Source organism: Helicoverpa armigera, chromosome 7, assembly GCF_030705265.1.
Source record: "Helicoverpa armigera isolate CAAS_96S chromosome 7, ASM3070526v1, whole genome shotgun sequence".
Lineage (NCBI taxonomy): Eukaryota > Metazoa > Arthropoda > Insecta > Lepidoptera > Noctuidae > Helicoverpa > Helicoverpa armigera.
In genome coordinates this window covers 10,892,919-11,037,097 of record NC_087126.1, presented here as the reverse complement: position 1 = coordinate 11,037,097, position 144,179 = coordinate 10,892,919, and the positions used below count along the sequence as shown (strand labels likewise).

Below are 144,179 nucleotides of genomic sequence, written 5' to 3'. Positions count from 1 at the left end.
TGACAGCCATCACAAATGCTCGTGAGTGGCGGTTTTTAACTCCGATAATGATAGCAACTGTTTATTTTTGTTTTACAATGGCATTCAACTTTTCTGGAATTCGATAATGATATGAACTGGCTGGTAACGAGACATGCAGAATAATTTCTGACTATAAATTTTGCGTTTATACATACATTCTAGTGCTTTGGTGGAATACTAACTTTATTTTCATAGATTGACTGACTACCCTTATGTCCTTATTGAATTCAAAGTATGTAGGTCCATGCAGTACACGTTACTGCTTAACAAGTTACATAATATCAGCACTAACAAGACTTTAATGGTGCTAAATACGGAAACAAGCGATCCATTTTAGGACCCAACAATAATTGCAAAATTACTTACAATTCATCCTAGACAGAAATCGGTTTTCTTTAGTTTTTACTCTTTCCCTACTTAAGCTGTTGCTATAGTGTTTACATTATCGTCGTATAAAATGCCTAATAGTAATCCGTTTCGTGGAACAAAACAAATTACCCTACTTGAATACTTCGCTCCCCTAGCTGAAGGCGCGAGGGGGCTAAAGTCAACAACAGGGTTTGTATGGTGCCACTTCTAGCGAATATAATGGATGAAATATTAACAGCTGTAATTCAGGTTGATTCCAATTAAATAACTAAGGAAAGGTATGTAAACTAAAAACGAAATAGCAACGAAAAATAGTATTGTAAATGATTTTATGTGATGATCATAGCTTGGCGATCTGTTATTTAAGCCTAACTATGTAGAATGTCTGAAAAATCTGTTGGTTTCTTGAAAAGCCCTTTTCATTTAATATAATTAACAATAAAATTACGTTTTTGATCAATTTGATCAAGCTCATAAACCAGTATGGACATGAATAATAATGCACACAATACAACGATCACACCAACTAAAAATTTTGACTGGATTCACGATTCACTTTAAGGTAGAACACACACAAACAGTAGCTCTTCAACGATTCCCGTATTTCCCGTGACCAGTGCCACCCCACCCGAACGTAATCGCGCGCGAAACTTATCACATTATCAAAACGCGACAAATCGCCGGCGCCTTTGATCTGCGCTCTAATTTGACAATTACCAGTTCACGCAGTTACTGCTAGCTATGGGGTAACGTTTGAATAAAAATACGCCTTCGATACTGTATTGATTTGTACCGGGTTAGGGAAATAAGATGGTGATGCCTTGTTTTTGAAGTTGATTTTGTCGATTGCTCTAAGATTTGGGAAATAAGGGTTTTAGGGAGATAGTGCGAAGATACTTGGTGATTTTATTGTCACTTACCTGTTAACCAAAACTTGAAAATAAACGCAAAAGTCGGTCTATGGTGTTCTTGTTTTACCTATAAGTGACGTAGGATTTTTTAAGTTGGATCCTATTAGATAGGCTGTGGGTTTGAAGAGTTATTATGGCCCTGTTACATTAAAATTCCAGCATTCCCTCCTGCTGCACCAGAGTGTATATTTTTATCCACTTAAATCTACTGACATGACTTCTTCCTGAACGGACGATGTAGAATGATAATCTCCACATTGAAGCCAGATTTGTTGGATGCTTATGATGGTAACAATTTCAACACCAATCCCAATAATTCGATATCTACCCAGCATTGAATACCAACTTTCCTTTCAACCACCCTTCTAAATTCTCCAGCATTATGGTAAATCTTAATAATATTCCCTTTCAACAAAGGGGTCTGATGACGCCACGTGGCTACTCGCAAATTTACTTATTACTTCATACTGTTAAGCGATATGATAGTGTAGCCGAGCATCGATTACGAAGGCACCCTAATAAGATTCGGTTTGTGATAGTTTGATCCTTTTATCTTGATAATCTATGTTGAATAATGTTTATGTGAATAGAACTCTATCTGTATCCTTGTAAACGAAGTTTGCAAAATTGCTGGAAGGAGTTTGGATGTCTTAGTGAAATCCTAGAAACTCTAAGAGACAGCGATGAAGTCTCTTGCATGCAAAGGAAATTACAAGTAATACTGAGTAGCAAATGCAAACTAACCACAACAGAAGCATTATATACCTGTCATATTTCCAGTCTTTTGAAACGAGGTAAGCCTGAATAGGAATCTACTTAATTTGTATGTGATTTCAAACCTTTGGGTTTTGGAACAGAAGTGTTTTGGTGACTGTTTCTACCTCTGAAAAATGTACACATCTGCTCTTCTCAGGATATTATGAAGAATACTTGTAGCAATAGTTGAATTCTACCTTAAAATCTAGAGATCCAAATTCATATAGGTAGCAGTTTACCCAGACAAACATACCACCGAAGATATATCTCTACTGGATATTTACCCACAGGCTGCACACAAAATGCATCACCATTGTTCCGAGCTAATTGATGCGAGAGCAGGAAGCGAGCAGTGTGACCCTGTCGGCATCGAAGCTGCAAATGAACGTATAATGCCGATACTGCGCCATTTTGTCGATGAATGGAATAAAACGCCGGGAGGAAGCGGCCGTGTCAAACGGTGCCGATTTGTATGATCGAGGTCAGGGCTGTGCTGGTGGTGAACATTAATTTAAAATATATAATAAAAACATCTTTACTTATAGGTAATAATGCATTTGCGAATATGGCTCCTTCTAATCTTTATAGACATCAGTCCACTTGTAATTTTTATATCGCAAATTATCGAACCAAGGAACTTAAGTCAGCTTTAGCCAAACGTTTGGATATGACTGAAAGCGAGAGAAATATCTAGAGAAATTTATACAAACATAAACGTCTTCTAAGCCGAAGGACCCCATGATTCTCCAGCTTGCTGGTCTTGAGCGTACCGCACTTTTTATGTGTAGGCGTAAAAAACAATATGTTGTTTAAATGTGTTGTTTAAAATTGTATTAACTTTCTCTTAGAGTGACAAAAATCAAGACGAAATCAAATGCGTATCAGCCCTACACTTAAAAGAATGTGCCCTGCAAATTGGTAGGTGAAATTAGTAGGAATATTTGTCGCTCGCGCCATTGTCAGGGTTATCGCGTTTCAAATGACATGAATGACATCAATGGCAGCCATACACTCGCTTTCATTGCTTTAGACGTTTGAGGAATGTACGCGACAAAAATTAACTCGGGTCTTTTTTGGTTGGAGAAAAAATGTGCGTTGGAAAGTTGGTAATTGAGACGAAAAGTAAGTAAATGGTGGTCGAGGAAATCAAAGTGTTGGGCACTATTGTTATTTATTCTAGCTTTTACAGGCACATGTTTGACCGGTGTGTCACAATTTAGATTCGTTCGAAACAGAATAATGTATCTCTGCTACATACCTTTTGGTATTATCTATGGTGTACCTTATGGTGCTACCTAAATGCCATATTATCATCACGGTCCCACTGAAAACTAGACTTCCAAAATACTTTATTTAAATGCATTGGTTCGCGTTTAGAATCAATCTTCTAGCTAGGTGCTCCATAGCAAAAAATCCTCTTTATTTTTAACTTCATCTTCTCGCTGACTGCTTTCCATTATTCAATCAATCGCACCAAAACAATACTCGTACCAAGAAGGCGACACATTCCCAGCATCAAATTAGCAGTAATCGCTGCCAATCCACCTCGGAGCCGCGCAAAAAAATGTCTGTAACAGGGAATTGAACCCGCACCCGCCATAAATTCAGTCAAAGGCGAAATTAACTCGCCATGCGTTTACTGACGGTGTCAACATAGCACTTTGATCATGTTCGAGTTATTTCGCTTTCAAGGATTTTTCCTTTGTCAGTACTCGAATCGCGAGATGATTGACGGCCGATCCGCGGCGCGAGAACTCTTTTGCCACCCTTTGAATGCAGTTCCAAATCTATCTACCACATGAAAATGTACCTTACAGCCTTAGCTTAAAGCAGTAGCGATAAACCACCAATTACAAAAACAATATTGCTGTCGCATAAACTAACAAAAACAGCAACACAGTTGCGAAACATAAAACCATTCCAAATTCAACCTTACTCCTTTCACTTACCAATCAAACAAGTCACCACCACCCGCAAGTGTAAGATTGGCAACATCTAATAAGTGCACGGGTTTACTCCGCGTTGGAAAATGAGTTTCCCTGCGGTGCGAGGGGAGGGGAAGGGGGGGTAATTGTCCCGGTATCAAAGCGGCTTCTGTGATGGCGCGGCGCCTTTTGATTGTTTTTCCCGGGACGATCGACCGCTGGTTTTTGCGGCCCCCACCTGTCCGCAGTATTGGGAGCTAAGGACAGAAGGTTTGTGTCTAGACTGGGTCTAAAATAGGTGTGTTTATTAATTTTAAAATAACTTCAAGATTTTTTTTAAATAAACATGTTGTTTTTGCAGTCATCATAAAAGTATCTAGAGTGAGAGGTTGTGTTGGATTTGCGGATGCAGCTGAATACCAGAGTGTTACATGGAGTGACTATATGACCTTGAGGACTACATATTTAGCATATTACAAACGAAGTAGATCAGACAAAGACTATGGGCCTTACTACAAAAACTTTAAACCCTGTTTTACACTTGTCTAATAAAATTTTGGCTGCAAAATGAATATGTCAACGTCATAATTTGACATTTTTTTAGACAAGGCATAAACTGACGTTTAAAAGTTTTTGTGGTAAGACGGTATAGGTTTAATATTTGTTCAATACGAAAGACTACTGTGCCCTGAAACTTGCTCGCGGCAGGACCTCATGAGTGCATCCGGCCGTGCTCTCGCTGTGGCGGCTTATTGGGCTGACAAAGTGTAGTCTCACTATAAGACATGTCATCGACACGAAAGAAGAAGAATACGAAAGACTGAATTATGACTTCGGTAATTTCGGTAAGACTGGATCATAAGAATTTAATTTACAGATTATGCAGTATCCAAGATAACTATGAGACCATCACAATATGTATCAATATGAAAAAATTACATAGGACATACTTACTTGAGTTCAAATCTGTATGCCAGTCCTAAAAGGCGGGTATACTAACATTTGCGCTATCATCAGAAATTTTTCAATCACTCAATTTTTCAAGACCTACTATGGAACTTCTGCAAAAACCCTTGTACATTAAAATTCAGTAATCGCGTATTATTTACGAGTTGTTTCAGATACAAGTGATGATTATGTTAACGAATGTAATTGTCGGATTAACTAGGAGTGGGCGGTTACCTTTGTCGCGAGACTGGTTTCAAACCGAACCGTACTGGTGTGTCTCAATTGGATATCTATTTATATATTTGGATGAGCAGTTGGAATATAATCATTGTGAATTCATCAAGTAGAATGCCGAAATGATCTGTTGGCATTTCTTTGTAAAGCATTTTATTTCCTAATCCTATCTTTTTGAATGAAAATACTTGATACGTATTCGGATAACAATAATTTGTATTTCCCCAATTTTCATTTTCATATTAACTTTTCGAGTTAAACTCACTCTATATGTACAAAATTTTTAAACACCCCCTGGTCTTCGACGCATGAAAGAAGCAAGTAAGTTAGTAAGTACCCATTTCAACTATCACTCTCTTGTTTCTACTAAATAAATAAACAATATACTATAAAACTGAGTACTATGACACCAGTGTCTGCCTGTTTGACCAACATCTTCATATCAGCTCAATTGGTTTCGAAACAAACCAAACTGCTTGTCTTTCACGAGTGTTCTCGGAAATGCTTCGGACTTTGTTACCCAACTACTGGTGAAGAGGGATTGTGTTTTTCCCTAAAAGATTGAAAGCGGTTCTCAATCTTCAGCAGTGATTGAAGCAAACTAGGAATTCTCCTGAGAAACATTCGATTCTCCCAAAACAATACAAATACACTGAAAGTCATTAAGGAAACGTAGAATAAGTTATCATAATCATGATCAAAATAATTCTCATACGATGATGATGATACGATGATGGATGTCTATGTGTAGTCTTAACGGTTAACAAATGTGAACAACAGATGATCTGGTAAGAACAAATAACATTTTCAGAAGACTACACTCCAAATTTTCTACAATGAAAATACATAGATTGCACAAAAGAGTACTTACACCTACAATAAAACATTATTAAGCTTCCAGCTCATACCAACATGTTCCTTCACACACTTCCATCTACCGAAAGTTTGAGAACCACTGCACATTGCCTTATTTGCTCTAAGGCGCCTCTGTCCGTGGTTGAATATTGTTTTAAAATCGATCCCGTAACTCGAGACCACTTATATTTACTCAGTTTTAAACACAAGTCAACAGCCACATTGTAATAGGGCTGACATTAGATAGGTAGTGATAGATTTTTTTGCAGGTAGCAGCAATTTTTTTTCACTCAGTTATTGGTACTTTCGGATAAAATCTGTCTGTTTTACTTCCTCTCGGATTATCTGCAAAAGCCTAGGCGCCTGATCAATCGTCTTGGCAAATAATAATATGAGCTAATGCTGGTCTTCACATAGACTATTAGGTATCTACTGGACCAAGGCCCCTAAGTTACCCTACTTTAACAAAATCTGTTTTGTTTTGCAAAAAATCTATGTTATCACAATCCACCTATTCAATCAATCTGCTCATCTAAATATTCACGGTAAGGTTGATGCTGAGGAGAATCTTCTACAGGACGTATAGGTATTTAAGCATCTTTTGGCCAGCCCTCAACAGTAACGCGAGATGAGTGTTGGATGTTTAAAAACATGTCGCGATCTCAGACAGGACCACAAAGACTTGCAGTTCGGACAAACACTACCAGATTTCAGTTCCCATTGTTCCCAGAAAAATCAAAGCACAAAATCTTTTCAAAATGATTTAAGAATTTTCTAGAATGGAATCGTATCATGTTTGTTATATGGGTTTGCCCTATGTAGATAAACAATTTTATGTAGCTTCCTTGAGATATTATGCTTCCCACTTAAAGTGTAAGATACTAAAATATGATAAGTTCTAAAAGGCTTTTTCAATACTTCTTGACCTTAGCACGGCCCGTCAAACAAACTCGTCGGCTTTATAATATTTTTTTAGACAGTACGTACACGGTTAAGGAGGTCAGATAGGCAGTCGCTTCTTGTAAAGCACTGGTACTCAGCTGAATCCGATTAGACTGGAAGCCGACCCCAACATGATTGGGAAAAGGCTCTGAGGATGATGATGTACACGGTTAAAATATTGCTATAAAGAAGCTATATTTCGTAATTTACAAAACTCAGCTTTTAAATACCGCTTATGCAAAATTAAACTTATCTATTAGCCCACAGTTTAGTCCTAATACAGTAGTTAACATTCAAGTCGGCTTGCAGAATGCACTTGTGCATACACAGCATAGCACAGGTGATTCATAACCCCCCAGCCAGAACAGACGACCGCTTCAGATAACACCGCGTAACGATATGCAACGTGCATAGAGTAGGCTTTTAGTGCTGTAGATGCGACAGTTTTTTGAGTGCTGGGTGGGGAAATGGCTGATAGCATGGTTATTTCAACAAATAAGTAACAGTGATAAATCAATACAATTATCAGTAATAAATGACTGTGATGAATGATGAAGTTTACATAACTTCGAAATACTTATATGCCTAAATCTTTTCAATGTTCTCAACATTGAAAAGAATTTAAGAAGGGATATATGGCTGTTTTAAAACCTGTGACAAGTGTCTATTTTGCGAACCAAGGGATTGTGCTCAATAAGCCACAAATATATCAATGTTGATTAAAACCTCATTGCTAAATTAAAAAAAAACAATTGACATACGTTTGAATTAAGAATAGCGACATTGTCCAACAATGTTGTCACAGTAAATAAATATGGATCACCGCGCTTTCTTAATGAAGTACCATGTTCTAAGAAAAGTGACATGTAAGCTCGTCTTGTGAACATAATCTAACGACGTGGTCTGAATTAATTGAGTGGCTAACTGACGTTCAATGGCTAGAATTACATTTTAACATAGAAAAGTTTTTATACACTTTTTACTTTAATAATTGGTATCAGTACTCTATTAGGCATGATGTATCGATGGATAAATTTAAAAAAAATGAAGTAGGTATACGAAGGGGGTTGAGAGTATGTTTGAAAAAAAAATTTTGGTGCCGTAAAGTCTTATGAGTAAGATTTAATAAAGAGTAATAATTATTTCAGGCTTTCCCTCATAATAAGCATAAAAAACTCGGTCAGCTATCAGCAACCAGTTTAAATCAAACCACCTCGACACCGGAGTTCCCAACTCAACTACTTACTACCATTGACGGTTAGGCAGAAACATCACCAACAGCCAATTATCTAATCTTTGCATTACATACACGGTGGTAAGACATAACGAACGTATGCATTTGAATTAATATCCCGCCCTATAAGGCATAATGAGAATACAAGTTTTTCAATTACCACTACAAAAGCAATGGCGATTACTATCTTCCATACAATGGCTATCCGAAGCTTTTTATTCAATATAATCAGTATTTACTTGGTTTTGTCCATACGTTAGATAATTAAGATTAGTTAAACGATAAAGATGTCATTGTATATGCAGATCTGAATAATAAACTGTTTGTTTTTGCTAAGTGGAGCGGAACTCCGGTTGTTATTTATTTATTGGACCTCATAGGACGATTTGTAAATTGATTCAAGATGTTAGAATAAGTGTAGGTAAATGAGTAGATATGACGCAAAACCTTTTTGCAAAATTGATCATGCCAATGGGCTTAAAGAAAAAATACTGATAAAATAAGCAGCAAAAATAGGTTGCCTACTGTTTCAAGTTTATAGGCGGAAAATGATTTAAAGCCAAAGATTGCAATCAGTAACTAGATTCAGTGATCGAATTTTAACAAAGAAATAATCATAATTTTATGTGGGAACTGCCTGCCTGTTTATCAAAGTAATCTCTTAATTAATTTTAATATCAATTCAAACCTTAAAATATGCGAGTAGTCGACATGACCAACGATATCCTACTCTACGGTAACTGAAAAACAAAATAATTAAATTCGTATACACCTTCATTCAAAGCCCAACTTTAATTATTAACAAAAACAATCGCGGTCCGTTAAAACAAGAGCTTCCTTCAATCCGTCATTCCTGACCCCTGTTACAATCCTCCCCGTAATTATAAGAGATGACTACATTTCGTTGCTTTTAATTAAAAAAAGATTACACATGTTTTTTGCAATTTTTAATACTTATTAAATGTCTCGAGTGTTGTGGGGCCAACGTGACTAACAGTTTTTGAAGTGAAGTTTTTTTTAGTTAATGATTGAACAGTAGTAGGTGGATGAGTCTTTATTAAGCAAGATATTTTATTTGATAATTCATTCATATTTTATTGGAATAGATTAGAATCGAAGATAGTAACAAAATAAAAAAAATATTTGTTAACCCACATAAACTACCTCAGCAAAAGAGATATGGTTTCTTTTTATGGTCTAAGTCTTAACAATATCGAGTATAATACACAAATTGCCCACTTTACCCCCAAAAAAGATTCTCCTTAAGTATATTATGAAACTAACATAAATACATAAAAGTCACCTAAATTACAGTTGCCTATACAAAAAACTACAAAAAACAGACTCACGCCTCATCTCTTCGAGATCGCCATAAAATACCATAAAGAATAAAAAAAACAATACTAAAGAGACACTCAATGACATAATTACATTACCGAAACTGTCAACTCACGTCAGAAAAATGGCGGGAAAAAAACATGGCGCCACACCACGTGGGAATTTGGAAAAACATAGATATCCCTTGTAATTTAATACTTAAATATTATTTTTTGCAAAGTTCTAATGTCATATCGGAAGTGTGTGTATTTATTTAGGCTTGGGTATAAGTAGAATAATATTGGGAGAAGTCGGGGTATGACGGTGTATGGATGTTGGTTTTGCAAACGATTAACTGTATTCCTGTTGATGGGTGTTTGTTTTTTAAATTTCGGCTCTGTTTAAAATGGAGTTTCAGTTTAAAGTGCTTTTTTCTGTTTTGGACCAAGCCGCATTATTTTTCGCCGCCATTGGAATTTTCCGATTTTTTTGCCAAAGTCGGAAAATCCCAATGGTCAAACTTTCATTCTTGACTTCTTTCTTAATCAACTCCGATGCTAATTCTTCTATATTCTCTATATCGATAAATACCATTCGTAAAAGATCTTACGATGATTGAATTACCTTATGTAAAGCCAGCCTTTAAATGCTGGGTAAATAATGCACCACAAGCAAGCTCGTCAATACACGACATGAGTTACCTTCTCTCACCTGACACAAGATGACAAGAATACTGTATCCTAACTCCTATCCAATCAAAGTCCTTTGTTATACTCTTAAGACAATGCTATAGAATGTGTCAGTATTTGCTGCTACGACAGTTACACTACACTAAAATGATCGAGCAAATCCGAGCAATGATCCAACCACGAGAGTTTCAGAACGGTTACAGATATATAAAGCTGAAGATTTGGTTTCCTTGAACAGCGTAATCTAAAGAAATTCTGGACCTTTTAGAATTTATCTGGGAAAACAAAAGGCTACTTTTTATCGGGGTGCGAGAAGTCCCCATGGGATGCGAGTAAAACTGCGGAAGCTAGTTTGACAATACATTTTAAAGAAGAAAAGGAATCTTTACATATCCTGAGCAATATTTCAGTGATTGTAACTGCTATGCAATACATTATTTACAAGATCCCTTCCGTCTCAACTTGTGTGGCATCAGCTAAATGTTTTGGCTCCAGAATTAGCGAGAAAGTTACTCTATAACATATCCTGTGGTAATGTCTGTAGGTACTAGGCAATCATGTGTTGGTAGGAGCAACATGACAGTACGACGGATGCCGTGGCGCCGGCGCAGAGACCAGTTGGATCGTCTCACGCGCTCACCGAATCTTAGATATGGAGTAAGTTGGGAGAGAAAAGCGGGGGATTAGGTTGTGAGCCATAATTAAGATTCAACAGCTATAAAACTAAAGTTATTGATTTTTAATGATTTATTCTCATCTCTGCTTTGTTCCTACCAAGACACCTAACAGTTAAATAAAGATTTACGCAGTAAACTTAATAGTAGGTATGGACTATGGAAATGGAAAATCGTGGAAAGGAAAATCAAACGCTTAAATTTAGATTCTCCCCAAAAAAATGATAGATAGATCTTCCTATAGGCAAGGAGCCTCGATTTACACCTAGAGAGACATTCGGTGAGATGATTGGATCAAGCGCTTGATGTAGAAAGCTATTAGCTAAGTATGTCACGCTTCGTTATGAGGTTTCTAATTTTTGGAAAATATATAGGTAACTAAAATAAATAGAGCTTCAAAGATCTACCCTAACACGATAAACCATCAAACCGCTACCTCCCGCATCTTAACCCACAAATTGAAAGTGTAACACGATCATCGCAGCTCTGTAAGGCGATAGCCCGACTAACATAGTCGTTGTCACGCAGTAATGAACTGCTAAACGCAATGTCAACACGTCCTATATATAGCTCAGACCTCTGATCTCTTTCACTTTGACTTCTGATGTCTACCAGCTGGTTTCTTAAAACCTTCACCGGTTTTGACAGGTACGAGTAAAAAATTGACGAGGTCTTTGGTAGAGCTTGGCGTGTTTTGGCTGTGGTTTTATTAGGGTGTTAAATATCGTCTTTCAGATAGGAGTATAAGTGGGCTACGTGGAAATCTAGAACATGACATGAATCATAAACATGTATAAAGATCTGTAGTCATCAAATTCTTGGTATATCTACACCCCACTGGTTAAATCTGCTTCTGCCTTTGCTTGGTGCGTCTTTAATATTTGGCTTCTTATAATGACTTTGCTGAATTTTCTCAATACTTATTTAAAGCTACCAATATTTCTATTTAGGTGTAAAAAGGAAAAAGGGCATTATGAATCTTGTTGTTATCGGATAGGTTGCAGTTTTGGTCACTTATTAACTTTCTATAATCAAGATTTAAGCATAGAATAGGTGACACAAACGGTAGTGGGATCCTAAATCTATGAGTGGCACTATCCTAAATCTAGACAACAAACCAGCACTCCCGAACTAACCCTAATCAGCAATCACAACCAAATTATCGGTAACATCAAAATCCTAACGTAAACGCAACATAATGAACGCTGCCCGACGCAAATTACTGGCCGCCAGTAAACAGACGGCTACAATCAACCCTTCACTGTTTGCGGGGCCTCCCAGACCCCATGAATTATTCATACGACGTGACAGCTAATTGTAATGAAATTTACTCCCCCACCATTCGTACGTCATCGGTTTCTATGCACGAGCTTTTTGCGCTAAACAGATCGGAGCGTTAAATTTCTTGAGAAAATTTCACTGTTTATGCCATTTATGCTTCTTGCAGTTCGTATCATGATCGTGACCTGTTAATTGTTCGTTTTGCAATGAATTTATGTATTAAGTTGAATGTCAATAACTTAAACAATGGGTGTTTTGTTTTGTGAAAGATGTTTCCGTGGTTAATGTTCTCACTGTAACTTTATAGGTTAAGTTATGCAAAAGACAAGATACATGACGTTTGCTTGTTATTATTTCGCAACTTATTAGAAACGTGGTAGACATAATAAGCTAGTGAAACTAGCTTTACTTCAAACTTTTCAATACTGCAACTGTGATGCATGATGCATATCGTGTGTTCGATTCCCTAACGATTCGATATATTTAACTAGGTACTATTGTTTTCCTAGTATGTATACGCTAGCTGTCTTAATTTCCAACGCGAATTGACACTTCAATATGAAAAAGCAACATTCAACGAAAAAAAATTATTCAAGAAATATGGGCACCAATAAGTAGCTCATGGACACAATTCTCTATAATAAAACTTCATTGCACTCCATACAAAACGACCAAACGTCAAAATTCCCTCGCAAAAATCAATTGAACAATCCGACACCATGTAACCCTTCCCCACAACCATCAGTTGAGAACAAGAGTCTTATTATTTTATTAGTTCACGCGCGATTTAATCACGATTGTTGGTTCTGGTAAGCTAATAAGTGAGGCCGCGGGGTTTGCGAGGTCGCGGGGTCGCGAGGCACTGGTACGAGGTCTTTATGACACTCGCAGCGAAACGGTTAACTTTGGTGAAATGTAAATAGGGAATTTGATTAGGCGTTTCTAGGTATTGGGATTTAGGATTTAATTTATCGATTTTAGGGTTATAAAGTTTATGAGTTTGGGAGGAGACTGAAGAGAGCATTATTGTTACGGGACAGGGTACGCGGTGTTTTAAGACATTGGAAGCTAAGCATGCCTTTAATTATAAACGATTCAACTGCTAAATTAGATCGGTTATCCTTGAACATTAACACAGTATCATATTAGTTCATTCAACATTGCACCCTTTTAGTTAGACACTTCTTGCAAATAAGAAAGCTATGAATAAGTAAGCCTCAAAGATTAACATCAGAACATCTCAATGCAGACTCCTTTAGTAAGTACAGAAAATAACATAAGACCATATTTAAATCAGCCAGCCAAAAAAACCTTTATCTTTCACCCTCAAAAGAATCCTTAGATCGTAACAATAGATGTTAACGTTTTTGGTGTTGGCCACACAATGTCATTTTTTATATCGGGCAACAAATTTATTTTTTGACAGCTGTCAAAGTCATCAGTGATTTAAAGTCGGCCTTATGTGGATGATGTAAGGTTGAAAATTGTATGAAAGGTGGTTTTTTGAAGTGTAATTTTTATGTTTGTAAAGAGTAATTTCGGGGAGAGTGGGGCGTTATCGTATTTCTTCGTGTCCATCTATTTACTAATGACTTCCGGCGTCAGGTGCTCCCTTCCTCCCCTTTCTAATGATTTTTTCGTGTATTGCTCGTTGTTCGAATGTGAAATACATAACGAACTATTTTTGAGTAGACAATTATTACAATGAATTGTCTTTGTTGTTAACCTTAGTTAATTTTGATTCGTTGTAGAGGAATTTATTCGCTAAGGAAGAATCTCATATACCTACTTACTGAGGTAAATTAAATCTTATCAAAAAATACTTTTATACAGCTTTGCTAAAATAGTTTAAATGTATATTTTGCAGATTAGGACCTACTTTATATTATGTGTAGTTTTAGTATCTTATGTATGATGCATTCCTTATTTATGGAATATATCATTTAAAGCATTACCTTTTGCAAATAAAACGGAAACCTAATAGCCCGTTTAGGCCTAAGTAAAAAAATCGTGCAAAACTTTCATCTAGTAGTCCAGTCTGAAAAATATATCTAAATATCATCCATACAAGATACTTGCACTAAAACAGTAGTTACCTGTGTAATACCTAAGTGCTTAGGCACAAAGTAATAATTTGAAATCAATTTTAAATCTCAAGTCTAGGCCTATTTTCCATCGCGTTAAATATCAAATCGAACTTGGAATTACATAACTGGAGCACATACCTATATTGTACAAGCAACATATAATATACTAACGACCCAACAATGCAAATAACACCAATTTTAGACACGGTATATCAATTACATAATACCGTTCACCCATTTTCAATCCTACCACCTCATAATAGAGTCTAAAATAAAAAACTTTGTCCATAAAGAACTAGGGTATCGCTTACAAGAGTAGCAAAAATTGCCATGGGATTTGGAACCTTAGAACTTGTGACTTAAAGTTGTTTTTTCGTTGCAGTTTGTTGAGAAGAAGTAGAGTATCACTTACAGGATTGGCTGTGGCCGCCCCGCCCAGTAGGGCAGTATCAGTTTCACGCACACCTAACGTCCACCCACCCAGTACGAGAACATAGCTACTTGTAATCAATACAAAAGCACATAGCCAATCGAAGACAACGCCTGCGTGAATAGGGACGCTCTGTGATTTATAATCTGTGTCTACGGCATTAAAAAGTTTAACAGTGACAGCTGTCAAATTTTCGCGGGTTGTAGGGTGAGAGTACGAATTGGCTACTGTATAATTTTTTCAAATAAATGGTGGTCAAGCTACTTATTTATTAAAGTATTTATAACTGCTGTTGTATTTAATTTTAAGAAGGTTAACATAACAAAGACCTGTATTTATATAATTTGAATATTAATACTGCATCGCTATTAGAATAGCTACTTATTTGTTTGGTTAAAAAATACGGCGTCTAAGGACCCCAATTAAATATTCAAAACGTTACATCTCAATGCAGTCACGCACGGTCCAGTTGAAATAACACAGCATCCCAACTGTTTTGATGATAGTCCCGTTTGGATGAAAACAGGTTTGTTATCATAACAAACACATCTTTTATTTATTCCCAATATTTATACAGTGAAAGGGAGAAAAAATATTTAAAGTAACAATTCTTTTTATAAGTTGTAAAGCAGGACGTTAGTGGACAATGGCTATACGTGACCATAGACAATGCATGGACTATCGAGTGGTCATAAGTGGCCATAGAGCAAGTAAAGGAGGCCGAATGATATCAATAATGTTGTCGTTTGCCCAGCTGTCTCGTTTGCATGAATAAATAGAATTATCGTTTAAATTTTATTTCTGTTGCTTTTGAATATTTTGTGCTTCATTTAGACTTTGAATAACTCTTTATAATTCGATTAATATACTGAACATTTTACGAAACGTTACTTAGTTTCACAGAATGGAAGATGAAGCTTAGATTTTGCGATACCACCGAGAGATAGAAAAAGGTTTCCTCTTTTGCTATGCTAATTTTATTAACAGAAATCTATAAATAAGTTACCTAATACAGTGGTGTAAATGGTTGTGAATATTTTCCCTGTTTCGTGGCACTCAATAAATAACAGTCGTAAATAGATAACGGCTGTCTAGAGCGGAAACGTTGCTCGCTTCCGGCGCGGTCGCTACTAGCGCCAATATTTTACTACTTCATAACACAAGCTTGATAAAACATGTTTATTGTGGGTTCCTGTGCATAATATTGCAGTAGGTAGCAAATAAAGGTAAAGTTAGGTAAAGTTTTCAGCGTTAAGTTCCTAGGCCTTTAAGTAGAATGTGTTTTTTTAGACGTCATTCATACCCTTGTCGGTTGATTAAGCTATATGTACCTACATATAAATATGCTATGTCCTTTCATGGATGTCAATCTATATCTTAAATAGGTTGGTACCTACGGGTAATAAGTTTCAGACTTATTAATTCAGACGGTTATATTTCGGAGGGTTATACGTAGATAAACTGAAAGTACACTCTTTTGCAAAAAAAACGGGCACCTATGCGAAATCTTAGTTTTAAGGACTTTACGTGTATTTCAAAGGGTTTTAATGATTGAAGTATGTTTCTTGCATCAATAGGGTTAGCCAACCATGAGTGAGAGTGTATTCTAAATTTGAATTTTGTACAATTGCTAAGAAATTGGTTAAACCTTGTTTTGGACTAATTGGTGACAGAAAGTTCGTCGGTGTTTTGAAAAGTTTTTGAAGTGATTTTCAGAAAACTGATAATGCAGTTTTAATTAATGATTAATGTACCTTTCTGCTAGATCAAAACATTTTTGAAAAACTATGCGTATTTGATAAAATTGTCACCTGCTCTAAATGGTCTACAATGATGGTTGATGGCAATGTTAAGAGTTTCGGTATTTTTGTGTAAAGCGTTCTATTGTTTAGATATTGTACTCACGCGGATTAAAATATCCCTTTCTCATAAATAAACACAATTTAGAGGAGTCTCAGTACTTTGGGCTTCGACAAAACCAGTTTAAAGTTACCAGTGCCGATCACAACTCGTTTCCTATCAGTCTTTGACATTAAAAAAATACCAAATTTTGTGATAAATGTTAAATTAACCATATGAAAAATGTTGAGGAGGATTAAAGCTATCCAAAAAGTAAAATTATTGAAGCGTTGAAGCTCTCGATAACTCCATAGGTGTCGGGTTACTAAACGATGTTTTAGCTGAAAGGGTGTCGTGAATTCAAAATTATTGGCCGAAGGTATGTTTCTTAAAAAATTTGCAGGTAGCCAATTATTGTTAATGATTTAAGCAGTAAAGTGCTGTAGATACACGAAAACATCGGCGCAGGCAAGTTTATTTAACAAAATGACCGTTTGATGAAAACACGTTATTTGAACGCTCACACTCATAGATCTTCAGAGGTCTACGAGGTTTCCAAAGAGGCGAGGTTGTTTAAAAATCAGTGATAACGAGACCTTAAGACCTCATGCTTACAGTCTATCTGTTATTTTCTCAATTTTGTAGAATTTCAAGATTTTTCAAAATGTCAAAGTCTGATAGGAGAAAGGTTGTGATCGGCAGTGGTAACTTTAAATTGGTTTTGTTGCAGCCCAAAGTACTGAGACTCCTTTAAATTGTGTTTATTTATGAGAAAGGGATATTTTAAACCGCGTGAGTACAATATCTAAACAATAGAACGCTTTACACAAAAATACCGAAACTCTTAACATTGCCATCAACCATCATTGTAGACCATTTAGAGCAGGTGACAATTTTATCAAATACGCATAGTTTTTCAAAAATGTTTTGATCTAACAGAAAGGTACATTAATCATTAATTAAAACTGCATTATTAGTTTTCTGAAAATCACTTCAAAAACTTTTCAAAACACCGACGAACTTTCTGTCACCAATTAGTCCAAAACAAGGTTTAACCAATTTCTTAGCAATTGTATAAAATTCAAATTTAGAATACACTCTCACTCATGGTTGGCTAACCCTATTGATGCAAGAAACATACTACAATTATTAAAACCCTTTGAAATACACGTAAAGTCCTTAAAACTAAGATTTCGCATAGGTGCCCGTTTTTTTTGCAAAAGAGTTTATTATTTCATGATTATTAGTAAAACACATTTATCAGACTAAAGTCATTTTATAAGACTAAAAGGGACACTATAAATGTTCAGGGCGTTACTTCAATTTATAATATCACAAACAACATCATACGCTTAAAATATTAAAGACTCTACTCAATACAGCAGTTTAATTGGTATCTTCATAAAGTCAACCATACAAAAAGCGTTGGTTATACAATATTTATTAAATATAGCTCACATGAATATCCAGCACTTTGTTTGAACAACTTATGTTATTCCATTAGCAATATTTTACGCGAAACAAATGGCTCAAAATGTGCGCAATATATATTTCATAAAGCCGCTGGTATCGATTCGCTAAAAGCCTATAAAAATTACTGGCAGACAGATGTAATTTAACGTTTTGATATATGAACGCGTTTATAGAGCAATCGCGTTTATAAAACGAGTTTAATATTTTATAACTGGTGTTCTTTACTTTATATTTATTGTTATTGACAATTAGGTTTGAACCTAAAGTATTGTAAATGTTTCTCATCAACCTAAAGCGGAGTGATAGAATAGTGTCTCGACCGTTACAAGTGTAATTTAAACTTAATCAATGGACATTATTTACCCAAAGTTCACCGACAACATAAACGTCACTTTTCTTAAAGTTTAAAACACTTACACATTCTTTAGTATGAATTATCACATTTAAATAAAACCACTGTTACGGATTTCATTGCAGTTGTATTAATATTACCTATTTAATCCCGACGTTTCGGATGCTTTAGATAATGCATAGTAACGGACAGACTGAAAAGTTGGTCGTCTTGATATTTATAGTCAAAAACAGCTACCCTACATTTAGTTGATTAAATTATATTAATATTAATTAATCAGTAAAAGTAGTTTTATTTAAATGTCTAAAATTCCCGTAAGTCAACATGAATTATCACGTTAAATTGCAAATCCAATGATCGTTTTAAGAAAAACGGATGTCTATATTTTCAGTGAAATTGGGCTTTATCCGATCAATTAAAATCAGTATATGGCTTTAAAAATATTTTGTGCTTACCTACGCTTAGATATAGCCAATTACCCTACATTTACCTACATACTCTTTCAAAAGTCTAATGCTATCGGGGTATTGCATATATAGGCACTTAATTTACGAATCCTTTAGCAACACACGATTCGTCGCGGCAACATCGCCACTTTGGCTCTCCAAGGCTTTAGAATATACATTCACTTATAATATGAAAGGTTCCTCGAGTATACTAGTAGCGCCATCTGTATTTTGTTAGTGAAAGTTTTGAACTTTTCTGTGAAACCTGAAAACATATATTTTTTTATTTACGTTATATCACTAATGTTAACATTGTTTTACTGAGGAAAAACTATGATTTTATTGTAATGTTTTGATGAGCCCTAAACTACTGAGGTAGTTACAATTGGCTTGTGTTTAAACGCCACCCAAAAAAGTACCTATTTTACTACCAAAAAAATTCTAAACGGTTACCAAAATGGATAAATGGTCACCAAATAACGTTTCCAAAAATATTATTAGATAAAACCATTTTTTCGTATTATTGACTACTAAAAAAATATATGGACGCCTTTAAAATACACTTTAGACCAAATATTATATATTGTCACTACTTAGATGTTACCAATTATGTAATACCATGACTCCTAATTTGGTCATTTTTGTTAGACTAAAAAAGCTAACGATCGCTAGAATATTTCCCAAATACCAATTAATATACTAGGGTTCCCAAACGTACGTCGCTTATTTATTGTTATATGAATTTGTGTGTAACTCAGTGCGTTTAAAATGTAAGCACGCAACGCATGCAGCAAGCATGGCTTCTGTCACGGCTCCGGCGCTGCGGGGCTCCGGCGGTCCCATGCGAGCTTATCGTCGCAGATGGTTTTCACGCTCACCACCGCAGCTTCGGCTTGCTGGCCGGCGGAGCCGGCCAGCCTCAGCCGCAGCGGCGAGCCTTAAAACTACCTGCGCCTCAGCTCGCAAGCCGCCTCGCCCCTCCGCGCCTACGCGGTTTTGAATTGCACTCTAGGGGTAGGGCAGACAAGACTACGTGGAGTCGGTTTTGCAGCGATTCGTTTTCGTCACTAACTTTGATTTTTGGTAGTAATATTAATCTTTTAGTTGGATAGAATTTGGTGACCATTAATCCATTTTGGGAACCAAAAATAATATTTGTGCGAGATTTGCGATTTTTCTGATGATATTTTATTTTTTTTGGATCATAACATTATATACTTTAGTGCCCTTTTGATAAAGTCAATTTATTTTTTTTGGAGTTGTTTATTTTATTTGGTGCCTCAGCTTAGAGTCTTTAAAATATTTTTGGTGACCGCCTAAATTATACCCGTTACAATTTGAGTTTATCTCGCAAAACCTGCCCATTGTTTTTTTTTTAGACTTTATGCAATAATGCATTTATCGGGCTTAATTATTTATCTGTCTATCTTACCTAGAAGGAAGCTAAACTAATTTTGCCTAAACTGAAAATGAATCAAAAAATCTAACTCATCCACAAAACCCACACCCAAACCATTAAAACAAACCAACATCCAAACTAGCAACACAAAAGCATCTCAAATCAAAATGTGTATAATTGTCATCATTTCAAGCACCCGAGCTGAGCTGCACTACCCGAGCGCCCTCTCGTGTCGGCATAACGAAGCCACTCGGCGGACTGGCAGCTGCCTGTCACTTGCGAGAGATTATACTACGTTTGTTAGTCCCCGGGGAAAGGAAAAACTGCAAATTGCTACGCTTTTTCAATTGGGAATGAGAGGAAATGGTGGCATATTTTTTTTTGGCAGATTTTAGGTATGATATAGAATAGAGAAAGGTTTGGGAGGCTTTATTTTAGGCAATAGTGTTCTGCTAATCTTTGTCCGCAGACAAAGTTATGTATGGAATTTATTTAACAATTCGGAAGCCTTGCGAGTTTTCCCAATACCAGGCATTTTAGGCTCAGTATTGCGAAATTTCAAACAAAATTTAGCTTATTTAGTTTTTCCGTGAAAAGTCGTTCTATCCATGTATCCTTTACTCGTGTTTAAAATGAGAAAAATTAAAACATGATGATTTTAATTATACCTGCAAGAAAATGAATCAGATTTTTTTCTGCTGTAAATATCAAATGACATCCATGCTACAATTGGCAAAACCAACCCATTATATCCAACACTTCAAAGACAATATTTACCTCAAACCTCCTTAAAAAGCCAAAGAGCCAATAAAATAAAAATGGAGTATAAAATTAATTGTTATCTGTGTTCATCGTCATGAACGCGAGTGCTTCATTACGAGATGGCGGGATGGGATGGCGGGATGGCGAGCTGGCGGGCATTCAGGCAAATTGGCTTCGTTAGTCACCCGGCCACCAGTTTTACGAACAATGAATACCTGGAGATGTGTTGTTAGTTGGACTTTTAGGTCATTTGTGAATTAGTAGTGAGGTACTCAGGTAGTTCATTTTAACAGCTTATGTAAGCCGACTATAGGTTGGTTATGTCAGTATTACGTACGTGTTGTGATATTTTTAAGTACATAATAATTCGAAAGAAGATGTCCATTTTCAAATTTTTTAAACACGATTCTTCATTCGATGAAGAGTGAATTTCAGGGGCTCATGAATTATTTTGCTTGTGCTTTGTTTGAGTAACTATCTATCTCAATACAGTATGTAGGTAGTAGAGAATATAGGTATCCCTAAAATGGTCATCGAATATCAACCTGGCAATGCTATTTACCTATCCACCGGCCCCAATAAAGCTACATAAGCATAACAAGTCCGTTACATTACATGTACAAACATTTTCAAAAACAACAGTATCAAAATGCGTTACAAATCAACAACGCAATACCCATTAGCCACTCAATATAACTCAATAACGCGAGTCAATAACTGTTACACTCACCCTTCGCGTCGACAAAATGGCGTCCAATGACATCTTTTAATAATTCACAGGAATAAAGTTGAAAATCCAACGGAATATTATGTGAAATTAGAACTTCATTGTACATGGCACGATTGAACACAATAGCAAGGGTATATAGACGGTGTAAAATAACATTTTGAATAAATCTTTTTGTAGGGGGCGCCATAATAGGTGTTACGAGCTCTCGCAGCGAGTGACGCACCCTCGTCGAGGAAATCAAAATGTTGGGTTTGGGCTTAGGAGCGGAGTGGACAACTAACAGATTTTATTTTGGTTATGATATTTTCACACGATACGATATTCCTTGCCAATTTTCTTCTAAAAAAACGTTAGGTACTAATATTTTGTGAAAGTACATCACTCTGTCTGGTTTTCACGCCAAAACTATTGAACTGATTTGGTATCTACACAGAGAAGTCTAGATCCAAAGAAATAATATAGGCTACTTTTTATCCGGTTGCGGAAAGTGGTTCCCCTCGTTAAAAACTTCGATTATCAACCATCAAAATTAATAATAGGTAGTAGACTAGCTCGTATTCTTCAGAAAGTTCCTGAGATCCAATCTTAAAAAAAAGAAAGCCATCCCAATAATACGATATCTAACATCCTCGACGTTCATATATTCCTTTAAACAAGCCGCCACGTCCCACAAGCTCTCCAGTACTCGAAGCAACGCGAACTCACAAACGAAGTTACACAGTCAAGTAGGTAACGAGTGGCTCTCGCGCATTGTACCCAGTTGTAATGCACTCAGGCACAATGCACGCATAGCTTACCATACCACTACATACAAACCTCAAGGGAAAACCATCCTTCAGTTTTCATACACAACGGTGAAAATCCCATGTGCGTTCGAAGCCAACAATCGCCCGTGTTGCCAACTGTACACAGTGTAATTCGCGTAACGCAGTTACCGACCGAACTCCGTGCATGCTAATGCTTAAAAAAAAAGAAATTAAAAAAGTCCGGCCAGACTCGGTACGTCTGTAAACCGAATTGGCGGGCTTTTCATTCGTTTTTCCGTGTGGGATGCACGGATTTTAACGATCTGTGAAAGTCTGTTTTATTTTGGGGACTCTGTAAACTGAAAAGGATTTGTAATGAGATGATGTGAATGATAAATTCTTTGTACTTCATTCGGAATGTTATTCACTTGATTACTTTGTAATCTGTAATCTTAATAATGGTCAGGATTTCCAAGTTGTTCTGTTACCAACGTAAGTAGATTAACGGTAACATAGGTACGCAGTAACCATGAAAAAAGCCAGTTTCAATACACAAATCACTTCAAATTACACTCTTCTCCATCACACCACAAACTATTGATACACATATAATACCACGAACTTAACAAAATAAACGCCTTAAATTTCACACCCAAACCGAGATATTTATCAAATTATATTATACAATACTTCTGAATAAAAGGTATCTTGTTGCGGATTATTTCTTTGCCTGTAACTTGAACTCATTCTATAAGAATACAAATTTCTTTATACACCTCTTTGAGTTAAAACTCCTTAGATTTTTACGTTGTAATGTTGGTACGAAGGTCTTTATGACAGCAATATTAAGTTGGTAATAAATAGGTTTTTTATAGCACAGCGTATGTTACAGTAATTTTGCCTTGTAGGTTTTAATAGGGTGTCGTTTGCGAGGCAAATCCGATTAGAGTGTAGTGTTACACACGAGACGAAACCGCAAATCTGGTTTATTTTATAATAGAAATAGTTGTGCAGGAATAAAGGTATTATGGGCAGTTCGTAATTTAATTTAGGGCGTACAAAGCTTCCCAAAATTTTGACCATATGCGACAATAACATAGTTAAACTTGGCTATGTGACATTGCCATCAAATCTTGCCTCCGAATAAAAGTCATCAGTTCATTTGCAGTTTATACAAAGCCTTTGCTTATTTCCTCCGACAAGCACATAATATGTACTTACATATGAGTTTCTGAAATGACATTTCTTTGTGGAAATAAAGAATTTTTCATGATCAAATCGTAGCCTAAAGATTACCTAAAAGCGAGCCCTTCTTTCCCATTTTCAGTCATATCAAAGCCCAGATTTCTCTTCCTATCTGACTATAGGTACATAGAAACATCTCCAATAAGTACATAAGGGGAGGTGGTAGTGTCAAATAATTATTAATCAGGCGGAGAGCGCACGCCCCCTGGCGGCGTCACGCATTAACATGACAATCGCACGATCTGTCCCTTGGTGCTGTAGAGTGACTGTGTGTGAGCGTGTTTGTGGACTGTCTACAAAAATATGCCAGGAATTCAGTGAAATGGAGATTTTGGATTGACAATGGTGGTAGAGTTTGGTGGCACAGAAAAGTGTCAAGGATTGGAAACTTAAAAACAAACCAGCATGTTTGCATTGCTAGCTCGGAACTTCTTCCCCATAGCTTCCTAGTTAAAATATAGCGTATGCTACCTGGGGATAGAGTGTTTAAATCGCTTCTATAGTTTCGAAGCCTTTATGAATTTTGTTTTTTTTTATACTCTATATTACACTATGTAATTAAGTGGATTTATTGATCAGATACATAAAGAAACCTAGGTTGGTTTCAAGAACTTAGGATGTACATAATTAAATCAACTTGCGCTGCGGAACTATAACATTCATTGATCGAAAAGATCCATAGATGATAGAATAAAATCCCTCATTTCCCCAGGAAAAGTCTCTCTTACATACAGGATTATAGCCACACGAATTATGTATTCACAATGAATAGATACGGCACAATGTAGCATTACGCCGCAGTCGCCATGTTGATCGCCCGCTGCGTTACCGCTGCGTGCCGCCTGCGTGTGGATGGAGAATTTCATTTGTCACTTTTTAAAGTGGGTGTGACATAATGGGTGTTAAAACATAAGGTTAAAATATTAAACAAATGTGTGTTAAAAAAATAATGCGAACATTTGAAATATTAACTCTGATTCAGTTCACGACAAAGATTGAAATTGAAATAAATCTCATGCCATATTTTTTGACTTACTTCCATCAAATTAAATGTAGGTAGTATAATCGAACTTTAGCCTGTAAATAAGCCCCATTATAAGAACTATGTAACCTAGGTACAAGTTTCTTTTTTTTTCAATTACCTAATGTAAATATTTTGTGAATAAATTTTACGATTTTAAATCTTGAAAGTAGAAAAATGGAAATGGTACTCGATAGACTACTAATACTCGATGGACCTACTGTTTCTCACCTGGCCTTAAGATCCATGGACGCAGTAGATGATTAAATTTTAATCATTAAAAAAAAGGGTTTCTTTTTTTCAATAAGACTCTTTTTAAAACACTTAAGACAGATTTAATTTAAAAGTATTTAGCAAAAAGGTAACATTACAACCAAATCTTGATGCAATCAGCGACTAACCAACAAAGGACCCAATTTCAATAATTCCTCTCAGAAATCACACAAAGGCTTTTGAAAATGTTCTTTTTTTATTACTATTCGAGAGATAAGATTGTCTGTCCTACAGATAGGTACAATCTCCCCTTATATACAGGGTGCGAGGGTTGAGAGACGTGACGACGCATCCTGTCACCTCCTCTCAGGAGGGTGACCGTGGAAATACAGGCTGATGAATTTTGGAAAATGTGATTTTTGCATTTTTAGCTGAAAAAACAATAAGTGGGTACATAAATGCTGAATCCTTCTCCGTGTGAGAGGAAGCCTGTGCCCAGTAGTGGGACGATAAAAAGGCAGCAACTGTAACATGAATGGTCCAAAGCTGTCAATATAAAGTAAAGATCATAAAAAAGTCCTCTTAACTGTAATTTAAGATGTACCATACAAAACTTTAAATACCTGCTAACGCTACAGAAAACCAATATTTTGTTCCTGATCAGCAGTTACAGTACGGAAAATTATCTAACATTCATCTTATGCAGAAATCTAATCCACAACTCTGCATCATGACTACCTACATAATCTGCTAACTTGCCTACTAAGGATATTGACATTAGCCCCATACAATTAATGGCAAATTCCAATCTCTGGTCAACTAAACAACAGATAAAATATTGGGAAAGACCGTCAGACATGGATGTGCAATCACCCTTGTTACCTTAACGCACTATAGATCGGTGCTCAAGTTGTAAAGTTATCTGCAATCGGCACGGAACATATTGTCGGGTCACGTTCTCAAGTCTTTATAAAGGAGCAGTTTTTTGACAATAATAATTATAAGCAGGGCTAAGCTGCCACTGTGTGCGAAATGGAGGGCATACATAGGCGCTTATTAAGTATCTGAAAAGATGAAAAATATATGAAATAAAAAATCGGTAAAAAAACTTTTAAGTCAAACGGTTTTATCTTATGTGCACTGAAAACTAGAAAATAAAAAAATAGTTACTTACCTGTCAACCTACGTAGGTGGTCTTGGTCATATTAGACTAAAATAAAAACGTGGGGCCCATTAACTGTTGCTGTAGTACTTTCTTCTAGAGGTATAATAGGTGTGGATTGCATCAACTTACTATAATCGTAACTGGAGATTTTGACAATCAATAATCAGCCGTAGCGGCTTCACCAGCGAACGCCGAGCTCATGATCTACCAAAGTATAAAGATATGCTTTGCCATAGGTAGGATTTCAGAGGGGCCCCACGTTTTTATTTTAGTCTAATATGACCAAGACCACCTACGTAGGTTGACAGGTAAGTAACTATTTTTTTATTTTCTAGTTTTCAGTGCACATAAGATAAAACCGTTTGACTTAAAAGTTTTTTTACCGATTTTTTATTTTCTAGTTTTTAGTATTTAATGAAAATGCCTACCGAATATTCCTCATTGTATCTAATTCATTTAGTGCATTATTATTACATGGTCTCTTACCTGATAATTTATTACAATCTAATTTTAAAAAAATAGAAATACTAAATTGGACCCAAGAATAAAACAAACGGGATGAGCTAAATAAAACCGTTTAAAAATTGTTATCAGCCATTTGGTAGCGGCGGCCATCTTAGATTTCAATTTTGCATAGTAAATTATATTCTACTTGTTGAGACCTTTCATTTGATACCCATGTTGATGGGATTGATAAAACCTAAGTTATCCGCCATTTAGTAGAGGCCGCCATCTTAGATTTGAATTTTATATAGTACATTGTATTCTACTGGTTGAGCACTTTCATTTGATACCCACATTGACGGGATTGATAAAACCTACGTTATCCGCCATTTTGTACCGGCGGCCATCTTGGATTTGCAATGTTATTGATATTACTATATTGTATTGTCATCGGAAATAAAGGTGTGTACCAAATTTCAGATCAATCTGACTACAGGAAGGCACTGAAATTTCAATTTCTAAATTTGACCCAAGAATGAATAAATAATAAATAAAACAAACGGGGTGAGCTAAATAAAACCGTTTAATAAAAAAGAAATATACAAGACCTAAACGAAAATTCCTTTAGTTGTGTGATTATGAGCACGAAACAAACTAACATAATAATGTGCCTATACAATAAGCGATCTAATTCAGAACCTGCTTCATTTTCAATTAAGTACCCAAAGTCTAGTCTTAAACAAATACCAAAGTCTACAAGCTACCTTAAAACTTCAAGCCACAAAGCTAAGCATCGTTATAAATTCTCCCACAAACAGCTATAGAATTAACTGCATATTACAAAGCACTTCGCGATTCACTCCAACATTATTATACTACCTCTTCAGCCGCATTGTAAAATAACAAACGCAGCGATAATAACACGCATGCGCGAATCATTGCTCCTGACATTACTTCAGGCGCCTTAGTGTAAAGCCGAGTTTATATAGTGAAACTAGTGGCGTGGTTTCTCAACACTAGTTTCATAAACACCTTATAGATAGATAGATCATTTTAAGCATCAAGTTTCATATATCATCATCATCTGCCGACCGTTTTCCCAACTACGTTGGGTCGGTTTCAGTCTAAAATCTCTATCAAAAATGTTCAGTTTAACGTGATCTCCGAAAAACAGTCATTGGGGTCCAAGATATACTTGTACTTGAAAGTCAACATCCACATTTAGTTTCACAATGCATGCGTTAATTTCGTGAAACTAAACTAATTTCGCGTGATGCGCAATTTTTTGATAAAACTACTTACTGGCATGCAACAAGCTTAGATGTTGTCGTATCCATGGTTACGTACAGCGATGATGTTAATTTCACGACACTATTATTTTTAACGCAAACTAGTACTGCAACTACATAGTTTAAAGTCATTTCTTGATGCACGCCACCAGTCTCGCAATCTAAATCCATCTTTATTGAAAATCAATTTTATCCTTTGAAAGGTAGTCTGGAGGCAGACTGGCCGTCACAATAAGCATGGCTGCCACGGCTGGCCTTTCCACGTCGTTAGCAGCCGTGACTGGACGATTCTGCATGTCCTCTCGCTAACCATTAGCGTGAATATAGTTGTTGTACGCGGCGGGACGTGACGTCGTCGGTTATGCGAAGAGGCTGTACGTGAGTTATTAGATTTGTTAGTGTCTTAGGTATTGATAGTGTTATATTACAGCAATTAGAAAATTACTTACCTATGTATACATACATAATATATTATGTATGTATTCATTATATTTAAAAAATAGTAAGTTTTAATATTGGAAATATTTTTTAATTCAGGTTTCTGTTCAAAACTCAATCTAATATTGAACTTATTACTCTAACGTTAGAATCAATTCACCAAAATACCTACCGTCTTACCACAAAAACTTTTAAACGTCAGTTTAAGACTTGTCTAAAAAAATGTCAGATTATGACGTTGAAATAAGGTCCAATTTGCAGCCACACTTTTTTTAGACAAATGTAAGACACATGTTTAAGTTTTTGTAGTAAGACCACTAATGTGTGGCTTTTTACTCGAATCTTGAATACTAAATAACAACAGTTTCCCACGTATTGCATAAAAGAAAAGCTCAAAAGAAATACATCCTCAAAAACCCATCTTGTTTCCATTATTGTTAACATGTCGTAACACCAATATGTTGCTGACATTATCCTCTTCGAGAGCTGAGTGCCTTCCGTCTCGAACCTCACTTAATTTGTTTTTAAATAAAACCTGCACGCCCATACACTCCTTGTGTACTTAAAACAAAAAAGGTTTTATTCAATAAACATCGATCCTTTTTACAATCGACTGATGGACTAGTTTGCTATCTTATGTTGTTTACAAATTATTGATAAGTTGCGGATACTAAGTGGATTTGGTTTAGTTGATTTTTGAACGATTAGTTAATCTGAAAAAAGATAACTGGCTAGACTACAGTATGAAGTGATTAATAGGTACTTGAATATTCAGAATTATGTATACTTAATAATATTATGAACCCAAAGATAAGCTAGAATCAGTTAGTTCAGTTAGAAAAAGTTAACCTTAGTTTGAAACTCTTAACTGTATTATTTCTTAGTCAACTCATTACCTATGCAATTGTATATAGCTACGTAATAATCAATATACATTTCAGCTAAGCCTAAGACAAATCCTACCTTAAAGGTTAAATAAATATGTTTTCAATTAAAGTGGGTAGACATTAAAAACTTTCTTCTATGTAAACAAGCAATTAGCGAGGAAACGAGACGGCGTAACCTACTTCCAGTGAGTGTAAACAAGACAACAAATCAATGCAACGATCGAACATCGCTAATGAGATAGTGAACGCACTTTGACAGATTGTTACAATAAAGTATCTTCAGAAGTTCCACTCCCTCTTTACGAATAGAAAAACTGACGTGCTATATACAACCCTTAATTTCTTGATACTCGGGGAATCGTACAAAAGGAAACAAAGAAAATTCCAATCATTCTCATTGTTAGACTAAAATTGCAATTATGTAATTTCCATTACTAGAGTGGGAAGAAATCCTTTCTCTGAACACTATCTGAAGAATTCAAAATGCAGTGATATCTACGTATGTAAATACTTAATTACCTTAATACGTAGATATGGAAGCACATGTAAGTCTTTCAGCGAAAGGATGCTCTTTAAAATCTATCTCAGGGCACTGTCACTGTCATTCTTTCAACTGTCTTGACAAAGATGAACCACAGATCACATTGTTTTTTACATACCTATGTTTAAAGATAAAGTTCAAAACGAACTAAACCTTCTGCGTCTTACTTTCTCATCCCCACTCAACCAGCCCGCGTGATATCCGTTCGCTTGGAAAAAACTGATAAAAATGATAAGACCGCGCCATTCGTGGCCACTAGAGTAAATTACGAGACCTTTGAGCTTATCACGACATCTGTAACCGAAGTGTAGTGTTCCTCCATACTTTGAATCATACACACGTAACGTAGAAAAGTAATAAATACCTATAATGGGTGCGAGAAATCTTAAAGTGTTACAAGTGATCTCTGGATGGCAAGCGGTAGAGTTGATACTAAAATGTGTGTTTGTGGGAATCTGGCAAATTATAGAGATTTCTGTGAAAGGGCTGTGGAAAGGAGCAAGGAGGAAAGTGAAGGATACTCCGCCGGTTGAACTGACCATAGACTCGTCTGTTGGAACTCATTGTTATATTAAAGTTATGGTGAGTTTGTATTTTGAATATGGAAATTGGAATGGTTTGATGCCGGCATTTTTGTGGTTTTATTTTAATTCCGTTTTTAAAAACAACAATTGAATTAATCAAGTTAAATGATGATGGGCTGGAACTGGAAGGACTTGGATAGACAAACACTCATAGGGCTTAAATCTGACTTGGGTGTGTGTAGCTCTCGAGACGACTTCTTTAAACCATTTCAGAAATCATATGCATCTAAGAAAACTCCTTGTTTATTTAGGGTCTATGTGGTGGCCATAGCAAAACAATGACCTAAGATAAGAAAACTGATGATAGCACAATAGTGGATACGAGAAACTATGTGAATTAGGAACTTACTAATTGTAACCTATAATAAACAAATTGATATGGACTGTATCAAATAGCCAATGACCTTAATTATTGTGTTCTCAGATAAAAATAATAATAAATTAATTTATAATGTAACAATTAAAGTTATCAGTTAGTAAACAAGTTGCCTGCATAATAATGAAAGTAGGTACCTAACAATAATTAAGTAAGTACCCTCATTGTTTGAGTTTTTCAACAGATTGACTAGTAAGTCTCGAAAGATCAATGCGCGTTATTAGTTTTACAAGGGATATTGATGAACAAATATTATTGATTATATTTCATCATCATGTCAGCCACAGGACACCCACTGCTAAATATGGACTTCCACCATTGATTTCCAAAGGGATCCGTTGGAAGTTTTGGAAGCAGCCTGGCTACGTCCAGCGCCTACCCGCGACCAGATTTCAGATCTAAACACTTCGTTGGTCTCCGCCCTTTCTCTTTCATTTGTACACCTGATTCATGATAGTAGCCTAAAATATGGACATTATAATTCGGCAATAAGGTTGACCACCCGTACAAAACCATAGTTAAAACAAGGAGACACTGAAATTATTCAACCAATAGGGTTAGCCATACAAAGCACTGGTACTCAGCTACATCCGCTTAGACTGGAAGCCGACCCCAACATAGTTGCGAAAAGGCTCGGAAGATGATGATGAGGGTTAGCCATACATTATCGATCTTTTCTTTTACCTCCGTGAGTAAAAACGTGCTATGCTGAGTATTATTATCTTAAGCCGATGTTATGATGATGGTTTTTAATTACTGGAAGTGCATAAATAATGTCGTATGACTCAATCGTATCGGTCAGAAAAACTTTCCTGATAATTCAGATCGCATTCGCCAATCTAGATATGACTCGTGAAATTCTTTGAATGAATAAGCTACGTTATAATGCACACGTGCAATATATTGTGCATGAGCATTGGGCATGTCTCATCATCTCCTGAGCTTTTTCCCAACTATGTTGGAGTCGGCTTCCAGTCTCACTGGATGCAGCTAAGTACCAGTGTTTTACAAGGAACTGATTAGCTGAAATGACTGAAAGAAGAAAGGTCTTAATACGGTCCATGTTAGGATATGTAAAGCCGTTATTTTCTTTACAAAAGGAGTACAACCGGGATCTTTAAATTAAGGAGTAAAACTTTCTTTTTCTACTTCCAGGGCGTGAAATACCACTACGTGGAAACCGGCCCAAGAACAGGCCAGAAAGTCCTAATCCTCAAAGATGCACCCGATTCCGGCAACTTATGGGGACCTAACTGGGCGAACGCGGTTAGAAGACTAGCAGAAACCGATCACCATGTGATGACCCTGGATTTGAGGGGGACAGGAGGCAGCGAGGGGGGGTCGAGGAGTGAGCTGTCTCCGCCGAGGGCCGTGGAGGAGTTATCAGCGTTGTTGAAGGCGCTTGGAGTGACGGAGAATAGACCGGCTGTTGTAATCGGGTTTGGAGTTGGCGGGATGCTTGCGTGGTGAGAATTTGTGTAAAATTTTTATTAATTAAGTAAAATGTGCATAACATTTTTGTAATAACTAAAGCCGTGTAAGTGCAGATAAGTATTAAAATAACTTACATACATTATCTATAGACTTTTTGAAAATTTTAACCTTGTTATTACAAGCGACTAATTTATATTGCTTGACAACAACGATAAACTTTCAATGTGTTATCACATTCAAAAACATGCCATTTTCAAAATTTCTGAAGTAGGCACACTTACGTAAGTATTAAATTATCTCGACAACTGAAAAAAACTTCCAGAAATAAGTACTTGAGAACGGTCATGTCACAAGTCCAAAAGTTGTGCAATCTGCAAAACACGATTTCAAAAATAAAATAGAAAACCTTTTGCAGTTAAATATTTTTACTGAAAATTATTTTAACTTTTGGTATATAGAAGTCGTATTTAGGATAGAATTTAATAGGTACAATTAAATACAAACACATTTCCCTTCATTTTCTTTTTTGGTCAAAATATGACGAAATTCAAACTCCGTTCATGCAGTTTTTTGACCTTTGTAACAAACAGCAATAAACTCTGTACTTTGAAGCAATAAATAAGTACAATAAATCCTTAAATTAATAAATGCCGAACTTATCTGATACGGCAGTAAATGAGCACAATTGGTCTACCATGCGTCTACGCATACAACGGAAATCATCGTACGATTCTATTTTTACCAATCATTTGTTTTGACAGCGTTATGACTCACAGTGTCCTTTGGACTTGTGACTGCTCTTAAAATAAATAATTGATTAGACTTTAAACTTGTAAATACTTACATAGGTGCGTGAGTTCCTAATTCACGAATGTAGCTAAGTACATATGTAACTTTAACGAATATGTGAATCAGTAATTCAGGGAAACCGTGTCATCTTTATTAAGGAAGTTTAGTATGAATTTTCCGTTTAGTATGAATTTTCACATTTAATTTTCAAAGTAATCAGTTGTTTTACAAAAAACTGAAGTTTATACTGTCGGTGAGTTTAAGCCTTCGTATAGGTTTACTAGGCTTCCCAGCCTAATTCTTGGGAGAAATCAGTTAAATTATAAATCTGTTTAGTATTTACTGACGTATAAAATGTCGTACAACAGGCCACAGGTCATGTTTAATTGAAAGATAGACGCAATGACGCTTATCTAACTACGACTTTCGTTGTTATGTCACGACAAACTACTAATAATTTCTGATAAAGTGCATGTTTTGTTGCACTATCATCTTAGGAGATAAGCAGTGCGTTACCAAAGGAGTTATGAATAGATATAATAGAATGTTCTCTGAGAAAGTTATAAAATTATTTCGTAGATTTAGGCAGTCCATGGTTCATGACACAGGATCAGACGTTATAAAATAACGTACTGTCTGGTACTCTGGCTCTTTAGTCAATATACTTACATACATAAGGTATTAGAAAGTCTCAAGCGAAGAGATACATCATCAGGTACTGAGTTGACCACAACATGCAGCATATATTACAGCGCACCTGAATATGCACTTATATATGAATATTGTCTGAGACCTTAGTTGTTTAGGTACTGCACCATAGTAGCACCTATTTAAACAATTGAAACCTCTGTTCCAGGTACCTTGTGCACTCTCGTGGCCCACTGATCAGCAAGTTCGCAGTCATCAACGCTCCACATCCGAATCTCTACTGGCAGTTCCCGCCGGCCGCTTTCTGTCATCGAGTTTTACATTTTATACAGGTTTGTATTTTAAGTCTTCAAAAAACTTGAAGGTTCTTTATTAATACTGGCCTTTTTTGGAAACCATCTTATTGCAACTCTTGCAGGCTTAAAAGATTTTCAAATCCTTTTGAAAACTTATCCAACAACTTTCTTTGGAAACGTGGAGAAAGAAAAAGCAGTCCCAATGATCGATCGTTGCTGCTGTGATGCCCATAAATTAATATCAAGCTTGTCCCTAACATTTTAGACCCTAACTAACACAACCTATTCTCCCATATCCTCTTCTATCTTTGCAGATGCCATTGAATATTAACCCATTGTACTTGCTTCAGTGGCCGCACTTCCCGGAGCGCTGGTTCGCGGAGGGAGAGCTGAACGACTGTGATGGACGCTGGGCCAGCTCGAGGGCCTGTGATTGGACTGGCGCACTTAATTATGTTAGAGGTAAGATCGTAGACTTAGACTATAGTACGAATGTTCGTGAATTAACGTGGCCTTAGAACAAAGGACGAAAGAAGGGTTCAGCGGATCAGTAAATCAGAGACTTCCTCAGCAAGATGAGACATTGATGATTCAGATCCTACGGCTTGCAAACTTATTTTTTTTTATTACTAAATGGCTGTACTGATTACTAATCTGACTCATGTACTTTGATCGAATCTATTAAGAATGAACTTCGGCCTACAGTCTGAGCAGTTAGTCGTATAATTAGTAATAGTTGGATATGTATAATTCTCAATTTATTGTGACCTAGGTTAACATATTATGGCAGCAGGTAATAATTAGTAATAAGCTACAGACAGGTACAGTTACACCATGTTTAAACGTGACTTCCTGTGACTTGTGCAATTCTTTTCGAAAAATCTGCTTCTGGAAAATTACCAAAGCACTATTCTTATACCGAAACATTCTACTTCCATCTTTTCACCCTTCTTACCCAGCTGTCTTACCAAGCTACAAAGCTGTCGTAGATAACTCATTCGGATTCTCCCCGGAACCCAAATGCTAGACACATTTGCTATAGACCATTATAAAAGTCTAATAAAACTCCTTCACAATTCCAGGAGCAGCATGGTGGCAAGTAAGACCAGGTCTCCGCACCTCAGCGCCAGCATTACTGGTAGGCGACAAGGACAGTGCTGGCCAGCTGGTGGCGAGCGCCCAGCATTGCACCACGTCGACTCTGCGGCTGGTGACGAAGCCTGAGCCGAATAGCAAGGAGTTAGCTGTGGTGCTGCTGGATTTTCTTATATGTAAGTTTTCAATTAATTGTAGTTGGTGGTATTTGCTTATTATGCAAAGAATTTTCACGGATACGTTCTAAACAGCAAGCAACTTAAATCTTGATTGCTGATCACCCATGGTGGATTTCTTATTTCCGAAATGAGTCTTAGGTCGTATTTCAACAAGAGCCCGATTCTCCTAAGTTAATAATGCCAAAATCGAATCGCAATATGATCGCAATAGCAGTTTTAACCATATCGGGCATTCTGCTACTAATATAAGACCAATCGTATTCCAACGACATTCGATTGGTTTGCGATTGGTCTGCTATTTTGGTGATTTTGGTCTATATGGTAGTTTGCTCTACAATCATATTGCAATAGTTAATCATTTGCAGACAAAATGATTCTTATTGAATGACAGAAAAGGATAAAAACGTTTATTTTACACATACGTTTCAATCGTTATCGAGTCGGGATTAGATCGCAGTCGAACGTGAATCGTAGGTATGTTGCTTAAGTAAAATTAGGAGAATCGGGCCCCAGTTCTGCTGTCTGACAAGCTTCATTATTTCCACATAATAATAAAGCTATTTCAATTTTCTATTCCAGCCAAAGAAAAATTAATAGAAGAAGTACCAAGAGGCCTAATGGGTCGTATGTTTGGCGCAGTCGCCGACAGAGGGCGCGAACTCACGGCTAGGTTGGTACTACCGCCAACACAAGCCTGATAAATGTGAGACTACCCTCAAAAGGGAGTTTGGAAAATGTTTTGTTTGAATTGTGAAGTAAATGGAAGTGAAATTGATGTTTCGGTGTAAATAAAAATTTAAACAATGAGTGAGATGTGAAAAGATGTTCATTGTGCAATTTTGACAGTTTATAATTAATCAAAAATACAAAAAGTACATGAGGCTGAATATTCTGTTGAAATTGCACCAAGATGTCCAGTGATGTGTGTTCTATTTTTAAATGTATTATGTAAAGGATTGCTCAAATATTTTCATAAATAGCATGCAGATTTCTGTGCCATAGACATAGTTATAGTAAGGCCGATTTTCACCGATAACATAAACGTCCGTTTTTCTTAAAACAACTCATGATTAATTTTGTAAACAGTTGTTTTAAGAGAACTTATGCTTGTGTTGTCGGTGAATTTGCGCCTAACAGTAGGTCTATAATTTTACTATATCTAGATTATACATAAATATGTAAAAATATCCTTCATGTAACCGGATTGTAGTGTAGTTTAATGATTGATAAGTAAGTATAAAGTCCAATAATCAATTAATTCCTTAGTGATTAGACAATTTGTATGTATATGTAGTAGTATCTGTTGTTTTAGCTTTAATAGGATGTTCTTTGTGTAAATATTTATTTTTTAAGCATGTTTTATAATCGCGACATTTAACTGTTTTGTTATGCCTTAATTTTTGAACCTACTTTATACAAGATAAGGATTAGTAGGTATCGAAAAATTTGTATGAAGATAAATTAATATTTGTCAGTTTTTTGCGTTTTTATATTTATGACTTGTTGCATAAATATTAAAAATGTTGTATTCTATATTCTTACCATAAACTCAATTGGAATGGCTGTATGATTAAATAAATAATTTGGTCTGAAGCATGTTCACTTCGTTACCAATGCCTGTGTTATGTTTAAGAATTTATTTAAAGTGGAATTAAAATAATTTTTGTATTTTTTTTAAATGCTTGTATTATTTCCGTAAACATGGTTGTAGGTTAGGTTAGGTTAGGTAAAATGTACGAAAAGAAAATACAGGAACAAGTGCAAACGCCTCTTTAATACGCAATATGCTCCACAAAAAGCTAACCATTCATAAATTTTTCGCTATCATATATAATATTCACAAATCTCATATTATAATATATAATAATATTATATAGAGCGACCTACAGTCACTGGGCGTAACTCGCCTAATAAGGAAGATTTTATATCACAATAGCTGTTTAGACAATTTTACTACAGAATATATCTACATAGAAATGTTGTGACAAATAAGACTATATTTACATAAAGAGAAGAAAAACTACAGCCATAGTTATTAACAAAAAGACGAGAATATACGTACTGTCGAAAGCACATCGAGCTGCTACGATCCGTCAAAGTTCGTCAATTTTACAAATTGTTGTAGCTTGAAGCGACCGTGCGTATTTTATTTATAAATGCAATTACAAATTATTCAGTAAACCTTCTATCACAAAAATGAAAAAAACGTAAGAGATTTTTTTACAGAATTTTCAATGAAACGTAATATACATTAATAACTAATAGAGTGTCGTCTCATTTGTCACAACTACATAGAAGCCAAAACAGTTAGGCCTGACATTCATTAGGCACGAATCCTTTACAAGTGTGACATGAAACAAAAATAATTCTTAAAGGGGTCAAAACTTTAATTTTTCGACACTACGCAGTCATTGGAATTTTGTAAGTCTCCACCACACCACGGGACCATAGAGTCCCGAATTTGTCGAAGGTAAACGTGAGTCGAAGCCAACACGCTGAATCTCTTGAAACAACTTTGATTAAATGGTCGCGCCGAAAGAGATTGATCCCCAAAAGAATTGCTTTCATTGTAGTCACACTTTTCACGCTGATCAATGAGGGTTTTCTAAAATGGCAATCCACGAGGTGGCAGCACCGAGTCGTCAGGTCAGATAACTGTCAAAGTGCTTATCTTTACTATGAATAGTGAACGATTTTAGTGTTTTTTTTATTTTATAATTAAAGCACTGCATTATTGTTTTACTATTGCGGTTGAGTAAATAAAAAAAACTAAATCATATTGTGTTAACAAATTTTTCAACAAGCTTTTCCTTAGTACCAGTGACTTTTGCACCCTCTCTCTTAGCTCAATTTTTAGTTCGGAAACCTTATTCTGACCGTAGTCCATAATAAAATCAATAACACTTCCAATATAACAGAATTTCAATAAACAATAAGTTCGGCACCTACAATTCCATACTATTTGACAGCTGTTTGGACCAGACGCATACGTGGCGCCACCCGGTGGCAGAAAAAATTTCAAAAACCCTCATTGATCTTATCCTTCTCTAGGCTGTACAAAAATGAGATGGGGTTTGATCCTAAATGACTTATCGTTTTGGGGTGAATTTGCAACTCTTGCCATAAAAATTTCACTGGGCACCTTAAGAACTTCTTAGCAAAATAAGTATTTTTACTGGGCTACTTTATCTTTCAATACACACGAATGTTGGTATTGATATTTGGATATTGCTTCTTCATCCCCGAAAACTAAAATTGCTTTTGGTTCTGGAAATAGTTGAATTTAACAGATGCCATTTTTGAGACCAAAGGTTTTAAAGAATAGGTTACGCCAAAATAGTGGCAGTATCTCTTGGCTTGGTATCTCCTTCCAAAAAAAAGTTTTCAAGCAATAGCTATTTTCAAATTTCCTAGATATTTCCTTAGTCAAAGTTCCAAATTCACCCCTCACAACTTAGTGGACTAGACATAAGGCGGGTGGTATATTCAGTCAGTTTTCATGATAAAATTTTGAGTTCATTAAGTACGAAACACTATGGTGAATTCTTATGGGATTTTGGCACATTATTATTATTATTTGTACCATGCTTTCTTTTTTACATGACAGTTGAATTTTGAATAAAGTTATTCCAAGTAGTTCGATGACTAGATAAAAAATATAGGCTACAACGTAATGAAAGGATCGAATATCCTTCCCATAGTAAAATGGTTTATGTTTCATTTTGTACCGAACAATATCGCTTAAACTCAAAATGGATATAAAACTTGGATTTCTTAATACCGGCTCACATTTATCTGTCCTTTTTATAGTGCAGCCTAAAAACGTAACTAAAATGCAAGATGGAACGGAGCAGAGAAGATTGTAAGTAACCCACTGCGTAGTTTCACTGGGCGGATAAACTCTATTAGTTATTTTAATATTTCCTTGTAAAGTTTGGGTCTAATCGAAGTTATACAAATGCAATATTCATGGCAGTGTACCAACATAACATAAAATAAGAAAGCATGGCACAACATACAATCATTTTATATTTACGTATTTAAACTCAAGCATACTTCACACAACACAGAAGCTTTACCTCGCTACTCAGACTGTTTTAAACTTAATAATAAATAACTATACAGTTTAACATATACAACTTAAATGCTAATGCAAAATTATACACAAATATCTGCTTGCATGTACTGATTAAAATTGCATTCAAGGTCATATACTCTTAATTCGACGTCATATCTTCTTAATTCAAGGTGATGACTTCTTAAATTCAATATCATACAAAATGTATTCGATTAATTTGTGACAGAAACATGTGTTACAATAAAGTTAAGCAGAGTATGTTCAACAGTAAATCATTTATTGTGAATATTTTCATTTACTGTAAAAAAAATATTATGTTTTTAATCAGTATTGCAAGCAAATCGTAAATGGCACATACTGGCTGTCAAAAAACGTTAGTTACGTAAAATTTACTATCATTTCAGTCACTCTAAGATCTCTTGGGGGTAAGCAGAAGTGCCATACTTCTGGCAACCATATCAATCTTTTTCAATGTGTATGCGATAAGTGTTTTTGAAATAAACTCAAAAAAGCCATTTGAAAAAGAAAGATAAAATACTTTTCATTTCTATACATTAGTACAATTTTCAACCACGTCAGTTTCTAGCACACACTATTATAAACTGTTAATAAAAGTCTAATAGCTGCTCATATAATCTGTACGCATAAACAACAGTTTCTTCCAACGACAAAAGAGTCTTTACTTCAAAAAGTTCCAATCACTAAACGAAAGCTAGAAGAAACTACGTAAACTATGTATCAAAATGCTTTAAATGTCCCGGCTCTAGCTACACAGTAGTTTCTCCTTTCACTTCAATGTCCGACACTGCTTCGCTGACACAACTGTCACTGTCAGGTTTTAACGTGACATCACTATTTAGTGTCACGTCAAGTCCCGTATCTTTCCTCGGCGTCCTGTCTCGATCCCTCTCTCTACTTGTGATCTGAGTATATAACTCATCGATCTCACTTGCAAAGGACACAGGACTACTGTCCCTGTTTACTTCAGGACAGCTTAAAGCCGGCGTTGGAACGTATTTCCCTAACTTAGGATTACTTTTTATAGTTTTCCTCCACCCCGGGTCGTAGTTCACGTATTGACTTTCAATGTTTGAAACATCTTCGTTGCTGAAACTGATCTCGTTAGGACACATGGACGAAGGCGATGGGGCGTATAAGCCATGACTTCGGATACTAACTTCGGACATCTGGTAATTAGGGCAGTAAATATCGCTTTCGTTCTCAAAACCCTGCTCGCTGGCATTTGTACTGCAAGTTTCAAAATCATACGTCGTTTTCGCCATAAAGAACGTATCTTTATCATCGTCAATTTTCTCTTTGGATCCCTCCATATCTTGGGCTTGGAGAAGATTGTCCAGTTCTCCCGAACCAGCTTCTAAACGTTGAGGAGTACTTGATCTATTAATATCGTCAGAATTCATGGTACATTCTTCGGATATATCCTGAAGTGACTTGTCTACAACATTTTCTTTATCTTGCTTGCCTGGTTGTAGGTAGTCAATATACTGTCCAAAGCTTTCCGTGTCAGTAATTTCATTGGTTGAACATAAGGCACTGTGTGTTTCTTGGAATGACGTCATTTCTGAATGTGTGTTTAGAGTTTGATCAGAACAAGTATGGGGCATGGCTATTTCTGACGCTGAGCTGTATTCTAAGCTGCATTGTTGGGAAATAGTCCTCATTTCTGGTTGTTCACTCGCGTGGCTTTGCAAGCATTCTTCTGACACACTACTACGTTGTCCGTTGAAGTTTTTCGGCACATTAGCCTTCACAACTTGATGCTGTGGAACTAATGTTTCTGGAACATTTGTATAAATGTTCATAATCTGCGTTCGACTGGTTTTAGGGTCTTCGTTCTTGTTCCACGCTTTTTTGTCTGTTGAATAGTTTTTATAATTCTCTTTCGATTCGTCTTCTAGAAGATTCGGGTTTAAGACATTACGAGTCTCTTTGATACCGTTGTTAGATCTTTCTACGTGTATATTAGTGTTGTTGACTTTAGAACCTGCGTTTATGATGTTGGCAACACCATTATAGGCCTCTTTAGTTGGCAATGGCAGTGAGAAATGGGAGTCATTATCACAATCTCTCCTAGTCGGTAACTCTAGGCAATTCCTCTTCATATTCTGTCGTTGTTTCTTAAAGAATTTTTTGGCAACATTCATTTGATTTGGATTGTAGAATATTTCTGGTCCAACCGTCCCATTATCTGGGTATGTCATCATAGAATTGTTTGATCTATACTGCTGTCTATGCAAAACCACCAAATTTATATTCGGAGCTTTGCCATTGATATTTTTTAGCGTATCCTTCTGTAATGTTTGTCCGTTTAATTCTGCGGCTGCTTTGTACGTCCCACTGTTGTTAGTTTTAGAGTTTGTTCTGTTAGAACTTCGGCTGCCTGACAGAGATCTATTATCATTTGGAATCACAGGCTGTACGGGAGGCGTAGCAGTTTGTGTCGGCGGCAAATTCTGCTGATTAGCATCAAACACGCTTCTATTCCTACAACACTGCTTACTCTTCTGTAGGTAACAGTGCATCATAGACCATTGCGCTCTAACGTCGCTTCTTGCTATGCCGTAGAAGAATAGTATAAACGTGCCCAAGACTGTTGCACAAACGGCGTATATAATACTGCAGATATCTTCTTGGTATGGCAAATAGGCCGGTAATGGTCTATACACGGCTATAGCACCACAAGACCACACAGACATGTACAAACACATAACAATTACTTGAGCCCTTAATTGTATAATCGGGGTATGTTCTATATCCTCAACTTCTGAATCTAAGGTAGACTTCACACTCCTTCGTTCAGCTCTATCATTACTCTGAGGCTCCCACATTTCAAGGTCAACATTCTCCGTAGCTTGAGTCCCTTCAGATAGTTGCACGTTCATATTTCTTATCGTACACCGTATTAGCAAGAATAATATTAACAAGAACACTAATAAAATCCCACCGGGGACGAATAACGCACTTAAAGCTGGGGCCGTACTGAGGAAACATTGAGAGTACCCCGCATAGTCTTTTAAATTCACTGCACCTGATATTCCGCACACTATCAACGCTATACCCCAACCGACTAGGTATAAACCTAGTATAGGTTTCTGAACGGGGACATCCGGTGGTATTTCATCTTCTGGTGTCCTAACCGGACTGTGGCTTTTGGTCACCCACTTATACATATTACTGGCTGACACACACATCCAAAGCAGACACGATAAAGACAAATAATGGATGAGAAGACCAAGTATTTGACACAATTTCACGTCCTCAGTTTGGTAGATACCGAGGGTATACATGAAGCATAGTAGACCGATGGCTATCCATGTATTTATTAGAGCATGTTTGGTCTTCTTAGCCATTTGTATGGCTGGGTAGCACATGATATACGTCAGGGTGGCACAGCTAAGACAGCCAATAAGAATCAAGCTGCCAACGTAGACTGCCGGGTGGGATACCTTGAACCGGGCTCCATCGGTCCGGGCCCCGTAGATACCAGTCTCCACGTTTTGTAAGAGACCAACGTAAGCTAACTTGGTGCAGCTGATGATTATCATTTCTGATATGACGTGGGAGATTTTGCAGTCTGTAACGAGACAATTTTTGTGGTTAATTCATGTTGTAATTTCATCCTTACCTGTTCGTTACTTATTTGTTACGAAAAAAATAAGAAAACATTGGGAGAATTATATAAAAAGCATTCATGTAACTAGATGCGAAAACTAATGTAGTTGTAGATGACGACATAGTTTAGAGGCCGTCTATTCCTTATCAGTTGTACACATAATTTGTACAGCATAAAAAAGGACTCGATGTTTTACGTCTAGCTTCGTCTAGTTTTCTACATAACAGTGGCTTTGGAGTATAAAATATAGCAGAGCGAAGCATCGCCGTGACTTTCAAGTATATGATCATTTGACGACTCCCCATTTATTAAAAATTATCGGTGCCCTAAATCCTATCACTTGAAGAACACTTTAAAAACAATACTTACCCGAGGTGTTATCCTGCCAGCGCCTAGTGGCGGGGTCCCACACGGCGGCGCGTCCGTCGACGCCGCCCACGCCCCGCGCCCGCACCGTCGCTATCACCGGCTCCAGCAGCGAGCCGCGGAGAGATACGTCCCCTACAAATATAAGTAGAAGAATAAGCAAATGTTCAAAAGGACAGAACAAAAATTAGACCCACCCCAATCTTATTTGTGTCTTACGCGATCACATTAAATCAGAAATGAAAATGAAAGAAAAATGATCGTTTCCGAGCTATTGGCGGCCAGTCATGAAATTGGTGTTAAATGAAAACCCTTGTAATTAGAACTAACTTTAACCATAGGCATAATAATGCTGCTTCAGATTTGTGTATAAGCTAAGCCGCTCAATTATTCGCAGTCTTTGATTTTTACTTTATTATGAGCCTTTAAAAGACGTTAAATAATAATCGCTGGCCACTGTTAGCCCAGATTCCATAAAAAATCACCCAATGTCATTTAGCAAAAATGTAGGTGTTAGCCAAAAACAGCAATAAGCTTCTTTTTATCTTGACATGAAACCTGAAATCTTGAAACATGAAAAGCTATACTCACTCAACTGAAACCCAACAACCGGCGAAGTAATCTCAATATTCATATCTTCCCTCTTCGTACTTCTACCATAATAATCCTTGGTCCTATGCTGCGTCAGCCTCGCGTCCGTATCATCATCAGCTTCGGGTAAGAGAGGGAATAACGCCGCGTTCTCGTACACGGAGATCACCAGGTCTTGAGGGTGACTTTGTAAGAGAACGCCGGAGTCTGTCGTGCTGTATAGGAGGGATTGTGGTATCTGGAAATGAGGAGAAAGATGGTGGTAAGTAGATAAGGGAGTGTGTAGAAGGAGAAGATAAGAGTGAGTACATAAGGAGGAATACATTGAGACAGTACGTAGAAGAGAAAATTGTGGGATTACATAGAAGGAGTAAATAGGAGTACATAGGGGAGAGCAAAGAGTAGTACGTATGGAAGAACATAGGAGTAGTACATAGGAGTACATTGGGGAGAACAAAGGAGAAGTATATAGAGAGCACATAGGAGTAGTACATAGGGGAGCACATAGGAGTACATTGGGGAGAACATACAAGTAGTACATTGGAGAGAACAAATGAGTAGTACATAGCCCATAGGGGAGCAAATAGGAGTATACATACAAGTACACAAACAGTAACATTTTCTTTAAAGTATTGATCAAACAAAAAAAACTACTACATACCTGCACACTAGCATGTATAAGCGCATCAGTGACAGTGAGCAGCGGGGCCACGGTCCTGTTAGTGGTGGTGCAGTGCAGGCGCGGCGGGCCGCGGGCGCTGTACCACACGCACGTGGCGCCACTGAAGCCCGAGGATACGCGGAAACGCTCCACCGCTAGGTTTGACTGGAAATGTAAAATAAAAGAGACTTTAAAAACGACAACGACGTTAAAATGACTGCAGAGCTCGAGCCTAACTCAAACATCGATCAAGCAATACTTCGTGTGGTCGGTTCGTGGATGAATAACCAACTTGTCATGACGGGTTCTTCCGTTTTTCGGAAGCCCCGATGGCGAGGCTAGCCATTTCGGCTTAACTTAGTTGTATTCTCTGATCTACGATTAGAACTATGCGTAGCCTTTATCATAGTGCCTACACCTAGGTGCAGCCGCACACACGATTTATTTTCTCTACGATTAGAGATAGGTTTTCGATTTAGTATGGCATTTTGGGTTTGTTTTGAGATTCTTGTCGGGAAAGACCATGAAAAATAAAATGACGAACGGAGAAGTCATAATAGAAAATCTCCTAAATAATAAGTAAGTAAGCTGATATCCGTCGTCAAATTCCATCTTTGTATTTTAGTTACTTAAATTGCTAAATAAAAACTTTAGTTAACAGTACAAACAAACCTTTTGGCCTTGCATATTAACGATATGCCTCGATATCTCTTCAGCGGCGTTCGCGATGTCCGTACAAACTCCGTACTGAGACTCCGCCTTCGATAGCACGGACATACTGATGTTCATTGTTGAGCTTATCACGTCTAGCAGTGTTGGTCCTAATGAGGAAATATATAGGTTAAAAATTTAGTATAATAATGTACAAACAATGGATGCCACTCTTTGAGGGAGATCTATTCTTAGAACAGTTGATAATTGTACAAAAAAAATTGTTAACACTCTAGTACTTCGGAATTTTATAATTTTTGGAATGGGGAACAGGGTCAGATTCTCTAAGCAAAATATTCGTATAGAAATAGTAGCGGAGATTTTTCTTTCGATTAATTGGATAGTGTCCAATGACCACGGAAATAAAAAAAAATAATAGCGGATCTCTAAATATAATTAGGACACGAATAATGGGCCCATATACCTCGAAAGAGATTCTTAAAAGTATGTAAGTATGAAAGAAAATTCCACTCACCAAGATCTTTCTCCTCAGCAATATACTGCATATAATTCCTTATAGCTTTCCCAATGAAATACACGTCATCTGGATCCACTATCTCCGCTAACGGATAAGTTTTCTCCTGAATCAACATGGCCAATCTCTCGGTAGCATTCACTGCAGAATATTGTACCAAGCTTACATTCAGCAGTGCAAACTGTTGGAGCAACTTCGTCACATTGCTTATGTACGAACATTCACTAGTGTTAGCCGGCCCCCAAGTAGCGTTAGGATTACAAGACCTATATGCCAAACCTTCCCCACTACGACACGGTACTGTTGCCGTATGGTTTAAAAGAAGTTGAGGCCAAGAATATAACCCTTTGTTATCAATCGTATAGTTTGTAGGACAATATTGAGTAGAATTCGAAAGCACCAACACTTCTACGGTATGATTATGCCTTATGTGATTCTGGTCGCTGTAAACACAAGTCCAGTTACCCATATGATGGTTGGTAATGTTAGGAAAGTGGACTGTAGTCTCCGCTAACCCTTCTTCTTGCATGTCCGTGTTGGTGATATTTACATCGCAGATTTCTAGCATCGGATGAGCCCATTTTAACTCATACTTCGCAAGTACAGATGCAAAAGGGGCATTACAGGATAGTGTCAAAGTGTCTCCAACAAATACAACTTGGTCATGAGCAGGTTTGACTATCAAATTGTTTCCGGATAAGACACTGCCACATGCAGAACGGTCTAGGAATATTTTGAGCTTCCTCACTATCTTGTTGACCATGTTTTCTGGGAATGCGCACTTAGGGTTTCCTACCAGCTTGACGCTGGTGTTTCTTGACCAGTCTCCAACCCAGAGGAGGTCGCAATCGCAAACTAGTGGGTTGTCAGTTATGTCCCTGAAGAAAAAAGGTTGTAATAATTTTATGACAGAAAAAAATATATACTCTAGGGGGCAAAGGAATTGAGGTTTTCTGGCATTTTATCAGAGGCTTAAAAAAATAAACCATTACAACAATTGAAAAGAAAAACCAACATAATAAAATAATGAAGTTATTGGATAGTGGACTTTACATTTCATTATAACCCAAAAAAAAATATTTTGGCATGATTTAAATAATTATCTGGAAAGCTGCATATATATGAATGAATATCCTAAAATGTTATCCCCTTAAAGCAATACTCACAATTGTTTCAATCCAATAAGATAGTCAAAGGTGCCCGCAGCCATCGCAGATATGTGGTTCTGTGACAGTATCAACCGCTCCAGGTTGGTCAGCCCTTTGAACATCTCCTTGTAAACATTGCTGATCTGGTTGTAAGATAGGTCAAGCCTCTGGATGGCAGTCATGTTGTAAAACGCATCTGACTCTATCAAGCTTATTTGGTTTCTGCTTAGATCACTGTACAAATAGGAGAAATAATAAAATAATCAGTTAGTGTAGTATCGTACTGTAACACATGAGAAACAGAAAACTAAATGAATTACTTTTTCATTCATAAATCTTTCTCACAGTATATCTAACATGCCAATAAAAACTTTGTCCATTCATCTACAAACTAATTATTTGCTGAATTAGAATCTGAAATCATTTATGTGCAGCCAGACTGCAAAGGCTTTTACAGGAATTTCAAACCATTTCTAAAGGAGCAACAACATTAGGAGCCATTATTTAAAGAGCTTTTTCAAAACAAATGTTGAGTTATCTGAAAGTTATGTGGCTGTGTGTGATATGTAAATAGGGACAAAGATTGTTTGATAAGAGATAAGCTGCATAGTGTGCATTACTTATCTATCTAGTGCAGAGATATTATCTGGTTAAGACAATTTATTATGAGTGTGGGGGCATCATCCATTTAAATTACATTTATAAGATTTTTGTTAATTAATCAAGCATGCTTTCTACTTAAACACCCTAAATTGTATTACAAACTGTTCTTCCCAGGATGATTCAAAAGAGATACAACTATTAGTGCAAAATGATGTTAACAGATGTTCAAAATTATAGTCTAAATTGTCAATTAAATATTAAGCTTCATAAAATGCAATCAAAATTCTTAACAAATCCCTATTCTCGAAATTCCAATAAACCCATTTCCCAGCATAAACCACTCAGAATTCATAACTCAACATGCAAGTAAAACATTTATAGCATTGTGTAAACAAATATCCAAATGTATGTCATTTCCATGCGTAATGTGCTCAAAGTTGGCTACACTGCCAACCACTAGTCCCACCATGAATACAAACCAAGATAAAGCTTTAACAAACAATAAACTACCCCGGTAACATCTTTTGCTCCATTATTTCTCACAATATCAATAAAATCTTCATCTGTCTGATGTTTTATGACTAACATCATTTATTTATGGCACAAGTGTGTTCTACTCACAGTTTCTGTAAATTTGGCAGATACAGCTCCCTTGATAGCGTCGAGATCGCGTTTCCTGATAAATTTCTGTAATGAAAAGTGTTTTTTGGAGTAAAGCAGCATGTTTTGTGCACTGAAATGTAGCACATTGTAAGGGTACTTACAAGCTCACTACTATGGTCCATAATTTGCTCAAATCTATCTCTTTAAGCTCAGTTATTTGTGCAGGAGTGCCACCACACTTGAGCCTCAGCAGCTCGCCCGGCTGGGGCTCCGCTAACGCCCCTTCAACCGCCTTATTACCCTTGCAGGTGCACAGCGAAGGACAGAATCCAACGACCCCCTGAACCCATAACAACGACAAAATAACAAGCCCCGACCACTTCATGTTTCGTATCCTCGATTAAACTACAATTAAAACTATGGCACGACGCCAAATACGAAAAATAATCGCATCTTCACAAATTCTTCACATTCATCAATGACATTTCTTAACTATCCATATAAACAAATGTTCTTTCGTTTAAAAGTGATATGCTACACTAAATCCGTCACATTTCTCTCTGCATTGATTATATTTCATTATATTACAAAAATAAACAACCGTGAAACAATACAAGTACACATCCGACATTTGTAAAATTTGACTGATTGTTTTTTAATTTCTTTTTTTTTCTGGTATAGATTCAATATCTTTCTTTTGAGCCTAAAAAAAAGAATCAAATTGTTTCGAACTTCATTCAGTTGTTGATGATCGCACTGTACATAGTCTATGGTTAATTCGGTAGTGCCAACATTGCAAAATAAAAACATCAAAATTATTTCAAAAGTTGAACCGTTGCCGTTTGTTTTGTTCGTTCGTTGTTTTAATAATTTGTAATTTAATGTATTTCTAAACTAGTGCTTAGATATAAGGTGATAAAATGTTGGAACAAAGATATTCGGACAACGAAGTGTCCAGGAGGGACATACCTTCGTTCATTGAGCCTCGGCCTCCGTTAATACAAAATCCGTTCATGCGGCCGAGACCACAGAAGGGAACTAATTTGTTGGAGTTATTTGAGGAAGATTCAGAGCTTGAGGAGCCGGAGTTAGTGCAGGTGTACTTGAGGCTGAAGCCGTGTAAAATTCCTAACAGCTTATACGAGATTCGTTCGGACAAGTGCCTGGTGACTTCCTTGGACACGGCGACTGCAGGCCACGGGCGCCGCACCCAACACAATGTCTCCAAAATGTATACGTTCTCCAAGATATTCGGCGCAGAGTGCAATCAGAAAGTGAGTTTGTTTTATTTACATTACTTTTTGTAACATTGACCTTGAATAGGAATTTTAATTTGGATTTCAATGTACTCCTGAGCACTATCCTACTATGTATCTACCATCCACTATGTATCTAACATAGTCATCTATAATGGGTGTGCTTGATGAGTTAACTGTTTGAAGTTTCCATGTTTTATCAAAACAACTCATTCTACACATAACGTGTGTGGAATGAATATAAATTGATTAGATTGAACTTTTCTTTTCCAGGAAATATTCGAATCAGTGGTCAAAGACAATCTTCGCAAACTCCCAGATGGGCAGAACTTTACGCTCCTTACTTACGGTGCATCTGGCTCCGGTAAGACATATACCCTCATGGGTACAGTAGGAGCTCCCGGCCTGGTGCCGCGCTCCTTGGAGTATGTGTTCAGACTGGTGGATGCAGCTCAGCAGCCTGCGTTCAGACCCGCTGAGAGTGGCGCTGAGAAACTCAGTCATCATGAACAGGATTATGAGTTGCAGGTTTGTCTCTGATTTCATACAACAATATTTATTTGTACACTTTCATTCTAAGAAAGACATTTGTGCAAAAGATTCTTAAATAAATATTTGCATGCAGAACTTCATTTGCCCAGAACTTTCACTCAAAAAAGTGAACATGAAGTTCTGGGCAAGCAAGAGTCCAATAAGAAAAACACTGTGATTGTGCTACTTTTCTTTTACTTTCCACAACCCAAATTACATTTATACAGAAAAACACTTATTGTGTTGTAGTTGAATAACATAAGTGAAATCTAACACCCTTTATGTTACTGATAGAGACCTCAGCATTTGTATCTCTGAACTCTTAAACATAACTGCCATAAAACATATTATTAGTACAAATAAGTAGTCCTTTAATTTAACATAGCTATCAAGAAATACACCTGCCTAAATAACTTCCTATTCTCTGCAGTGGGTGAAAAGATTACGCCACGTCTCGGCGCCACTCCGCGACAAGTACCGGCGCATGAGTGTGCAGCTACACAGTGACCTGACTGCCAGCTCCTTAGATCTGTCCAACAGGATCCGACACTATGTTTGGGTAAGGATTCCATTATAAGTGTGAAGTTATAAGTACTATAAAAATAACTAAACAAAATTAAATGAACCACCATCAAAAACCTAATGTAGAATATTAGCTATACTTGAATTCTTTTTGTATATTTTATCTACTTGAAAGCACTATACTTAGAAACGATTTGTTTTTTTTTTAGTTTAGATAACTTATCAAAGAAAGCTATAGACTACTTTTTATCCATTATTGTGTAAGCGGGTGTTTGGTCCTATGGGATGTGGATGAGACTGCTAGTAGAAACTATTCTCCAAAACAGCATACTTTTATTCTTTAAACCATGCTTATTATTTTCTCAGGTATCTTTTGTGGAGATCTATAATGAAGCTGTATATGACTTGTTGGCTCCTCCCGAGAAGAGAACCAAGCTAAGAATCAGAGAGGACACATCAGGAAATGTTTATGTGAAGGTCAGTTTGGGTCTTTCATATTTAATGTAGTCCTCTACAAGCACTTATGAATACACTATATGGATTAATTTTTCCATTGTTTTTATATATCTGAAACCTGTCAATATATTTCATTGCTCTCAGGGTGCAACACAAGCCTTCGTCCGTTCAGGCGAAGAAGCATACGACGTGATGGTGGCCGGCAAACATAACTTGGTAGTCGCCGCGACCGGTGTACATGCGCATTCCTCACGATCCCACTGCATATTTACTATTACTATGTTAACTGAAGCTGGTAAAGATTGATGACATTTATTTTTAAAACAATTCATATAACATTGTAATAGTGGAATTCTTTTTCACCCATTCCCAGTTTCACCCGCGTCCTGATGGCGCATCCACACATGCCCGGCGTTTGCCGCATCTCAGCCGCCGCACGCGCGGCTTTTGGTTGCCGGCGGCTTCGATACGGAGTGCAGAGGTGATACTGAATGCAGGCCGCCGGCAACCGGTAAAGCCGGCGGCCTGCATTCAGCGGCAAGGCGGTCTGAAACCCGGCGGCATGTGTGGATGCGCCATGAGGAAAGTACTTTCCGCGCATGAATAAGATGTGGCCTATATGCAGTGGCGTAGCGTGGGGGGGGCAGGGGGGGCAAATTCCCCGGGCGGCAGCTTTTAGGGGGCGGCAAAATTTACCCAATTAAAAAAAAATTGTTCGCAACTACATAAAACTGTCTAACAATAACAAAACATTAAACAAGTAAGTTGAAACTTGTTAAACTTAAAATTAATTATTGTCAGGTACTTAAAACACGCGTGACACTACATTTTACGTAATTTTGGTTTTGAGTCTTAAATAAAAATAATTAAAATTTCGCGCTCGCTTCGCTCGCGTATTCAGAAACTGTATGTGCTTAATTTAGCATTTGTCAACAAACAAAAAGTTAAGTACGTTTGAACTAAATTTTACGTAATATTTGGTTTAAGTCCGATAAAAATTTCGCGCTCGCTGCGCTCGCGTATTCAGAAACTAAATTATGGCCCTTATTTTTGCATTTGTCAACAAACAAAACGTTACGTAGGTACGTTTGGGCTAAATTTTACGTAATTTTTGGTTTAAGTCCGATAAAAATTTCGCGCTCGCTTCGCTCGCGTATTCAAAAGCGATATGCCCTTATTTTTGGATCCGTCAACAAACAAAAAGTTAAGTACGTTTGGGCTAAATTTTACGTAATTTTTGGTTTCAGTCCGATAAAAATTTCGCGCTCGCTTCGCTCGCGCATTTGGAACTTGACCTTCAAGAATTCATGTAACAAAGATATAAAAAAAAGTCTACTTGAGAACCTCCCCCTTCTGCCGGGGCTGCGGGTTGTTCGAAAGAGTTACCGCGGCTCTGGAACATAAAAGGCCTTCGACGGAGCACGACGGTTTTTAGTCAGTAAGAGTCTGATACTCCCTCACCGCTGCTAACCCACAGCGGGAAGGGTCATTTGACGATTTTTAACATCGATACAAAAAAAAAAAACCTTTTTTTGAAGTCGGTTAAAAATGACAAATGGCCAGTAACACTTGTTAAAAAAAATACACGGGAAGGGGCGGCAAAATCGACAACTGCCCCGGGCGGCAGATACCCACGCTACGCCACTGCCTATATGTCAATCTAATACATGACCAAATTTATAAACATTCATTTCAGCATAGCTTTTAAATTTTTTTGGTGGTTTGTTTTACGTTAATGGCTTCGACTTTACTGAACTGATGTGAAAATTTCTTTGTGAATAACATATATATTTCTAAGTATATTTTAATTGAGCACGGGTGTAAGTAGTCCTGGGACGCGAACAAAGCTGCGGGTAAATAGGTAGTAAATAATAAAAAAATATCTGCCTAATTTGTATAATATTTACTCTCATTTCTACTATAATTCATTCTGTATTTCCTTCCCAGGCGACGGCACAGTCCGCACATCGTACGTGCGTCTATGCGACCTCGCCGGGTGTGAACGAGCTCGCGCGACCCGCAACACGGGCGCGAGGATGTTAGAGTCTCGTGCTATCAACTCGTCGCTGCATGTGCTAGAGAGGTGCCTGCATATGCTGCGCCGCAAGCAACGTATGAGGAACGATGCCATGGTGCCTTACAGGTCAACACAATGTTTATATGAGAGCTATGTATATGTTTGGGTAGGGTTGAAGGGTTGGTAGAAGGGTTGGGTAAAAATATAAAACTTTGAAGGCAATTCAATGGGTTCTATAATATGGTTGGTTTTGCTGAATAACCGTCGCATGAGAAAGGTTTAAACTTGCTGCAAACAAACTGTAGTCAACCCTTCATCCAACAGACTTGTCTAAAAAAACATCAGCTAAAATTCTTAGAAAAACTTTTTGGTATACAGAACATCCTGTTTCAATCATTACATTGTGGATATGCAGTTTGTGTTTGGGGAACAGCTTTTCGACTTGTACCAGCAGTTTCACTCTTTGTACAATTTTTAATCTCCTCAAAAACTTACATCACCAATTATCATTACAGGGAATCCAAGCTAACCCGGCTGCTAGGCACGGGTCTGTCGGGCACCCGCGGGGAGGCGGTGAGCATGGTGGTGACGCTCAACCCCTCGCCCGAGTACGCGCACGAGACCAAACACGTGCTCAGTCTGGCCGCCGTCGCGCAGGATATACGTGAGTATAGAGAGATAAACACTCTGATCTTTTAATGTGCTACAGTTCTCGTAAAACTCGTAGTCACGAAACTAATTTCCTCACACGAGTCAGTGCATGTGTCACATCCCGCTACCCACTAATACCCAAAATTGGTTTCACTTTTCAACGTTAAACCTTTCAAAAAAAAGGTTGTTATCGGGAGTAGACTGTCCATAATAATCACGTATCTTCTCAATAATCCTAATACTTACATATGTTAATTTTTCAGAGATAAACAACACGATGCTTCTATCGACTTTAGAGAGTAGCACACAAGACACTACAGTGAATTGCAGCTCTGAAGTTATGAAGCTAAGGTCCGATAATGAGCGACTACACTTTGAACTTGTGCAGTAAGTATTTTATTACGTATCACGAAATGTCAAATCGCCAATTTGCCATCTGAAATTCAATCAGAGCTTGTCATGGTTTGGTCATCATTATAGTTGAATGGTGCAATTCACCCTTAATACCTCATTTCACATTAAAGGTCGTCAAAATGATGTTTTTTAATTCATAAAATAATAAAATAACTTCCAGAGCGCAAGCCCGCAACAGGGAGCTCCTGGCCACTATGGAGGAACATCAGCAAGAGTCCGCCAACACCATGCGGGAAGTGGTGGAGGAAGCTAAGGATCTCACCAAACAGTACTATGAGGCACAACTTGAGGCGCTACGCAGTGAGGTGAGAAGCCATAATTATCGATAAGAGTCATGTTAATTACATTCCTAATATCAAATTTTTCATAAATATTATGTTAGTTTTTTCCAACTTATAACTTACAGACTTAACTTCTATTTAGAAATTAATCGAGTCTGAAGAAGAAATTACATTGTCTCTTGAATTTGAGAATTCTAAAACCTTTATTTTTTCAGATGGAAGATATGGTTGAAGAATACGAAAGCAGGCTGGCCAAAATACCAGTATTGGAGGTAACACTATGTCCAATTCAATTTTTTCAATGAACGATAATTAAAAGTAGCTAATGTTACTGAAACACAAACTTTTGCTTCAGGAGAAATTAACAGCTGAACGTCTGGCGAGAGCGAGAGCTGAGGAAGAAGTAGAACATTTACGTACTTGTATTGAAGAAAGAGACGGTAAGGATATACTTTTGTTCATAAATCCATGATATCATACTAATGTTAATAATGTGAAGTTTGTTTGTTGGCTTGAACACGCTAAACTAGGTGCTTCTGGTCTGTGTTGAGTATATGATAGTCCATTTGTCGGCAAAGGTTATAAGCCGATTTTATTGTGTGTGCAAAGATGCTTTCAAGGGACGAGGGTAAAACCGTTGATGGAAAGATTAATTTTAAAAACTAATTACATAAAATTGATCTGATCTTTATTATTACAGAAAAAGCATTCAAAGACAAGACACCATCGCGCGAAGACGTGATGTCACTATCAGACAGCGAGCATGAATCTGATGGTGAAACCAACGACCCGCTCAACGAGAGCTTAGAACCTCTTTTCAAAAAGGACCTCAACAGATCTGTGTCCATAGTTGTACACAGTGACAACCGTGACAATGCTAGCGTACATACTATAGACAATATTGACGAAGAAAATGACAGTGATATAGAGAAATCACATGAAACACTAAAGAATGATCGTTCTAGGAATTCTTCTTACGCTACTGGTGAAGATGATGATGATGATTTAAATGTGTCTGTTAAGAAAATTGATGAAGTAAAAGACAGTGTTGCTGATGTCACTGAAACTTTTGACGAGAGTGTCAAAACTGAGACAAATGTGACTTATGATAATGAAGTAACAGATAAGTGCGATGAAAGTTTGAAAAATAATAGTAACACAACATACAATAGTGAATTAACTTACGATAGATACGCCAATGACCCAAAAACTGATTCAAGAGATGCAGATGACGAAATGCAATCTAAAAATGAATCTATAAAAAGCACAAAACATGAAGTTCGAGGAACTTATTTTGTTAGCGAAAGTAAAATCAGCGAAAATGGCGGTTTCAGCGAAGTTTCTAAAGAAAAACTAATAAGTTCGTTTAGAGGAACTTACTTCGTCAAGTCACCTGTTATAAAGGCACCGCAAAATGTTGATAGGAATGAAAAAGAAGCTGCAACTGACAAATTCAAAGTACCAATAGTTGTAGATCAGTCTTATGTTGATACAAAAGTAAAAGAACCAGAAATAAAAACTATCAGTAAAGAAAAAGAAAATGTTAACACAGCTAATACTATAGAACTGCCTATAAATAAAATAACGAGAGGCAAATCAAATATTGATATGAAAGCTCCCGTAAAATCAGAACCTGTAGCCACCATGATGAGAGCGAAAACTAATCTCAATATGAAATCGTCAGAAAAAGTGGCAGAAACTCTTGTAGGAAAAATTATCCGATCTTTCAAGACCAACCACGGAAGTGACGCATCTTTGAGACAGTTTGAACAATTAGAAATAGCTTCGAAAGAAGATGATGATGACAAACAAAATCAATCGGTATTCGGTAATATTAAAATTCTGAAAGAAAAAAGAACATATTTTGATAATGTGTTAGAGAACAATAATAAGCCTAAAGACGATTGTAAAGATGAAATTCCCGTAGTAAAAGAAAAGCGCACATATTTTGATAATATCAGCGCAAACGTTGACGTTTGTAACAAACATGTAAATAAATTGCAAAAAAACGATGACGACAGGTCGCCATCAATTGTCAAAGAAGTCGTTAATGACGATTTTGAACCTAGCACTATAAGAAAACTTTTAGGTGAGAGTTTTACTAAGCCCGACGTAATATCGTCCATACACAAAACTAAAATAACTAAGAAACATGATTCTGTTGACATATTCGATGGATTCGATTCTCCTATTGCTCCAAAAGCAAAAGAAAAAGTTGACAATGTTGAAATGGCTAGACAATCTATTGAAAAACTTGTTTTAGACCAGCTTTCAGTTAAGAAAGGTAAAAATGCCGAGCCAAGACTATCTATAAGAGAAATCATTGAACCTGAAGATAATGAAGTACAAATTAATATTAAGAAGGAAATTAAATTAGAACCAATGTCATCAGTTGAAGAAACTAATGACAATATTCGAGGATTTAAGAAAGACGCTAAGTTAGAACCTGCTTCATCTACTGATGAACCGAATCAAACAGTGAATGATCAAACTAGAAGTGACAATACAATTGACGAATTCGAAAATATTTACAAAAACATATCTGCTCCTAGAGCCACAGAATTTGATTTACTTGTATCACAAGAAGCAAATGAAAGTACGGAAAAACATGACAAGGATGACGTTAAATACAATTTGAGAAAAAAGAAACAATCACACCATTCTAAAAATGGTGACGAGAAAATTAATAAGGAGGTTGAAGAAGTTATTTTAGCTGAAAGTCACGCGAAGTGTGAAAGCAAGGCTAGGAAACGTCCTCTAAGATTAAGACGAAAGAAAAATCAGGATGATGATTCGGACGATAAACTTAAGGACATCGTGAACTTACAATCTGAGTTCTCTGATGTGACAATGGGCGTCCCTGCTCCCAAGAAAGATGTCAAAGACATACCCTCGCCTGAAAAAGCGTTGGATGAAAATCTGCCCCCTTCGTTCGGGATACAGAGTTGCCCTTCTAAAATGTAAGTTTATCGAGCTTTTGTGTAATTTACGTCAAATTTTATGGCGGCTCGAAACATCACTGCGTAGAAATCATTTTAAAGTGTAGCAGGCAAGAGTTGTGCGATTATTGGCCAAATGCTCTGAAGGTAGTTGCGAGCCGCCATCAAGTTTGGCGACCTATACCCACTTTTCTGTCATAATTTTCCATTTCTTTCTTCTAAAATCTCTTCTTATCTTTCAAAACTTTTTTCTTTAGGAAAGTGAGAAATTCGAGGCGGCTACGTAGTAAGAAGCGACATGATTCTGAAACATAGTAACATTGTAGTTTTTTTGCTTCAAGTAAGAGTATTTTTGGTTTTTAGGGTGAAAGTTTTGTTTGCTGTCCGTTTTAACTGTGTGTTGGTGAGGGTAACCCATGTTTTGCCAAGAATTTTCGCTCTGGGAAGATGAAATTACTGGATATTGCACTTATTTCTTACATCTACTAACAGATAGAGATTATTTAGCCATGATTTAAATTCCTCGAAGCTTCATCTTGCCACGGCACATAAAATGGACGCTCACGTTCAACATTGTTCTAATTTTAAACTTATTTCTCCACAGGGGCACCAGAAATCGTAGAAAGTTATTCACACCTCGCGCGGAACCTTTGGAGGAGTCCTTAACTCAAACTGGCAATAGTGATGAACGCATCTACGTGCCAAGACCGTCTTACCACCGCCCCAGAGCCCGCCGTAAATTGTAGACTAATGTACTGAACTTCAAATCTTAATTAATTAATATTAAATGTATCAAATGACTTTATGATGTATCAATAAATATAATTATGTAGTTATGGTTATTTTGGTGTTTTATTTGCCTGTTATATACCTTCTCAGTCGCAAAGGCTTTGCGATTATTTTGAGAAGCCTACATGATGATGCATTCTGCCTCGTTGTTATTGTTGACGCGTAGCACGACTGGGTGTGCACGAGGTCTTGGGTTCTTTCTACTCCTGGGTTGGGCAGAAATCACTAAAAATCGGCCCAGCGATTGATCCTTCCGGTCATGTCGGATTACATCATTATCAACATGATGAAAATAATCTTACAGGAAGAAAGTCCTCCGTGGCTTTCTGTCTATGCATTCGCGAGAGGTCAGTGGCATTCGCGGCAAACTTAAAAACTATTGAACATAACTCTTCATTAGGTGTCTTGATGAAATAGCCTATTTCCGAACGCAAAGTCAACATGTCAAAAATGTGACGACGCCATTTGCAAAATAAAGCAACTGTCAAAATCTGTTAGAATTTACGCGTTTTGCTTTGCATTTCCATTATTTTGTGTTGTGCATCCCAATTTAACCATTTTTAATCTTATGTGGTGATAAAAAGTTACCTTAAATCATGGCGACGGGTGCACGCACCGCTGTGTCGCAAATATTGCGCAACAAAGATGATGTTGGCGAGGAGGAAGATGAACCAAAGAAGAAGTCCAGGGAAGACTGGAGGAAAGCTAAAGAGCTTGAAGAAGCTCGTAAAGCTGGTACAGCACCCGCTGCTGTTGACGAAACAGGTATGAACACTCATATTTTTGATAACATAACCTCTATAAAGTGCAACATAAACATGACGAGTTTTTGCTATTTCAACGTCCAAAACTTTGTCTTCATCAGCCTTCCTCCTGTCTTACTGCTGGGTGTAAGCGTATTTTCATACAGACAAAGAATGTGCGTTAATCACCATGCTTACTTACGACAGACTAGCAATTACAGACTTTAATGTCCAGGATTCTCAAGTCTCAAGACGTTATCCGACACCTATGCATAGTCATCGAAGTCTAAAATTCACCAAAAGCTTAATCAAACTGCATTATTAGTGTATGAAATACTAAACCCTATCTTAATATTCCAGGCAAGGACATAAACCCTCACATTCCGCAGTATATTTCATCTGCACCATGGTACTACGGTACTGCTGGGCCTACCCTCAAGCATCAGAGGCCACAGGAGGATAGAGAGGCTCATTTTACTAAACTTGACACTTATTATCATAAGGGAGTTGATACTGTAAGTATTGATGTTATTTTTATAGATATTATTTATTACATGTTTGACAATAGCTTCCTGTAATATGCATATTGTAGAACTAATTTTAAAAAAATCTTGATTGGAGCTGTCTTGAATAATTGAACTGCAACATCAAGTTTTTCCATGCCCAAATGTCTCTCAGCACATTATTATACAAGTTGCATTCCACATACATTTTTATTCCTCTGAATATGTTTTTGCTGTTTCTCTTACAGACAAAAGTAGCAACAAAGTACAGAAAAGGAGCATGTGAGAATTGTGGAGCTATGACACACAAGAAGAAAGATTGCTTGGACAGGCCTAGAAAGGTAACATTCAGATTGTTTTTGTATAAGAATAGACCAAAGAATGTAGAGTGTAAATTTTCTTTAAATATTTATTGTAATTATTTATTAGATGATATAATATTCATTTAATTTCAAACAAATTAGTCATTAACAACTCATGTCTTAGGCATCGTTCAGACCAAACGTATTGTCGGCCGCTGACTGTGAGCGCGCGTTACGCAGTTTATTGCTTTTCCATATATATTGAAATTGCCGTTCACACCGAACCGACTATGCGCTGTTACGTCGTCTGTTGTAGCTGACTCTCAGTGGCCGATTATTTTACTACGCGACTATGCACGGCGGACGCGGATTGGCTACGCGGACGCAGTTGCCGAATAGCGCCGCTCCGCCGCGTACGCACCGCCGCGCCTCGGTTCAGCACGACGATAATTAGTGTCCCTTTTATATAAACTTAAACGTATTAAAGATAGTAACTCATCGAATGTTTTACTGTCATACGAAAATATTTCTTGAACTTATTTGGATAAAGTCTATATTCGAAATATAAAGTATGAAATTGACCAAGAAAACATCTCTTCAAATTTAAGGGATGTACCCACAATCTCTTCTTTTTATTATTTTCGTCTTCCTCTAGAGCTTCGCAAATGGCAACTATCTGAATGCGCATCATTTAATTGAAATATCAGTAAAACGTCTGATTTGAAAAAAATAAATTACGCTAGTTTTATCGTTTATAAAATACTACGAGCAACTTCAAATACTGAGCCCTTTTATGTGTAGAATAGTCAGCCGCTCAGCGTACGCATCTAGTGTGAACCTACAAGAGCCTATTCTTTTGTTCGTCACACATGTAGCGCATCGTACGCTATAGCCTATTGTCGGCTTGGTGAGTACGCGTACTGCAGATTGAGTCGACGTTCACACTGGGGCAGACAGTGAGTATACTCACAGTCAGCGGCGGACAATACGTTTGGTGTGAACAATCCCTTAAAAATAAACTATTTGTTTTGCTTACAATGCTAATTCATGACAACATATTCATAGAATAAACTTCAAAAGTTACGATCCATAAGCAATCCAATACATTTTCTTCACAATGTTACAGATAGGTGCAAGATTCACAAATGCTGGCATTGCAGCGGATGAGTTTGCACAGCCCAACTTAAACCTCAGTTATGATGGCAAGCGGGACAGGTGGAATGGTTACGATCCTCTCCAGCATAAGGCTATCATCGAGGAGTATCAGAAAGTTGAGGATGCTAAGAGAGAGCTTAGGGCTAAGAAATTAGAACAAGGTAAGTCCAGATAATTATTAACTTTTTGAGTAAAATCAGCTAAGCATTAATTAATTCAGTAATAAACACACACCATCTATTTTCCTAGTTTTCTTTTTAGACCTTATTTAATTGTTCCCACACATTCAACTGCAAATCTAAACTTGAAACTCACCATGCATAGTACATGTAATAGGTCGTAGAATTAGTACGTAAATTATAATGTCAAATGTCATGTAACTGAACAAAGTCCTTAGATAGTCTTATGTAATATTCTGGATTTTGTAAGCTATAATAACCTTATATTTTCATTATGTAATTTCATTATAGATCCCACAGCCACTGAGGATGATGATAATGCTGAAGAAGATGAGGACAAATATGTAGATGAAGTTGATATGCCTGGTACTAAGGTAAGATTATAATTAATTTAATTTAAAGATCCTTTATGTATATCATACAATATCTGTAGAATTATCTGATCTGTCTGATGATTTAAATGCCACGTCAAAAATACTATTTAACTCTAATACTTATCCATACTTTTACATCGCAATTTCAGGTAGACTCGAAGCAGCGCATCACAGTTCGTAACCTGCGTATCAGAGAGGACACTGCGAAGTACCTGCGGAACTTGGACCCTAACTCTGCCTACTACGATCCCAAGACTCGTTCTATGAGGGACAATCCTAATCCCGTGGCTGTAGAGTGAGTTCTATTGTGCCTATTATTGTAATTGTTATAAAGAGAAAGTTCGTTCGTTTGGTAATGGGATAGTTATAATCGGGTTTCTTAAGTAGTTCAGTTCTGAAAGTGCAAGAAAAGTCATAAACTTTTTTGGGGATTATCATTAAAATTACTCAAGTTTAACTAAGTCAATTAAAGCCATTGTACTTAATTAAAATTATACCACCCTGTAAATGGTAAATTCTGTGGGAGGCCTTGGTCCAGCATTGTCCAGCGGTGGACGTCTTTCGGATGAAACGACGACGAAATTGACCCTCTATTTTTGCCTCTTTCTTTGTTAATCTAATTATCCCGCAGATCCGACGCTTTGGTCCAGCAGTGGATGTCTTTCTTCTGAAACGATGACGATATTGGTTCTTTATATCCTCCTTCTTATCCCTCAGATCGGACTACCAAGGCGAGAACTTCGTCCGGTTCAGCGGCGACACGGCGGTGCACGCGGCGGCGCAGCTGTTCGCGTGGGAGGCGCAGGCGCGCGGCCTGGACGTGCACCTGCTGGCCGAGCCCACCAAGCTGCAGCTGCTGCAGCGACAGTACCATGACAAGAAGGACCACTTCAAGACGCAGGTCAGATAATGTCATAAAGGATAACCCCCAAAAACGCTCTCACTCGTTCGTCATTCGTAATATGATGACAAGAAGCGGTAATAAAAAAACTTTTCAGCAACACAGCTGTGTATCCCGATTTGAAGTGTCATTACTTCGAGGAGTATGTCGAAGGGTCCTCCCTAGATTAGTCTTAAGTGGACAACTGTACCATTAGTGTAGAGGAATCTCTTAGACAAAGTTTTTACAATTGAAAATCGACTTTCCGATTAGCCTATATTTTAAAATAAAATAAAAAAAAGCTAGCAAAGGCTAATCTTACAAGTTTACCCATACAAGATGTGAATAATATTTGTTCTATGTAAGTAAATAAAACCCAGTCCAATTTAAAGAAAAATACAAACTGTGTTGCATAAAATTGTACATAATATTTTTGATAGTCTGTCTACATTTCATACTTAACCCAAAAACCATTTGTTACAGGTGAAACAATCAATCTTAGAGAAGTATGGAGGTGAGGAGCATTTGGCCGCACCGCCTAAAGAACTGCTGATGGCCCAAACTGAAGTATTCACACGGTACAACAGAGACGGAACATTAGTGCAGGGACCTGAGAAACAACTCGCTAAGTAAGTAGAAAAGTCAATAAATCCTAACTTCCTACTAATATTTCAATGCAAAAGTTCGATATTGATTAACATATGTTAATTTCTTATGTGGGTTTGGGAAGTTGTTCCCCCGGAACGTGACTGAAATCACCGATGGAAGATATGTAGTATCTATGTCTTATAAATGTAAAGTATATAATTATGGTGAATTTATTTAGATGGACCATCTAAAAACCTATGCTATGATCACAGACTGTTTACATAAAATCTACTGTGTATTTATATGCAAAACTATGTAAACCTTTTATTTCATGTGAAATAACTTCCCTCACATTATTTTCAGGAGTAAATACGAAGAAGATGTGCTGATAAACAACCACACGTCCGTCTGGGGGTCGTATTGGCGCGACGGACAGTGGGGGTACAAGTGTTGCCACTCTTTTATAAAGGTATTGCCACGTTACAAAGTACAAATACGAAACATTTTCCCTAAAAGGACTCGTCTAGGTTGAAATGACGCGTTGCACTACCGTAATTTAACGTATTTTCAGCTTAGACGTGCTATATGTGCAATCCTATATGTTAGTTGTATATTTAATATAGTTATTGTTTCTAGATGTCATACTGTGTTGGTGAAGCAGGAAAGTCAGTAGTTCTGGAAGTTTCTGAAGACAAAGCGGCGCCATCGCAAGAACACACAGAAAAGAAAGAAAATGGTATTTATCTCACAAATCTTTGGCTAATTAACCTGCCCACCAGATTTATCTTGCATATCGAGAGTAAAAATCACATAAAATCGAATATAAAAATATTATTATTTTTACAGCTGAAAAAGAAAAGTCAGACAAATCATCGTCATCATCAGAATCAAGTTCAGACAGCAGTTCGTCAGAATCGGAGCAGGAAATAAGATCTAAGACTGAAAAGACCAGCAAGAAGAAGAAAAATAAGAAGAAAGCCAAAAAGAAGAAGAAGAAGGAACTCAAGAAAGAAAAGCGTGAGGAAGATAAGCTGAAAAAGGTATATTTTTGTTCCTGCCTCCAGATATTAGAAAAAAATCGCAGCTATCTTGATAGATATCGTAGCATCTTTACAACTTGTAGTGTCGTTAAATTGTCAAATGCATTTTAATTAGCTCTTGTCCTCCTTATTTATAAAATCACATGCATTTTCCCCAAAACAAAAATGATTAATGAGATTTCACCCATCACTACTTACCACGTGCATTGATAACAAAAACTTTATCTGAATTAATTTCAGGCTTTGGAACTGGAGGAACGGTCACAGAAGCGCGCTGAATACCTCCTGTCAGTGGACGAGAGGAAACGCCCATACAACAGCATGTTCGAAGTGAAGGCGCCCACGGAAGACGAACTCGAAGCGTATAAGATGAAGAAGAGGCGGGAAGAAGACCCTATGAGCCAGTTTCTATGAACTATGTAAATAAAACAAATTATAAATGAACCTACAACTTTTGGCTGTTTTCCTCATCTATCCTACCTCCTAAGAACAATTTTAAGCAAAGCTTAAGTGACTTGCCTGGAATTTCATAAAAAAACATGGAACAAAAACTTTCTTGTTTACCTTCACGGTGTGAATCATTCCAGTGAGGTCATTCATGTGGCAGAATAGTAATTTCCAGTGCCAATTACCATTCCGAATTAAAATACCAATCAGTGCTACCATCCTCAAATATGGTATTTAGTAAAATCTATAGGAATCCTCAATCATTTCAAAAGTATTTTAGTACATTAATAAACGTTTGATTTTGTCCAATTTAATTTACAATAAGACACAATTTTACTCATAATTTATTCAATTTCATTAAAGAGAGAAAACTTCCATTGATGTTGGTAGTTTTTCGAAGTCTCGTATACTCCGCCATATTTGTTGAAATGTCAAACGATGTTTCACTCTTGTCATTTTTCATTTCCATTTTGATTAGTGGACCGTCCTATTCATAGTTTTTGTGATTGTTACAATAAATAAAGAGTTATGATGGCTGAAGATACGACAGCCGACGCGACGAGGCGACTGAATGTGAAGAAGCAGACCCTGGACGATGCCTACGCGGCACCGGCTAACTTCCTAGAAATCGACGTCGTGAACCCTGTCACGACCATGGGAGTAGGGAAGAAACGTTACACGGATTACGAAGTTCGCATGAGGGTAAGCTGGTGACTCTATTATTGTCATATAATTAGATTAACGGCCTATCGACGCGTCGACGTGAATTTGTGGGCGTATCACGGACGGACGCGGCGATACGCCGATACGAGGAGATAATTCTAGCAAACCAAGTTTTTTGCTTACAGACGAACCTGCCAGTGTTTAAAGTTAAAGAATCAAGCGTCAGACGGCGGTACAGCGATTTCGAATGGCTTAGAAACGAATTGGAGAGGGATAGTAAGGTAAGTCCAATGGGAACTATTTTGGTGATTGATAAAAAGTGCGTGTTTTTTGCCTGTTATCAGCGAACAAAAATGTTTATTGTTACGTGTGATTCATAAACGGCCAGTCCCCACATTAATTTGATAACAGATTTTGCTTTGTTGATGATGTTTATAATTTTTTGCACTATTATATTTTTAGAAGTGGTTTTGTTTACAAAATAATAGTAAGAATGTGGATCAGTATAGTCTTATTTATGTTATTGAAGAAAGAGCACTGAACTGGTGACATTCATATGTTTGAGTGCTGATAGTTGCTTGTACTTTGATTAGGAGATGAATTTGCATGCACAATAATTAATATATTAAGTATACAAACCTGGCAAGTGACAGATTAGTCACAAAAAATAACATTTGTGTTTCTGCAATCAAAAACATTAATATCTGACCTTTGGCCCAATCATGCCACCAATTACTTAAGTTAATAAGTAAGACAAAGACAATCCTTAAATATTTATGCATCAATTAGTCAGTGATTTATGCTAGAACTTTCTGTCATGAGTCATAAACTAGGTATCTGAATCTTGAATGAAATGTGTGTATTCTTAATAAATTATTTGTAATCAACATGGCTCATGCTATCTTTTATCAAATACATACAATAGATACATTATAAACAATAGATATTTTGTACTTGTCAGACAAAGAAAGACGCGACATTCATCACCAGCCTTTCTTTTGTCCCATCGCTGTTCGGTGGCCTCCTCGCACACACAGAAGGATTGAGCGTTAATCACCAAGCTTGCTCAATTTGGGTTGGCGATTTCAGATTTTATAGTTGGGATCCTGGACTATGTAGTCTGAAAGATGTGAAGATGTTTTTCTTCACCTTTAATTGGGCCACTGGTATCCAAGATATGCTTAAAAACTACATACAAACTTAGATAATTTTGCATTGGTACTTGCCAGACCTGATAGCATCGAACCAAGTCACACATACTTACGAGTTTGATGACCCACTAGGCCACCACAACTTATTTATACACTTTATTGAATGTTATTATTTTTTTGTAGATTGTCGTACCACCACTACCAGGCAAGGCTCTCAAAAGACAGCTACCATTCCGCGGAGACGATGGAATTTTCGAAGAGGAATTTATTGAAGACCGTAGAAAAGGTATGTATTATATTAGCGACCCAGTTTCACTTAATTCTATTTTTCCGTTTGTTGCTCTAATGTTATAAATTTTCACCAAAAAATAACTACAAGTTTCTCATCCAAAAATAAAATATTTTCTATGATGATTTTAACATTACTTCAACTGAATTTAGTTTCTGACAAAAATCTTGCAGATTCTAAGTTCAGTAATTGAGCAAATGGTTACCTTGACTTTTGACATTTGAATGCAGGTAAACTTGAACCATAATTACATGGTTAGCCATATGTATTTTCCCAGCATTAAAGTAAAAAAAATATGAAAGGTTAGATAATTGAATTATTCATTCAATTATTTGAAGGTATTTGGTATATATTCATAACAATGATAAAAGAAAAACAGTGATTTGTGTAGACAGTAAAAGCGCATTACAACATATAGCTCGATGCGCCTCTGGTTGCAGAGGTGCATCGATAGCATATGGTATTCTTTCTAAGATACAAAAGCTAACCACTAGGGGGTTTGATCTGAGATTGCAATGGGTTCCATCGCATATAGGCTTACATGGTAATGAGGAGGCTGACCGTTTGGCAAAATTGGGAATAGAGGAGGGTATAGAAATAGATATGGGGACCTATTTTATGGAACTGCTACCTAAATACAGAAACAAATGTTATGAACTTTGGAAAGAATATTTTAACGAAAGATCTAAGTCGAAAGGGATATGGTATAAATCTATGGTATTGGAGCCTCCTCATGTACCATGGTTTTGCAACACTAAGTTAAGTAGGCGGATGGTTGTGATCGCTCACAGACTGCGATCAGGACACATCCCACTCAACAAGTTTGGATTTTTAATGAAAAGAACGGCTTCACCAAACTGTGACGTATGTGCAACGCCGGAAGATGCAGTACACTTGTTGATGGAGTGTTCCAGGTTTCAGTCTGAAAGAGCCGAGTTATTTAAAGATTTAAATTTAAATAGTTATAATGTGGGTGTATTCCATGATATACTTTCTGATCCTAATTCAGAATCGGCATACAAAGTATTTATGTTTTCTAGGTTACGCTTTAGTTAAGGAATCTTGTTATATGGTATGATGGGACTGATATACACATAAGTGTAAAAGTCCCTAATAATAAATAAAGAGAAAAAAAAAAAAAAAATTATTTAGGAATAATGTGTTTTCACTCACGCATTGATCTAGTAATGGGATACCTATTATATGTAAATTTTTACTATTGTTATCAAAACTCCTAAATAAGTGTACTTTTTGGGGAAAACAAGTACAAAATATTTATTACTCTTTGTTATCAACATATGAACTTATGGGGAAATTGCCAGTATCTATCAAATATTGACTGACCTACTATAGCAACATGTATGTATGTACGTATGGTACATTTACATAATTGCTATAACATACTTACGAGTTATGATAATTGTGTGCAACATGCATTATTTATCGAGTTAATGCTAAGTTGATATTTATCTTAGTAATCTAGTGTTTGTGTTTCATTTAAGATGGGTTTTAAGTACAATAATCCTTGCTAATTTTATGAATGCGAAAGCAACTGTTTGTCGCGCTATCACGTGTGTACTACTGAACTGATTTAAATAAATCACTATAGATAGTCTGGTATATCCGGGAAGGGAAGAAGTTAGGCAAAGGATCCGCGCGGAACAACTACTTATGTTTATTATTTTAATCTCCAAAATTATGATATGCAAACTTATCATATATTTATAAATAAACAAATTTTGGCCACTAGCTTTCTACAATGAAATCTAGTTTAAAATAAAAAATAAAAAAACACTGCGTTTTACTGTTTAGAAATATTACAATAATAATAAGCTGTGTGACGTAGTTGGTCACTTGTCGCGTAAATAGTTTGAAAGGGTGCCAATATAAAAATAGTTGATACACATAAACAAAATTGTCCCATTTGAAGTAACAAGTGGTACATAGCTTTGGCGGTAAATTGGTACATTATCAGACTGAGAAGGGAATAAATAGAAAGGATGTGATTGTGTGACCCATTTCTATATATGACTAGCCGATTGCCCGCGGTTTCACCCGCGTCCCGTGGGAATTACTATCCGTAGGGGGATAAAATATAGTCTGTTACTTAGTAACAGTGTAGTTCCAACTGTGAAAGAATTTTGCAAATCGGTTCAGTAGTTTCGGAGCCTTTTGGGTACAAACGAACCAAAAAATGATTCCTCGTTATAACATTAGTATATATTAGAGGACGTTACATATTTCGTTTGTTTATAGTTATAGGATTGGTCATTTTTACTTCCTTCTTTATAAATCGGCTAGTTTGTTTTGAACCGTCCATTCAGATGGTTGCAACTATTTTTGGAAAATAATCTTGAATGAAGTCTATATTCGGAATAGATAAAGATATTAATCTCGATAATACAATTTTGGAATCGCGAGAAAATGCTAAAATTAGTGTTAATTTAAATAATATGTTTTGAATATATGCCAACATTATTATCATTGTGGAGTGATTCATCGTATTTCTTGAATCATTGATTAATAAGTACTAATTTTAATGTACAATAAATTATATTCAATAAATCAGTATTAAGTCGCTACTTTAAAAGAGGAAATTACTTTAAATAGACAATCGGTAAAATAATATAAGGACGGTAAAATTAGTATATACTAGCTTTTTCCCCGCGGTTTCACACGTGTCTCGGGTGAACTTCTTCCTGTACTGGGATAAAATATAGGCTAATAGGTATATGTTACTCCAGGACCGGGGACAGTGTGGATTTCTATCAGATTTATACACATATATGCAATTTTTTTTCGAATCCGTTCAGTAGTTTCGAAGCCTTTAACATACAAAGAAATAAAAAAAATCTCCTCTTTATTATTAAAAAAAGTACTTAAGAACAGTAAAATTTGTAACATTTTGGGCATGTTACGGTTACCATTTAGTCATATTTTCCTCCCTAAATAAAATACTAGGCCACTTAGCCTCTATACCTTGCATGTTTCACTAGATTTATGTGTTTTGAACGTAAACTTAAAACAATAATTAGATTGCGTGATCAAGAAATACGTTTCAAGCATTATTTGGCTAGGTGCGATTGAATTTTATAAGGCAATGATTAAGATTTTAGTGATGGGCAATACATTATTTTTTTGCATTTAATTTTCTCCATTGAGTCTTGATTAAGTATCTTAACTAAACTCAAAAATGTTATAATCTTTTTTTGTTGAGTACACATGTTTAGGGAAATATGCATATAAGGCAAATTAAAATTAAGCTGATTAATGTCCTACAGTTACAATGATGATGATTGCATTTTTTTTATAATGTTCATGATTGATTAAATTTAATGAAGAGTAATTTAATAAATCTTGATAGTGCAGGCATTATCTAGATAAAAATATAATTATTGGAACTCGTATAACGAAATGTATGTAATAAATATGCTTAGAAATATTCTTATTCTTCTAGGGAAATTAATAGCTTCCTGCAAAATACTTTAGCATAGATTTGTACTAGAATGCTAATTTTCTTGGTTAAATAAACAATAGTTAAAAATGTTACAAATCAATACAATAACTGAATATGCTATTGTTATTTCACTCACGTCATTTCAGATCTATTGTGTACTTGTTACAATTTCATATAATGAACACAAGTTTATTGGCCTTTTATAATATACCTAAATACTGCGTTATCACTGATACGAAACTTCATAATAAAATTGCTGAATGTTTATCAGACTATCCAGTTTCGGGGTATTGAAAAAACTGGGCGGATTCTATCGTTTCTTTTTGATTTTCGCAGAAATATTAATTTGGAGAATCCTATCTAGTATTATTCATCGATCTAACTAATTGAAGCCATACTAGAAATTGAATGTTCTGACGTACCGATATGCTAAATATGATGCAATACATACTTAATAATGAGCTAATAATACTTGTTTACAATTCTTTCTAGTGGGGTCATTCAGAACAACAGGTTGCAGCTAAAATCATTATTAATATGTTCTTATTTCTTCGTTCACAGGTCTAGAAGTATTCATCAACAAGATAGCTGGCCATCCACTGGCGCAAAACGAGCGGTGCCTTCACATGTTTCTGCAAGAGCCCAACATAGACAAGAGCTACGTGCCCGGGAAGATACGGAACACATAATAGACAATACCGGAACACGATGCGAGCTTCGAACTTTAAAACCATCCTCCTTGTGTGTGACCGTTCATTGGCCTATAACCAAAAAGGAGGTTCCAAACTCGTGTTTTTTTTAATATATCCTTGTTAAACGTGATGTTGTTAATGTGTTAAAAACGTTGCATGTGTGCGTTCGTAATTACAAATTCACGCACACATTGACCATGAGTGTGACCGCTAATACTGCATATGTATGTCTTCACATCGGCAAGGACTTGGTAACACAGATTCTTTCTAAATAATGTGTAAATTGTATCCGATTGCTACAAACTGGCGAATTGAAAATCTTGTAAAGAATTGAAATGTTAGTACAGTTTTGTGAGATAGTATATCATATCAATGGACGTATAAATAGGCCTGTCTGGTACAGGGAGATAAAGTGTCTGTGTTGCATCAATGTGTTCTGTAGTAGTCCGACAGCTATGAGACAAGGTGGTGAGTTGGTACATAGACCGGTTGCAACAAGCGAGTAGTTTTAAAGTTCCTCTCCGAATGTTATTGCAGTTGTGACAAATATCTGACCCTGCCTTCTAGTTTTTGTTACGAACACAATATGCAATAATCTTCAGTGATTACAAATAAAAAGAAACTAATGCTATCTTTTGAGACAACAGATAACACAGCACAGCATTCCACAGATTATATTTTATAAAAAGAAAGTAATGCTCTTCATTTATTTTAATGAAACACAGAAAGACTCGATATGCATAATGTTTCACAGATTTAAATGTATTAGAACAAAAATAAGTTATTGTTTAAATTATTAAGCAATATAATTGGTATTGTTGAAATTATTCGTATAACGATCAAGCTCATCAGTTGGTCACGTTGTTTCGTGGTATGCCATGTATATTTCGACATGTAATGCATTATAAATCTCATTATTTTAATATCTTATTCATTTTTTATAATTTCGTTAAGGAAATTGATTGTATTTATTGTGTGTTACTCTATGGGTAGATGTAAAGCGTTAACGGCTGAACAGTTTTGGATGAAATTGTAATGCCCCGTTAGTGCGTTGAAAGAGCGAAAGTTAAAAGTAATCTGAATAACATAGGTAAATTAGGTATAGTTTAAAAACGTGTTTCTTTATTTACAGGGGTGAACTGGAGTTTGGCAATATTATTTATAGAAATCAAATAATGTTTTCAAATAAGAATTGACACTGAGTCCTTGGTGTACAAAAAATAAGAAAAAAATCTAGCTTTATATCACTAGCTATAAAGTGTGTCCATCACTAGATAATAATCGACTGTTTAGTTACACAGAAGTATAATTTACATGTATTTTCGTTGTACACCAAATAAATTGGAATACAATGTATTATGTCTATCGTATTAGGATAAATAAATTTGCTATCATGTCATTGTGTGTTTTAATTAGCGAATCTCCCATTATTGTACTTTTCTGGCCCGCGTGCAGACTCGCTTGACTATAAAAAGACCCAAACTTAAGTGTTTTCTTACCGTAGATATAGAATCTGTATCTCTAAAATGAGTTTAAATCATAATAGTATTCGACAACGCGCGATAAGAACTCACTTTGTAAAGTTGGCGATTCCGGTCCACCACGAACGTGGATCGAACTGCTGCTAGACCTATGGATACAGTAAGCTCGTTCTGCGTGAATCGTATTGTTAATAATCAACAAAATGTAGGGTAGCTGATTGTAACTATAATATCAAGACGACCAACACCTTAGTCTGTCCGTGATCATGGATTCTGTAAGGATCCGAAACATGGGCGTAGCCAGCTTTGGGCTCAGGGTGGGGCAGCAGTCAACCATCCTATATAGTGTCAGAAATCAACAAATCAGTGACTTTCCCCATTTTTCTGTAGAAGCAAGATCAAGAAATGAAGTAGCAATAAAATAAAACAAATTATATTATAAAATAGCCTTTATTTTATTAAATAATTGTTTCAACTACAAAAATACTAAAGACTTTGTAGTAAGAAACTCTTCAGTCTTCATTCTCAGGCTTGGTGTCTCCGAGGAAGCGGTTGTTCTTGCCGTTAGGTATGGCGTCTTCCTGTCGCCACAACTTCTGACCGCGGATCTCGATCTCCTCATGCCAGGCTTCTTGAGTTTTTCTGTACAAATAGAAAAGTAAGTACAATCATCATCATATAGAGGTAATACCACAGATTATATAATAGTTACTACGTAACAGATAAATCACTCCATACAAAAAAGTCCATACCTACTGTTATAAGCACCTACAAGTTCCCCAACTACCTACAAATTCCTAGCTGCGTTATAAAATGAACCTTAAAAGCTCGAGCGCTTGATTGTTATTCCAATGCGATAGCGCACAGTTCAGTGACCGCAACCGTGCCGTGGCCGTGCTTAGGGTTGCTACTTACAATTTATTAATATTTACGTAGGAAAACAAAGTTACGTAATATCAAGATTATTTTTCTTTAGTTAACTATTGTATTGCCAACTAAAATGGAGTATGGGTACATATTACTAAATATTACCTAATACGTAAGCATAGGTAAGTACTTAAGTAAAGCTTTCGTCAAAATCAAAGGCGGTTTCCAACTATTTTTCGAGCACAAGTGTCATACCCCATATGGTACAACTCCGTCGAGTGTTGATACATACCTAAAATTGTTTTCTGCGTAGCGACACGCGTAATGTTCCGAGGCGTCATTAAGTTGGACCAGAACTATGCCTACTTACACTCGAGATGTGTTTTGAGCTACAAAACTCACAATACAGTTCATATAACTAAGTAGGTATCTAAAGTAAAATAAGTACCTAATGATCTCTGTTGTTAAAATCATAAAGTAGATAAGTATTAATTTATTAAAAAAAAATAGAATTACTAGATAAGCTCATACATATACTTAAAATGTTTCTAAATCTTACAATAGTCGCATGTAAACCAACACAACTCAAAATAACCCATCAGTTTGTGAGGTAGCTTAAAAAAACCTAATAAAACCAACAGCATAACATGCCGCGAAATAAAAATAATAATATTGTGTTGCGCGCGGCGCGTGTGACTGTTGTGCGCCCTGAGCCGCGTGGGGCTACCGGTAACCCAGCGAGCGGTAGGCATTTATCGCGCGCAAGTACAGAGAGTGACAGAGGCCTGGTAATACCTATAATATCATATAGAGGTAATAGGTACCTATAATCTCATATATAAACGGAAAACTCGAGAATGGCTAGACTGATTTGTTTTCTTTGTTTTTAATGTTTTAACGACCGTTAATTAAAGTCGAGGTTCCCATTTAGCCAGGTAGCTGACAGAATCCTCTCTCACCTGCAGTTGTCAGTGAGCGGGCTGGTGTTGGGGAAGACATTCTGCAGCATGAGGAGACAGGGCAGCACCACGACGGAGAGGAACTGTATCTGTTCAGCAGGCTGGTTGATGCTGCGGCGCCGGTCCATCATGCTGAGGGGGGTGTAGCCCATCGCACGCTCGCGGTCACCCTGGGGACATTCAATTTCAAGAGTTACCTACCTATTGTCTGTCTAGTCTTTTACCAACTGTGTACTTCAAAAATGCTGATTTTCTTTCAGCCTGCTTTAACTTTTTATCTTTTATCTTAAGCCGGGGTCGTCGGATTCCAGTCCAACCAGATACAGCTGAGTACCAATGTTTACATGGAGCGATTGCCATCCGACCTCCTCAACCCATGTAACCATGATACCCTTTGGTATGAATGGTTGTTAGACTTTCTGGCTACTGGTGCTTAATTAACTTCACACTAATGAGCTCTATTAATCGGGAGAGTTCGTAAACGGCCAGTGAAGCAGGAAATAAAAAAAATGTTTAGGTACGCACTTGATCGTAAAACTCTTGATACACAGCCTCGGCAGTCGCTTTCGACACTCCAAAAGGTTTGCAGCATCCAGACAAGTCACTTGTCGTCATCAATATGCCCTGTGGAAACGTTACATAAGAACTTATAGGTCACTAGCTGTTCCACGCGGTTTCATTCACGTCATGGAGAAAGGGATATTATAAGACCATGTTCAGCGCAGAGAATGTAGGTTCCTAACAGTGAAAGAATTATACAAATCGGTTCAGGAGATCCTATGTTTTGTAATAAAATGTTTCGTCATTATTATATCTGGGCAAACCTTAAGCATCTTCCTATGTCCGTTATCATTCCAGTCGAACACCCTGTCATGTAAGAGCGGCGTGAGTTGAGCTCTGATCTGGAAGTATATGGCCAGGTCCGTGCACAGAATGTCGTACTTTATCTCCTCCATTATACGTTGCTGGTCTGTCAGCGGGAGGCGGGTCAGGATGTTCTTATCCTGGAGTGAAAGAAAAGGGATTTCTTCACTATAATTCTCCCTTTTAGTAGGGAATCATCAAAGGGCTTCGTCCTTCTCACAGTGAGTGCAGTGGGAGTATGAAGCATAAAATGACGAGGGGAGATAAGAGTAGCGTCGCCAAAATGTTGGTTTTCGGGATACTAGGAACGTTACAGGCTCCGCTCTTTTACGCCTTTTACAACCGTACCTATTCTTAGTTCTGAACTTACCTCAATCATCTTCTTAGCGAGGAAGAAGTGGTGGTGTTCCAACATGGAAGTCTTGTACATGCTGGCGAGCGGGTGTTTGCACAACATTAAGTAGTTGTTGTTGAACCCCGGGTGATCTAAGTCGTGGCATAGTCCTGACAGCATGAGAGCTATCGTCTGAAAGATATGAAGAGACATCACCTATCATCACCTAGAGTCTTACTTATTTAATTTATTTAGAGCATGATCTTTCTTCGGTCGTGTCGGATTGCCGTCCCATCGCGCTATGAGAGTGAAGGAATATTGAGTGCACCTGTGTGTGCCCAAATGCTTGAGCACTATAATACGTCCTGCGCAGTTGGCTAATCTCCTTAGGTACATGTGAACAGTCGCCGTAGCCGATAATCGGCTAAGACAACATCATAGATAGATAGATAGATTATTCTTTATTGTACACCAAGACACAACACAGGACATCACAACATACAAAAACACAGTACAATCGGCGGTCTTATTGCTAAATAGCAATTTCTTCCAGACAACCTTTGGATGGAGTTTATCTGTAGAATACAGTGAAAAACGGGCAGTTTGGGGTGTACATACATATAGGTTATATATAATTGACAAATACCAAAGATATAAACAAAAAGAAAGAATAAAAAAAAATAGTAAATAAACGGCTAGTAAATAATCATCATCAATTTAGAACAGTTAAGCCGTTTATCTGTGAAACTGTATTAAAACCAACGGTCCTTGGTGTTTTGTTCCTTTTCTGTCCATCGACTATCGGAAATTGTGTAGTCTAGATGAGCTACATAAATGAAATTCTAATCAACAGTTGGTACCTACTAAATACCTGAACAAATCAAGATCTAGTATAGAGAATAAGTACCTCAATAAAATCAAAGTATCCAGAATTAAGCAACAGTATCATGTACATAGTATGCGTAAAGCAGAACGCATGTTCGGCATTATGATAGGGGTTGTCTCTATAGCTTCCTAGGACCGATAGTATGAAGTCTGCTAGTCCTAAGCGATCGAAGTTCCTGTTGGTAAAGGTTTCGGAGAACATTATCCAGACCAAGCCAGCCATGTCCTCTTTGCTGGCTTCGCTTATGTGGAAGTCGAAACTGGAATAAAAAACAAACCTTTTTATAGTAGAACTTCCGTGGAGATTTTATTTTGTAAAAATGGACGTCGAAGTAGAATCGTCTCTCTTTAGTCTCCATCATCAGGTCAGATCCAAACCTTCATTGGTTTATAAGGTAAGTTAAAATAATGTCAAGTTTTACCCATGTGTCTAAAATCTTCGAGAGTTGCTCTCGATTTCTCAGTGTATCCATCATCAGATCCTGGACTTGACGATGACAATGGGACCATGAGAAGTATTTTAAGCAAAAAAGGGATCGAAACAAAATATAGCACTTTTTTTGATAGCCCGGCTTTCACTTTTGATTTTGGACCATAATGATGTATTTTATCAGTAAGTGCATTGTAATAGAAGTGATGGCTTACGTTCTAAAAGTGGGCGGCGCCATGACCACGCCACTGGACTCGACGAGCTCGTCCAGGTCGTGCTTGCACGGCTTCATGTGCAAGCTCAGCAGCTCCGAGTAGACGCGATTAAGGTTCTCCTGGAATATTGTGCTGTGCATTAGAAATCTATTGCATAAAGATGTGCGTGAAATCAGCGAACTGAGAGCAAAAAATACGAAAATAGAGCTAAGGATGCCAGGTTTTCCCCCATTCGATTTTATAATGGTTATCTAGACAGAACGTGCTAAACAGTAACTATTTACGTGACCTGTGGACCTTCACTGGATCCAAAAGTCATGTTAACGTAACGTACTAGAGGGCACGAGATTCTTCAAGAAATACTTAAGTTGGTCTGTCGTCTAACCCCTGAAATATAGATACAAGTTTTTGGGGGCTGTCTTTTGTAAACATGACCGTCAACAAGTGCTGATTTTCAGCTTACTCTGAATAAATGGCTCAAAAAAGAAAAGGTAATTGTGCATACATGGAAGACTTTTTTCTGCTGCATGTTATAGAAGTGCACGATGAGTGAGCAGTAGCTCACGAACACCGCGAATATGAGCTCGTCGTCCGCGTCGAATGGCGTCGCACTCGTCTTGTTTGTCAGTTGGACTACTCCTGGATAATGGTGAACAAACCTTTTATTGCGCTCTCGTTGTTATTGAATAACAGGAAACATTCCAAATTATAAACCTCCTCTTTAGGAAGTCGATTATAAAGTAAAAACGTTACTTCTAAACCCCCACCAGGCCAATTAGCATAGTAAAAAGCAGACTAATGCATATAAGTGCGTATAGAAATATTAACTTAGCGGTGTCAGCAAGACCCTTGATGGGCTACAAAGCTTTAACGGCGCACAAAACAACATTCTACTTCAGATCCACATACCATGCAAATTGATTAAGGGATCAATAAAAATAGAAGATCTCACAATATCCTTACCAATAACGCCAGTCTTGTCAGTTATAGGCGACACGAGACAGGACCTCACAACAGTGCCAGTGGTCGGGTCTATCTCCTTAGTGAAGCGAGGATCACGGTACGCGTCGCGAACGTTCAGCGATTCGCCGGTACGGGCTACGTAGCCGGCTGGTGTCTGTTCTTGGCTTAGACTGGGGAGCAAGTGAAGGAAGAAAGAAAATGTGAAAAGATAGCTTGAAAAGGGAAATGTTTATTTTAAAATTGCGTCACGCTCATAACGATGGTTTTTTTGGTGTCCGCAATTCAGACAGGGGTGCAGGACATTCGATACATGAAATGTTTGTTTTCTTCATGCCAGGTACAAAAGTGGACCAATCTTTGGACCAGTAAAAATATTAGTTAGGCTTATTTTGCTTAAAGCGCTTTGAAATCCTGATATTCAGTCATGAATATACCTACCTATTATATTAGCATACGTTCAGATGATTTGATTTCTAAAAATCGCCAGATTTTATCTTGCTATAAGAATAGGGATACTAACTTGACTTTAAGCTTCTTCTTCGGCATGGTGCTTTTCTCTCCAGACCAGCCATCGTCCCACATGTCGGCTTGCAGCGTCTCGCCAATGTGTTCCTTGTCGATTATGAAGAAACTACTCCGCATGGCTCCGATGAACGACTTTACCACCGTCTGGAGAAATTCGAGAAGTGATTCTAAATTACGAGTATTAAAAAAGCTAGCTAAAGTGGATTAGGATACTTGTAGGTACAGGCTTTTTAGCTTTTTCAACCATACGTCTTATTTATAGGCACTTGGCTAGGCAGGGCCACACAACTGAGTTTATTAGACTCACGCGAGACCCAGACCCTACCTTTTTATTTGTTCTTCTAATTTGCCACAGGAAAATGCCCCAAAATTGTTAAACCGCCCAGGAATAACTGCTTAGAAGGGTGTACTTATAAGAACTTAAGCACTTACCAGCATATCAGTAAGCATGGTATCAATAGAAGCGAGATCGCAGAAGTAGTTCTGCAACAACGCCCTGAGCTCAGAGTTCAGGTGTGCTGTCTTCTGCAGCGTGACCCTCGCTTGTGCTTGGTGCACGGCTGCTCCTGCCCAGCACGCCACGCTTACCACTGTGTATACTACGTTCTGAAATCGAATAGTTCAGCTGGGTCTGAATTTAGATATTTTTTAATAGGTACCTTACATGAAAAATGCGAAATGGAAACTACATGAAGATACGAAAGTGCCTACCTCGTGTCTGCATTTTTGGCTACGAAAAGCAGCTGTCGACGAATTGAAAAGGCGAGGCACATGATGACACCAACGGAAAGGCTAGAATAGTTACCTATGAGAAGACAAAACTGGGGACACGTCTATACTAATATTATAAAGAGGAAAACTTTGTTTGTTTGTTTGGTTGTAATGACCAGGCTCAAAAACTACTGGACAGTTTTTAAAAATTCTTTCACCATTCGAAAGCTACATTATCCACGAGTAACATAGGCTATATTTTATCCCGGTACGGGCAGTAGTTACCACGGGACGCGGGTGAAACCGCGGGAAAACGGCTAGTATAAAGTAAATTGCTACCGGTAACGAAGTTACCAAAACATGGCTATAGTTAGTAAGTATTAACGCAAAGTCTACTAAAGCTAGTCAAACAAATCTCACATCATCATAAACTTTAGAATAAGTCCGGTACAACTCCAGCACAGCATAGCATTCGCCATCGGGCTTCACCACGGGCATGCACAGCGCGACCTTCGCGTCTATCCACCGCAGACCGTCAGAGAACCGCCGGTCTCTTTGCACGTCTTCCAGAAGGAGGAACTCCTTGGTGGAGGCTACGTGAGCTGCTGCTGTTTTACCCTCCCCTGAATAGAGAAAAGTGCCAAAGTCTCTTTGTTACCTTAATATAAGACTGCTAAGTCCTGGTACTTCATCTACAGTGGCAGCGTGATGAAAGAGTAGGTAAACAAGTTTAGTAAGTAGGTATGCAAGTAGCTATTCAGGAGTGCGGGCACATAGGACTCAGGGTCTTCATAATAACAGTAGGTACTGTACGGATTCCTGCACCACTTTCATCAACTGTTTTGAGCATTGAAATAAAAATAAGGTTTTGGGATCAAGGTCGCAGTATGGACGCTGAAATTCGATGCAGCAACAAAAACGACGACTTACGTATTGTCATGTTGATTTCATGTCGATCAGGATTTTCAGTATCTGGATGCATGAGGACTATCTCATTCTTCAGTTTGTCTACTATGTAAACGAATACGCCTGTGGACATAGAAAATTATAGTTAGGTAGGTACAGATTACATTATTTGAGCCATGTTTTAAATCGGATCAGTAGTTCCTGAGACTAGAGAAAAAATATTTTATTTCAAGCAAGCAAAAAACAAACTTTGCAGCTTTTTAACCCCCGACGCAAAAACGACGGGGTGTTATAAGTTTGACGTGTCTGTGTGTGTGTGTGTGTGTGTGTATGTGGCATCGTAGCTCCCAAACGGATGATCCGATTGTAATGCGGTTTTTTTTGTTTAAAAGGTATGTCAGTCGGGAGTGTTCTTAGCTATGTTTGGTGGAAATCGGTTCAGGTCTTCAAGGTCATCAGCTCGTTTGCTAGATGTGATAGGAATGTTACACGCTCAGTTTACTTGCAAGTATATGTGGGATCTGAAATTTGAAACACTAATGTCTTTTGGAACCACTGAGCTGGTCTGCTGTTAGGGCACGAAGGTAGGAGACGTAACCCTGAACTGCCTTTTAGTAAACCAATCGAGTTTGGGCTCGTTGAATTTGTCTTGACGAGTTCTCTTCATGTTTCTGATTGACGAGAACCTGATGCTGGAAATGGGATGTGGCGGATGAAACCCTGAAATGCCGGAATGAAACGGATAAACCGATTTATATTTTTGCTGAAAATCTAGAATGTCCAAAGGTTAATCTGTATTGTTTCTCAATCTGTGCAATTCTCCCAGAGCCAGTTTGTCATGAGGATTGTTAAACAGCTTCCTTTGGCCGAAATCGCATATAGCGACCCCATCTTAGATAAAATAAATTAAATGAAATAAGGAAAAATTAAGGAGCTCCTTTAAAAAGCATGAAATAAAATTAAATTATAAATTTAAAAAAACCCCCGACCCAAAAAAAGTACGCAATAATTATGACAAGGTCAAAAACGCTAAACCCTATAAAAGCAAAAATAACTTTTAACACTACGTAAACTAAATTTTGACGTGTCGGGGGACCGCTTTTTACCTTCATAAATACTTACATAGATCAAATGATACCTACCTAATTACAACATTCGTTTTAAAAAAAAACACGTATCTTAAGTAATGAATTAGAGCGGTCCCCCGACCCGTCAAAATTTAGTTTACGTAGTGTTAAAAGTTATTTTTTGCTTTTTATAGGGTTTAGCGTTTTTGACCTTTTGTCATAATTATTGCGTACTTTTTTTGGGTCGGGGGTTTTTTTAAATTTATAATTTAATTTTATGTCACCTTTTTTATCGTCTTACTGCTGGGCACAAGATTCCTCTCACAGGGTGGAGCATTCACAATTTTATCTTAGATTTGAACTTACCAGAACTATCTGTAACAGTCTTCAAGACCATGGCAGTTTCGTACAGCAGTGACTCCAGATCGACCGTGTCTTCCAGGAACACGTTGAACCTGTTCATGTCCAGGTATCTGTCGGCTTTTTCCTCATCCTCTTTGAGGCCTGGATAGCATAAAAGAATCAATTATTTACCTGATCCAGCAGATTGATTGTTTTTTTTTAAGAGTGTATGCCTTACATTAAGAATATCACACATACTGCCAATATCCAGAATGTGAACTATTTCAGCTGCGAGAATCGAACCCGCAACACACTACATAGTAGCGAATCTTACCTACTAAACGTTATACGTGTCGTATTCTTCGGTCATATATTTCTGAACGTGCTTACTATTTTTATCTTTGTACCTACTAGGTAAATACTGAAAGCAATATTTATGAAAGTGGTCGCACTCACAGTAGTATCGTTTGGCGTGAAAATGAATTGTAGTTTCATAGACCTTCAGACCCATACATACTATAACTAAAGCCAGGGCCTGCTTTAATTACTAAGGAGATCCTTAGCGTTGTGGTGTTACAAAAATGTACCCAATAGGTTGAAAAAGTTAGAAAAGTTGATCTACCTTTCCTTTCGATTTGAGCATAAGGAGCGATAACTCTTCTCGTGACCTTATCCAGCTTTTCGGAGGGCACCAGGAAATGCGACTGCGTCTGATTAATCGTGTCCTGGCGACTTTTTGTCGATTTCACATTTTTCTGTATAGGATTCATAATTGCAAATGGTTTAAAACTCGATTCTTAAAGTATGAAATAATAATTAAAGTTATTTAAATAAAAATACGTCAGCCGTAACAGCTGCTGACAGTTCTTTTTTCAAAAATGTTTAATGGCAACCATAGACTTTGATAAAATAATAAACTTGTCTTACAACCTTTATTCAATAACCTTTTCTGGCGATAAACTACGAACTACGAGCTCTCACTGCCGCCCGCCGACATTACCGGTCGATTCCCATACGAAAAACAATAGGGTAGTGTCCAGGGTCGAAATAATGAAATAATATTTAGTCCGCTTTTTAGATAATCAAAAAATATTGGATACGTATTTTTTCTTTTTTTAATTAAACATAAAATGACAAAGATAATACACTTCAAAAATTAGGAGTGGGGGCCTTTTACGTCACAGTGTCCTGAAAATTGTAGCAACTTGTGACGTCACACTCAACTTTAACACGCTATATCTTAACAAGTTCTGATCCAATTTAAAAAAGAAAAAATACGTATCACTTAATTTTGGACAATCTACAAGACGGACTAATTATTATTTTTTAGGAAACTAGCCTATTCTGATTGTCGACCCTTATATTAAATAAGTACTTAAATATAATGGATAATTCAATTAAAATTCAAAATTTATCACAAAACTTCATGTATTTCCGATTTCACTCATAAAAAATAACTTACGTACTATTTACTGCAATATGTACAAGTCAATTGGAATAAAATCTAACATTGCAGGAACACTAGTTGCCTAATAGAAACAAGATTGAAGCTTATTTTTACAAAAGTAGAAAATGAATTTTAATCAACTCTTATTTACAAAAATGTAGTAAATATCCCTTTACATAGCAATATTTATTTTAACTTCTTAGTCAAGTATACTTTCTTTATAACTGAAGTATATATTTTTTTCAATGATTATGTATATCTTGTAAGTAGCTATGTAACAAAGATAACATTTGTTCCAGAAAAGCTTTAAAGACAGGATGCTAATATATACTAAAATATTCTGACTACTAACTCTTAACAAGCTTCAGAATAAACAATCAACAAAGCTTGAAAGCTTATTTTCCTAAATTAATGTACTTATAACTTATTGAATCCATTGATAATATAAACATATTGATTCTGCTAACACTTTCACTAATATTACTAACTCAACTGCAAACTTAACTTAAACAAATAATTTTTTTTAATTATTCTATTTTACATTTGAATCCACCATTATCGTTTAGCTGCTCATTTTTTTTACTGGCAAGTCAGTGTATTTACAGAAGAAACTGTACATCATAATAACATACTCATTACAGAATTCATGTTTCAAAGATATTGATATGGTAAAAAAATTATTTTAACTGAACTTGCGTTTCATCAATTTTTTAATAATCTACACTTTCCTAACAACATTGAAGAAATTTTTATATTTACAATTTATTATTACACAGCATTCCTTGTAGATTTCTAGTTTTTTTAATAGACATAATATTATTTATTTTCTTTTAAATAAAACTGGTTGGTCTTGACTGATAATTTGAAAATAGAATTCAAGCCATTGCCAGTATTCAATTATTCAATTTGGCTAATGTTGGCAATACAACATGTACATACCTAACAATCATGTACATTGGTATAGGAGAGACTTCGATTTATACTCATGAATTATTATAGTTTTTGATTTCCACTACTTCACGGCCATGTTATAGGTTTTCTTTCCTTTTTTTGTGGAGGGCAGTCATTTGTTACAGTCACCTGAAATAAGCAAAAAAAGAGTATATTAATATCATTCACTAGTTACCAGAAAATGTTGTTATTGCTATGCTTTTATGGTTAAATGAAGATGTTACATACATATATTACAAACTGACTATCTGCATACATAAATAAAGTACTTACAGAATCAACACTCATTTTCCTTTTGTTCACACTGTAACTGTTGTCTTTATTTGATAATGGTGTAATTGTTGTCTCAATTTTGAACCTTTTTGTGAAACTAGACATGCATTCGGGAGGGGGCTTCAACCTGTCACGGTTTTGATTATTTTGTGTAACTTCCTGATTAATTTTATTAAGTTTTTTTGTCACTTCAGGGCTAGGCGGACGATTTTTGTTGAGCAATTTGCCCCTGCCTGAATCTCTGTATTTCCTTTGCCCGTACGGCACGCAGTAATGGTGAAATATCTCCAATAACTCATCTCTTCGCATGTGCCTTAAGTTTGAAACTCTTAAATGCCTCTGAAAAGGATTGTTTGTTATAAATAAACACTTTATTTTTGTTTTGTTTGTGTAGAATGTAACAGAAGATAGTAACTTACCTCTTGTATAATGCATATTAACTGCTCATTAGTCAGGAGTTCTGGATGAAGCAACATATCAAACGGCACCGACATCGTAGGAACAAAACATTAAATAAATAAAGTAAACGATAAATATAAATAATTTCAGTATTTCATGCCGCCTTTCTGTGACATTACATCTGTTCCCGGTTGACAGCTGATTTTGACAGCATTGCGTTTACGAATCCTGGAATAACTAATAATTTTGAACGATTTCATGTGGACTACCATAAAAAGTATTTTGTATTCCCATTATTTCCCCATTTCTTATTATCCCATTATAATTTCAAACAAAAACCATCTTTATTAGTTAATTAAGCTCTGTCTATGAATTAGTTAACGATTAATTAAAACGAGCTCTGTAAAAGTTCTTTTAGTCCTGTCCATTCTACACAGAATTTCGTGTTAAAACTGTTAAAAATCGCATGTATTCTGCGAGTATTTAAATTAATGAATTATGGCGTAATTTATATTACTACATAGATTAAAGAGGTGTAAAGTAATATAATCGATTATAACTCTTACTAGCGTTTATTTTGTTAATTTGAGTATAGGCGATGTTACGTTGAAGTCCAGCCCTAATCTCCACATTCAGTTTGTCTCTGGTTTCTGTCAATAATACACAGTGAGTGCTGCTTGTCATTTGTGTGCTTCGATTGTTTGCTTTACTGTTTCCTAACGTTTTATTTTGGACTCTTGAAGGAATTAAATTCAAAATAAGCTATTCTAATTTTAGTGACCGACGTATTATTAGTTAACTTTCTCTGTGCATTTGCGTTAATTAGTTTTGCATGTGTGTGCAGCGGTGCGATTATAATAATTTATTTAAAATAAATAAAACGCTTTAATAAATTAATGTTTTTGAATAATATAGACATTAAAACCGGGCTGTAGTGTAACATAACAATACGCAAATGCCAATTGCGGGTAGAGTTTCGATGACAAATTCAGTTGGGGTGTGTTTGAGAGCGCGGTGGGACTATGTTGTTTCTCAGTGCCTTAGCGATCGGTATGATAAGTGGGCTGCAGAATGTCACGACGGAGGTGCCGGCGCCGAGCAGTGACGGCAGCGCGGTGTCGAGCCCGGAGCGGGCGGTGAGCGACATGGGTCTGGTGGAGCCCACTCGGTTGCCGGGACAGGCGACGGACCTGGTGAATGTGAGTGTTCACGAGCGGCCCTCCATGTGGGACATGTACTTGAACCACTGCCCGCGCTGGCGGCCGGTGAACCACGTGTTCTTCCAAGTGGCCAATGTGTTTTTCCTGCTGTCGTTCCTGGCGCCGCACACGCCGAGCGGGCTGGTCTGGCTGCGGGTGGCGCTGATGCTGGGGTGCGCCTTCTCCGGCATGTGGGCGTGGAGCATCGAGTGCTACCTCGACGCTGTGCTGTGGAACAGTGCATTTATTGTGATAAACTTCATTTACTTCTCCATACAATTTTATTTGCTGCGCCCCATCAAGTTCCACAAGGATATTGAGGAGGTAAATATTTTTTAATTTTATTTACGTTATAAGATAAAGCACTTGACATTGGACCTTATTTTCCACACCATACTGCAGCCCTTTTACTCAAAGTAATACCAAGAAATAATTTTCCTACAATTAATTTCTAATAATGTGCACTTAAAATATGGTAACTGTATCTGTTACATAAAAATCAAAACTCTTCTAACTAATGATCCTTATACCTAAAAACAAAATAAAAGTTTAATGCTTTATTGTTTTTCCAAAGAAATGCCCAACATAACAATGATAAAGACATTCAAACAAGTTATTACTCATAAATTCATCCTTAATTAAGACATGATCAATGACTGCAAACATGATACATCAGAGGTCCTGCTCCAAGGACTAGAGGTCAGGAGATAAGTAACATTGAAGAAACATACACACAAGACAATAAAACTTTAAATAACTACATAATGTTGGTATAACATTGTTTTATTGCTGTGTTAAAGTATAAAATTTGAGATACCATGGCAGGCTTGAATGGCTTTTAAAACAGATTGCTTGCCCAAAGCCACACAAAGGTGTAAAAAAAAGTTTTTATTATGTAAACAATGTTCTCTAATAACTATTCCTAATATTCTATCTATAAGTTCATTTACTTATTAGAGGTAGAATTTTACCACTAGCCCCATAATTAATAATGTTGAAATCCTTTCTTTAGTCCACAATTCCACAGATAGACAGATAATTTGGAACAACCCCTAATAGCTGCAGTGGCTATCCAAGTTAAAATGCATAAAATTGCTGATAACTGATAGAAGTTAATTTACTGGTTACCTGTATGGGATACCAACAAAAACAATTTTGGGTGAGCAAAAAAAACTGGTTTAATTGGGGTGACCATGAAAGTGAGTTTCTACCTGAGAAATTCCCTTTTCTATTTTTTATTAATTTTTCTAACTTTTTTCAATTTTTGCCTGTTGTAAAATTACATCATTTCTCATAAATCTCTCCTATGATGTCATTTAAATAATCATGATGATGAAAGTTTAATTTAAAATATAATGCCTTGTTAAACAAGAGATAACTTCATTGTTCTTGTTTGTTATGTCAATGATATGCAGTGTTTGTTTCATGATAATTTTATGTAACATCAGTTATAGGTAGTGTGAAAAAATCCATGATTTACCCCCATTACTCATAATACTTTTAAGTTGAAAAAGAATTAGCAGATAAATTTTTTGTTTGGTGAGCATTGTCATATTTTCCAAAAGTTTTTTTTTAATACCTAATGATTTTGGTCTAATCACCCTACAGCATAAAAAGTTGATACACAAACAAAATTAAGCCACTCAAACCATTCATTCAAACAGTTTTTGCTTATTACTGTGAAGGATCTATCTCAGTTCCTTTGAGGTTTGTTTACAAAAATCTCGCAAAGTGAAGGGCGAAAAACGAAACAAACAATCCAGTCATATTTCTAAAAATATCTCCTTTATCTGTGCTGCGAAAATAAGTTTTTTTTTTACCACAAACATAATAATGTCTGTTGTAATTAATGTCAGAGTTGTCAGCGTATGCTCTATTTTAAATGCAAATTACATCAGCTGCCATTGGAGAGCACTTCACACAATTTGCAGAACACGAAATATCAGTTGATTGTAGGTAAAGTAGGTAGGCGATACACGACCAATCGATATGGAGTAATATGGCCGTAATTATCGAGTCTGGTCGCATTTACTCAGTAACTCAGTTATTTAGAATGAAATTACCTAAAAAATAAGTACCTACTTATTTTTATTTATTTACAAAAAATCTATGTAGATATCTCCATTAGTGGGATAATCAGCAGTATTTTGACTGGTGCTATCTCTGGCGTTACCTTAAGATATAATCATTTTCCTAATTTTCATAATAATCCTTAATGATTAAAATGAGTCACATTATATCATACTGCCGGGGTTTAAGTAATCGTCTTTACAACCTAAAACTGCGATAAAATTAATGCGGCGCCTTACGTATTAATCGTAAAAGTATGCGTTAATATTATAGGTTTTGATTTTATCACAGATTAAACACGTGCAGATTGAGGTAATATGACACCCGTGTTTTATCGCTTGATTATAGTAGGTATTCATAATTCTGGCTTTTATTATACTTCGATATTCAAATCAGCCGTTTCTAATTATGCCGCCATTAATAATGACGGTACACGTTTCAATAAAACGACTGTATTTTAAGCTATCGTAGAATAATAAAACTTCTCTTTAATGCGTGAATCATTTCCAAAGCAAATGGCTTTATTATAAAGAACATGCTTTTGCCTACCCACGTATTAGATTAACATAAGAATCCTGAAAAAACTATGGTCATGGTCACCCTTATCCGTTTTCAAAGGGTTAAAATTACATTTCGCTCGTTCGGTGATTATTCGTAATACATATTTAAATCCGCGTATGACTGTTGATTACATTGACTCGATATCCGATCCGTCGGACGGCACTAGTAAATAATTCCGCCACGTAAACGAGACACTCAAAACTCCTGAATAATTAATCGAAGCCACTCCAATGGTTCGATGATTTTGTCGACGCCCACGAGGGCCGCAGCCCATTGAACAGGTTAAGTAGCTGTTGTCTTTGCACAATAAACGCTGACGCTCCTCCACTCAAGTACAAGGGTGTCACATTGAACCAAGGAGCTCCTGCATTACAAAATACACCCCCACACTACACCGTCTCCGCAAAATAAATCGGTTAACACGCTCGGTATCGCGCCACAAATCGATTCCATACTAAAAGCCTCATTAATTTAATAATCGTTTATCTTATAAATTGCCTGTTAAATGCTGACTAGAAAGCCATTAACAAGCTAAGCCCTATTCATACAAAACTATCGGCGTGCTGATCAAATCGAATAGTTAATTCAAATATAAATAATGCAAACCATTTTCGAACTATGTCTGAAACTTTGCTGGCATTCTCGCTATCTGGAGCTGCCGATGCGATAATGAAATAATCATTTCCAATATTAAATCAAAGTCTCTGCCTGATGAACGGCGGAGATTTGAATTTAAAATGTCAGCTTACCGCATTTCGACGGGGGATTAATGGTTAGAGCGCCAGCAGTCCTTTCAGTGTATACCCAGAGGTCAGTGGGGCAAGACGGTGTGAATGCCCTTTCAGCTAGTGACGTCATCCATCGCCTCACTCACCACCCATCGAGGGTTAAACGTACTTAAAGTTTCACATTTGTGATGGAGCACACAACTTTGCAGTTCTTGGCTGTGATATCGCTGAGATATCCGATTTCCTCTTTATAAACTTGTTCGAATATTGTTCGAGAAATCTCGGGATGTTCAACAAACCGAAGTACCCGAGATAATAAAAATACTTACGTATGTTCTTCTTTAGAAAATAAAGATTGTAGGCTATGGTTTACGCTATTAGTTCATGGCTGGTTCGTGCGCTGCTTGGATTTTTGGCAACTTCACCGCTTTTACGTAATAGCTTGCAAGCGAACCTGTGCTTTCTGCAAAAAATAGAATCTGGTGTATTTTGAATTATTAATGGGTAAGGTTGATGCTACACTGTTTGTGGAGAGCAACGACACGTGTATGTGTCGGTTATCCGCAGTATGGATCTAGCTACACGCTGCGGGAAAGCGGCTGATACAGATACGACATGCATCGCCGTGACGCGACACAAATTCGAAATTATCGTCACATCTCATACATATTCTATAACCAGTAAATTAATAATATGAGCCCGTGTCCTCGAAGTTTCAGATAACTTTTGACCTATCAAATGTAGTTTCAAAGTCGGGTCAACCCTAAAACTCAAAATCCAACAAATAACTATTTAAACGTAGGAGTCTCATAGTTCGTAAGCCACCTACTTTCCCTGCTTGCGTAATACTGTTGCGTTATTGTGTCCGAGTAAACAATTGGACGAACATGTTTAATTGCCTCTTCACCTTAGTTACGTGTTTACAGAATTATTAAAAATTCAGAGCACGAGATGACAGGCAAATAATCATTATAATCCGCCTACTGTCAGTGTTCGCTTTGTCGTCGGAAGAGATGTCGCCGTCGCTTTAATATCAAAGTGAGATCAAAAGTTTGAGCCTGATGGAGTGCTCAAAGCCTGCACTTAAGTTTACCCCGATATTTCGGCTTTATCGCACGACAGGAGATTTGAGGCTCGCGAAAAACTAAGGCGATTGGATCGTTCAAAGGTCTTTATCCTCATAACGCTTTCTTAATGACTCCTAGCAAAAATTTACGAGGAATTTCCATAATGAGGTTGTAGTAGAATCACGCGACCGCAGCCGAGGTGTTTGGTAACGAATCTATTGATTTTATGCAAAGGTATGTTGCACCCTAATAGCGATGCCAATATTGCCTGCCCGCAGATGTGCTACTATGTACGCCTGTGATTAGTTTATTGCTTCTGTCGTCGGTGTTACGGCTTGTACTACAAGCTATTACTGGGAACCTGCAGGAATCTTCCAATATATGATTCCTTTGTTGAAATTTCTCTGAGATTGAGCTTCAGATTTAGGTTCCAGCAGGACCAAAACAATAGTTTTTCAACTAGCTAGAGGTACCAAACCCCTCAAAGGACCAATTAGAGAACAGAGAATTCGTAGCAATGCCGCTATTAATATACATACAGTTTTAATTGAAACCATTACTTTTGATTGACTTTGCTCAAGTTTCGCCAGAGTAAATATTATTTTGGGTTGTTCCTCGATTATCTTGCTGCCTTTAGAAATTGTATTTCAGGTTTTCACTACATATAATTTGTTAAATGTTTTCATCCTTCCCTACGGAAACATATGTATGTGAAGAGTTTTCAAACATATTCTGTAAATTAAATATATCACAGTTAGGTTTTTCTTCAGCAGATTTTCTTACCAATGGAATGTCTCATCGTATAAAGTTGCAACCACAGCGAATTCGCTGTCAAACAACGAAATTATTCAGCAGAGAGTCGCATTGGGAACACTGCAAAATTGGATATGCTGCTGAGAAAGTACACATTCATATATTCACTAGTTCTGTTTGCAGTTTTCAACGTCTTTTGAATAACGATAACAATGTTTGTGAAATATCACCAACACACATACTAGCTTCAAAGTAGTCTGGTTGGTTGGCGCCAATATTGGTGCGTGATTTTTTGCTAGGAACCTTTACCTGCCCATGTTAATGGCCAACCTGTTACCACGACTTACCTAATCTCTCAAAGTCAAGTGCAGATGCGGTCCTGCCTCTCGTCATAAAAAGGTTTTTCTACCTGAGCATTGAATAGTTAGAATAACGTGGTTACTTTTCAATACACAGGTACTTAATTGTAACCGTTTCAAATACTGTTAGTATCTATGCTATCGTGAACTCCTATAGAGTCACAGGGAAGTAAATAATTGCGTCTGAATTCAATAGAAAACGGCACATTGTCAGTTCACGGCTTTCTCAGTTGTCAATGGTTATTGTTCTTGAGCCCTCAATGCCAACCTTTTTGTCAATTCTAATTACTTAACAATGGTGTGCGGTTGCCAATCTTTTTACTTTAATCTGAATTGTACGAGAATTTCGTGCTAACGATATTGCTCTTCCGCGAGTAGTAATAGCAGAAACTTTCGTAGGTTCTGAATGAATTTTACCTAACTTTGAACTGCTGTTTCGTTGTTGGCTGTGCCTATTGCTTACCTAATTCCTTGATTTGATAAAACGAAATGATTGTAGGATTTGTCACAATTGATTACTGTTACGGGTCCAGCTGTTTCTGAGATTAGATAAGATTAGGGGTATTAAATTCAATTTGAATTATTTGCTTTGAGTTTTACCATAAAGTTTATGTCAACTTTAGAACTTTAGCATTGTAGACGGCAGTATTATTTGCATATGCATAACGTGGTCTGGTATTACAATCGTTAACATGTGCAATGCCAACAGTCTGGTCTAATCTGTTACATTCTCGACTGATGGCATATACGTTGTTATTATAGGAATGATTTGCCTGATGGTAATGAGCTTCATTACTAAAAACTTGTCTGGACATAATGAGATACTTATGTAACCTCATTATCAAAGGATCCTCATACATTTTTGTGTGTAAAACATTTACTTAGTAATTTAATTACAAACGCATAGGAATCCATCATCCTCCGAGCCTTTTCCCAAACTATGTTGGGGTCGGCTTCCAGTCTAACCGGATTCAGCTGAGTACCAGTGCTTTACAAGAAGCGACTGCCTATCTGACCTCCTCAACCCAGTTACCTGGGCAACCCAATACCCCTTGGTTAGACTGGTGTCAGACTTACTGGCTTCTGACTACCCGTAACGACTGCCAAGGATGTTCAATGACAGCCGGGACCTACAGTTTAACGTGCCATCCGAAACACATTTCATTGGTGTCTAAGATATACTTAGAAAGTACATACAAACTTAGAAAAGTTGCATTGGTACTTGCCTGACCTGGAATCGAACCCGCGCCCTCATACTCGAGAGGTCGGTTCTTTGCCCACTAGGCCACCACGAATATATTATTATATATACAAACGCATAGGAAGCTTTTAAATATTCACAATTTGCCACATATCGTGCTGCAAGTCATACGTACATGCTTGGACGAATACGAATGAATGTGACATTTTTAAAATTGAAAACGTAACTCAAAGCAAATGAGATCAGAAGCAAAGACTATATACTACATACTTTATGTTTAGAAGCGTTAATTTTGCCTTTCATATATTTCATAATATCATGGGACTGGATCCCTTTAATACTTTATTATAATCCGCCTGTGGTTTTACTCGCGTCCCGGGTCCACTACTCACATCATCCAGGTAAAAGTAGCCTATCTACGTCACAAGAGAATAGAGTATTTTTGATACAAATAATATTTTCAAAATTCTCCAGAAGTCCAAAACCTCGTAACTCTTTGAAAATCTGTGCAACTAAACAAGGCATTGAGTAGTTGTCTAGAGCACAACACAGCTTCCGCTTGCACATAAACTTGTTGTATCTTAATTCTCAGCTAAGGGCAAAACTTAACAGTCATGTACTCAAACCAAGTTAAGTTCTGTAACTATCACGTCGAGATACTAGAGAACTTTGGTCTGTTGTGTAATTATTGTTAGCATTCTATACGTTATGTCGTCGTTGTTACCACAAATCCCCGAAGCTTCGAAGACTTTTGACTTCCGCGTGATCGGCAAATCGGCTTTCATTCTTATTTATTGCAATGCAAGTGAGTAATTAAGAAGGTCCACTGGTTTGACTGGTTGTCTTACTTAATGCCTTCGGAGTACAAATCACAAGTCTGCAAATGACAACAGGGGCTGACAGAATAACGCGTTTTCTCAATCATACTAAAACACCCGTGATGGGACGTTACTTCAACAAGCGCAGCTAAATCTTGATTGATTGACTGCTATTTAGTCAGGTGCTCCTCACGTAAACTCATCCAATGTTCTACAATAACAGGTTTCTTATCAAATATTATTTTGTGTTAATGAACCTGTCACCATGTTCGAAGTCATTAGACTGGCCTTATTAGCTTTAGTAATATACAATGTTACTGCGTATACGCATTGAGGTGCAGCTACTTAATAATTCGGTTGGACATAGTCATTTGAATGACATTTGAATATAAGGTGCTTGTCTATTACATCAGTCTGATGTTCTTTATGCTTTCAACGTAACCAGATGTGCCACAGTTTGTTTGCAATCAATACCTACATTTATTCGGAGTTTATTTTAGTCACGTGTATCATTCTTTGTTTAGCCCTAATTTTATTTGTTATCCAATTGAAAGAAGAAATGTAATCTGCTATTGAATCTTTTGTAGAGGTTTGTAATTTCTCCGTTGCTTAGTTACGCGTTTTATCTTAGTTTCCTGTTCGGACGATTTGTTTTGTTCCGAAAATAAGTGGGTGCTGAATGTACTTCTGGTATTCTTAGAAGCGTGTAATGTCTCAAATAATTTGAATTTTGTAACTGAATCCTCAAACAAATATTTTTATGGGTCAAAGGGCACGAATCAAAATGCTGATGAAGCGATATCTCGATTAGAATTCCGAGTAAGAAGGTGCCTCGTACTAAGTGCCTTTCCCAGAAAACCACTCTATCCAACCCTAATCAGATATTGACAATCTAGACCCAATTTAGCTACGGCACCTTTTCTCTAGATATCGAACAAAGCTTTTTGCTATCAGAGTTGGTGACACATTCATCAGTACATGAAATTGTTTTAGATTCACCTTCAAACTCGTAACCACTCGAATCAATATTTAGGACTACTGTTGACACAATTTACAGCAAAAACTTAACCTTACTGACGATTCTGACAAGGAAAAAAATTACAGCTCTGAAAGACGTGCCAATTTGTTAATGGGATGGCAAATATCGGACATAACGTAACTTCTAAACTTGGATAGAATCATCCCGAACCTTTGAGTCGCGAACTAAGCGAAAAAGTCAGTGGTCTCAAGGGACTAGTAACTAACGTACAACATAACGTAAGGACTTCGAAAGAGCATTTGGAAAATTTATTTCCTTGACTAGTTATCCCAAATGTGAGTCAGACCTTTTTGGGAGATAGACTATGAATCTGGTCCATGTTTTCTTAGGACATAATGAAGTTATATTTATATGCAATTAACAAATTGCTTGCAGCATGATACATTGCTCTAAGAAAGGGTTTAAATGTCACAGAATGAGTTACAAAGGCATGTTTCTTTGATAAATATTCTCGTAATGAGGTTTCACGGAATTATTCGTCATACATAACAGCATAGCTTAAATAATAATCATAATATGAACCTCTCTAAAAGGTAACTGGTTCGGAACCTTATATAGTAATTAAGTGTAACACGTGTGTAGACATGTATCGAATAATTACAACGCTTATCCTATAACTCGAATAAATTCGAAAATCGAATAACTTCCATCGAGAGAATTATTTGACCACTAACATTTCAGTTACAGTGCAATATTAGAACCTACATAGGTAGGTTTCTATTTACATTGAGTTTAGGTCAACATATCAAATAAGTCAGCTTTGCCATAAAATATAGAAAGTAGAAACGGATTACAACGTACGCTGTAGTAATACTCCTGTTTGTCCCGTATGTTTGCGTCCTCCGCTCGCTTCCCTACTATGTTTACATTTAATTTGTATTCCGATACCGTATCCTACATCGATTAGATGTCACGTTGCATATTAACAACGACTGTAACAGCCTATCAGTGTTCCATTAAAGGACTTTTCCTGTTTTGGTTATCAGAGCAATCCGAAATTGGCGCGCGTGACCACCAATGACCCGACCTAGCAGTAATGATTCCAAACATTTCTAATGGAGCTGAAATATTCACCTGAATAATTCGAGTTCATTAGTCGATACAAACATTAGTTATTTGCAGTCCCAAAATTAAATACACGCATGGATAGAGTTACATACGGCTAATGATTAAAACATGGATACTCTAATTATGATTGTAATGATAGTTTAACCTTCGCAATTTAATGATAATAAATCTTGAACTATGCTCTCACGGTTACCTCTTATCTGTAACAACCCGCATTAATCATATGCTATCTTGATGTAAAATCTCTGAAACAAATCATATTATCGAACACAAATTAACCGTGAAGTAGAAGATGTAATAGGTTATGCAATTTTTATGACGGTCGTTACTAAGCAAATATGGAAAAATAAGAAAGCTAAATTATATTTGTACTGTACATAATGACACGCTATTCAATAATATTGAGTCATATTTGACATGGCAGTTGATAACTGGGGCATACAACCAAATTACAGCCCTCTCCTACCAATTACATTCTTACAATCACAGTCTCTTCACAAGCCTTCGTAAGTATTTTAAGTAAGGTTGGTATCTACTTTGGTAGGCGTCGACGAAAATTTCCGAGAAGTGAATTAATAAACAAGCTCCTCTTAGAATACTATTTATAGAGCTGCGATCCAACACGCCTACCAACAAGATTCAAATGTTCATTGTCCCATGGCCATGTGTGCACTAAAACATCTGTCGTGCTAATTAATCAATTTGAAATAATGTGCTTAGTAATCCAATATTGACTTGACTCCTTTTTTGGAATGAGGTATTTAATCCCAGGAATCCGAACAACGCTTCAGAGTGCCACATAAAGGCAACTTGGCGAGTTGAATTAGTGCTTGCTACTCAAAATGAGAATGACTCATGTTTTAAAACTGAGTTGGACTTTGTTCGAAGTTCAGTGATCTTGGATTAAGCTGCTTCAGAAATAGCTAGGATATCATACAGTAAGGAAGACTTGAAGTAATGAGAGGAGTGCTCATTAATGTCGCCCTTTGTCGTATGCCCTAAATCCATAAGACCTCTTTCTGTTACCAACGTTTTAATCAGCCTAATCCAGCAAAAGCGCAGCTGCACTTCCGCCCACGTTTAGAAGCAAAACAATAGAACCTTTTTAGTGAATGGCGAAATTCCGTGCGCCATATTGTTCGGTGCTATTGTGTCAGCACAGAGCCCGTGTAGAAAAATATTCATCTCGCCCGCCCGGCTCGTGTTTACTCCGCGTTCAGTAAATATTGACCTGTGACACATGAAACTTTATTTAAAAAGCAATAAGTATGCGTACTACGTTCCAAATGAGGGCTTTGATTGTTTACTTCTGTGGATTTCAGCATTGCGATATTTTTCATGTTTTTCGCTACTGCTTATTACTTTTTATGACTCACTCGGTTTTCAACAGTCTGCTTGCTATTTGGAAGGAAGATTTTGCAAATCATATTGGTGTTAATAGATATCTGTTTAGCAGTTGATTTTCAATCTATATTTTTTCCATAAAACATAACTTAGTCAGGTGAGGTTTGTAGTATGCTGCACATGATTAAGTTGCAGCAAATTTAACAAGACATGTGACACCACAATGGGGTTTTCTTCGGTGTCAAGTTTTCCCCTTCGCATGTAACTCAAACTTTTTTACAACACATCGCAACTGCCTTTGGCCGACTTACATAATGATTTAAGTAAGTAAATATTTGTCAAGTTGAGTGCCGAGATTGTTTAAGTTAAACACGTTAATAAATAAATGGTTGACAAGTCAAGGTAGCCGTTTGTTTAATGTGATAAATGGATTGCATTCAATGCCGAGGGTTTGCGTGAAAACTAGTATGAATGGAAATCTATGAATAACACCTGTTTTCAGGTTGGCAGGCAAAATAAAGCCATAGAGTATAGATTGCCATCCGCTGGTTAAATTTTATATAGGCAGACACTCGAAAAAAAATAATCTAGGACTCCGACCTTCTCAGTTACATACCTCAGTCATATAAACCTCTCGATCAATAAGCAATTTATCATTATTCTACATCAAGTTTATTTGGATAAAGGATTTAACGTAATTTTGAACATATCCCTAGGAGATTCCACAGCTGCAATTGTTCAGCTTGTTTATGCCTTTCCAGTTTTTTTAAACGTCATATCTCAAAACATTTGGGTAAATTAGACAAATCGTACAATGCCCTAATTGTTGTAATACATTTTGCGGTTTCGGAATATGTGGTAATATGTTTCATACAAGATAGCTCTTCTTAACAATCGGGTAATGAAAATAAATGAAATATATAACAAAATCATGGGCTATCTCCCGCGGGCTGTCAGTCAGGTGTCGGAAGTAGGCCGCCGTGGGTACGCGATGAGCTGGTGACTTGTCACTTCGTATCATTGTAATTCTCTGCGGTTTTTGTTTTAATATTACCTGTATAATTTTTTTTGTTCTTTAGCGTTTTATGGAAAACAATGTGTCGATATTCGTCATACCGATCAATGTGTAATGGCTTCAGTGGACGACATTAGAGCATTTACTTCATGAACTCATAATGTTTCTATTCAAATTGGATATACATGTAACTCGCGACAGTTTTGACTTATGCGGCATATACCACCTTCAAAAGTAGTTGCCAATTGAAAGTCAAGAAAGGTTCAAGAAAGGCCAATCTTTACAAACATGTATGTGAAGCAACCCTTAGAACGTGTGTAGAATAAAAAATAGGATACTTTTCATCCTTCACTGCGAAGTACTTAGATCTAGTTCCCCAACTTTGCTCATAAAGCTTTAATATTTTCTCTATTGTTCCCAGGTTTACGTGGCGTTGTTCAAGCCTCTCCGTGTGTCGAGGAGGCAGTTCCGTCGTGTGCTCATGTGTATGCGCAACGTTAGGCACTTGAAGTGCCATGAACTGTATGCGCACGAGAAGGTCACTAAAGTCGACAGCTTGTCTCTGGTGCTGTCGGGCAAGTGAGTATCTATCTCCGTAGCTTTAATCATCATCAGGTTTAATGGTAGTACTCAGCTATTAGAAATTACCTCTCCTCATTGCTTGGTCTTCAGTTTGGTCTGCAGATCGCGATATCTTGAATTCTCTGAACGACCATGGATGATGATAATGATGGCTTTGTAGATCATATTTTCGACATATTTATTAGTCTAAAAATATACTAATGATGTATGAGTATAGAGTTATAACAAGGTCTAGCGATCAGGGCTGCTAGTTATGAGCTCATAGTCAGTCCCTAGGGGGTAGTTGTTAAACTATCGGGCGCCTGGCTACGCAAAACGACTTTCATGTCATACACGTTTTTGTGAACAGCAATGTCAGTGTGGTTTCAGTAAAGTGTGGTCATATGTTTTACAAACTATTGTACTGTAGCACAACTTTAAATGAAACAAGGAAGTTTTCCATACAAAACATCAGCAGTACCACAGAATATCATATTCCTAGCTTACACAGCGTCATTAGTCCCTGTCTGCCTAATGTAGGGGACACCTCGATCATTGTCCACCGAAGCCTGCCCATATCGCCAACTTAGTATTAATCACAGTAACTTGGCACAATGCTATTACCGTGACATATTCTATTAATTACTCTAAGATTAACATTGACCCTGTTAAGGGTTCTTGAGCTATATCTCGGATAAATTACTGGCAGCCATCACGCAACCGTAAATCGGTTAGTTAATGACCTCTAAAAAAAGATAGCTGCAGAAAAAATGGCGAGGGAAAAATTGCAAAGGGGAATACTTTTTTAGCTAAAACGCTTTCAGAAAGCCGATGTCTTATATATTTTTTTGTGTTAACACACGCACGATACAGATGATACAGGACACCTGAAGACTCTTTGCTTTCGTGTGCGTTCGCGCAGCGGAATGTTGTTGAATTTAAAGATTTTAATTATGCAGATAATTAGTGTAAGACGTCCTATAATTGTGTATGGTAAATAAAAATTTGTGTATGCAGCCATTGTTGAGAAATTCACCAAAAACAGATTCCGCTGGGCGAACGTTGGCGAACGTTGTCCTGGCGGAACTTTTAATCCATAGACTTTAGAAGAAAGATGTGTCCGAAAATTAGTGTGTATTTGTGTATAATTGATTATGTATGAATGAAATCAGTGCATGCATAAACTTCGGAGAAATTCAAGTTTCCGCTACGCGAACGTTTGGCCATTAGCTAGTTTTCATATAAAGCGCTTACGTAGAGAGCTGTAGATTTTTACGTACGTTGTTTTGAATTTGTTTATATTTGTTTAAAAAACAGATTTAGAAAAAGTCCTAGGGTTTAAAAGATAAAAATATAAACGTAAAATACACTTATTAGGTCTTAGTTCTTAAAGTATGCAGTTTGGAGTCTAGATTTTCACGTTTACACAAACCTTGTTAGTGTCTCCAACATGTTGCCAAGTATCAATGATGTTCCGTTAGTAATTAAAAAGTTATAGGATATTTTACCATGAACAGATCACTGTTTACAAAGCAGTCGAATATCACGACGTTCTAAAGGAATTGTATGGTAAAATGTATGCCAATAATTAGTTTAATCATTCAACTATTCACTTGCAAAATTTCATGTCATTAAATTCAGTAATTAAAGAAAGATAATTATAATACTGACGGAGCATCGAAACCCTACATAATCCGACCAAGTTCGGATAGCTACAAAAAAGCGGCCGTGCCATATGTCTAAGCAACGTTCTTAACTTGGAAGGTTAGTATATTTATTAATATGGTACAGTTGCGTACACAAGCGTTAGGAAAAAATAAAACAATTGCATTTCTTGAATGAAAAATATTTTTTAATAATAACGCCACTATCTACGACATTTTAGTTAAAATACGTAACGTTTATTAACGTTATTTTTAATCACGTAGTTAAGTAATTTATGTAAGTAATAATAATAAAAATATTTTTGTACACGGATATTTAAATAGAGAAGTACTTGTTAATTGAAGATTTATTTTTATCGTAGATAGTGGCATTATTATTAAAAAAAGATTTATCAATCAATGCATACAATTGTTTTATTTTTTCCTAACGCTTGTGTAGGCAACTGTGCCATATCAATAAATACTAACCCTCCAAGTTAAGAACGTTGCTTAGACATATGGCACGGCCGCTTTTTTGTAGCTATCCGAACTTGGTCGGATTATATAGGTTTTCGATGCTCCGTCAGTATTATAATTGTCTTTCTTTAATTACTGAATTTAATGACATGAAATTTTGCAAGTGTAGTTGAATGATTAAACCACTATTGGCATACATTTTACCATACAATTCCTTTAGAACGTCGTGATATTCTGCTTTGTAAACAGTGATCTGTTCATGATAAAATATCCTATAACTTTAATTACTAACGGAACATCATTGATACTTGGCATGTTGGAGACACTTACAGGTTTGTGTAAACGTGAAAATCTAGACTCCAAACTGCATACTTTAAGAACTAAGACCTAATAAGTGTATTTTACGTTTATATTTTTATCTTTTAAACCCTAGGACTTTTCTAAATATGTTTTTAAACAAATATAAACAAATTCAAAACAACGTATGTAAAATCTACAGCTCTCTACGTAAGCTTTATATGAAAACTAGCTAATGGCCAAACGTTCGCGTAGCGGAAACTTGAATTTCTCCGAAGTTTATGCATGCACTGATTTCATTCATACATAATCAATTATACACAAATACACACTATTTTCGGACACATCTCTTTTTCTAAAGTCTATGGATTAAAGTTCCGCCAGGACAACGTTCGCCAACGTTCGCCCAGCGGAATCTGTTTTGGTGAATTTCTCCACAATGGCTGCATACACATTTTATTTACATACACAATTATAGGACGTCTTACACTAATTATCTGCATAATTAAAATCTTTAAATTCAACAACATTCCGCTGCGCGAACGCACACTTTGCTTTCCTCTAAAACCGCACTTCTCTAAAACAACCATACATAAATAAGCATTTTTTCCTCAAATAAAGTGACGACCATTAATTCCACAGCATCCCGCCTCTGACAGTTCTCAAAAAATACGCGGAATCCTTTAGCAAATAATGACTCACGTGTTCTGAGGACGTCTGTAGTCTGTAGCTGTAATTTATAACAGTTGTTTAGATCTTACATGCGATATGAGTGCGACATCAATGTTAAATGTACGAGCTGTGTGAACTTCCAAGTGCATTGTTTTATTAAACAAAGCGTAAATAACTCATTCATTATACGGTAAACATACTCCTTGGTTGTTCGTTACATTTTTCTTTGTCGTTTCGGCAAGAACACGAAATCTCAGGAATGAATCCGACGAGAGTGATTACTGAAGCAATGTTGGGAATACTGCATAAAAACCCACGGACAGGGCACAAATAATATACGGAGCCAGTATCAATTCCGCAGACGTAGAAGCTATTCAATTACTCATCGCACGTACCAAGCTTTTCTTGCTATTACTAGGTCTATATTTTATGAAGGAATCGGCAATTCATTACCACCCGCCATTCCATTTTCTTGAACCTCTATTATTACCCCGTTTGCGCTACAATCTCCACTCTTTAGTAAGATATCGTCGTTCACGACTGTGACTAATGCTTTCAGTTCGACCTCACAGAATGCCGCAGCGTCCTCCTCTAACTTATTTAAACGATATGTCATAATATTATAAATGCGAAGTTCTAAACCTCTAAGCTTTTAAACAGCTGACGTATTTTAATTTAATGTAACCTAGTTTAGGGCTGCGGGGTTATTCGGAAGAGTTATCATGGCTCTAGAACGCAACGAGCTTTGAATGGTGTGTAGTAAAAAAAAAACTTTCCGATTAAGCGTCTTTTATAGGAGAAATCATCAAATAAGTTCTTTTGCTTGGGGTGTAGCGGGGGGGGACAGTTGTAATTGACAAAAAGACATCTTTATGGAATTCTTTATGTACAAGAGACGCGGTAACTCTTTCCAACAATCATCATCTCAGCCATAGGACGTCCACTGCTGAACATAGGCCTTCCCCTTAGATCTCCACAGATACCTGTTAAGGCGACCTGCATCCAACAATGCAGATGATTCGTTTGATCATCAATTCATATTCATATATATTCATCATCAATTGATAACACATCTCGTAGAACACATAAGAGAACGATTTTTGAAAAAGTGAAACCTCTTCGCAAACGAAACTAAAGTCACTTGTAAATGAATTAAAGCAAGAAATAAATATTCGCGTGGATTATGAGATGCGATTTCGGTCAATGCTAACGAGTTCTTTATTATGTAACAGTAACGGTTCAATGTTAAACAGTTGTTTTGGTTCGAGTTCTCCAAAAAGTGATTTACGAAAAAGAATTGCTCATTGATTTTTTGAAGTTTTTTCGCGATATACCTAATCAACATACTCGTGCCAAAAATAGTGTTCTATTCAAGTACGAAATAAACAATATTAATTCTCCGATTGCCAATTAAAATACTCTTCAGAAATCATAAGAGCCTGATAGTAGGTATTCCCTTATTGTATTGAATCTGTATGTTTTGTGTATTAATTACCATTATTGCATACTGAGTGGTTTTCTAAGTGGCGAGATACTTGACTTTAATGATAAAACCATTGTTGTAGACATACAATTAGTAATTGATTCAATGGCTCTAATAAGTTTTGAGTAGGTATAGGGGCTTTTTAACGTACATAATAATGAAACTAGCTTCCACCAGCAGCGGTTTCATCCACTTCCCGTGGAAACTGCTTCTCAGACGCAGATAAAAAGCCTAGAGGATAAAAAAGGGTATCTAAAAGTGAATGATTTGTCAAATCCTTCCATTATTTCCCGAGATCAGCAAGTTCAATCAAACGAACACAACTAAGGACATTGGATAAATGAATGAATGTAACATACAAAAACATCGATTTACCTCTCGCCAAGATTTGTTCACTCCAGTGATTAACACGTGAAGTAAGTTCACTCACAGTCGGTTGGGTTTGGACAATAATGTTCTCTCGCTATTCCTTGCTAGAGAAAGGACGAACAGATCATTGTATTTGGGCAATGGTATTGATTCTATGTCGACAATAAGACAATTGATGTCTCATAGTGATAGAAATTCTGTTAAAGTTGTTCCATTTAATGTAATTTTACGATAATCTTCCACCAGATAGTTAGTGGTCCTAATGTGTGATCCAGAGAGAAATCAAAAGACATTTAGATTAAAATTGATAGTCCAGTTGAAACTTACAAACATACTGCAGCCATTAAAATTATGTAATATTTAAAAGATTTTATATAAACTAATATGCATAATAAAGGCGTCATTTCGCCTGTCATTATACCAAGACAGTCAACAAACCAATTAGACTTAATTACAACATTAAATGTTGTATTTAAATTGACAACTATAGCTAGCGAATCATGAAATCACGTAACTACTATCACTTTTGAACTGCCGGAACACATCAAGGTTTTATGCGATGTCAATGACACTCTGATAGAGGATTGTTTGAAATTCTGAATTTGTTTCATTTATACCTTTGCAGAATCCAGAATCCTATATAGTTTCAGTAACCTTAACTTCTTGACTCATTTCTGGAAGCTTGATTTGGCCATTTACATTTTGGTATTGACATTTACTTAGATCATATCAAAACAGCTGATTAAAATCTTGACGTACCAAATTAATATTAATCACCGTTTTTGCCGTAAAAAATGGCATGTTCTCCTTGACTTGCTGTCTTGTTTTTTGTGAATGAACCGTCCATTGAAAGGGAAATTATCGACATACGGTATACAGTCGCAGGAGCATTGCGTAACCGGCTTGCATAGACTCGCGACCTCTTTACGAATTTCGCTCGTATTATGTGCACCTAGCTTATTGCAGGATACTGCAGTTTGCACTCCAACGTGCACCAACGCTGCAATTTTACTTACTGCACATAATTTACCAACGACAATGTTTCGAGACTTGTTTGGGAGTAATAGTGCTGCATATTTAATGGCTGTACCTTTATGGAGCTGAAAGTCGCACGTGCCCATAAATCAATTTGAAATCTGATCAAACCCACATAGGGTGCTGGTGGCCTTGAATATCGATACCTGTTTTGGTTAATGACAACCTAGTAGCCAGTCACTCCTTTTTCGTTTTTGAGGTCGCTTCATGACATGTTTTCGTCAACCTTGTCAACTTACCACGCAAGTAATAAAAGAATATTATTATGTGTTATCATTAGATGCTCTTGCGTCAAAACATAAGTATTTAATTCCAAAGCCAATAAATGTTCACGAATTTTTCGACTGATGTCTCTTCGTGACTCACAATTTAGAAAGATCTTAGATGAGGAGGCACGGTGAAACGATTATGCCTAGATTCGTCATCTCAGACTCAGAGCATATCAAATTCGGAATCTCGCTTTGTTAATGTATGTCTGACCTTATTTAATGATCCTAATAACTGTTCCATGTGAATGTTTATTCCATTACGTTTACGTCATCGAATCTCTATTGGTGTAAAGTTGAACACAGATGCTCTGTTTATCTTGGCTGGCTTCTTCGGAGCTTATCGAAGTACTCCGGAAATTGCCATATAGTGTACTGAATTGTTTGAACTGTTCAAACATCAGTATGGTTTATAGAGATAATAATATTACTGTAATATTTCTTCCTTATAACCAGCAAGATGAAGTTTTCAGTGTACCTGATTGGCCGTCTGTGGGTCTAACTGAAATGCTTACCAATTATGTACCATGTAACAAGTAAGCATTGCTAAAATCAGTGCCGTAAATGACGGTGGTCGAGCACATTGCCTTTTACTTACGAAAAGCATAAAGTTTAACAACTCGTCCCGCGTTAGCGACGAAGCTATAAAATGGCTGTACAGACTCAGACGTAGTAATTGCAGCGCTTTAAGCTTTATTTACGAGGCCTCGTACCGTGTCGCCAGATGTACTGGGGAGTACTGGATATACTTCACAATATGAAGTGTACTTACTACGCAATAGTGATGCAAAATGCCTATAACACAGCGAGACACGTTGTAGCTTTGAAATCAGTTCATTTAAATGCATTGCAGGGGTGAAATCTACTAGGCAGATAAGATTTATTCTGTATCCCCGAGGGTGTGACAAGAAAACTTGTTTGTTTGTAATGTTTGATGCGCATAATTAGTGGGAGGTTTTTAATGCTGGTAATTTGTAGATTAATATCATAAAGTTTTTGCTTAATGTGTGGCGCAAAACACACATGTACGAAACCGATGACCAAACGCAACGTGAAATTATTATGCTTCGCAAAAACTCCACTCATAACTCACAAAATTGCGCTTGTCTGGCCTCCGTCCTAAGCGCAGACATCCTAGTAAACGAATGTAATGGATTGCCTTTTTAGGGCTCGGCACAAGAAATAAAGTCCCGTAATTTCACGGCCTGATTCTGAACGGTGGTTACCGCAGCTGGCTCGCCGTACACTATCGATGCGACCCTCAACAACTTTGAACGGAACCCTCTTTCCAGACACTTAGCCAGTCCCACATTGCGGTACTTTGCGGTACTTACGTACTTTACGGACCTATTTTTACCGACCTTGTGAGGGAACAGTTGTCTTTGTGTTTATGAAGCCATTCGCAGGATGTGAACGATTTTAGAAGCCACCAAGTGTTTGTTTTACAACCAATTTTGTAATAGCTCATCCGCCCATGCAGTTTGATGACCTGACGTGGGTGGCGAGATTTAACGACTACCGAACATTAGTAGGTTTATGTCTATTTTATTGGAAACCTGTTTGCCATTTTTAGACCTGAAAGATTCACTCAAAGATATTCTTCAGATAATTAATGTCGTCATCAGTATTGAAATGTCCGGAAAATTCACGGCTATATTCCTTTTAAGGTTTGTGTAAAGCAAGCATTTCGGGGAGCGCTTTATTGTCGCGAAACTCTATTAGGGAGACGACCTTTGCGACACCGAGCTTTTTGGAGCTTGTCTATACAGGGTTGGTGGCAACAATATCTTCAGTAATTGCTCAACTAACACTTTTTATACAAACCGGTCCTACTAAGCATTTTGAGAAATTCAACAATTGAAAGCGAAAGTTGTATAATATTTGTTTGATGCCAGATCATTTCTTAAAATAGGATTTCAAGATTTATAAAACACGATGCCAAATCTTTAAAATATAACCTCTTAGGGTATGCTGGATTTGACCCAAAAACTTTGCCATGATTGTATTTTTTTTATAAGCGGTGGCAGTGAGAAATCGATCTAGATTGGGGCAACCCTAAATCGTACCTTTTATTCGGGTTTAGACGACATAATGTCAAGTATCACGACCTAAAGCCCATATAAAGGGCGATGGAAACAATTTATGATTGAAAAAAAGAGATGCTTTTTTATTAGAATTTGTTCGTGGAAATACAAATTGTTTATCACGTACACAGCTGAAACAAATTCAGGATTCGTCGCGATTAGTTCTGAAACCAATTTAACTGGATTTTGGTATGCTTTGGTTTTATCCGTTTATATTTTTTCTTTTATCCGGACATGATTTTTAAATACTTAATAGGTACGGCCAAAAAAGGAAAAGGACTGATTGCTTCTGAAATCAAGATACTTTGATAAGGGAATACTATTTTTAGCTTTCGAGTTAAATTGTGAAGTTATTTGTTCAAGTAAATTGAGTCTTCCCGCCGCAGCTCTAACGAGATACGAAGAAATGTGGTTGACAGAAAGTTAATTTAACAATCTTTATCAGCCGATATTCTTTTCTAAAATCGGCTTTTTCCTTGATTCACTATATACTAGCCAGTATTTTCGCAGCTATTACTTTATTAAAGGGTAATTTAGTATTTTGCAAAAATAAAGAAGTCATCTACGTATAAGTTACATAATTTTCGGCAATAATCCGCGACCGAGGACCGCAGAACATGTAATGAGTCCGTGAACACGTACATTGTGTGTTATACCACCGCAGAGACGTTTTATACCGCACGTTTTAATTAGCGCCGTACCTGTAATACTGCGGTTATTAAACCACCATTATTTAAACTTCGAAATTCGTTTAAAAGTTACCTTTTGGCTAATTGTATTTCTATGTAGATTGGATTTGTGTGTTGAGTTTTATGCGGTCTTTTCGATTTATTCGGTGTTGAAGCTTTTTCTTTAAATAATTATTAATAGAGGTAAGGTTATTTATTGAGGTCCTTACTGGCCACCAGTTTAGCATCATAGGTCCAGTATTTTGACCTAAAGATGGAGGTCGTCATACGTTGTGACGCAAAGGCATACTGCAAACACCACAGCATTGTAGATTTTGTGACCGCAAAACTTGTGCAGAAAGCTCTTTAATTAGCCAGTACATCTCAAAGCTTTATACTGAGGACTGAGGTGTACAAACAAAACTTTAAATGTACCGCCATTAGGCTCTAATTTGGGTGAAAATACGAATTTTAAGGAGAGCAGACGCGGTCTCGTTGTTTTCCTAAAATCTGAATATTAACTGCACGCTCATATTCATGTTGCCAAATTATTTAATTTACACGAGATGAGCTAATTTTCCCTTCATATAATCATAACAGCTGCACATATAGTACCTTTGAAGACTGTGAAGGCAGATAATTGCGTAACATGAAACCTGTAGGTACAGTCTCTGCGATAATTTTGAAACCGTTTTTGTGGGTAACCCAAATCTGATGTGTTTGTGGCTGGAACACGATCCTGGTAGAATAGGATATTGCGAGAAACGTATATTGATTGCGTCGTAACCATTATACTATTGCCTCAATCGCAATTCTTTCATTATGGTTAGATTTACTTCGAGAGTCAGCAGCTACGTTTAGACATGCATTCCCAATTATCTTCCTTGAAGAGGAAGCATTCTTAGAAGAACTTTCAGAGAGTTTTTCCATCAAAATGGTTCATTTTATTTACGTGTAATGTTTGGTGTTTCAGACTAGTGGTGTCACAGAACCAGAGGGCGCTACACATAGTTTTCCCTCATCACTTCCTCGATTCGCCAGAATGGTTTGGCGTGTCCACAGACGAGTTCTTTCAGGTAAGACCTCATTTTTCATCTTCAAAGGGGCATTTTCCTCTGTTGTCAGAAACGAAATGTAGCAAACATTATTGAATATTGATGAAATAGTTATGGATAAAACATGTTTTTGTAGCTTTCTATTGGCCACAAAAGTTTCCCTAACCGATCAATCCTTTTTGCCCCATGATAAAGGTAGCTCATTCTTCGTACCCAAAAAGCGAACCATAAAAATGTTCATAAATATCAATATCCGACTCAAAAGACCAATTTGTCAGGCAGTTGTAACAATGTTAGCATGCGAGTTTATAGTATACCAGTGTTTTTTGTGTGTTCGTGTCGGATATTTGAGTAGATCGTTAACCGTGCTAATTAAAGTGTAAACCGATCTTATGGGCTGTTAACTGGCCATGCGTATAGTACGGAGACTAATCAATGTGTAAATCGAGTAACCTCGTTTACGCTGCAATTCAAGGCAACAGGCCTTTTTGATTGATTTGGAACAATAGGCTTAACTTTAAAGAAAAGTTCTTTACTTGGTTAGTCTCAATTTCTAAAATGTTTCTTGGCTTTCGAGTAAAAACGTGTTAGAGACCACAGGTTCCTACCGACAAATGGTTTGAGTTCGTCCGGTTTTGAAAATAGTCTCTCGAAAAATAAATATGTACAATGTGTTTTCGCAAAACTTCTGCATTTTAAAAATTAGCAAACATACTTTTTATGCCCTTATCTAAACGGAAACTGGCTTTAAAACTTGCCGTACCGTATTTTGTCTAGTAAAACCTTTGCCAAAAATTTGCCTTATCTCCAACCTCTGTGATCTACTTACAAGTATTATTCAGATGTACAATATCTCTTGTATAATGTCTGCTATATTTGGGTACTGTGTAAGTAGTCCCAGTTTATTAGTATGACGCCATAGAGTCTAAAAATGGCACAGGACAATTAAGTAGGTCGCTAAGTCGGCCAAGCTATTAAGTTTCTCTCGTTTATTTTGATCTGAAGACGTTACTGTGCTGAATAAGAATATGACACATTTTAAAACGGCTTCGGGTGTTGCTCATTTTTACATTTACTCAATTGTTTTTTTGCTTTCATGTCATTGTTCTCTCTTACCTCATCGTTGCGTTGGTAAACCGTCCTATATACAGGAAAGAAAGAGCTATTAAATTCTAAATTATAACCCTTTATTTATCCACCAATATTTTTTGCAAATAAATACCCAGTAAAGATCCTTATCCAAGAGGAAATAACATGCTCCACGTTGTAGTGAAGTGGCCTATTTCCATCCAATACAGGTTGTATAAAATATATGCATACTATATGTTATGAAAATGTACGCATCGTGTCGTAATCGCATCTAAACGTAGGTAGGTGTCCCTTGCGACCTCTTTCACATCATGTAGGAGGTGCAGAAGTTTTATTTAGAAAGCCACTGATGGTCAAATTGGACCTTCGAGACTGTTGGTCTTGAGACTGGCTTAGTACATAAAAAGTGGTCTTTATAGGCTTAAGTTATATGTTTCCAACTTATCGTGTGTTTTCTGCGTTGCTTTTAAATTCTTTACTCCTGAAAATATATTTTTGGTTCTACAGTAACGTGTCTTTACTTAATTTCCGTGGTTGCTTTCGACAGTATAACAAAATTCACCTTCTTCAAATTCCTGTCGTTTAGTTCCTCAACCATCTGCAAGTATATGCGTTATTGTACGATCCAGTCATGATTTCACTCTCATTCGCTGGGCTATTACCATAATATTCGTAGGCGTTTTTGTTCTATACGACGCACACAGCAAAAGTGAAGTCTCGTAAATTATTCAAATTAATTTGGTTTTTATGAATGAAGAAGTTATTATGTACTTGTGGATTTCTCTCGTGGGTTTATGAGAATTTAATACTACTGAAATACAAAGAAATATTACGTCATCGGCAGTAGGTGTACTGTAATTTGTGGCCTAACTATGATTCTATGACCTTTTGGATTTGTAATAAAACTTATGATTCATATGTACACTGCTATACCTAAAATATTCACGTTGTTATGTCCTAAACCAGTCTAGAACTTTTAAACGACCGACATGAGGTTAATCTTCGCCATAATTATCTTAACTTCTTCTTGTTCTTAACTTCAACTTTTTAAGGTAAAGACGGCCATACTTTATTTCTAGCAATCAGGACAAGATCACATTTCTCCGAGGACTAGACATAAAAGAACCAGTCTAGATAGCAGGACTCATTACCTAACGACGCAATATCACTTTAGTAGCAAGCGCGAAGATTTTTACTCAGAAAAGTTTTTCTCCCGTATCCATCGCTTCTAATGGAAGTGGAAAATTCAATTTTGGCCCGTTTTGTTCGTTTACAGTGTAGTTTAAACGATCCGTACGTTTTGCCCGCTCAAGTGCTGCTCCGACGTAACCGCTTTTTGGATCCCCTTTGGCAGACATGGCATCGCGAAATCTGGCTTGACTGTGTATGCCATGTTTTGTGTTTAAGTACATGCCATTATGTATGTTAATAGTGCTGTTGTGAATGGAGTTATGTAAACGTATACGCTGTAATAATGTCGTTTGTTGTGATAAGTAAATTATGTATGTGAAGTGAAGACATCGTTTTTGTTGCGTGGGTGCTTAAATTAATTGGTTTCGCTTGTTGTTCGTGCTCAATGCTGATGAGGATCGTGTGCAAATCACTCTTACTTTTGTGACTTTTATTTGAAAGAGTATGCACTAAGTGCACGAACGGCAGTGATAAAGTTAGAAAACCTGCATAGTGGTTAATTGAAAGACTAGCAAATTCTTTTTGTTTTCAGATACATAGACGTTTTGTTTTTCGCTTTTTGTGACGTTCCTAAAAGGCTAACCCTAAGAACGAAACGGGCTTTTACAATCCAATCAATTAATTCTTTTACTCTGTTCGCGATCCCATATCCCAACGGTGAAGCTTTTGAATCTTGAAAACCCGAAAGAGGCACCACCATTAACAGTGTGTCAAATTAATTTTAGTCTACTATATTCTTTTTCTCAAAGCTATTCTAAATATTTCAGGTGTCGATAATGGCGATGGAAGAATCCAGGGTGCTTGTGTGGCACCGGGACAAGCTGAAGCTCTCCATCATGTCAGACGCCTTCCTTCAGGCCGTGTTCGACCACATACTGGGTCGGGATGTTGTTCATAAACTTATGCAGGTGAGATAAATTATACTTAGGCTTCAATAGGTTTGTCTGATGTAGCTGTGTAAGATTTAAATGGATTAGATTCTTAACTTTTTTCTTTATTCCTAAAACTTGGTATGGATAATTAAGTGGAATTGTTCTTCAAGTAAATTGGACCAATATAACTTAGTTACTTGAGGACTATGAACTAGACCGAAAAGTCTTAACTAACAAATAATGTTATTAGAAAACTTCTTTCATAATTATCTTCAGTGGATCAACCAACTATCGAGCTAACTTTCTCAATCGGATTATCTTCCAATTTTCTATCGATTTATTGAAGAACATGAACCAGCTTTACTAAAACATTACTTAGCTACGTTAACTATTCTATACGGCCTGTTCTCATCGTAAATAATATTGCTATTAGCTGTATTATAAATTCATATCGGACTACCCCGAAATTATTTATTCACACAACTAGGCTGTTTCGTGAAAACTCAGTTGACCCACTTTACGGGTTTACATGGCTGCATTATGATCTAAACAACATCGCGGTATTGGTTCGTGTTGTTCTGATTGCCCTGGGAAAATTGGCATTTTTTATGGGAAAATAATAAGCCGCTTCCCGTAGGAATGCAACTGAATAAAAATTTGCCTACAAGTAAGCTACGTAACTGCCGAGTTTTATCAAAATAAATAGGTAGCTAGTGGATATCTATGGTATCAAAATGTATTCTGTGAATATTTTAATAAGCTGTCTACTCCGGATATGAACGTGCGCTCATGTGACGGACGACGTATGCTCATCAATTCGTGTATTTCTCTTGTTTAACTTCGCAAATTATAGACATCGACTTCGCTATGTTTATACTTATCCATTTCCAAATTCAAAATCCCCAAACTGACTTTACCGCCAAAAATCTGCAGGTGAGCGAAACAATGGCGGTGTCGAACGGACATCTGCCGAACAGCTACGAGGAAGGCGAGGACAAGCCCATGCTGGTCGTCAAGAAAGCGGGAGACGGGCCCGGTATCACCGCTCTGCTTAACCGACAGCTGCAAGGTACAGTGAGATTGTGTTGATGTTGGATTTTGTTATAGTTTTCTGTAAAAAAGGAATTATTCGTTTGCCTTGTCGTTTTTTGACAGTTGCTATACAGCATGGTTCAAAAGGTGACGGCAAAAATAAGTCGAAAGTTTAGATTCCCCATGTTTAGAAGATGGTTGTCCCCATGGCTCCGTCGCAAAATGTCCACTTCTCAAAATGTCCACTGGTCGCAAAGTGTCGTTTTCTCAGAATGTCTCTTTCTCAAAATGTCCACTTCGCAAAATGTCTCTTTCACAGAATGTCCACTTCGCAAAATGTCCACTAGAATGTCACTTCGCAAAATGTCCACTTCGCAAAAAGTCCCTTTCGCATATTGTCCCCTTTTTATTTCTGATTTACTTTAATCATAATTCATTTTAGGAATTAGCTTTCACACATATCTTGTTTGACGTGTGTTTATTTGCATCGATATAGGTAAGCAAAAAAAAACATAGTACAAATCAGATTTATTTCTTTGCATAATCGCTTGATTTAAAGTAATTATATTACCAACATGATTGTTATTAACTAGAAAAAAAAATTACACACTTTGAGGCGTTATTGGTTCAATTAGAACGAAATAATTTGACATAAACAACAATTTATAAAAAAGTATTTTTTTTACAGTTAACGGTTAGTAGGTAATTAAAGTGTGTTCAATTTTTTTTTCTAATTAATAACAATCATGTTGGTAATATAATTACTTTAAATCAAGCGATTATTCAAAGAAATAAATCTGATTTGTACTATGTTGTTTTTTGCTTACCTATATCGATGCAAATAAACACACGTCAAACAAGATATGTGTGAATAGCTAATTGCTAAAATGAATTATGATTAAAATAAATCAGAAATAAAAAGGACAATATGCGAAAGGGACTTTTGCGATGAACATTGCGAAGTGGACATTCTGCGATGACATTGCGAAGTGGACTGCGAGACATTTTGCAGTGGACATTGAAAAGAGACACTGAGCGACACTTTGCGACCAGTGGACATTTTGAGAAGTGGACATTTTGCGACGGAGCCGTCCCCATGTATGTTACGTGATTTTTTATGGTTTTCGAGTTAGTGAATTTTCGTTATTAAAAGCATGAGGAATCTGGTTTTCGTGATTTGATGAAGCCTTTTGGTCCATCCAATATATGTCCGAAAGGGATGACAGGAATACTATCCGTAAGCTAAACGAATCGTTTCTAGTAAAAAAATAGGTGTATGGATCTAGTGTGAATGGTTGTGATGTTATTGTGAGTGTTTTTTTAGGGAAGTTAGATATTTTTTTGGTGGAAGAAAACGTGTTTCAGTTATATTTTTTGTTTGCTTGTTTGGATTGGGCTTCAATAATGTTATCTGTATCTACAGTAATTTTACTTAAATATTTTCAATATTGTTTTAGACAAAAACAGAACATTCACAATAACATTACGGACTTACTATAGATCCTCAAGAACGACTCCATATAAAACGAAATCGTATGCACACATTAACACAGATTGCTGTGTGCGTGCGACCATCGAATTTTATATGGAGTCCGATATCTTCATCTTTTCATCCGATGTTGAGCATTTGTTTTAGACATTAGATATTGAAATAGTCTTTAGAGACCGGTTTACCTCCAAACACACCACAATATACTTAAACGTCAAACGAATGATGTTTGAGCAATTCTTAATTTTGAATGGCCCTCCCGTAAATAATTTCACAAGACAAGCAAAAATATGTTTGCATCTTTTTCGCTAGTCATTATTATTCAGTAGTCCTAAATTCGGGATGATAAGTAATGATTCCTATCTGATATGGTATCATTATTATAAAAAACAAATGCTCAATAATTTCATACATCATGCATGATAATATTCCAAGCTAGTGTAGGTGATTATTGTCATAGGTAGAATTATGTCATTTTAAATTTTATGGAGTCTTTACACGCTATCGTTTAAGGAAATAAAGACGTAGGTTATTTTAAAATTTATTGGTTTATAAGACCATTTCAAGGGAGCCAATAGTTTTATGTTCAATTGTCATAGATAGCCAATAGGATGCTCTACTTAATTAAAAGCATTAATAAAACATGGCTAAATAAAGTGTTTAATTATCTTTAAGATTGAAATACTGTGTGCATTCGTGGCCCAAAACATATAAAAGATTTTCTATCTATAGAATGCAAATCGTCAGGGCCATACTGAAAAGAAAAAAAATTGTGAATGCCCAAGAGGGCACATATTTTTTTAACAAATGAGAAAATAACAGCAATAAAATAAGTCCAAACATTAATTAAAATTACTGGTTATTTTAGGATCTAAAACGATGGTGTGTATAGATTTCTTACTTCCGTGAGCTCCCATTGGTCTTTTGTAATGTTACATTACTTTGGTGTGTCTGCTTTTGTTATGCTTTATAATTTAACTTATATCATAATCTTTACAAACTTTGTCGATGTCGTATTGGTCTTTATATCAATGTAATGCTTTTTACAATAATCTAGCAGACATACTTAGGTATATTGTTGATGTTTAGCTAATTGATAGCCGTACGTGAAGTCCCCTTATAGAGTATCGTATTGTTAATTTACTATTATTCAAATCACAAGCCATAATCTCTTTAAATTCAGCACTATGTAACTTTTAAGTAAATTATTTTCGATTACGCAAAGCAGTCTTGGGAGTTCCGTTAAAATAGGTAAAAGTGATGGTAATCATCAATTTTGATGAACATTAAAATTTTTGATGAACTTTAAAACTTTTGATGAACGTTAAAACTTTTGATGATCATTAAAACTTTTGATGAACATTAAAACTGTCGATGAACATCAAAATTCTTGACAAATCTAACATTTAACGTTTTTGACGAGTATTAAATTTTGATGAACATTAAATTTTAGCGGGTCGAGATTGCTATGCGTGCTAGGCCGTGGGTCGTGTGCGTAACGTTGTGTTGTTGTGCGTGTCGATGACTGCGGAGCCGCGCAGCGCCGCCTGCGCCACACCACGGACGACGAGCTTGCTCCCCGCCCCTCCATTCATATACTTCACGATTATACTTATTTGCTTAGGGACCCGCGTTTGTGTGGTAGAGCAAATCTTCTCACGGGAATAACAGATTACTTAATAGTTAACCTACAGTTTAACAGAGAGTGAATAATACACTGCTTTGCTACAACTGATTATTGGTTAAACTGATAAAATATAAATTGCTTTTATAGACGAAAAAACTTTTAATGTATAAGAATAAATTCAAAATTTAAAGTAAAGAAAGATTCAAAATTAAGGCATCTTAATTTTTCTTTGAATGGACCAGTCTAAACTTTTTTTGGCAACTTAACTTGTTGTAGTGCTAAGTTATGATCAGTATAAAGTATTAATCGTGAAGTGTAGAACAATCCTTTCCCATTATTCCTCACTACCATATAAACAAAGCATATTCATCATGCCATACAAATTCCTACGCCCAAGTTTACCGACAAGACAACATAACATTTTGAAATGGAAACATTTTGGTTTGATTTTGATTATGGACAAACTCACATTCATGTTTCATAGTTGTTTTAAGACAAAAATTACGTGTTTATTTTGTTGGTGAACTTGGGCCTAAGTGGGAAGTGATTGATGAAACATTTTTGGTCAATTGCCTGCTTCGATATTTTTTAAGGTATTTGGCAATATTTGTCAGGTACAGTCTCGACTCTGAAACATAGTTCATGGCTAATGAGCCATGAAAACTATTTCCATTGTTAGAGAGCCGTTAGAATACGGTCATATCGCAGACCTTAACGCCAGTTCTAATTTTATTGACTTTCCATTTTTATTTAACAACCGCCCAGTGCTTTAAATTATGAATTTCATGATCACTTCTCATTTTGATGCTAAATATAAATCAGTATTGTATCATTACATCACATTATTTATTAAAATAACCACGTCTCTTCACATACATATCTCATATTTACATAATATATCAATTTAAGTATTTGATATTATGGTAAAGCGCGTGGTGGCTTTTTAAGAGCTTATTTATCATAAAATTATGTATTAAATACATTATATTTTTATATGAAGGGCCGAGTTTTTAATCCTCTATAAAATTTTTATTTGAAAAAAAAAATGAATGTCAGTGTGACACATTTTGTGAAGTAATTATGTCAAACTCTTATTTTAATTTTACATTTAAAAGTTTGTAGACACTTGAAAAATCGGTCCTGAGTCAGGGTAAGTGTCCAATAAGGTTGGGTAGATATTAATAAAATTAGCTGTAGTATAAATTAATTATTTGGCATAAGTTTAGCTCCCTCTAAATTAAATGGTGGACACATATTCTGGCACATAATTATATGTATTTCGTTAATCATTGAAGACATCACTTCATAACATTAAACATATTTAACTTTTCAATAATATATTGCCCTAATTATCATTGCTTCATATTATAAAGAAGTATTAAAAACCATAAGTATTTGTGTATTCGCATGTTGTAGTTCTGTGTCTGAGTATTAAGTGTGTACCTAGTCTTATAATGCTCTCATATAACTTACAAATGTATTATTATGATATTGATGGTGCATGTGATTTAATGGTCAAGATGAGTAAACAGTAGTTTTGCGTTCATTTCTATCCGATTTTTTTAAACTAATAGGTTAAAACCGGGTGACGGACACAGGTTTTTTTATCCCCAATCCCTGAACGGGCAGTTTGTTCCCTTGGGGCGCGGGTCGAACCGCGAGCTAAAAATATAAAACTGTCATTATCTGTAGATCAAGCCACTTGAAATATATTTGGATATTCAGCTGAAATTAGGTATCCCAGTGATGTTAAAGTTCCCAGTTTACCTGTTTGCCCATCCTGACCTTACTGTATGCTTTAATAATAGTTGTTACCTTAACCCGCTAAGTATATTTAGTATATGTAAGTTATATTTAGTTGTGTAAGCAGTATCACTCCCGTAGTCCCATCCTTTGTCCGAACTCCCAAAGCATGTTTGGAAGATCGACTGTTGAAGGTAATATTTTTGTTTTATGTTATTTGTTTCACCACTCATTTTCACGATAAATTATTTGTATTTTTATGTGGTCTTTTGATACCCTAAATAATTTAAAACAATATTTTAAAGGTTACTCAATATTATTATTAATTTGTTTTAAAAGTTTATCAGAAGGCCGCATAAAATTGTTAATTTCCCTAAGAAAATATTTCATCAGTATGTGTTTGCCTCACTCCTAACTCACATTAAATATATTTAAAAAATGTTTGACTACTAAACGCCTTCTTGGCTATAAGCTTCATACTGTAGATTTAAGCCAAAAAAATGTTGTCATATGGCTTAAAACTACAGTAATTTGTGTCACATTACGCTAGTTTACATCCACACAATACGCATTGCTTGCGAAAAGTTGCGCTTTTGTTTGTTATACATTTACTACCAAAATATTGTCTCCATCCCCCCAGTCTGAAATGTACTTCAAATTCTTTAGTTTTAATTGTCTATAAAAACTACAACTTAATTTTATTGAAACATGAAGTAAAAACAAAACATGCCCAAAGTACATTTCAGACTCATTTTGTTTATATATTATCCATCTGGCAACATTGCCAGTATTTATTTTTTGTGTAACGTCTAACAGTCATCGACACGTGCACAACACGGTGAAACGTGACGTTATTAAGCTTGTGTGAATGTTGGCTAGTTCTGTGAGGACCTTACTCTCTGGGTAATTCACTAAAACTATGAATTAAACACAAAATACTTTTGGAATTGTCACAAAAGTCATGAGTATGTTGTGAGCACAACACTAAAATTATCGTTTACATTTTGCGACTTGAACAAAACCTTATCCATATAAAATGTATAAAGTCGCGTACGCATCAAGTCATAAAATGTAAACGATGGCCAATAAAAGTGGATCAGTTTATAATGTATATCTCCCCTTCTATGACATGCAGCGACGGACCCGAACGCGTGGCGGCTGGGTCGGATAGAGGAGGCGGAGCACGAGACGCCCGTGTGAGGCCGCGCCCTGCACGTCGCCGTGCGCGCGCACCACAAGCGCGCACGACGGTAGACGTGCACATGTATGTACTGCAGGACTGTGTGACAGGTGACGCGGCTACCCGCGCTCCATATATGAATACCCGTGACTCGATACCATCGGTGTGATGCGTTCCATTCAATAGTCGATTTTGTCGACTCGGATACTTTCACTTACGAATTATATCGAATAATTCGATTTTAGTGATAAGGTTACAGTTTAAGGTCAAAGATTTCTTGGAGCCATTGTGAACTTAATGAATCGATTATAATGTTAGTCGATAAAAATACCTAGTCAGTAAATTGAAGTGGTTGAATAAAATCTTTACCTCTACATAATCGTTTATGCATAATAATTTAATCGACTAATTCGACTATTAAATTGAACGAATTGTGACATGTTCAACTTTTTACATGCCAGGGAAACATCGTTATTTTGAACTTAATATTGAAGTATAGAACGACAAAGTTTACAACGATGGGTCTCTGCCATGTAAACAATGATTATTTAAAGTATATCTTACAAATGATCTGAAACGAAATAGCACATTGAAAAAAAGACTAGAATCATTATTTTGTGTATACTATTTATGTAGATAGATTATAACTAAATATTGAATCGATATGACGTCGTATTGTCCCCAATAAAGTAAATAAACGAGAGGTTATATTTAAATAAATGTTTTGTGTAAATACATTATAATATGATATGATGATGATATTGTATAGAGATTGAAAAATTGTGTGTACAAAATATGTATTCTACTCGATTCGTAGTGGCCATGTTGTGGAAACAGAGTCTATACTTACAGCCTTCTAAATCTCACAGTTTTATCAACTTTGTAGTAGTTTCCAAGCTTAAACATATCTATAGGCTACTTATCTATTAGGCTATATGTATGTATGTACTTTACTGTAGGTGATTTTTGTTTTATTTATTTTCAATAGAGATATAACGTAAGAGTTTATCTGGCAGCTGATATAAGTGCAGGTCACCGATATATCAAGTTAACATGTGCAAATAATGCATAATTATCGAGTTATTTTATTATTCGTATTTTTCACATAAATTACCCAACAGCTGAGTATAAACTTGCCATTAAGTTCAGTTTCATTAGATTGTAATCTTAAAATACACCTAAATATGAATGCTATAAAACTGTGATTTTTTCAAGGGAATGATACTGCAACGATTCCTCTCATAATGACTTCTATCCCTGTAAAACACCACAAGTTATCTTTTGACGATATAAGCCACATAATAAAAATGTACCTGATAATCATTTGTTGTGAAGAAACTTGTCGAGTGGACAATAAGAGTTTAAAGCCGCTGGAAGCGCTGCACTGACCTTAAAATAGTTTGATTATATTATATCAAATAATAAATTAGTATTTAGCATATGCAGCGAAAACAGCGGCTTTAAAACATAACTATCATTGATCTTTGTAAGTCACAAATTAAACAAGCAGGCCTTAAATAATTGCAATAGAATGTTACCATAGAGTTGCAAAACTGACTAAGAATTGATGTCATTTTCAATCTTATTTCTATAAGAATAAGGTCGGAAATATTTTAAACCGGTCGTAGCGTTTAGCAGTTTTGCTCATAAAGTGTATCTTAATCACGAAATAGGGAATGACCACATTAAACTGAAATATTGACCTGATTATAATATTGTTGTACAAATTGTTGGTGGTTATCGAACAATGCACACTCAAGATGTCTGGACACATCAATTAGTCGTTAATTATTATTTCCTAAAGCAATAAGTACAGTTTTAGAGATACTGATTGGCTGTGTCTGGCAAGTTGACATACTAAAACCCTCAGAAAAAGACACTAAGAATTATTTTTCTGAATTTTTGATTACTCACCTGAGTAAACAAATTACTGCACGAAAATTAGAATTAAACATCATTTTTAACGAGACTTCTACAGCACAATACCTATTATAAATAAGCAAATTTTAATTTACTTCAGCAGTAAGTTTTTTCTCGGTTTCATAATGTCAACTTGCGAACGGCGATCGTCGCTCGCAATACCATTGCAATCGAAACTAATCGCTCGTTTACTACTTTCCTTTTGTTATCGTCACGACTGTGCAATTTAAGTTAGGTAATAATTTAGCCATTGATAGCAACGAAAATGTTTTATTTTTTACTTTATTTTATTTCCGTGATGTCTTCCCAATATAATTTTAATTGTTAAATGACGATAAATAGGATTTTGTTTCGACAAGATTGCAAGTGATCGATCGCCTTCAGACGTAGCAATATAAAGGTGCCCTATTCTTGTAAATGCGTGTGAAAAACTTGGATGTAAAATGCGGCAGCAGTATGATTGTGTATAGTGATGTATAAACATTCCAAAATTATCAGTTTTGGCTATTGGAATTATTGTTAAAAGTATATTTAAGGGTCAGAAGCACTGCCAATGCAATTTGATTGCTTGTTTTGCGGTCACTGCATTATATTTTGTAATTAAGGATCTCATTTTGTTTTGTATAACGATTTTGATTTGTCTTGATAAATGAGGAGCACTTTTTAAGTTTTTTCAAATGTGGACAAACCACTTTGTAATGTATGTTTCAGGACAAATGTGATTGTTCACATACTTGCCTTGTGTCTGTGTAAGAGCACCCGGTGTGTGTTAGTATGCCTTATTGAATTGCTGTTTGTGATGATTGTAAATTATGAATGTGTTGTATGATTAATTGTATTGAATCATCTTAGTACATGTTGAGACAAATAGAGATTAAAGAAATAAAGTAACAAATTGTGTAAAAAAACATTTGTTTTATTTTTGTTTTGTGTATAATTTTTGGTGTTTTAATTATTATATGATTCAAAGAAATATTAAGTAAAATAAGATAGTAAATTGTCAATAAAATGCCATAATGGACTGATCCTAAGTTTATTAATAAATTAATTACTGCTATCACAAAACTATGAGTCGTCAAACGTCATCCGTCCAACTCCATGTTGCTTAATATACCTTCTGTACTGTTTGTATTTGTTATTTTCTGCTAGAGCTTTCTTAGCTTCTTCGTCTTTGATTTCCTTCCAAACTTTGAAGTTCTCTTTGATCCAAAGTTCTTCATCGAGGAACTCTTGCCTCTCCTTATCATCTATAGCATTGAACTGATGCTGTCCAAGTTTCATATACTTCCTGATTAAATATAACTTTTCTTCCTCACCATATGGTTTCTTCAGTATGGTGAAATTCCAAAACCACCTGAGATACCAGTAAATGTAATATGCTATGGTGTAGGGTAGGATGATTAACTGCACCCACAGTATGTCAACTATCTCAGGCTTGGCGTAGGCTCCTTTGATATCCATATTTTCCTCAATAACTTTCCTTATCAACCTGTCTTGCTCCACTTTCTGTTCAGCTTTAGACTTCTTCACTCCTTTACTCTTAGACTGTACTTCTTTCATTTCAGTTTTGGCTAATTCGAGAGCTTTATTTCTATACTTTGGCACTGTCATGAAGTATTTGATGGCGGTGTCGTATTTAGACCACGCGCTATAGTACTGTATTATGGATATAATGGTAATTGTAACAGCGATCACAATGCGCACGTCGACTTTCGGCGCCATACGCCGCCGGTAATACCTGTAGTAGTGAGCGTAGTACTCCTGAGGGTTGTCCAACATGTAGTCGTAGTCTGATCTCTCTTCATCATCGCGCAAGATTTCGTACGCTGTCGCTATTTCCTTGAATTTTTCCTCCGCTTCTTTTTTAGTTTCGGGTGTCCTGTGCAAATCGGGATGAAACCTTTTGGCCAGTTGTCTGTAGTTTTTGGCGATCTCATTCTTGGTAGCTTCTCTCGTTACACCAAGAACTTCATAACAATTTGCTTTCCCACAGTAAATGCCTTCCAGCAGGTGATCGGCTGACGAGACCACTGCGATCTGCCATGTTACACAGAGAAGGAAGAAGTAGTTGTATTTTGAATACATTCTTATTTTAACACATACTCTAAGTTATAAATGCAGTTATTTGTGACTAGCACCTAAAAGTAATTATAATATAAAATTTACGATTTTTTAAAATATGCTACGCTACCACGACTGATTGTCAATTTGACAATATCAGCGAACGGGACTAACTGTCAACGTCATTGCAACGTCAGCTTATTTTATGTAGGATTTTAGTTTTTTTTTTAAGCAATAATAATTATTACAAATACTACTTGGTTGGTCATATTACTTTAAGAGTATAATTTCATACCGACATTTTCTATAAATTAAACATGATGAAGGTAGATGTATGAGATCGATCATTGATTGGAAAAGGAGTCACAGTGTTTTCTCATTTTCACTCGCACTGGCAATCATATAATAATGACATTTGTCAGTTGTCTGTCAATGTCAGAAAAATCACACAGATGTCACAGTTGTCACACGTGTTTCTGTGTTATGGATGGATTTAGAATAGAAAATATTTGGAAAAAATGATCGAAAATGTGCTAGAAAGTTTTGCGGAAAGCTTATTTTTATTCTTATCTGGTCAACCAAAAGATGTAAGAAGTCTTCTAGTGAAGAAACATCAAGATAATTTACAGACACACGGTGACTTTAGTTTTCCTAACTCCGTGAAATCCTGGCATGAATTTGCCATTTCTGATGAAGTGGGTAATAAAGAGGACACTACGCTATTGCAAGTGATCCGTAAAGACTGTGGAGACATAGTTGAGGAATCTAAAAAGTGGACGTTGCAAGTGAACAAATTGAAGGAAGATAATGGTCGTATTTATTTGTTTTTGGAACGACCGAAGACGATTTGTGTAGGTTTATCGGAGGCGTTGCGGAACGTTGCGGTGTTAGCTCAGAAGTTACATGAAGCCGAATCTGTAGTTCAATTAGATCCTTGCTGTGTGGAACAATGTGATCTTACCTCCTTGCGTGCGAAATATGTTAGGAATGTCATCAATAATTTGTGTGCTTTGAATAAAGTGGACTCGAAAATATTTGTTACGACAAAGTCTTCCAGCAATAGAGAAGGGTGCCATAGAGTACTATGTGGGACTGTTCTGAATTCCAAAACTGGAGCTAAAGAAACTGAAATAAGTGCAGATGATTATATTAGGTAAATATATCCACTACTTTTCTAATTTCAACAGGATAATTTAAAAAAAAGGAACTATCCATTAGCCATTTTGTCTAACAATGATTTTTTTTTAATTCCAGGTTAAGACAAGATGAGATGACACTAATAGCCCAACACAAGTATGGTGTAAGAGTGTCCACAGATTCAAAATGGAAAGAGTTTATAGCCCACTTGGGCGAATCAGCCGCAGCCTTTGAGCTACTGCAGACAAAACCTAGCAGTCCAGTCAAAATTAACTTTGATTGTTCTTCTGTTGGGTCTAGTAAAGGTTAATATAAAATATTGAAACTTTGTAATCTTAATTAAATTGAATCTTAATAATAGGAGTTACATCCAAGAGAAACCTAAACAACCATGATGATGAAAAACCATATTTTAGAAGTGAGTAAAAAATAGTGGTTTATCACACAACTATTTCAATAGAAGTCTTACTTTTAAACAGCCAGTATCAGAATAAATATGTACTAACCAATTAGAAAGTTAAATAACCATGAGATACATATGTATCATGCTTGTCTGTAACTATACCCTAACCAAAACTTCACGAAATCAAGGCTACAAAATTTAAATTTTTACGTTTTAATTTCAACTCACTCAAAACTAGTACATGATCAAATAATAAAGTTGTTATATTTGTTCACAGGTGCGTCATTCATTTTGTACAATTGTGCTCGACTGGAGACTATAATAAGGACATACAATGATAAAGTCTGTGATAATACATATCCAGAATTACCATCTTTTGATGATGTGGACTTTTCTTTGCTAATACTAGAGGTAAACATTAAGAATAGTAAATAATTAAGTATTATAAATTCAGAATATTGAAGAGCATAAAAATATTAAGTATAAAAGTATAAGTAAAGAACCAATATAATGATTTATTTTGTTCAGTGATTCAGGCTATCCAAATCACACCTAAATCCATCCTCCGAGCCTTTTTCCCAATCATGTTGGGGTTGGCTTCCAGTCTAACCGGATTCAGCCCAAATCACACCTAAATAATCTGCCATAATCTCAATAGAAACCTTTTATACTGACCTATAAAATTACAAAGGGCTTGCAGAAGTAAAAACAGGTTAAAAAACAAAATAATTAATTATTTCTTTTCTTTCAGGATGAATGGCATTTAATATTCAACTATATAATAAGTCTACCAAACCTTTTGAGAAGCTGTGTGGAGCAAAACAAGCAATCTTGTGACTTCAGACCGCACCACATATGTAGTTTTCTCTGCTCTATGGTTCGAGTATTCAGTCAATATTACAGAAAAACAAGAATATTGGTGGTAAGTACATACAGTAACGAAAATGCATGCATAATACAAAATTTTAATAAGTAAATACAATCAAGGTCAAAAAGAATTTGTTGCACAAAAAGTTTGTGCATATTATTCAGTGTGTAACTCTTAAATATTTATTTGTTATGTAATGTTTTTGTTCACACATTGTCTTATGGCAATTTGTCAAATGCCACTCTCAATGATATTGGTAGACAGACAACAAATGCATTCTTTTACATATTTTTTTGGTATTTTTCACAATATTCTAATAGCTGAAGTGTTTGAAAAAGTGTCTTTAACTTGACATTACCCTTACTAACAAGTTTCGAAAAGGATAAATAATAGTAAAAAATGATGCAAAAAAAAAAACAAGTTCTCATTGGATTCTAATAAAATTGAGTAAGCTATTCCTCTTTCCAGGAGCCCAGAAAACATCTGCTTCCAGTAATATTCGCTAGGATTCACATGCTGAAAATATTAAATGAAACACTCAAGACATGTTTGAATATTTTAAATATTAAAAGTGTTTCCCAAATGTGAATCATAATCTTTTATTGTTTGCTATTTAACCCCTCTGCTCGACAAGATTTTGACATATGACTTTACCGTTGATTCGGCGGGAATTTTGAATCGCGACATGGAAGTCAAAAATTTGCACTAACTTTCAACACATGAATTCTAAGTCCGTAATGACTGATCAGAAGTATTTTAACTATAACTTTAGAGCTCACTTATTTGACAACAACGTGCAAAGGTCAAATGGGGTCAATTAATTCAGAAAAAGATAATAATTACGGTGTTTTTAAGTCTATCGAAAAGTTAGGCATTTCAAATTTGGTGAAAACTTACCAATAAATAATCGCATCACTTTCTCAAACACAACACAAACGTCATATTTATAACATTTTCAATCCGTTGCAATACATTTCGTGCACTTATTTATGTTCAATAACTAAAAAATCAGCACATAAAATACACAATAAAAATGAACAATTTACAAGATCAAAAAGAAGTAGAGTTTGGAATGGAGTATTTTTTTTTTTCAATTGGCGGTGTGCATTCGATACCTAAATCGGATATTTATTATAAATAATCGAATACCAATTTTATATATACCTATTTTTTAATAGCAACTTATTTCAATTTTATTTATTTATTTATTTTAAATTATAGGTTCAATTTGTTTTTGTTGTTAAGAAAAGAGATATTTAAGTTTTATGAAAGTTTTTAGCATTAAATTTTTATATGTATTATTTATTTTGGTGTTGCGTCATTCGTAATAATTTTTAACTTTAATTGAATTTTTATTACCTATTACGGAATTTTAATTTATTCTTATATTATTTCTCAACAATTCTAAGATTTTTGTTTCGGCGGAGGGTAAGCCTGGTGTTCTGAAATATAATGCAATTTGTAACTACCAAAGTAATGTACTTATTTGATGATGAGAAACAATAATAATAATTTATTGATTAATCGGTGGCAACCTAGTTTTTTATTTTTAAATGTTTTTTATTTTTATATTTAATATTTAAAAATGTAAATTATATGTTTAAAATTAAATAAATGACCGTAAAATTGATTGATTTTAAAGTCACCAAATATTTTTTACCGAATCCCAAAAAGGAGGTGGTTCTCAATTTGGATGTTTGTTTTTGGTCAAAAGGTTCCCCATATTTGTTATTAGGTCCAGGATATGATGATGGAAACCTTGAGAAATCGAGGGCAACTCTCGAAAATTGTAAGCATAGATAAGGTTATAACTTGACACTCAGATGTATGTCTGATAACACTATGAAACAGTAAAGGTTTGGAGCTGACCTGATGCTGGAGACCAGAGAAGGTCGAGGGAACTCGACAACCGAACTTCTCTCGTCTCCATCTCCTTCACTGTTGCAGAGGCCTCGTAAATACGAATAATATAAGCACAAACACGAGAAAGTTTAAATATTCAGTTGTCGAGTTCCCTCGACCTTCACTGGTCTCCATCATCAGGTCAGCTCAAAGCCTTCACTGTTGAATAGTGCTACCAGGCAAACACCTGAGTGATAAGATTTCAACCTATGTCTTTCTGCAACTTTCGAAAGTCGCCCTCGATTTCTCAAGGTTTCATCATCAGATCCTGACCTGATGATAATGGGACCACCTCGAAAGTATACGCTATCAAACAAAAAAAGAATCATCAAAATCGATAAATAAATGGCTGAGTAATCGCGTAACAAACATACAAAAAAAACGGTCGAATTGAGAACCTCCGCTTTTTGGGAAGTCGGTTAAAAATAAGTCGGCGGCGGCCATCTTTCCATCTTGGACCAGCTTTCGATGAACAGCAAACTATTTGCCCTTTCAAACAATAAAAACGTCATAAAATTTTGCGATAACTACACCTAACTACGGCTCTCGTTAAATAGCTTTGCCGCTCAGTTAAAAAGTTGGAAGTAACGAATCGCCATTAAGTTTGGCAGGTCTACAGGAATCCTGCACATAAAACACCCGAAGAAATAAATAAGTCTTCATTTGCCGTCTTCGGAAACCCTAAAAACCGAAGATTTTTTTATTCCGGCTACAACGTATTTTCTACCACTGATTTTCTAGCATTTTTTTCAAAATAAATTAAGTCATTTTACTTTTCCTAATTTATTTACAGATTATGGTAAGTATACAAAAGTGCAATTTAGTAATATTATAATATCAAATAATATAAAATTATTAAATCGATTCTTTATTTTAACGAATCGGATCATTCGATGCAAAACTTCTATCACCGTCGCCATCTTGTCTATGCGTCTTCAAATTTAAAAAAAACAACTAATGTAAACAAACATGGCGAGTTCGATCAGAATTCCCGGTAATTACGATTGGATTTTAAAAAGGTATATTTCTAACGGGATGCTAAATATGAAAGGTTTGAATGCGTAAAAATAATTTAAATTTATTTAGTTATTTTATTTAGTACTCACAAATGTGGTTTGATTGGAAAGAAAATAAATATGAGCGTAAATAATTAGGAAAGTGTATGACTGATTCGCAGACCCCAATTGGGGTCTAAACCGAGCTTACGGTGACATTGATGTTCAGACCCCGATTGGGGTCCGCTACGGATTTGACGGTTAAGAATTCAAATTACCCTGTTGCTAAACATTTTTAATAATGCAAATCAATGCCATATCAACGTGAATGCAACTTTTATTTTTCGCTTCGTATCAAACGCTAAAAAACTTAGTTTCTCAGCATGGACGGCGAACTTTCATGTTATAGTATTAATTTAGTGCGCAGCCGAGTGAATGCCGTGAGTGCACTTCAGTGCGAAGCCGACATGCATTACAAATTATTCAAGAAAATAAAAGTTCCTCAATATCCAACCACACTACAAAAGAGCGCATAGAAAAAAAATGTTTTGTTTGGAAACACAAAGTTCACGTGATTGACCCAGGTATTTTATTGTGGGCATTGCTGCAACGCGATTGGCCCACCGAGCGGGGCACGAGCGCCGCCGACAAATCACGAACCGCTTACACGGTCGCGCGTCCCGAGTCGCCTAGTGTGTTTTTGACATCGGTAAACGCAGTCGTGAACTTCGGAGCGCATAGATACTTTTATTTATAGTTTAAATCGAATAAAGTCGCTTTGCGTTTGTGAATACCTGTGCTCAATCGGGATACAATAAATATGAGTATTGCTGCTCTAATTCAAGCTGCTGAATACATCGAAAGGCGCGATAGAGGTGATTTGGATTTTCTTTGTTTGAATTGTCAATCGAGTGCAACTACACGCACACGTCAACATGGCTCCCGTCTATTTTTGCCGTGCTATAATCAGCTGATTTTGACGGAATGGCAGTGTACTTTGTTGCAGAAGCTGAGCACGGATACGCGTCGAGTTTACCGGCGTACGAAGAGTCCCGGTCAGGCGGCAGGCGGCCGAAGACCAAGAAATCGCAGGGCAGCAGGTGAGTCGCGGCCGGTGTAGTGCTATAGTGCAGTGATAATGTGTGATCTCAGTGGTGTTATATGTGCAGTGTCGGCGTGTCGTACATATTGTATGTTTTCTGTTCCAGGACGACTCATAACGAGTTGGAAAAACAGGTGAGTGTTTATATTTTGATTGATAACGATGAAGTCGGGTGTGCGCCGTGTGCCGGTGGCGGGTGCCGGCGCGCGGTGCTATCGCGTGGCGCAGTGACCTTGGCAGGCTAGTCGCCAAGGGAAAGAGTGCATGATCGTAATGAGACGTGCGGGTGGGGCGGATGACGCTGCTAACCCATTTGGCAGCAGTGCCACGGGCGGCAGGGCGCTGGCTGCCGTTACGTCACGCTGATGCTGCTCGGCTACCTGTAGGCCGCGTGTTTACGCGCTGCGTTTGCTTAGGCCCAGCGCCCGCCTGCCCGCCAGGCTGCTAGCTCCACTAAGGAGGACGATTTGCGAAACAAAGCCACTCACAGTGACATACTACTTCGCCTACATAGTTATTTACTCGCGGTGAATAGGAATTTAGAACCGGTAACTTGTTAGCAGGCAGTTATTCTCGTTTCATTAAATTAACAATCGTACCCAGTTTCTTGGCTTGTGGCTGTCGGGTTCGTTTCATTATATCCCCGAGCTTACGAACAATCCGCATTTGCAATTATAAACGTGGGTTCTTTGATCTTCTGTTGAATAGTGGTGATCACGGCGAGCCCTCCGACTTCGGGAAATAATACGAAATTGATTGTAAAAGGCCTGTAATAACTTTAGTATTATGAAATGGGTAAAAGTACAGTCGGCATCATAAAATAGTAACTTATTCATCGGCCCCTAATGGAGGGGAATTTGCCTATTTGCCTAAGTTAAAGGTCGCTTTCATCATTGAATTTGTTATCGCAACGAGAGGTAGGGCGGGGACACTGATTATTTAATTTATGGTTCGTTACAAATAGTAATTCAATTGAACGATTTTATTTGATAGATTAAACTGTAAATAATGGTAATGAATGGCTGCCAAATAGGTACGTTGACAGCTGGTAATTGAATAAAACTGTAATGGGTACTTCGAGTAACATTGTAATGATTTTTTTCGCCTTTAGAATAGAGAGATTTTAATCGCAAGGCCTGTCAGTTGTCTGGCCACTGCGAACCGAGAGGCTATTAAGAAATCTATTCAACACACATTTTTGTTGCAATCGTACTAAAAAAACTGTTACAACGCGTAAGTAGAGAAGCGACAATTAGTTCCACTAAAAGCGTTTTTGTCGTTAACTTACATTTTAGACGCGAAAACCTTTCTCTAACCGTTCTCAACATAATATTTCACATAGAAATCTGACGTGATGTCTGCTAGCGGCTCTGTGACGGATCAACGTGAACGCGTGTGTATTTTATTTTAGGAATATTATAAAATGACTAGCTATTTCCCAGAGATTTGCTCGGATTTTCAGGGATTTTTATGCACCCGGAAAATGTGTCCTTCCTCATGTTTTTCCGTCTGTATTCATCTCAATATTTCATCAAAATAACTGCAGAGAAAGTTACTGACACTTTCTCATACACAGTATTCGTAAACATGGCTATAAAGTACTGTAAAACGTCCTAGAATACTCAAAAACTACACGTTCATTTCTATAAACGTTTGTCACTTTGATATTAGAAACAACTACAGCCATTAAGAAACGATAAGAGAAAAAACCTCGTTATTTAATCGTGTTAACAATTATCCCACCCAAAACAAAAATGTGAAAGACTGCCAAGTTCGATAATATGGAAATGCTTCGCCTATAAAAGAAGTGAGATCTGAATAAGTACCAAGTTCAATACACCCTCAGTTAAAATAGTTACTTTTTAATGATGTTACTTGCAAGTTTTCATACACCTTGTTATAAACCTACTCAACGCAATGAATCAAGTATTTAATTTTCTATTAAAACTTGCCAAGTAATCATCATTAAAAGTAACTATTTTTAACTGAGGTATGTATGGAACTTGGTACTTATTCAGATCTCACTTCTTTTAGGCGAAGCATTTCCATATTATCGAACTTGGCAGTCTTTCACATTTTTGTTTTGGGTGGGATTTCATTTATTTTTGTAAAGTTGTTTATTTTATATTTTTCTTATGATGAAGTTAGTTAAAGAAATGTCTCATTTATACTATCTTTTAGATTTTTTAATATGCACTATGTTTCTTACAAAGAAATGAACTAGATTAACTATGACTAGATTTACCAACTGACTGACATGACATGTTATCATATATTATGTTCGTGGATCAAAGTTACACATTCGTTATTTTCGAAAGTGATTCACACTTGGCCGTTTTCAGATTTTTACTTTACTTTGACTAAATACAAACCTTTGTACCATTCGAAGATATATTATATAAATATAGATAAATTTAGTTCGATTTAGTTCGTTTTAGTTCCTTAGGAGTATAAATTTACACCGGGTATAAAACATCTTCATTATTTTGAAACCGACTCACACTTGGCCATTTTCAGATTTTTCCCTTTACCTTGACATAAAGACCTACCTCCATGCCAAATTTCAAGTCAATACGACCATTGGAAGTGGTCTAGGTTTTTGATGAGTGAGTCAGTGAATCAGTGAATCAGTCAGTGAGTGTATAGTAAAAATAGCGATTTTCTGACGTCAATATCTCAAGACCTACAATAGGTATATTAATGAAATTTTGTATTTTAGATAAGTGAGGGGGTCTCAACAGATACTAGAAATTTGATATGCGTAAATAAAATAGATTTTGAGTTACAGGGGGGTCGAATTTGGCCCGAAATGGTTCGTGTAATATAACCCACGGCCGGTGTGTCGCCTTTTTTGCTCGAACTTGGCGGACACACTGCCGTGTGTCTAGAACTGCTCTGCACTATGTTAATTGTGTTCTCATTAATATAATTATTCTATCAACGTGTACATCTTCTAGAAATACACGTTTTGAATCGTGCTAATTATCTACTTTCTATTTTTTTTTTATAAAGTCACAATTTCCGAAAAATAAATGTTTGCTTAAATTGAAATTAGCTTATTAGCCTAAATATTGATCTGAATATCTGTCTCTCGTCTTAATCAAAAGAAACCATACTGTTTAGTCTAGAAATAGGTATAAATCAAAAAGATTTTGACTTGTTACCGTGTAGATCTATCTAATCTAATATAATTTTATTTCAAGTAAATTAGGAGGACCGTTGTCTATTTTTACGAAATTAATTTATGTTTAATAGCAATTTAGGAACATATTACGAATGCATTGCATTGTATCACTTGCACAAATTTGAATTTTTCGTGAAATTATTTTATCAAAACCTAAAGTGTTCTAAATCTAAAAGAAACTCAGAGCCATCCCGTTTTCTCAATACAACTCAGCCTGAGTCCACCAGTGGTCATAGGCCTCTACTTGAGCCACACCCAGTCAAACCAGAAAATCGCCTCATTGTGGATGAAGAAACTAGTCGTGCACTTGCTAATGTACTCATGATCAGATTCTTTAAACCGTGCCTTGGAAAACATGAGGAGGAAAAGGATAGATAGATTCACGTCTTTAAACGAAACTTAGATACAGCTATATGCTCTCAAATAATACGGTTACGATTACGAGTCAACCACGTGTACGAAAATCAGCATTATAGGCCTTTCGGACTTTCACAAAAAAATCTAAACTTCAGTAATACGTGGATGGCAATTTCGCGTTTATGAAAATGCAAAAAGACTACGATGTAATGTTTTGGGAACATCAATATTTAGCTATTGGTATCAATTAAAAGAACTAAAGTGTGAGCATGCATTTCATTTAACACTTGAAGATTCGAGGATCTAAATAACTACGGCATTATTTTAAGAACAATATTCAATTACAATATTCATTTTAATTCTGTAATACATAACTCAGACACTAAATTACGTATAGATGTAGCAGAATTACTAGACTAGACAACGATCACTAGTGTGATGTTAGAGGTAGGTCTTTTGTGCAACCATTGTTCTAATTCTGATAATAGCGTGTACCTATAGTGGCGGTGATTTATACCCTAGCTTCTAGGTATGACTGCTAATGGTATCTTATTAATGTATGCTGTAATGGCCGCCACTGTTTGTATATAATTTCATGTTGTATGGCTAACGTGTTGGTAAATCATGCCGTGTTTCCTTTGGTTAGCAACTGGTTATATTGTGTGTCGTTATATACCTAGCTGAAAAGAAGGGATTAAATGACTGAATTGATGAAAAAACTAAATTAGTTCCTACTCCGTCTCAAAATTAATAAATGATTAATTCTAAAAATATACGTTAATTGAGCAAGATAAAAAATATGTAACATGATAACTTATTTTCAAAAAAATGTGTTCAGCCAATCTTGTGATTTGAAATTCCGACGATATCAGACAAAATGGCACCTTAGACTAACAAGTGCAAATTGTACTAGTCATTGTCACACATTCAAAAATAGTCAGTCTGATTACGATTTCGATTTTGAATGACCAAAACAAACAAATTAAATTGTTTTAACACTATCTACCTATGACAGTTTTTTACTGATACTGTTTTCCTAGACAAAACTTACAGTGTCTGTCTCTTTCATTCCTTTTCCTTTAGACAAAGATGCAACTACAAAGAAAGACATATTTAGAGTGAGGATTTTTAAAGTGAGTTTGCGAATTATTTTACGATTTTACGGCTATGGTTTATGATATAAGTTTAACCCCAAAACCGGTAACGAAAGTTCCTAGATGGATTTAATTAGCGTCAAGACAGACTGCTACGCAAATAGAGTTAACAACGAATTTCTCTTTAGTAACCAAAGATTGCGATCTTAATGCAATACGTATGTGTGAAATATCTAGTATTTCCAGTTTAGGATTATTTTGAGAAAGTTTGTTTTGAATTATTTTACTTATTTTTATTTGGACATAATTTTTTGGCTCCAACTGTACCAGATTTGTCAATTTCTATAAGATTAATAGAGACACTGAATCTGCGATCCTAACGCGGCAAAAAGAGATAAAAACAAACCTCCGGGCTAGATTTAGGACGATGGAGTCTAGAACAGTAATGTACGTAACATTTCAATACCAAGGAAAGGTTTCAGAGCACATCCGCCGTAGACTTTTCTTATAACACTTTCGGCAACGTAAGCGTGATTGATGGACAGTCACATTACATAAACGCCCCATTGTGCGATAAAAATATATTATTTTTTATCCAAGAAGGTTTTATGCACGTCGAAACGACGTCTATTTAGGTTGCTTTCTCCTCAAACAGCTCTCCACTTTGTTCGCCTAGGAAATTGACTTTACCTGAATGTTGGTACCTGTTTTGTGTGGTTTAGGCTCGTTGCAAGTGCTGCGGCAATTGAAAGGCCCATTTCCTACCTTATTATGAAAGTACCCATGTCTCTCTCGTGATTGCTGTGTTTTATTGGTAATTTCAATTATAGTTAATTTTGCTGACATAAAGCAATAACCTGCCGACTTCTGCTATTAGTATTTATTTCATAATAGCGCTGTTGAATGGGATAATGTCTAAAGTTAATTTACTGTAAGTGCTGTCTGATTTATATGGGTGACTGAACGTCGGCTCGTAGCATTTACTATTTCTGCCGCGCTTACAAGCTATTTATTCTGAAAACAATTAAATGTCATGCAGTTTCGAATTCTTCATCTCAGTTACCGCTTACTGTTTCAATGCTAATGTGTTCATCAATCCACTCACGCGCAGACATAAAACGATCATAAAACTCGCGCATTTCAGATTAGATATATTCACACGTTGTACCGCCGAATCGCTTGAATAACCACACTTGAACGTACTCGTATACATAATAATACCGTGTTTACATAATGTTTTGGTGACGTGGCGCGGAGCGAGCGGAGACACCGCCTCGGAGCGCTCGCGCAGCCCGCGACCACTGTAATTTTCCAATAAAGCGAACTTAACTATATTTTATCATGTATTTGCACACACCAATTGCAAATCGTTTGTTGCTAACTGACGTTGTGTGTATTGTTTTATTTGTCATTCTATACGTATTTGGACCGTGACGAGTCCTCACTAATTTGGTCACGTTTTTTGTGCAATGACACTTGATAGGTGACTGAGAGACGTCATGTGGGGACAAATTGCACTCTAGGAGATGATGTTAGTTGAATATGAAGCGAACATTTTGTGTTGTTACTTTATAAAATTGTTCATAAGACGCAGTAACAGTATTACTCGACAATGTTTCTATGACTAATGCAAACAGAAACTACACGTGTATTCCATCATTAACTTCGTCATATTAAAAGGATGATCCTTGCTCATGTAAACGCGAAACTAACTCCATTTATTTATTTGTAATACTTTCACACATTTTAGATGGAAGTGGATTGTTATTATTGCAGGGAAATTCATTATCAGGATTTAATGTTAAATGAATTTGCTCTAGCGTATCAATTGTTGGTATTTAGGATTGATTTTTTCGTTATATTTCCGGGACTTAAGAGGAAAAAGAATGTGTTAGTTCTCCTGTTTTGCACGTATTATCTTATTGAGGAAAACGGTTGTATGTGGCGTTATTAGGCGATGATTTGGCGACGTGGCTCCCGATATGCAAGGGGATACCGTTTTATTTATGGCATACGTGACATAAGCTGTATTACGAAATATAGACATAGTTCATTTACCCGGATAAAATCTCTGTCCTTCGAGTTTGAATCGATGTCCTTTTTATGTTTATTACCAAGCCATATTACCGTGAAAACGTGAAAGTATCTACCATTTAGATTTAAGTATAATATTTTTAAGTAAAGATTAGATGCGGAAAAACTGCAACAGACTCGCAAAAGTTTCAAGCATCGCAAATAAGTTTTAATTGCGAGTTGAACTTAGATGTCACTTGAAGTGCGGTCAAGTTACTTTTCGTATTTCGAAAACGTTCAATAACCATCTGATGTTCTCTAAAACTGGATCTAATATTCTTTTAACAGTAGAGTGAGCTCTGTAGGTACCTACGTGACACAAACCACGTGGATACGAGCGAAGACAGAACGGTGACTAATACCACAACACTACTTACATATTTATCGTAGTTATAGCAAACAATACTGCAATAGCCTGCATCTGACATGTGTTGCTATTATGCTAAATGTATGATCTGAATACTTAATTTTTGGATCTATGAAACATTTCCATACGGTATACGGCATTAAGTGCGCAAAATATCATAGTACTTAGTTATGTAACAGAACATGTTACTTCTTTAAAAGGGTGTCCATGGAGTTTCTTGCCGGTTCTTCTCCATGAGACCAACTTTTTGGAACCGTGCAACTAGTGTGACGTTTCATAAGAGCCTGCAAAGGTCTATTTGAAAGAAAAACAATTGACTTCGATTTACATTTCCTATGTTGCTTGCTACAGTAATTGGAAGTATTATAACGCCTGTTTGCGAAGTCGTTTAAAATACTCTGATTTTACATGAGGAAAAAAATGGTGTTGCCTTTACTGCGTTTTATCTAGGTTTATAACTAGTCACTTCTTTAACATTACTGCTTCAATAGAAAGTGAATTAAAATCATGGCCACGTTTGACAAGTCAAAGGAACTATCCGTTTCTTACGACTAAATCAATCTTATTCATACCTATGCGACCTACATACGGTTGTAACCATTTTAATGGGCTTGTTATTATTATTGCCGATGTATAGTATAACCTTCAATATGGGCCGAATGTGATTAGTCAGTGAAAACATGACATCACCATTATATGCTGTGTATCGTTACTGGGTACACTGTAGTTTGGTAGGATTTTCCATTATATTTTCCACTGATTTTCTGAATCTCACAAATACTAAGCGAGTATTTATTGCGGTAACCGATTTTTGATTGACAAAAATATGTTAAAATCCGGTATGTAAAGTGATCAACAATTTTTGACCCTGACTGTACCTAGCGTAGAAAAATTTTATGTAGGACAGGTTTTTTCAAAAAATGTAATCACGTAGATACTTTTTTGCCTTTTGAAGCAAATGACTTCGAAGTAAAATATAAAAAATTGCGGAAAATTTTCCTGAAGCTACGACAATGTGATAAAGGTTATTTCGTAGAAGTTGCGAGGTTTTCCGAAATAAATCCACATGAATAATGAAAGTTTTCGTGGTATTTTTTTTTGTAGATTAAAATATTTTTTTATTTAAGCCTTTTGGAAGGACTTTTTCGTAGGAATTATGGTATATTACTTATTGTAAAAAAATAAGATATTTTTCACAAACCATTCTTTGTTTGATCTTCCTCGCGATTGTTCTAGATTAATTAATACACTACCTACTATTCACACCTATGTATAAATCACTCGATACATAAACAAGGTATATAATAACTCGCATTACGTTCGCTATAGTAAACAAGACCTTGAGAACTAATTTTAGACGTGATTTAAAAGCGGCCGATGAAAGCCTGGTGGAACAATTTCCAGGGTACATTTCCATTGATAAATCATATATTTTCACATAACTCGGACCATGATGAATGGCATATAAGTTGAAGGTATCGCCTTTTAAAGAAAACAATGGTGTAAGAAGCGGACGAGGCCAGGCCAGTGTTTATCAGCAAAATCTATTTGTCGTTAAAACATGCGGTTGCTATGGGAACAGCTAATTATTGTGAAATTGTATTAGCAATGAGGAAGAGGAAAACTTTCCTTATACGAAAAAGTACCTATTGTTAAATTTAGGAGTAGTAAAGCCTTAGAAATATTTATCGTTGTTTCTAACTGCTTACCGGTAAGGAAGGTCAGATAAAGACACTTTTGATGGAACTGATCATTCGATTGAAACAGACACGTAAACCTTTAGTAATTAATCATTAATCCGTCCACATTCAACCCCAGTAACCCGCCACAGCTTCCAGAATCCCCAAAAATGTAAAGCAATAAAATGTAAAGCCTACGACAACTAAGTAGGCTTGCGTCTTAAAATCCCACTGGCATCGTGAATCCTTCTTGCGCAGATTTGATGCCGAAATTGCCGCTTTCACTATATTGTTCATCATGTCGGCCAAATTTAACGATCGCTCCCAACCTTCTGTCTTCAAGCGTTTTATATCCATACTCTTGTGTTGCTAGTTCGCATTTCTTTAGTTCACAACGCTTCACTTAATTATCAAGACCTAAAATTAAAAGCCACTTCGTAATGGTCTGGAAGAAACGGCGCGAACAGTGCTAAGCTCTTCCCCAAAATCTCTGAAAGCTCTGCCAATTTAGCAAAAATAAAAAGTTATTTGAAGTGCCTAAAGATATTCGGCCAAATCTAGTCGAAAAGTTAATTATTCCCTAAATTTTATTTTCACAGAAATCATTTCACAAAGTAGGCACTTAATGGATGGCCGAGTTGGCTTTTTTTCTTATTAGCAAAAGTAACTAGTCGCTAGCTCGCTGTTTCCTATTAAGCCCCAGTAACGTAAGCAAATAAATTGAGGTCCATTATTTTAATTTAACCGTAACAGTATTACAGAAGACATTTTCTATAAGTTCCATGGTTACTCGGGAGATGTTAAGAATGATTTTACACCATTAACGTTTGACATAACAGACGGACGCCACTTCAGATGTAATTGGAAGTCATATTTCTTTACACCATGATGTGCATGATTAATTTTTTATTATATCTTTGAGCCGGTTACAAATTGCATTCGGTTTTTTTTGTCGTTGGAACAGGATATGAATAAGAATCTTAGTTGTCATCTACGCTATTATGTAGACTTGAATATAACTTAGAAACTTGGTTACAAGGAAAAAATATGACACAAAGATTAGAACTAAACTACATATACAATTAGTATCGCCTTGAATATGAACCTAAAAAACTAGGATATAATAGCGAGGCGTCATTATGTAATTAGCGAACAATACAGCCGGCCAACAATAGATAATTCCATGGTGATATGGGAATAAGAAAAACATGCACTAGCCATACTCCTACAGTTTTTAAACAAATAACATTTGATACGTCCACCGTCTTGGACGTTAATTGTTATGTATTTCAATATTTGATAGGCAAATTACATTTGACGTCTTTTGATAAGGAAAGCCTGACTCATCGATCTGATTACAACGAAATGTTATACATAACATCTAATTTTAAATAACAAAACAGCCTGCTCTTGTGTTATCTAATTTTAAGGCTTAATTAGATATGCAGAACAATAATTCTAAGACACAATTATTTAAAATCACCCAATTAACTAAATGATCAACTGATGCAACATCGATGATTATTGACATCTAATTATTGTGCAGAAATTACGCTCAGTTCGCAAAACAAAAAGGTGCACACAATATATGACTTAGCATTTGCAAACATGTGACCGTCACCGGTTGCCATGTAGCCGTACATACATGCATGAATGTACACCTACATGAACGTAGATATATGTACAGATCATTATCTCCGACAGTCAGTCTGCCGGGACAGTTGTTCTGTACTACGCTCTTAGACTAAGTTTGTTTGAAGATTAGAATAGCGTGTCCTGAATGCGAATAGTCGGGGAGTTCGTTTTAAAATTAATTTCTTACTTTGTCCTTGGGCGTTTATGTAAAGCTTGGACTTTTTAATGTAGATTAGAATATTGTCATGGCCTAGTTTTTAATTGTTATGACTATGAATGAGGACGTTGCACTCGTGCATTAAATTAGGATTAATTAACATGCGCGCGTATTTTTTTGCAATATTTTTTTTTATTGTCGATAGCTATACATGCTAATTACGTTTGCCAGTATGTATATTTTTTCCAATTAAATTGCAATGTTTGCTCGTAATTATGTATTTCCTAAACAGCAAACGAGTTTAATGATAGCGTATTATTAAAATAAATAGTATGCACATACACGGGTAACAAATGATAAAGAGTATATTTTACCTATTTCCCTATTTTATTTGATTAAATAATATGTTGTAGATACGGATTGGATGAAGTTCGCCTTAATTATGTTCATCATTTACTTTTGGTTACTATTTGAGGCACGTGATCCAGTCCTTAATTTATCAATATTGTAAATGCAAATATTGTAAGTTACTGTCTGAACAGTCCCTTGGACATTCAACGATACGGAATACCCACTATTCCATCAACTCTACAAGTAGTATGCTATTTGTTTCATGATAAATTTACAGCAACTAAATCGTGGACGAAGTTTTCCTTAAACACCATTCGGGTAAAAAAAAATATATTTTGATTTCAACCAAATTCATTGCATGTCACAACTAGTTTTTTCAATTCAACTGGCACAGATATACAGCCTTGGCCAAAAGTATTGAGCACCTTACAAATTTCGCTAGATCACGGTAATTATGGGAGAAACCCGAATCTATCGATGAAGTATTCTTTTATCGGTTATTTATAAAGATTTTAAAACAATGACTTATGCCGCGGCTGACAATAAAACACCTGGGTGCAAGAAAATGTGTCTTTTACAATTTTTGAATTTATTTTCTAGTTCGCTACCATCGCTCGTTGAGACAACATCCAGTGATCTAGTGCGCCATTGGTATTTTATTTCAAAGTTTAAAGTGTTATAGTTGCGATATGCCAAAATGAAACGAACTTTCTTTAGAATAACGAGTGCAGATACAGCTTCTGCACGAGCAAGGGAAATCACAAGTAGAGATTTCCAAAACTGCGAAATGTTCGCGCCGATCCGTGCATTATGCTATTCAGCGATTCTCTGATACCGGATCACATCAAAATAGACCGAGAGCCGGGCGCAAACGCATCGCCATAGGCCGTCAGAATCGTCAGTTACTGAGAGAGTCATTAAGAAATAGGAAAAAAACATCTTCAGAGCTCGCTGCTGAGTTTTCAGAACAAATGAAGAAAACAATTTCTGCTCGAACTTCTCGTAGAAGGCTTCAGGAAGCTGGTCTGAAAGGCTGTAAAGCTAGGAAGAAGCCACGGCTCTCCGAGAGCAACAAAAAACCTCGGTACAAATGGGCCTTACAACACCGAACTTTCACCGCTGAAGATTGGTCAAATGTTGTGTGGTCAGACGAATGAAACTTTGAGGTGAGTAAGTCAATTTAATGCCCTCACAAAATAATATGAAATGGTTTAAATTCTAAACGCATAGAGGAAGTTCTTTTTATTTCCGGAACTCAATATTTTTTTCTTTATTGCAGATTTTTGGTACACCTAGTGTGACCTCTGTGCGTCGCCGGGTGGGCGAAGAATTTAAGCCAGAGTGTGTGGTCCCAACCGTAAAACACGGCGGCGGCAGTATAATGGCCTGGGGTTGCATGACCGATTCTAGAGTTGGCGAATTGTTCGTGTGTGAGGGCCGCATGGACTCTTCTAAGTACATAAATGTGCTAGAAACTGCGTTGCTGCCTTCATTCACGAAACTTTTCGGTGACACGAACATGGATAGTGATGAATGCCAGCAGGATAACGCGCCTTGCCACAAATCTGCCCGCACTATGACTTGGTTTCGGGAAAATAGCATAGAGCTTCTTGACTGGCCTGCCCAGTCGCCAGATCTGAACCCCATAGAACATTTATGGGGTTTATTAAAGCGTCGGGCTAGGCGCCACACAATTAACAACAGAGAAGCATTGATACGCTACCTGCGCCTAAAATGGAACGCGATTACTGCTGAAGACTGTAAAAATCTTGTTAGCCGTTTACCAAAAAAAAAATCTGTTGCATTTAAGGCAAAGGGTGGACCCACAGAATATTAATTTTCAATTAATAAATAGTAAATTACAAATTAAAAAAAAAGTTTTGTTTTATTTCTATTTGATACTCCGCATAAAACTGAAAGATGTCATGGGTGCTCAATACTTTTGGCCAAGGCTGTAGTTGATTATAACAGTTTTGTGTAGTTTTAAATAGACAATATAACGATAGTAATAATTTCTCGGTTTCATCCGTTTTCATAAACTAGTACCCCGATAACCTGCCGGGTACTAGTAGGTCAGTCCTACCTTATACCCTATAGCCGTCCTTAGGGTATAGACTGTTTCCGTACCAAATTATAACAAAATCGGTCGAGCAGTTTTAGAGTAGAAGCGTTACAAACTCCAACTAAACCTAGTCTTCTTTATCTGTACTTGTACCCTAATACGCATTTTCCTTATAAAGTACCAAACTTAAATACTGTCAAAGTATTAGTATATCTTCAGTGTTCATTACAATGGTACCGTGTAAGTGTAACACCCTACGTAGGCGTAAGGAGTTGTGTACACTATGTTGGACGAACCGGTTTTGTTAACGGAGGTCGAGAATAGAGCTCTCAGTTAACTCCTGTATTTTGATCCGCTCCGTTTATATTGACGATGTTTTGTCAGAAATAATGTAATTTCAGGGCATACAAATTAACCTTAGACACGAGTAAAACCCCAAAATAAAAGTACTGTCAAAAGTATTAGTATGTCTTCAATGTTCATTACAATGGTACCGTGTAAGTGGTAACAGCCTACGTAGGCGTAAGGAGTTGTGTACACTATGTTGGACGAACCGGTTTTGTTAACGGAGGTCGAGAATAGAGCTCTTAGTTAACTCCTGTATTTTGATCCGTTCTGTTTATATCGACGATGTTTTGTCACAGAAAATGTTTAATTTTTGGACATGTCACAAGATACTAGGATTTCATAAAATGTTTATGTGTTGAGTATCAGATGAAGAATTTGTCTTCGTGGATTAAATCGTTAATATGATAATTAATGAAGAATTCTCGGTCACTAACTTCGTAGTGTCATTAGATAACCTAACATTCTCGCATCACTTAGCAATATAACTTAATCATTATTGTGACTTATGCCAATGCTAAACGACTTATATAATCGACGTATTTACTACTTAGAACTTAATTAACATACACAGCTCGTATTATCGTAAAACGCGACAAAATAACCTAATAAACGTAACAATAAATTGGCATTTAAAGTAGCAACACCCTGTAGTTTAACAAGTCCGTAAATTTCTTAGGTATCGCATCCTGTATATTAGCCACGCCCATAGGAACCACTTAACATAAACACATAAAACTAACACTACGTACACAAATGACATCGTTTGCATACATTTTTATATCTCTTGTCATAACTTGAGTGTAAAGCGTCTTTACTTGTATCGTTACGGTAAAATTTGATGCAAATTTAACCAAAGGGCTTCGAGATAAGATAGTGTAATGTATTTGTGCTGTTTTTTGTACTTCTTTTGTGATGCGTAAGTAGAGTACTTATCATTTTGGTGGAAGCTACTTTGTAAGTCACAAATATTCCAGTGTTAACCAGGAAAAAACTCATGTTTTATGAAATATCCGTCATCAAGAATGTGAACGTTGACTGCACAGAACATGCAAAATGAGTGATTAGAAACAGTTCTGTTAGTTATCAGAACGAAAACATGAGTACCAGCAATCTCCTTGTCACATGCAATGTTATGTCTTTATCTCAGTCTAAACATACAACATGTTGACCCCACATGAGATCTCGAGATAAGTACGAGCGATGCGTCTAATATCACAACTTAGGAATATTGGAAAGCTAGCGCCCACGACTCACCCACGCCGGCCGTTCAACTGTCCAAGGAAGCCCAAAACATACAAAAATGGACTTCTGCCTCGTTGCCATACGTGGATCTACGCTCCAACACACATAGATAATTACCGTTTGCATTTTTATTCACCCATTTACGAATTGTTGCCACTTATAATCATTAGTCTGTAATTAATTGCCAAGTAACGTTATCGACAGCTCCCAATCATTAAAGGTTTCTATTATTTACAATAGATACGTTTTTGCTGATTACTTTCGCTCCTCGAAGTTGCGAGGAACATTATTTTTATTCGCTTTCGGCAGCTTCTTGTTTGATCAATTGAAACAATGTTTTCGCGTAAAATATTCTAAGGAAGAATTCGTCTGATAAACTATTCAATCATCGTAAATTTATTCACGTAGAAAGGTTAATAATCTGAGTTCTAATTATTACGTTGAACCGTGCAAAATCAAGTTTGGGAAGAAATTTTAGATGTGGTATTCGGGGCACGTCCGCCGCTCATTACGTCGAGATAATGTAGACAGATAAATGTAGAAATATTAAAACTTTTGTTGACGGGTGTACGGTGGTTGGTAACTTTCGCCGGGACTAAGCGCTTAGTAGATGGACTGGCAAATTAAACATGTCGGAGGGATACACTTTCTGTAAATACTTGTGAGTTATTAGCAATCTTCATTGCCGCTGGCTTCAGACTTACAACTAAGAACATTAACAGCGCAAGTATTATTGCGTTGCTTAGGAATGTGTTTTGACTACGAATTTTGGTATAATCTTCATTTGGAAAAGCGTTATGTCTTTTGCGAAATAAATAGCTGTGTTAATGTCTGCTAGGCTATCTAGACTGACAATCTCGAAAGATGTTATCTTCTAAATAGAAGCTCCTTTTTTAACTTACCAAACATTCATGGAAAAAATACAACGGTCTATTTTCTAGTTTATTCTACGAAGCAAACACCGCTGCTGTATGCCGAAGCAATAAAATTTACTTTTCCTATTTACTTCAACGCTTAAGATCGGATGTATACGGAAGACGGACAGTTTCGGCTTTATTATGAGCGGGGATATACGGAGAGACACAAAAAATACCCTCCGTTATTTAGTGAGGATAAAACGAATGGAGGATCCAACAAATACCTGGCGTTACGCCCTTAGTGCCGGAATCGTTGAAGGAAAATGATTGAGCCCTGCCAAAAGACGTATAAGGCGATCCCACCGAATGCGCCCACTCTTCGGCTACACGACGTATAAACCCTCGATGGTCCTATAAAATAAATGCCTGCTCAACTAACATTTTATATCGTATCCGGA

At 36.4% G+C, this 144,179-nt stretch overlaps 10 protein-coding genes and 1 long non-coding RNA gene across 14 annotated transcripts; 7 read left to right on the top strand and 4 right to left on the bottom strand.

The window, feature by feature from the left end:
* Window positions 1–29,881: 29,881 nt before the first annotated feature.
* On the top strand, window positions 29,882–36,705 carry LOC135117144 (epoxide hydrolase 4-like). Of its 2 annotated transcripts, none has more exons than XM_064035617.1 (6): window positions 29,882–30,245; window positions 31,779–32,089; window positions 33,703–33,826; window positions 34,105–34,252; window positions 34,873–35,061; window positions 35,644–36,705. In XM_064035617.1, the coding sequence occupies exons 1-6, from the start codon at window positions 30,033–30,035 to the stop codon at window positions 35,760–35,762; spliced, it is 1,104 nt and encodes a 367-aa protein (XP_063891687.1). In that variant the 5' UTR covers window positions 29,882–30,032; the 3' UTR covers window positions 35,763–36,705. The 2 variants fall into 2 exon arrangements, with proteins under 2 accessions (XP_063891687.1, XP_063891689.1); XM_064035619.1 differs by having other exon boundaries at window positions 29,885–30,245; window positions 34,141–34,252; window positions 35,644–36,703.
* Window positions 36,706–36,819: 114 nt separating this feature from the next.
* On the bottom strand, window positions 36,820–48,612 carry LOC110372221 (adhesion G protein-coupled receptor A3). The gene is made up of 9 exons (XM_064035474.1): window positions 48,096–48,612; window positions 47,953–48,018; window positions 46,747–46,962; window positions 45,581–46,458; window positions 45,067–45,215; window positions 44,395–44,559; window positions 43,734–43,971; window positions 43,146–43,277; window positions 36,820–42,737 (listed from the first exon to the last, which is right to left on the bottom strand). Exons 1-9 carry the CDS (start codon window positions 48,317–48,319, stop codon window positions 39,910–39,912), a joined length of 4,896 nt encoding a protein of 1,631 aa, XP_063891544.1. The 5' UTR covers window positions 48,320–48,612; the 3' UTR covers window positions 36,820–39,909.
* A 112-nt stretch (window positions 48,613–48,724) lies between these two features.
* Window positions 48,725–57,862, top strand: LOC110372833 (kinesin-like protein KIF20B). The gene is made up of 13 exons (XM_064035475.1): window positions 48,725–49,208; window positions 49,464–49,718; window positions 50,152–50,280; window positions 50,610–50,720; window positions 50,844–50,994; window positions 52,647–52,842; window positions 53,232–53,380; window positions 53,631–53,754; window positions 53,942–54,086; window positions 54,278–54,334; window positions 54,418–54,502; window positions 54,763–57,022; window positions 57,606–57,862. Exons 1-13 carry the CDS (start codon window positions 48,855–48,857, stop codon window positions 57,745–57,747), a joined length of 4,158 nt encoding a protein of 1,385 aa, XP_063891545.1. The 5' UTR covers window positions 48,725–48,854; the 3' UTR covers window positions 57,748–57,862.
* A 410-nt stretch (window positions 57,863–58,272) lies between these two features.
* LOC110373074 (pre-mRNA-splicing factor Slu7) lies at window positions 58,273–63,996 on the top strand. The gene is made up of 12 exons (XM_064035562.1): window positions 58,273–58,555; window positions 58,894–59,048; window positions 59,285–59,377; window positions 60,465–60,654; window positions 60,964–61,046; window positions 61,196–61,341; window positions 61,764–61,947; window positions 62,410–62,555; window positions 62,878–62,983; window positions 63,151–63,250; window positions 63,361–63,554; window positions 63,795–63,996. Exons 1-12 carry the CDS (start codon window positions 58,387–58,389, stop codon window positions 63,966–63,968), a joined length of 1,740 nt encoding a protein of 579 aa, XP_063891632.1. The 5' UTR covers window positions 58,273–58,386; the 3' UTR covers window positions 63,969–63,996.
* Window positions 63,997–64,423: 427 nt separating this feature from the next.
* Window positions 64,424–71,652, top strand: LOC110373080 (sorting nexin-12). The gene is made up of 4 exons (XM_021330212.3): window positions 64,424–64,703; window positions 64,850–64,945; window positions 65,999–66,101; window positions 70,123–71,652. The coding sequence occupies exons 1-4, from the start codon at window positions 64,530–64,532 to the stop codon at window positions 70,248–70,250; spliced, it is 501 nt and encodes a 166-aa protein (XP_021185887.1). The 5' UTR covers window positions 64,424–64,529; the 3' UTR covers window positions 70,251–71,652.
* Window positions 71,653–72,165: 513 nt separating this feature from the next.
* Window positions 72,166–81,648, bottom strand: LOC110372740 (cAMP and cAMP-inhibited cGMP 3',5'-cyclic phosphodiesterase 10A). Its single transcript, XM_064035391.1, has 15 exons — window positions 81,425–81,648; window positions 80,827–80,964; window positions 79,418–79,516; window positions 78,908–79,110; window positions 78,209–78,382; window positions 77,772–77,920; window positions 77,252–77,421; window positions 76,794–76,927; window positions 76,289–76,407; window positions 75,666–75,903; window positions 74,795–74,950; window positions 74,385–74,564; window positions 74,086–74,184; window positions 73,561–73,730; window positions 72,166–72,376 (listed from the first exon to the last, which is right to left on the bottom strand). The coding sequence occupies exons 1-15, from the start codon at window positions 81,570–81,572 to the stop codon at window positions 72,247–72,249; spliced, it is 2,307 nt and encodes a 768-aa protein (XP_063891461.1). The 5' UTR covers window positions 81,573–81,648; the 3' UTR covers window positions 72,166–72,246.
* Window positions 81,649–82,776: 1,128 nt separating this feature from the next.
* On the bottom strand, window positions 82,777–84,075 carry LOC135117112 (uncharacterized). Its single transcript, XM_064035557.1, has 3 exons — window positions 83,893–84,075; window positions 83,474–83,812; window positions 82,777–83,329 (listed from the first exon to the last, which is right to left on the bottom strand). Exons 1-3 carry the CDS (start codon window positions 83,965–83,967, stop codon window positions 83,267–83,269), a joined length of 477 nt encoding a protein of 158 aa, XP_063891627.1. The 5' UTR covers window positions 83,968–84,075; the 3' UTR covers window positions 82,777–83,266.
* Window positions 84,076–84,474: 399 nt separating this feature from the next.
* On the top strand, window positions 84,475–120,755 carry LOC135117054 (blood vessel epicardial substance-like). Of its 3 annotated transcripts, none has more exons than XR_010276619.1 (7): window positions 84,475–85,395; window positions 97,516–97,673; window positions 107,623–107,725; window positions 110,752–110,892; window positions 111,790–111,925; window positions 114,831–116,941; window positions 117,883–120,755. XR_010276619.1 is itself a non-coding variant. In XM_064035416.1 (6 exons), exons 1-6 carry the CDS (start codon window positions 84,895–84,897, stop codon window positions 117,945–117,947), a joined length of 1,104 nt encoding a protein of 367 aa, XP_063891486.1. In that variant the 5' UTR covers window positions 84,477–84,894; the 3' UTR covers window positions 117,948–120,755. The 3 variants fall into 3 exon arrangements, 1 of the variants encoding a protein (XP_063891486.1); XR_010276618.1 differs by lacking the exon at window positions 114,831–116,941 and having other exon boundaries at window positions 84,477–85,395; window positions 117,883–118,397; window positions 118,437–120,755; XM_064035416.1 differs by lacking the exon at window positions 114,831–116,941 and having other exon boundaries at window positions 84,477–85,395.
* Window positions 120,756–120,864: 109 nt separating this feature from the next.
* Window positions 120,865–122,083, bottom strand: LOC135117055 (dnaJ homolog subfamily C member 25 homolog). The gene has a single exon (XM_064035417.1). The coding sequence runs from the start codon at window positions 121,930–121,932 to the stop codon at window positions 120,913–120,915; it is 1,020 nt and encodes a 339-aa protein (XP_063891487.1). The 5' UTR covers window positions 121,933–122,083; the 3' UTR covers window positions 120,865–120,912.
* A 278-nt stretch (window positions 122,084–122,361) lies between these two features.
* LOC135117053 (DALR anticodon-binding domain-containing protein 3-like) lies at window positions 122,362–124,905 on the top strand. The gene is made up of 5 exons (XM_064035415.1): window positions 122,362–123,061; window positions 123,163–123,350; window positions 123,726–123,859; window positions 124,200–124,370; window positions 124,785–124,905. The coding sequence occupies exons 1-5, from the start codon at window positions 122,427–122,429 to the stop codon at window positions 124,902–124,904; spliced, it is 1,248 nt and encodes a 415-aa protein (XP_063891485.1). The 5' UTR covers window positions 122,362–122,426; the 3' UTR covers window position 124,905.
* Window positions 124,906–127,879: 2,974 nt separating this feature from the next.
* LOC135117106 (uncharacterized) lies at window positions 127,880–128,461 on the top strand. Its single transcript, XR_010276650.1, has 3 exons — window positions 127,880–128,088; window positions 128,205–128,313; window positions 128,422–128,461. It is a non-coding gene; the product is annotated as an uncharacterized LOC135117106 (long non-coding RNA).
* Window positions 128,462–144,179: the final 15,718 nt, after the last annotated feature.

Excerpts from the sequence above, each read along its gene's own strand:
- LOC135117144 (XM_064035617.1), top strand. The coding sequence starts at position 30,033 with ATGGGTGCGAGAAATCTTAAAGTGTTACAAGTGATCTCTGGATGGCAA. Across the intron at positions 32,090-33,702 it reads GTTGGCGGGATGCTTGCGTG|GTACCTTGTGCACTCTCGTG; the intron begins GTGAGAATTTGT and ends CCTCTGTTCCAG. Across the intron at positions 34,253-34,872 it reads CGCACTTAATTATGTTAGAG|GAGCAGCATGGTGGCAAGTA; the intron begins GTAAGATCGTAG and ends TCACAATTCCAG.
- LOC110372221 (XM_064035474.1), bottom strand. The coding sequence starts at position 48,319 with ATGAAGTGGTCGGGGCTTGTTATTTTGTCGTTGTTATGGGTTCAGGGG. Across the intron at positions 48,019-48,095 it reads TGGACCATAGTAGTGAGCTT|AAATTTATCAGGAAACGCGA; the intron begins GTAAGTACCCTT and ends TTTTCATTACAG. Across the intron at positions 46,963-47,952 it reads CTGCCAAATTTACAGAAACT|TGATCTAAGCAGAAACCAAA; the intron begins GTGAGTAGAACA and ends CTATTTGTACAG.
- LOC110372833 (XM_064035475.1), top strand. The coding sequence starts at position 48,855 with ATGTTGGAACAAAGATATTCGGACAACGAAGTGTCCAGGAGGGACATA. Across the intron at positions 52,843-53,231 it reads GATGCCATGGTGCCTTACAG|GGAATCCAAGCTAACCCGGC; the intron begins GTCAACACAATG and ends TTATCATTACAG. Across the intron at positions 57,023-57,605 it reads CAGAGTTGCCCTTCTAAAAT|GGGCACCAGAAATCGTAGAA; the intron begins GTAAGTTTATCG and ends ATTTCTCCACAG.
- LOC110373074 (XM_064035562.1), top strand. The coding sequence starts at position 58,387 with ATGGCGACGGGTGCACGCACCGCTGTGTCGCAAATATTGCGCAACAAA. Across the intron at positions 61,342-61,763 it reads CCTAATCCCGTGGCTGTAGA|ATCGGACTACCAAGGCGAGA; the intron begins GTGAGTTCTATT and ends CTTATCCCTCAG. Across the intron at positions 62,556-62,877 it reads CCTGAGAAACAACTCGCTAA|GAGTAAATACGAAGAAGATG; the intron begins GTAAGTAGAAAA and ends CATTATTTTCAG.
- LOC110373080 (XM_021330212.3), top strand. The coding sequence starts at position 64,530 with ATGATGGCTGAAGATACGACAGCCGACGCGACGAGGCGACTGAATGTG. Across the intron at positions 64,704-64,849 it reads ATTACGAAGTTCGCATGAGG|ACGAACCTGCCAGTGTTTAA; the intron begins GTAAGCTGGTGA and ends TTTTGCTTACAG. Across the intron at positions 66,102-70,122 it reads TATTGAAGACCGTAGAAAAG|GTCTAGAAGTATTCATCAAC; the intron begins GTATGTATTATA and ends CTTCGTTCACAG.
- LOC110372740 (XM_064035391.1), bottom strand. The coding sequence starts at position 81,572 with ATGAATCCTATACAGAAAAATGTGAAATCGACAAAAAGTCGCCAGGAC. Across the intron at positions 75,904-76,288 it reads GCGCCGCCCACTTTTAGAAC|TTTCGACTTCCACATAAGCG; the intron begins GTAAGCCATCAC and ends TTTTTATTCCAG. Across the intron at positions 74,185-74,384 it reads GACATAGGAAGATGCTTAAG|GGCATATTGATGACGACAAG; the intron begins GTTTGCCCAGAT and ends ACGTTTCCACAG.
- LOC135117112 (XM_064035557.1), bottom strand. The coding sequence starts at position 83,967 with ATGTCGGTGCCGTTTGATATGTTGCTTCATCCAGAACTCCTGACTAAT. Across the intron at positions 83,813-83,892 it reads TAATATGCATTATACAAGAG|AGGCATTTAAGAGTTTCAAA; the intron begins GTAAGTTACTAT and ends AATCCTTTTCAG. Across the intron at positions 83,330-83,473 it reads GGAAAATGAGTGTTGATTCT|GTGACTGTAACAAATGACTG; the intron begins GTAAGTACTTTA and ends TGCTTATTTCAG.
- LOC135117054 (XM_064035416.1), top strand. The coding sequence starts at position 84,895 with ATGTTGTTTCTCAGTGCCTTAGCGATCGGTATGATAAGTGGGCTGCAG. Across the intron at positions 85,396-97,515 it reads TCCACAAGGATATTGAGGAG|GTTTACGTGGCGTTGTTCAA; the intron begins GTAAATATTTTT and ends TATTGTTCCCAG. Across the intron at positions 111,926-117,882 it reads GCTTAACCGACAGCTGCAAG|CGACGGACCCGAACGCGTGG; the intron begins GTACAGTGAGAT and ends TATGACATGCAG.
- LOC135117055 (XM_064035417.1), bottom strand. The coding sequence starts at position 121,932 with ATGTATTCAAAATACAACTACTTCTTCCTTCTCTGTGTAACATGGCAG.
- LOC135117053 (XM_064035415.1), top strand. The coding sequence starts at position 122,427 with ATGATCGAAAATGTGCTAGAAAGTTTTGCGGAAAGCTTATTTTTATTC. Across the intron at positions 123,351-123,725 it reads TTCTGTTGGGTCTAGTAAAG|GTGCGTCATTCATTTTGTAC; the intron begins GTTAATATAAAA and ends ATTTGTTCACAG. Across the intron at positions 124,371-124,784 it reads GAAAAACAAGAATATTGGTG|GAGCCCAGAAAACATCTGCT; the intron begins GTAAGTACATAC and ends TCCTCTTTCCAG.